General features: G+C 43.0%; 2 protein-coding genes, 1 long non-coding RNA gene and 1 other non-coding gene across 9 annotated transcripts; all 4 read right to left on the bottom strand.

Annotated features, from left to right (window-relative positions):
- Positions 1-21,789: 21,789 nt before the first annotated feature.
- Positions 21,790-113,477, bottom strand: LOC115134285 (rho family-interacting cell polarization regulator 1-like). 6 transcript variants are annotated; one of them, XM_029668099.2, is made up of 23 exons: positions 68,597-68,765; positions 65,710-65,896; positions 62,658-62,781; positions 58,594-58,743; positions 58,397-58,475; positions 58,267-58,290; positions 58,031-58,084; positions 53,987-54,136; positions 53,725-53,788; positions 53,549-53,592; positions 50,061-50,186; positions 46,388-46,536; positions 46,124-46,253; positions 39,689-40,657; positions 37,634-37,782; positions 33,707-33,875; positions 29,010-29,145; positions 28,689-28,850; positions 26,349-26,507; positions 25,824-26,020; positions 23,772-23,855; positions 23,579-23,669; positions 21,790-23,443 (listed from the first exon to the last, which is right to left on the bottom strand). In XM_029668099.2, exons 2-23 carry the CDS (start codon positions 65,750-65,752, stop codon positions 23,343-23,345), a joined length of 3,354 nt encoding a protein of 1,117 aa, XP_029523959.1. In that variant the 5' UTR covers positions 65,753-65,896; positions 68,597-68,765; the 3' UTR covers positions 21,790-23,342. The 6 variants fall into 6 exon arrangements, with proteins under 6 accessions (XP_029523959.1, XP_029523960.1, XP_064878660.1 ...); XM_029668100.2 differs by having other exon boundaries at positions 37,634-37,770; positions 68,597-68,764; XM_065022588.1 differs by lacking the exons at positions 65,710-65,896; positions 68,597-68,765 and adding an exon at positions 113,411-113,477.
- LOC115134887 (U5 spliceosomal RNA) lies at positions 55,452-55,566 on the bottom strand. Its single transcript, XR_003864394.1, has one exon. It is a non-coding gene; the product is annotated as a U5 spliceosomal RNA (small nuclear RNA).
- Positions 113,478-122,131: 8,654 nt separating the features above from the next.
- On the bottom strand, positions 122,132-123,877 carry LOC135573274 (uncharacterized). The gene is made up of 2 exons (XR_010464639.1): positions 122,596-123,877; positions 122,132-122,320 (listed from the first exon to the last, which is right to left on the bottom strand). It is a non-coding gene; the product is annotated as an uncharacterized LOC135573274 (long non-coding RNA).
- A 1,430-nt stretch (positions 123,878-125,307) lies between these two features.
- zgc:158868 (uncharacterized protein LOC791147 homolog) lies at positions 125,308-127,809 on the bottom strand. The gene is made up of 6 exons (XM_029668958.2): positions 127,617-127,809; positions 127,236-127,290; positions 126,383-126,597; positions 125,937-126,104; positions 125,704-125,814; positions 125,308-125,601 (listed from the first exon to the last, which is right to left on the bottom strand). Exons 1-6 carry the CDS (start codon positions 127,755-127,757, stop codon positions 125,488-125,490), a joined length of 804 nt encoding a protein of 267 aa, XP_029524818.1. The 5' UTR covers positions 127,758-127,809; the 3' UTR covers positions 125,308-125,487.
- Between the last annotated feature and the right edge of the window lie 8,991 nt (positions 127,810-136,800).

Genomic DNA, 136,800 nt, shown 5'->3' with positions numbered 1-136,800 from the left:
GCATAAGTACCGGTCTGAAGTGAGCTCCTTACATAGCAGTATATTAGGGTCTATCTAAACATGCTTCATTGGATGGGTTCACATGTGACTGGCTCCGTCTATCTTAAAAAACGTTCTGGGCATTCTGCCAGCTGTTCCTCCGGAGGGGGCCCTCCCCCTCCTCTCTAGACCAGACAGACAGGAACCTAGGATTGTTAATGACAAAGATAAGATGCAAAGTCAATTTCATCCTTTTATCACTCGTGCAATAAAAATAATTACATTTTAAAGTAAACATTTAGATTTGAGCTTTATCCAAAAGGAGGTTCTAGAAAATTATATCACTATAATAAATCATAAAGCTAAAACCTACAATCTGTAAGGACCAACGCTGGAGTAGAGAAGCAGGGACGGGGAGTCAAACATTTAATCAGGAACAGACATGAAACAGCATCAGCACCAGGATATACAAGGACATAAGACAATCAACGCTGAAGCGGGGAACAGACAGATATAGGGGAGGCAATGATAGAGGTGATTGAGTCCAGGTGAATCAAATAGTCGCTGATGCGCGTGACGGGGGAAGGCAGGTGTGCGTAATGGTGGCAGGAGTGAGTAATGCTGGGGAGCCAAGCGCCCTCGAGCACTGGGGGGAGGGGGAGCAGGCGTGAGTAATGGTGGCAGGAATGAGTAATGCCCCTCGAGCACTGGGGGGAGGGGGAGCAGGAGTGACACAATCAAAAAGTTATAACCAGTGGTGAATGAGTATATTAAAAAATAATACCACACACACAAACGCACACACACACAGGATCTGTAGATTCAGGTGAATAACTCTCAATGTTATCCATTGTTTCCATACTTCTTTCCACCATCGTGTTGAATTGACCCATGTTTTTCCACCGAGTCAAAATATAAAACCCTGTTGTTTAACAATTTTGCAAAGACCTTCAAAAGGTTGGTGCTTGTTCATCAGCTCAGTGTTCCACATAATGTAAACCAGATCGAGGGTTTAGATGACCTCACCCTCAACTTGAAAACAACCTGTTGTCTTAAGTCTCTCTTTATGTAGTGTTGTCGCTTTTGTGTGTTTTGTCCTAGATTTTTATTTCTTTTTAATCCCAGTCCTTGCAGGAGGCCTTTTGGTAGGCGGTCATTGTAAATAAGAATTTGTTCTTAACGGACTTGCCTAGTTAAAGGTTAAATAAAAAAACATTACTCACTGCTGGGGTGGCAGTGTAGCCTAGTGGTTAGAGCGTTGGACTAGTAACCGGAAGGTTGCAAGTTCAAACCCCTGAGCTGAACAGGCAGTTAACCCTCTGTTCCTAGGCTGTCATTGAAAATAAGAACTTGTTCTTAACTGATTTGCCTAGTTAAATAAAGGTAAAATATATTTTTTTATCTACAGGGGGAAGTGGGAGCTCATCCAGAGTTGGCAGCTCATTAGTTTCACTCTCTGTAGGAGAAGAAAACATAATAACGTCTGAAATCTTAACAGCCAGAGAGGCACATATTGCCTTACAGCATGTTAATAACACAATTAAGGTGCCCATCATCAGAGATAATAATGGCAGGGGATTTTAACTTGGAACTGGACCCTTCCAGTGATAGATCTTCCTCTAATAGTATCAGCCTCACACTGGCCGGTAAAATGTTTAAAGCAGAAATGAAACACTTTGGACTTGGAGATTTCACAACCAAAAGTTTAAAGAATACTCATTTGACACCCCTGTCCATGACAGTTACTCTAGAATTGACATATTTCTTATTCCTGCAGCCAAGGGAAGCTTAACTACTGGGTGTACTTACCAAGATGTACAACTGTCACGGTCGTCATATGGAGGAGACCAAGGCGCAGCGTGGTAAACGTACATACTTATTTAATGAACACTGAACAAACTATACAAAACGAACCGTGAAGCTAATACGGCTAGTGCAGAACAGGCAACTAAACATAGAATAACAACCCACAAAATACCCAAGGAATATGGCTACCTAAATATGGTCCCCAATCAGAGACAACGATATAGTGAAAATTGTGAAAACAATAGTGGTCCTAAAACAGAACACTGAAATTTACAGTTGATTTGTCAGAGGACAAACCATTCACAGAGATAAACTGATATCTTTCCGACAGATAAGATCTAAACCAGGCCAGAACTTGTCCGTGTAGACCAATTTGGGTTTCCAATCTCTCCAAAAGAATGTGGTGATCGATGGTATCAAAAGCAGCACTAAGGTCTAGGAGCATGAGGACAGATGCAGAGCCTCGGTCTGATGCCATTAAAAGGTCATTTACCACCTTCACAAGTGCAGTCTCAGTGCTATGGTGGGGTCTAAAACCAGACTGAAGCATTTCGTATACATTGTTTCTCTTCAGGAAGGCAGTGAGTTGCTGCACAACAGCCTTTTCTAAACAAGATTAGGCCGATAGTTTATATTTTCTGGGACAAGGTTTGGCTTTTTCAAGAGAGGCTTTATTACTGCCACTTTTAGTGAGTTTGCTACACATCCGGTGGATAGAGAGCCGTTTATTATGTTCAACATAGGAGGGCCAAGCACAGGAGGCAGCTCTTTCAGTAGTTTAGTTGGAATAGGGTCCATTATCCAGCTTGAATGTTTAGAGGCCATGATTATTTTCATAATTGCGTCAAGAGATATAGTACTAAAACACTTGAGTGTCTCTTGATCCTAGGTCCTGGCAGAGTTGTGCAGAGTCCTTAATTTGCTTTCTGATAATCATGATATTTTCCTCAAAGTTCATGAATTTATTACTGCTGAAGTGAAATCCATCCTCACTTGGGGAATGCTGCTTTTTAGTTAGCTTTGCGACAGTATCAAAAATAAATTTCGGATTGTTCTTATAATCCTCAATTAAATTGGAAAAATAGGATGATCGAGCAAATCAAATCAAATTTATTTATATAGCCCTTCGTACATCAGCTGATATCTCAAAGTGCTGTACAGAAACCCAGCCTAAAACCCCAAACAGCAAGCAATGCAGGTGTAGAAGCACGGTGGCTAGGAAAAACTCCCTAGAAAGGTCAAAACCTAGGAAGAAACCTAGAGAGGAACCAGGCTATGTGGGGTGGCCAGTCCTCTTCTGGCTGTGCCGGGTGGAGATTATAACAGAACATGGCCAAGATGTTCAAATGTTCATAAATGACCAGCATGGTCGAAATAATAATAAGGCAGAACAGTTGAAACTGGAGCAGCAGCACGGTCAGGTGGACTGGGGACAGCAAGGAGTCATCATGTCAGGTAGTCCTGGGGCATGGTCCTAGGGCTCAGGTCAGTTGAGACTGGAGCAGCAGCACGGCCAGGTGGACTGGGGACTGCAAGGAGTCATCATATCAGGTAGTCCTGGGGCATGGTCCTAGGGCTCAGGTCCTCCGAGAGAGAGAAAGAAAGAGAGAAGGAGAGAATTAGAGAACGCACACTTCGATTCACACAGGACACAGAATAGGACAGGAGAAGTACTCCAGATATAACAAACTGACCCTAGCCCAGGAGGGGTCAGGAGACACTGTGGCCCCATCCGGGGACACCCCCGGGCAGGGCCAAAAAGGAAGGATATAACCCCACCCACTTTGCCAAAGCACAGCCCCCACACCACTAGAGGGACTAGAGCAGCAGTTAAGGCTCTTCGATACTGCACGGTACTGTCTTTCCAAGCTTGTCAGAAGACTTCCAGTTTGGTGTGGCGCCATTTCTGTTCCAATTTTCTGGAAGCTTGCTTCAGAGCTCGGTTATTTTCTGTATACCAGGGAGCTAATTTCTTATGAGAAATGTTTTTAGTTTTTAGGGGTGCAGCTGGATCTAGGGTATTGCGCAAGGTTAAATTAAGTTCCTCAGTTAGGTGGTTAACTGAGTTTTGTCCTCTGACATCCTTGGGTAGGCAGAGGGAGTCTGGAAGGGCATCAAGGAATCCCCGTGCCGTCTGTGAATTTATAGCACGACTTTTGATGCTCCTTGGTTGGGGTCTGAGCAGATTATTTGTTGCAATTGCAAACGTAAGAAAATGGTGGTCCAGGATTATGAGGAAAAACATTAAGGTCCAGGATTATGAGGAAAAACATTAAGATCCACAACATTTATTCCATGGGACAAAACTAGGTCCAGAGTATGACTGTGACAGTGAGTAGGTCCAGAGACATGTTGGACAAAACCCACTGAGTCGATGATGGCTCCGAAAGCCTTTTGGAGTGGGTCTGTGGACTTTTCCATATGAATATTAAAGTCACCAAAAATTTGAATATGATCTGCTATGACTACAAGGTCCGATAGGAATTCAGGGAACTCAATGAGGAGCGCTGTATATGGCCCAGGAGGCCTGTAAACAGTAGCTGTAAAAAGTGATTGAGTAGGCTGCATAGATTTCATGACTAGAAGCTCAAAAGACGAAAACTTATTTTTTGTTTTGTAAATTGAAATTTGCTATCGTAAATGCTAGCAACACCTCCGCCTTTGCGGGATGCACGGGGGATATGGTCACTAGTGTAACCAGGAGGTGAGGCCTCATTTAACACAGTAAATTCATCAGGCTTAAGCCATGTTTCAGTCAGGCCAATCACATCAAGATTATTATCAGTGATTAGTTCATTGACTATAATTGCCTTTGAAGTAAGGGATCTATCTAACATTAAGTAGCCCTATTTTGAGATGTGAGGTATCATGATTTCTTTCAATAATGACAGGAATGGAGGAGGTCTTTATCCTAGTGAGATTGCTAAGGCGAACACCGCCATGTTTAGTTTTGCCCAACCCAGGTCGAGGCACAAACACGGTCTCAATGGGAATAGCTGAGCTGACTACACTGACTGTGCTAGTGGCAGACTCCACTAAGCTGGCAGGCTGGCTAACAGCCTGCTGCCTGGCCTGCACCCTATTTCATTGTGGAGCTAGAGGAGTTAGAGCCCTGTCTGTTGGTAGATAAGATGAGAGCACCCCTCCAGCTAGGATGGAGTCCGTCACTCCTCAGCAGGCCAGGCTTGGTCCTGTTTGTGGTTGTCTCAGAAAGAGGGCCAATCTTTTGGGAGGGGCAGAAAACCGTTTTCAACCAGCGATTGTGTTGTGAGACTCTGCTGTAGAGCTCATCACTCCCCCTAACTGGGAGGGGGCCAGAGACAATTACTCGATGCCGACACATCTTTCTAGCTGATTTACACACTGAAGCTATGTTGCACTTGGTCACTATATATTTTACCTCGTGGGGATGTCATTCGAAAACACAATGTTAACTTTCACTGCTATGCGGATGACACAGCTGTACATTTCAATGAAACATGGTGAAGCCCCAAAATTGCCCTCGCTAGAAGCCTGTGTTTCAGACATAAGGAAGTGGATGGCTGCAAACTTTCTACTTTTAAACTCGGACAAACCAGAGATGCTTGTTCTAGGTCCCAAGAAACAAAGAGAGCTTCTGTTGAATCTGACAATTAATCTTAATGGTTGTACAGTCGTCTCAAATAAAACTGAAGGACCTCGGCGTTACTCTGGACCCTGATCTCTCTTTTGACGAACATATCAAGACTGTTTCAATTGCAGCTTTTTTTCCATCTACGTAACATTGCAAAAATCAGAAACGTTCTGTCCAAAAAATATGCAGAAAAATGTATCCATGCTTTTGTTACTTCTAGGTTAGACTACTGCAATGCTCTACTTTCCGGCAACCCGGATAAAGCACTAAATAAACTTCAGTTGGGGTTAAATACGGATGCTAGAATCCTAACTAGAACCAAAAAATTTGATCATATTACTCCAGTGCTAGCCTCCCTACACTGGTTTCCTGTCAAGGCAAGGGCTGATTTCAAGGTTTTACTGCTAACCTACAAAGCATTACATGGGCTTGCTCCTACCTATTTCTCTGATTTGGTCCTGCCATACATACCTACACGTACGCTACGGTCACAAGACGCAGGCCTCCTAATTGTCCCTAGAATTTCTAAGCAAACAGCTGGAGGCAGGGCTTTCTCCTATAGAGCTCCATTTATATGGAATGGTCTGCCTACCCATGTGAGAGACGCAAACTCTGTCTCAACCTTTAAGTCTTTACTGAAGACTCATCTCTTCAGTGGGTCATATGATTGAGTGTAGTCTGGCCCAGGAGTGTGAAGGTAAACGGAAAGGCTCTGGAGCAACGAACCGCCCTTGCTGTCTCTGCCTGGCGGGTTTCCCTCTTTCCACTGGGATTATCTACCTCTAATCCTATTACAGGGGCTGAGTCACTGGCTTACTGGTGCCCTTTCATGCCGTCCCTAGGAGGGGTGTTGTGTCACTTGAGTGGGTTGAGTCACTGATGTGATCTTCCTGTCTGGGTTGGCGCCCCTCCTTGGGTTGTGCCGTGGCGGCGATCTTTGTGGGCTATACTCGGCCTTGTCTCAGGATGGTAAGTTGGTGTTTGAAGATATCCCTCTAGTGGTGTGGGGGCTGAGCTTTGGCAAAGTGCATGGGGTTATATGCTTCCTGATTGGCCCTGTCCGGTGGTATCATCGGATGGGGCCACAGTGTCTCCTGACCCCTCCTGTCTCAACTTCCGGGTTGGAGCGAGCGGTCGCGAGCGGTCGCATCTGCACTCGGTCCGCAGGTAGTATTACATTTCATTACATTTCATTATAGTACAACGGTTTGATTTGTCCAATCTTAGCAATTTCTTCTTAGCTAGCTACACAGCCGTCTTTGTATCATAGATAATTGCGTAATTATCGTATTTCGTCGTCCTAACGCAGTCTACACTGCCCTGCAGCTAGCCAGCTAGCTAACGTCCACCGTTAGCTAGTCCACCGTCTACCGATTAGCAGCACAACTATTACACTCAACTGAACGACTTGATTAGTGTAGTGTTAGCTAGCTACATAGTTGTCTTTGCTGTCTTCGTACCCAAGATAATTGTGTAGTTTAGAGTGTGTAGTTTTATGTCGTCCTTAACATAGGAGACTCTGCTAGCTAGCCAACAGCTAGCCAACGTCTACCGAACAGAACTTCTGCACTCAACAATCCGGTCGCATTTCGCTTCGCTCCACAGGTAGTATCACATTTTTCATTTCATTTCATTACAGTACAACGGCTTGATTTGTTTGATCGTAGCTAGCTACATAGCTAGCTACATAGCCGTCTTTGTATCAAAGATAATTGTGTAGTCTAGAGCGATTTCCTAGGTTAGTTAGCCAGCTATTGTCGTTCTTTTAACGCAACGTAACGTAATCAACACTGCTAGCTAGCCAGCTAGCCCCGAATAGCAGCACAGTAGAAACTATTACACTCAACGGAACGACTTGATTAGTGTAGTGTCAACAACGCAGCCAATGCCAACTAGCCTACTTAGTCAACAACGCAGCCTCTGCCAGCTAGCCTACTTCAGCAGTACTGTATCATTTTAATCATTTTAGTCAATAAGATTCTTGCTACGTAAGCTTAACTCTCTGAACACTCGTGACGTGTAGTCCACTTGTCATTCCAATCTCCTTTGCATTAGCGTAGCCTCTTGTGTAGCCTGTCAACTATGTGTCTGTCTATCCCTGTTCTCTCCTCTCTGCACAGACCATACAAACGCTCCACACCGCGTGGACGCGGCCACCCTAATCTGGTGGTCCCAGCGCGCACGACCCACGTGGAGTTCCAGGTCTCCGGTAGCCTCTGGAACTGCCGATCTGCGGCCAACAAGGCAGAGTTCATCTCCGCCTATGTCTCCCTCCAGTCCCTCGACTTCTTGGCACTGACGGAAACATGGATCACCACAGACAACACTGCTACTCCTACTGCTCTCTCTTCGTCTGCCCACGTGTTCTCGCACACCCCGAGAGCTTCTGGTCAGCGGGGTGGTGGCACCGGGATCCTCATCTCTCCCAAGTGGTCATTCTCTCTTTCTCCCCTTACCCATCTGTCTATCGCCTCCTTTGAATTCCATGCTGTCACAGTTACCAGCCCTTTCAAGCTTAACATCCTTATCATTTATCGCCCTCCAGGTTCCCTCGGAGAGTTCATCAATGAGCTTGATGCCTTGATAAGCTCCTTTCCTGAGGACGGCTCACCTCTCACAGTTCTGGGCGACTTTAACCTCCCCACGCCTACCTTTGACTCATTCCTCTCTGCCTCCTTCTTTCCACTCCTCTCCTCTTTTGACCTCACCCTCTCACCTTCCCCCCTACTCACAAGGCAGGAAATACGCTCGACCTCATCTTTACTAGATGCTGTTCCTCCACTAACCTCGTTGCAACTCCCCTCCAAGTCTCCGACCACTACCTTGTATCCTTTTCCCTCTCGCTCTCATCCAACACTTCCCACACTGCCCCTACTCGGATGGTATCGCGCCGTCCCAACCTTCGCTCTCTCTCCCCCGCTACTCTCTCCTCTTCCATCCTATCATCTCTTCCCTCTGCTCAAACCTTCTCCAACCTATCTCCTGATTCTGCCTCCTCAACCCTCCTCTCCTCCCTTTCTGCATCCTTTGACTCTCTATGTCCCCTATCCTCCAGGCCGGCTCGGTCCTCCCCTCCCGCTCCGTGGCTCGACGACTCATTGCGAGCTCACAGAACAGGGCTCCGGGCAGCCGAGCGGAAATGGAGGAAAACTCGCCTCCCTGCGGACCTGACATCCTTTCACTCCCTCCTCTCTACATTTTCCTCTTCTCTCTCTGCTGCTAAAGCCACTTTCTACCACTCTAAATTCCAAGCATCTGCCTCTAACCCTAGGAAGCTCTTTGCAACCTTCTCCTCCCTCCTGAATCCTCCTCCCCCCCCTCCTCCCTCTCTGCAGATGACTTCGTCAACCATTTTGAAAAGAAGGTCGACGACATCCGATCCTCGTTTGCTAAGTCAAACGACACCGCTGGTTCTGCTCACACTGCCCTACCCTGTGCTCTGACCTCTTTCTCCCCTCTCTCTCCAGATGAAATCTCGCGTCTTGTGACGGCCGGCCGCCCTACAACCTGCCCGCTTGACCCTATCCCCTCCTCTCTTCTCCAGACCATTTCCGGAGACCTCCTCCCTTACCTCACCTCGCTCATCAACTCATCCATGACCGCTGGCTACGTCCCTTCCGTCTTCAAGAGAGCGAGAGTTGCACCCCTTCTGAAAAAACCTACACTCGATCCCTCCGATGTCAACAACTACAGACCAGTATCCCTTCTTTCTTTTCTCTCCAAAACTCTTGAACGTGCCGTCCTTGGCCAGCTCTCCCGCTATCTCTCTCAGAATGACCTTCTTGATCCAAATCAGTCAGGTTTCAAGACTAGTCATTCAACTGAGACTGCTCTTCTCTGTATCACGGAGGCGCTCCGCACTGCTAAAGCTAACTCTCTCTCCTCTGCTCTCATCCTTCTAGACCTATCGGCTGCCTTCGATACTGTGAACCATCAGATCCTCCTCTCCACCCTCTCCGAGTTGGGCATCTCCGGCGCGGCCCACGCTTGGATTGCGTCCTACCTGACAGGTCGCTCCTACCAGGTGGCGTGGCGAGAATCCGTCTCCACACCACGTGCTCTCACCACTGGTGTCCCCAGGGCTCTGTTCTAGGCCCTCTCCTATTCTCGCTATACACCAAGTCACTTGGCTCTGTCATAACCTCACATGGTCTCTCCTATCATTGCTATGCAGACGACACACAATTAATCTTCTCCTTTCCCCCTTCTGATGACCAGGTGGCGAATCGCATCTCTGCATGTCTGGCAGACATATCCGTGTGGATGACGGATCACCACCTCAAGCTGAACCTCGGCAAGACGGAGCTGCTCTTCCTCCCGGGAAGGACTGCCCGTTCCATGATCTCGCCATCACGGTTGACAACTCCATTGTGTCCTCCTCCCAGAGCGCTAAGAACCTTGGCGTGATCCTGGACAACACCCTGTCGTTCTCAACTAACATCAAGGCGGTGGCCCGTTCCTGTAGGTTCATGCTCTACAACATCCGCAGAGTACGACCCTGCCTCACACAGGAAGCGGCGCAGGTCCTAATCCAGGCACTTGTCATCTCCCGTCTGGATTACTGCAACTCGCTGTTGGCTGGGCTCCCTGCCTGTGCCATTAAACCCCTACAACTCATCCAGAACGCCGCAGCCCGTCTGGTGTTCAACCTTCCCAAGTTCTCTCACGTCACCCCGCTCCTCCGCTCCCTCCACTGGCTTCCAGTTGAAGCTCGCATCCGCTACAAGACCATGGTGCTTGCCTACGGAGCTGTGAGGGGAACGGCACCTCAGTACCTCCAGGCTCTGATCAGGCCCTACACCCAAACAAGGGCACTGCGTTCATCCACCTCTGGCCTGCTCGCCTCCCTACCACTGAGGAAGTACAGTTCCCGCTCAGCCCAGTCAAAACTGTTCGCTGCTCTGGCCCCCCAATGGTGGAACAAACTCCCTCACGACGCCAGGACAGCGGAGTCAATCACCACCTTCCGGAGACACCTGAAACCCCACCTCTTTAAGGAATACCTAGGATAGGATAAAGTAATCCCTCTCACCCCCCCTCCCCCTGAAAAGATTTAGATGCACTACTGTTCCACTGGAGGTCATAAGGTGAATGCACCAATTTGTAAGTCGCTCTGGATAAGAGCGTCTGCTAAATGACTTAAATGTAATGTAAATGTCTCAGCCTCCAGTATTTATGCTGCAGTAGTTTATGTGTCGGGGGGCTAGGGTCAGTTTGTTATATCTGGAGTATTTCTCCTGTCTTATCGGGTGTCCTGTGTGAATTTAAGTATGCTCTCTCTAATTCTCTCTCTCGGAGGACCTGAGCCCTAGGACCATGCCTCTGGACAACCTGGCATGATGACTCCTTGCTGTCCCCAGTCCACCTGGCCGTGCTGCTTCTCCAGTTTCAACTCTTCTGCCTGCGGCTATGGAATCCTGACCTGTTCACCGGACGTGCTACCTGTCCCAGACCATGCTGGTTTTTATGAACATTTATGAACATTTGAACATCTTGGCCATGTTCTGTTATAATCTCCACCCGGCACAGCCAGAAGAAGACTGGCCACCCCTCATAGTCTGGTTTCCTAGCCAACGTGCTTCAACACATGCATTGCTTAGGCTGGGTTTCTGTACAGCACTTTGAGATATCAGCTGATGTGTGAAGGGCTATATAAATAAATTTGATTTGATTAAAACGATAAACAGCTGCCTCTGATTGAGAACCAATCTAGGCAACCAATGACATATAAACACCTAGACAATACAAAAACTAAACAAACCACCCTTGTCACACCCTGACCTAACCAAAATAATAAAGAAAACAAAGATATCTAAGGTCAGGGCGTGACAATATCAGATAATTCAGCCATGCTGGCTTCAGTACCAGTCAATAGAGCACAGCCACCCTCAAGAAGATAGAGGTTTGGCACATACTTACTAAATAATCCCACATTTGTAACATTTCTGAACACTCATATGGACATATTTCTTAGCACCAAAAACAGCTCTGCCTCCCCACTAATTTTATGGGAAGCTCTCATTGCATATCTGAGGGGGCAAATCATATCCTTTAGTTCAGGTGCTCGTAAGATGTATAAGGCTAGAGTAAATTAGTTGGAGAATGAAATCAAAGATCTGGAAAATTAACATAATGTAACATTTGACGACTCAACTCTACAAAAATTAGACTTAAAGTGATTGTAATATAACACCCTAACGACTCATAAAGCGGAAAATGCTCTTAGGAGAACAAAACAGAACTACTACGAACATGGAGATAAAGCAGGAAAGTTGCTTGCTTGGCAGATAAGACGAGAGGATGCTAGTAGATTTATTAGCTCTATTAAGCTACCCAATAACACAGTTGTTCACAGTCCTGAGGAAATTCATCTAGTCTTCAGGGAGTTTTATGAAACATTGGTCAAGTCTGAAGGGGATGCCCATGCCACAATGCATGAGTTTTTGAACAAACTCAATGTACAAACTTTAACTGACGAAGATAGAGAGCACTTGGAGAAAGAGATTACATCAGAGGAAATTAGGGAATCCATTTTCAACACTGTTGGGGGAAAATCACCAGGGTTAGACGGATTCCCTATTGAATTCTATCGATCCTTTTGACCCAAACTAATTGAGCCTCTTTGCAGTATGTTTAATTATACCATAGAGACAGAAAAGCTCCCAGACACACTTGAACAGGCACTGATTACAGTTTTGTTAAAACCTGGGAAAGATCCTTTGCTTTGTGGGTCATATAGACCAATATCTCTATTGAACACTTCATATATGATTCTTGCGAAACTCATAGCTCTTAGACTGGATAATGTTCTTCCGGACTTGGTTGATATGGACCAAACAGGCTTTGTAAGAAACCACTCATCTCCTGATAATATCAGAAGATTATTTAATATTATGCATTATGTAGAAAATGACCAAGTATCTGTAGTGACGGCTTCATTAGATGCAGAAAAAGCTTTTGACCACATAGAATGGAACTACCTGTTTGAAGTTTTACAGAGGATGAATATTGAACCGAAGTATGTTGGTCTGACTAGATTACTGTACAAATGTCTGGTAGCTCAGATCCTGACTAATGGAAACATTTCCTCACAGTTCTCTTTATCACGTGGCACAAGACAGGGTTGTCCTGCTAGTCCTCTCCTTTTTTCTTTGGCTATAGAGCCACCATCCAAACCCCCCAGAGTGAAAATAACAACTTTATGCAAACCATACTCAGAAGGAGGACTTACTCTACCTGACTTCCAGTTGTATTACTGGGCATCTCAGTTCAAGGCTGTGTGGGTATGGCAAGATACAACAACAAGTTCACCCTCTTGGAGACAGATAGAGGAGGAGTGTCTGACCCCTGCTACATTGGCATCTATATCTTATATTAGCCAACCTAAAACTTTCCTAGGTCTCATAAACAACCCTTTCATTAAACACACTTTAAATATATGGATTGAAGTCTGTAAACAAACAGAAGGGCTTAGATCTATATATGAACAAACACCTTTTTATAATTACCCCATCTTACCCAAAGCCCTGAGAGATGGTATTACATTTTCTTGGTTCAATAAAGGAATTAAAACATTTGGTAATCTCTATAGAGAAGGTGAACTACTATCCTTTCAACAACTGGCATCTCATTTTCAGTTACCTCAAACTCATTTATTCAAGTACCTACAGGTTAGGCCTTACATTGCCACTCAGAGGGAGGTAGGATTCAGCCCATGAGTAAACCTAAAACTGATAAACTGTGGCTGGAAAGGAAAGGGGTAAAAGGTTGCATTTCCTACTCGGGTCTTCTTCAAGCTCTGTTGAGGAATGATGAACCTCTGAAAGCTTGCATGAAGTGGCATGATGACCTTGGTCTCATTTTTGAGGATGAGAAATGGGGAAAGCTCTTTTTAGATGCTCAGCGTCTTTCATTTAACACAAGGCACAAGTTGATGCAATTCAATATTTTACGTTGGGTCTACTTTACACTAGAGAGACTGTATAAGATCAATTCTAAATATTCAACATTTTGCCCAAGGTGTAAAACAGAAGTGGGCACACTTATGTTTTTGTCCTGCCCTGAACTAAGCAATTATTGGAAAGACATTATTCAGATCTTATCACAGGTCACTAATATGACGGTACCACTAGATTCTTCTGTTCTACCAGTTAATATTTGTAGCAAAACCAGATTATATAGAAGTGTGACACTCAGCCAAGCAAGCAGATGTGGCTAAAATAACTATCTTCCTATATTCCATCTGAAAGAATAACGTACAATTTATGTAATAAACCCTTTGAATTTACTGATGTCTGGGGGACTTTCAGCAGTTTCTAGAGACGTCACTGTAGCTGCCTCATTACTACTTTCTTCAATAATATATTATTATTAGTTTTGTGTTGAATCATTTATTTTCTAGCATGGAATGTGAAGGTCATTCTGTTTATTTTTTTGTTGATAATAAGTGAAGCTAATACCGGTAGAGGGGAGGGAGGGGGGTGTTTCTGGGGAGGGAAGGGTTTTGCATGATGTGCCCCCATGTAGCATGGTGTTTTGTGTATAACGGGTAATTATCGGTGTCATATTTTGATGATTGTTAAATTGTAAAACATTTTTTTTTTTAAATGCCAGTAAATACATTGCACAAAAAAAAAAACACAATTAAGTACACAATTAAGTATTTAGTCAGCCACCAATTGTGAAATGGTCAAACTTTCTTCAGAGGGAATTCCATACGGTCCAACCGTGCACATTGTTTTCTTTGATGAGAGAACATATAGGGCAGACGTTTTCAACACTGAGACCTCGGCCCCAATGTCGACCGTCGCTTATGACCGAAAATAGGACTGCGATTACTCACCACGGACTAGCAGAATCCTTTTCCCCCCACTTTCGTCTCTGACTAACCCGACGCGAAGGATATACTGCTCTCTCGGGAACAGACCCAGATCCCCGCGATTTGCGTGAAGAGCAGGCAGAGCAGGGGCCAAAGGGTGGGCTGCCTTCTGAGAATTCGTAGGCGATCGAATAAACCCCCACTTCCCTCCATTCTGCTAGCAAAAGTGCAATCTAGAGAATAAAAGCGACGAGCTACGTGTAAAATTGAACTACCAATGGAACATTAAAAAAACTACCAATGGAACATTAAAAACTAACATCTTATGCTTCACCGAGTTGTGGCTGAACTGACGACACTATCAACATACAGCTGGCTGGTTACCCGCTATACCGGCGGGATAGAACAGTGGCGTCTGGTTAGACAAGGGGCAGATGACTATGTGTTTTTGTAAATAACAGCTGGTGCACTATGTCTAATGAAGTCTTGAGCTATCGCTCGCCTGGAGGTACAGCATCTAATGATAAGCTGTAGACCACACTATCTACCTCGTGTTTCATCTGTATACTTTGTAGCTGTTTACATACCACAGTCAAAGGCTGGCACTAAGATATATTTGAATGAGCTTTATTCCGCCATAAGCAAACAGGAGGCGGCACTCCTAGTAGTCGGGGACTTTAATGCAGGGACACTTAAATCCATTTTACCAAATTTAAATTAGCATGTTAAATCTGCAACCAGAGGGGAAAAAAAAACACACACACACACACACAAAAACTGGACCACCTATACTCCACACACAGAGACGCATACAAAGCTCTCCCTCCATTTGGCAAGTCTGACCATAATTCTATCCTCCTGACTCTTGCTTACAAGCAGAAATTGAAGCAGGAAGCACCAGTGACTAGAACAACAACAACAAAAAAGTGGTCAGATGAAGCAAATGCTGAGCTACAGGACTGTTTTGCTAGCACAGACTGGAATACGGTCTGGGATTCCTCCGATGGCATTGAGAAGTACACCACATCAGTCATTGGCATCATCAATAAGTGCAGCGATGATGTCGTCCCACTGTGACCGTACATACATACTCCAACCAAAAGCCATGGATTGCAGGCAGAATCCGCACTGAGCTAAAGCTGCCACTTTCAAGGGGCGGGACGCTAACCCAGAAGCTTATAAGAAATCCCTCCATGCCCTCCGATGAACCATCGAACAGGCAAAGCATCAATACAGGACTAAGATCAAATCATACTACACTGGCTCTGATGCTCATCGGATGTGGCAGGGCTTGCAAACCATTACAGACTACAAACGGAAGCACAGCCTTGAGCTGCCCAGTGACACGAGCCTACCAGATGAGCTAAACTACTTCTATGCTCGCTGCGAGGCAAATAACACTGAAACATGCATGAGAGCACCAGCTGTTCCAGAAGTGAGTAAGACCTTTAAAAAGGTCAACATTCACAAGGCTGCAGGGCCAAACGGATTACCAGGATGTGTACTGTGAGCATGCGCTGACAAAATGGCAAGTGTCTTCACTGACATTTTCAACCTCTTCCTGTCCGAGTCTGTAATACCAACATGTTTTAAGCTGACCACCATAGTGCCTGTGTCCAAGAATATTAAGGTAACCTGCCTAAATGAATACCGACCATAGCACTCACATCTGTAGCCATGAAGTTCTTTGAAAGGCTGGTCATACCTCATATCAACACCATTATCCCAGAAACACTAGAACCGCTCCAATTTGCATACCGCCCCAACAGATGATGCAATCTGATTATTGCACACTGCCCTTTCCCACCTGGACAAAAGGAACACCTATGTGAGAATACTATTCGTTGACTACAGCTCAGCATTCAACACCATAGTGCCCTCAAAGCTCATCAATAAGCTAAGGACCCTGGGACTAAGCACCTCCCTCTGCAACTGGATCCTGGACTTCCTGACTGCTCGGCCTCCGACCGCAAGGCACTACAGAGGGTAGTGAGGGTAGTGAGGGTAGTGCGAACGGCCCAGTACATCACTGGGGCCAAGCTTCCTGCCATCCAGGACCTCTATCCCAGGCAGTGTCAGAGGAAGGCCCTAAACATTGTTTAAGACTCCAGCCACCCTAGTCATAGACTATTCTCTCTGCTACCGCACGGCAAGCGGTACCGGAGCGCCAAGTCTAGGTTCAAGAGGCTTCTAAACAGTTTCTACCCCCAAACCATGAGACTCCTGAACATCTAATCAAATGGCTACCCAGACTATTTGCATTGCACTCCCCCCTTTACACCGCTTCTAATCTGTCGTCATCTATGCATAGTCACTTCAATAACTCTACCTACATGTATATACTACCTCAACTAAACGGTGCCCCCGCACATTGACTCTGTAAAGGTACCCCTCTGTATATAGTCTCGCTATTGTTGTTTCACTGCTGCTCTTTAATTACTTGTTACTTTTATCTTTTCTTGTCTGTATTTTTTAAAACTGCATTGTTGGTTGGGGGCTCATAAGTAAGCATTTCACTGTAAGGTACCTATTGTATTCGGCGCATGTGACTAATAAACTTGTATATGTCAAATCAGGGGGTTTTTGGTTGGCAAGGTGGTAAATTTGAGCATTTGACAAGTTTCTTCTGGTTCTTCATCGTTATTTTCTTCATTAGTTCCTTCTGTTTCCACCACATTTTATGTTGGGTAGCCCTCTCGACCTCTTCCAAATGGGTTGTCCACCTGTACGCCAACACGTAGGGAAGGCCAATCGGTTTGTTGTCCTCCTTCAGTACAATCTTCTTACAGTTGTAGTAGCTCCAGTCTCTCTCCATTAGCTCCTGCAGGGGCCCCTCTGCCTCTACTTCTTTCTCTGCCCCAAGGTTTCCACAGTTACCACTATTTCATTGACGTTCTCTCCCTCTTTCAGAGTAGTACATCAGCTGTGCCTTCAGTGTCTTTCCGTCCTTAGTTGAATGAAAATGAAAACGTCTTTCCGCATGGGTGATGTATGGCTTTACGGCAGTGTTTTTATTTCCCATGCTATACAAGTTGTTGTTATAACTGTCTTTAAACCTTGTCTCAGTCCTGTCACCACAGCATGGCACAATAGGCTGCTGTATGAGTCTTGGTCAGGCATCTGGCCTGAGTGTTGGAGGAAGACGGTCTCTTTCCATGTAGTCACTACATTTTTCATCAGTTCCCTGTTTGGTAGAAATCATTTTCTGCCAGTGTGTGTTTAGGGAAAGCAGCCTTTATAGCTGTAAACGCTGCATCCTGTTGGTCACCACAATCGGCCACTAATACATTTCAATCCCACATATGTTTATGTTTATAGTCCTTCCATTTAGATTTCAAACAGCGGCGGAGTACTTCGATTTCCCTGGTGGTGGGGTTGTACATGGAGATTATTGCTTTGAACGCTTCGTCAAACTTTACGGCATCTTTTCCTGTCAGTAACATCACCCACTATCGCTTTAATTTCATCAACATCCCATGGTATCTCCATTTCCAACATGCCACCACCATTTTGGTTGGGGTAGCGTATTATTGGATACATTCCCAGGGGAGACTTTTTCTGCTTTCTCGTATCTTCAGTTCTTTTCCTCATTGTTACTGGTTTCATCTCCTTCGTCTTGGCTACTTCCTTTACTGACATAATTTCTGCTGCTTAAATTCTCTCTTCTCTTTTTGTCTCTTACATTCCTCCAGTTGTCTTTGGAGGTCCTCCAGTGCTTCTTCTTTACTCTCTCTCCCGTTCCGCTCGTTTGCTCTGGTTCTTGTTTTTGCTGGTACTTGTCCATCTTCCGTTCCAGCGCCCTCTGCAGCTCTTCTGACAGCTCCTAAATCTCCCGCTCCTCCATCTGGCCACCCCAAATGGGTTGTGAAGGGGTGGGAGGCCGCCAACTCCGTCCGCTGATGGAGGAGTTGGCAGTGGTGGATACCAGGCGGGGCGTGAAAAGGTTCCCCTTGGAGAAGGGCCAGCCAGGCTTCTCCCCCCCCCCCTTCTGTTCATCCTTTCTTCTCTGATAGTTCCACTTGCTTCCCTCTCCCATTTTCTGAAGTCGTCCCACTTTACCCTATTGTTGTCTCTTTTTTCTGAAGTTGGCTTCTCACAGACTCCAGTTTAGCAATGCTCAGTGTCCGTCAGCTGGGAAATCTCCATCTGTCCAAGCCTCTGTCTGGTTCAGTACCCCCCTACCAAATTTCTTAGCCATTATTTTACATGGCCCCCCTTGGTTCCCGGTTCGGATCATCCCCTCCTGCTTTACTATTTTTATTACCCATATTTAAAGCGTTTGGGAGGGGGGGAGGGGAAAGAACACTTCTGAAAGCTTCTAAGAAATAAAAAATACATTCTCAAATTAACACTTTCTCTCATAGCCGCACAGCTTTCATGTTGGAGCTAATCTCCTGTTCAGTAAATTAGTCAAGCATACACAACTCTCATACCTTGCTTTAACTGTCACAAGCCACAGCTTTCATGTTGGAGCTAATCTCCTGTTCAGTAAATTAGTCAAGCATACAAAACACTCATACCTTGCTTTAACTGTCACTAGCCACAGCTTTCACGCTGGAGCTAATCTCCTGTTTAGTAAGTTAGTCAAGCAGACTTTGCTTCAACAAATTTCTCTCATACGCTAGTGTTCTATTTAGATATCTACACTAGACATGCTAGTGTTCCATTTAAGTGGTATTTCGATATCTACACTAGACATGCTATCCTGTACTGTAGAACCAATGGCGGTGTTTGAAAGACCCTAGATAACATTACAGATCGAAAAACTCAGCTCACAGAACTGGTTGGGGCATCCATTCACCTCTTTCACACATGAGCTGGTCACCTGACAGCTCTCTATCATACAACATAGCTCAATCCCACAATTCACAGCCACTTAGTACAATTCCCAAATACACTCGGCAATCTCCTCATTACCACATGCATGTTAACGATTCTCTCTGTCATTACTTGCTATGCACATAAATAACACCACGTACTCAAAAATACCATGTGTTATTTTTTTGTGGCTGCAGACCACAGACATTTCTTCTAAATGCCTACAGACAGCTGCCAGCATGGTACCGATACATCCTGGCTTTCTCATAAAACTAGTGAACAGTCTTCTCTCTATAAGACTATGGGTACCTTTTTATGCGTTACTTGCTTGAATTTTTTATTTTTTATCATGCATTTAAAAAAAATACATTAAATAGAGATTCATTTAAAATTGACTTGCTGATATTCAGAAGACTTATCTGCAGAGGTTCACGGATCAGGTATATTCCCCCGGGCAGCTCTCAGTAAAGGTCTGGTCTGGGCGGATCCATGTCGTCTTTGGACAGACGAGAATTTCAGAGAGCGGCACCGGTGTCTCCCTCACTGGGATGCCCCACAGGTGGAATCACTGATCCTGTTGGTTGACGCCAAATTGTTATGGAAATTCTTAATATTGACTTTGAGTGTTCAATATAAGAATTTCCATGACAGTGGTACTTTAAAGTATTTTTCCTTAAGTACTTTACACCACTGCCCGAAGCCACTCCTGCATGGTCTTGGTTGTTTGCTTAGGGTCGTTGTCCTGTTGGAAGGTGAATCTTCTCCCCAGTCTGAGGTCCTGAGCGCTCTGGAGCAGGTTTTCATCATGGATCTCTCTGTACTTTTCTCCATTTATCTTTCTCTCGATCCTGACTAGTCTCCCAGTCCCTGCCCACAGCATGATGCTGCCACCACGCTTCACTGTAGGGATTGTGCCAGGTTTCCACCAGACGTGACACATGGCATTCAGGTTTTGCATTCAGATTGGTGGAGTGCTGCAGAGATGGCTGTCCTTGTGGAAGGTTGTCCCATCTCCACAGAGGAACACTGGAGCTCTTTCAGAGTGACCATCGAGTTCTTGGTTACCTCCTTGATCAAGGCCCTTCTCCCTCGATTGCTCAGTTTGGCCAGGCGGCCAGCTCTAGGAAGAGTCTTGGTGGTTCCAAACTTCTTCCATTTAAGAATGGAGGCCACTGTGTTCTTGGGGTCCTTCAATACTGCAGATTTTTTTGGGGTACCCTCATGGCTTGGTTTTTGCTCTGACATGCACTGTCAACTGTGGGACCTTATATGGACAGGTGTGTGCTTATCCAAACGATGTCCAATCAATTGAATTACCACAGGTGGACTCCAATCAAGTTGTAGAAACATCTTAAGGATGGCCAATGGAAACAGGATGTACCTGAGCTCAATTTCGAGTCTCATAGCAAAGGGTCTGAATACTTATGTAAATAAGGAGTTTTTATTTGTAATACATTTAATCAATCTTTTCACTTTGTCATTATGGGGTATTGTGTGTAGATTGATGAGGAACTTTTTATTTAATCAATTTAGAATCAGACTGTTACGTAACAAAATGTGGAAAAAGTCAAAGGGTCCGAATAATTTCCAACTGCACTGTATACTAAATAATATATGTGTGAAATGTGTTTTCATTTGGAATAGACTATTATGATGCACCTGTCTCGAAATAGGGGCAGGGGGGAAAAATACATGTAATCTATGCACTTAAATAGCAAATGGAGGACACTTTTCCCTTGGTTCATTTTCATGCCAGCCAGGTAGCTATAAAACGAAGCAATGTTGTACAGCGAAGCAATGTGCTTAAAATTAGGAGAGTTGAGAAATAATTATTGTAGGATCCTGAGTGACGCAGTGGTCTAAGGCACTGCATCTCAGTGCTTGAGGCATCCCTACAGACATCCTGGTTTGATTCCAGGCTGTATCACAACCGGCTGTGATTGGGAGTCCCATAGGGTGGTGCGCAATTGGCCCAGCATCGTCTGGGGTTGGCCGGTGTAGGCTGTCATTGTAAATAAGAATTTGTTCTTAACTGACTTGCCTAGTGACCGCAAGTGTGGCAGTAATATGGTCAGTCACCACCAGTGTGGCAGTAATATGGTCAGTCACCACCAGTGTGGCAGTAATATGGTCAGTCACCACCAGTGTGGCAGTAATACGGTCAGTCACCACCAGTGTATTGGTAATACGGTCAGTCACCACCAGTGTGGCGGTAATACGGTCAGTCACCACCAGTGTGGCGGTAATACGGTCAGTCACCACCAGTGTGGCGGTAATACGGTCAGTCACCACCAGTGTGGTGGTAATACGGTCAGTCACCACCAGTGTGGCAGTAATATGGTCAGTCACCACCAGTGTGGCAGTAATATGGTCAGTCACCACCAGTGTGGCAGTAATACGGTCAGTCACCACCAGTGTGGCAGTAATACGGTCAGTCACCACCAGTGTGGCAGTAATATGGTCAGTCACCACCAGTGTGGCAGTAATATGGTCAGTCACCACCAGTGTGGCAGTAATACGGTCAGTCACCACCAGTGTGGCAGTAATACGGTCAGTCACCACCAGTGTGGCAGTAATACGGTCAGTCACCACCAGTGTGGCAGTAATATGGTCAGTCACCACCAGTGTGGCAGTAATATGGTCAGTCACCACCAGTGTGGCAGTAATACGGTCAGTCACCACCAGTGTGGCAGTAATATGGTCAGTCACCACCAGTGTGGCAGTAATATGGTCACGTATCAGCCCTAGGCACATGCTGTATTATATATTTATTCAACAGACCTATAATAATAAACATAGGGAAATTATACATTATCACATCCTCTCACGAGAGGAAACATTTTTTGAACACAATTTTATTAACTTGTTTACATTTGATGCCAGTCAATATACTTTTATAGAAAAAATCTAAAGAATCACTTATTTTGCTGCACAATTTGAGTCATAAGGAAAATATACTTTGCTGCATTGTTTGTATTAGCACTGCATCTCTTTAAAGTATTTCATCTCATGTCTCATTACTTGAGGCACTTATACACTGAAGAAGCTTTTTAAGTTGTCCATTGTTAATAACTCCAATACAATATAACCAGAGGAGGCTGGTGGGAGGAGCTATAGGGGGACGGGTTCATTGTGATGGCTGTAATAATGGGAACGGTATCACACATATGGAAACCACGTTTGACTCGGTTCCATTTATGCCATTCCAATGAGCCTGTCCTCCGACAACTCCTTACACCAGCCTCCTCTGAATAACTGATGACTCTACAAAGTCAATAATATAGGATGAATGCAGGTTCTCATCCTACCCTGATTCCACCCTATACATTCCACACAGTACAAGCAGTTTGGTTGTCTGTTTCAGTGAGAAGTTTTCTGCTCCAAAAAGGCAAAGTCCACCACAGTTAAGTTTTCAATAATAATGATAATAAAAGTACTTAACCACCCATACAGCTGAAATTATCTTCAGTTATATCACCAGTGGCACAAGTCTCAGGAAGTGCACAATGAATTTGCCTACAGTAGATTGTTTCAACAATAGCAAGTGAATTACAACACAATTATATAACATGTACACTTCCAGTGGAATATATTTACATAAAGCATAGAATGATAGTATGGAATGATGGCACTGTAATAAATGTTTTTCCAGACGACTTCTTCCTGGCCGGCATGGCAACAAGCTCCTCATCAGACTGTGGTCCTAGAGTGTGGAACTGCACCACCATCATCTCCTGAGGAACAACCAAATCCCTTCCACCCCCATGATTTACTTCATTACTCCTTCCACACGGTGACATTCTCCACACAGACCATCAACAACAAGCTTCTTTAAAAATATAGAAGATCAAAAGTGGATTTCCCCTGAAAAGTCAACATGTTACTTTCCCACTTTGTCCTATCCATGCAATGATCTGACACAATGACTGTTGTGTCCTATCCATTCATCATCCTAGCTGTGCTTACATGATTCAGAAGGCAACGCCACCAGGCCAAAATGTACTGTAAGGCAGTAAAATACTTTCCACCCCTCTTCATCACGTCTACAAATCCACAGTTCATGAGTAGTTGTCACTTATTTACACACAGGTTGGGAATATTTGAGTTTAGTTCACAGACTTTATGTCAAGCTGTAGATGTCATCCCATTGTTAGTGAGCGCATGTGACAGTCCACAACCTTTTTGCATCGGTGTATTGCACCCTCTTTTACAGTGTATATTTTGATGTGTGTGTGTGTGGCATGATAACGGCTCTGTAATAGTGTGTTGACATTAGCATGAAGGTATCAGTACTCCGTTGTGGTGGCGTTAGAAGGAGGTGCTGGTCATGCTGCCAGGGGAGAAGAGACGTGGCACTCCTTCCTGCAGAGATGTCTCAACGTGTCTGTGGGCCAACTTCCCGTCCTCACCTGGATGGAACACACACACACATTATTCCCTCATACACTCTTTCCCACCCACAGAAACCCCACTCTCTGTGCCCCTCTATCCCTTGATCTCACTCAGTCCCCTATCAAACGTATACTTCTTATCCTTCTACTAACCAAGCACCAACAAAGCTTGTTTGGCAGCATCCCTCACGTCCTCCTTGTCCGATCGACAGAGATAGACCAGCTGGTCGATGCTCTCTTTGGCCTGCAGAACATTAAAAAAACAGACTGACTCCAGACACTAGGGTACGCACAGTAAAAAGAAAAACAGATTGTTGAAGAGGTGTGACTAAGTGGTAAGACTGACCTTCAGACATGCAAGTGCTTTACAGCCACACACTCTCGTCTCCATGCTTTCATTCTCCAGAAGCTCCAGACAGCTTACCAGGGCCTGGGGTAAAATACACTATAATTTTCACAAACACACACACTATATATACACAAAAGTATGTGGAGAACCCTTCAAATTAGTAGATTCTACGATTTCAGCCACACCCGTTGCTGGCAGGTTTATAAAATCAAGCACACAGCCATGCAATCTCCATAGACAAACATTGGCAGTAGAATGGCCTTACTGAAAAGCTCAATGTCTTTCAACGTGGCACCGTCATAGGACTCCATCTGTCCAACAAGCTAGACCTGCCCCGGTCAACTGCAAGTGCTGTTATCGTGAAGTGGAAACATCTAGGATCAACAACGGCTCACCCACAAAGTGGGAGGCCACACAAGTTCACAGAACGAGACTGCCGAGTGCTGAAGTGCGTAGAGTGTAAAAATAATCTGTCCTCGGTTGCAACACCGCACTACAGAGTTCCAAACTGCCTCTGGAAGCAACGTCAGCACAAGAACGGTTATTCAGGAGCTTCATGAAATGGGCTCCCATGGCCGAGCAGCCGCACACAAGCCTAATATCACCATGCGCAATGCCAAGCATTGGCTGGAGTGGTGTAAAGCTCACAACAATTGGACTGGAGCAGTGGAAATACATTCTCTGGAGTGATGAATCACGCTTCACCATCTAGCAGTCCGACAGACAAATCTGGGTTTGGCGGATGTCAGGAGAACACCGCCTGCCCCAATGCATAGTGCCAACTGTAAAGTTTGGTGGAGGAATAATGGTCTGGGATGTTTTTCATGGTTCAGGCCCCTTAGTTCCAGTGAAGGGAAATCTTAACGCTACAGCATACAAATAACATTCTAGACGATTCTTTGTTTCCAACTTTGGGGCAACAGTTTGGGGAAGGCCTTTTCCTGTTTCAGCATGACAATGCCCCCTTGCACAAAGTGAGGTCCATACAGAAATGGTTTGTTGGGATTGGTGTGGAATAGCTTTTCTGGCTTGCACAGAGCCCTGACCGCAACCCATTCGAACACCATTGGGATGAATTGGAACTCCGACTGCGAGCCAGGCCTAATCGCCCAACATCAGCGCCCAACCTCACTAATGGTCGTGGCTGAATGGAAGCAAGTCCCCGCAGAAATGTTCCAACATCTAGTGGAAAGTCATTTCAGAAGAGTGGACGCTGTTATAGCAGCACAGGGGGGGGACGAACTCCATATTAATGCCTATGATTGTGGAATGAGATGTTCGACAAGTAAGTGTACACATACATTTGATCATGTAGTGTGAATCCACATGGGTGATCCTGTTATCTTCATAGAGTACACTTAAGAGGTGTATTTCAAAAGTTCTACAGTGAGTATGGCCTTAAATCAGGGTTTTAAAAATATTCTTGCCCAGGGATCCCCTCCCAGGCAGACTGTCGATTCAGGGACCCCAATCATACGTTAGCAATTCTTGTCTTATTAGCTGAATGATAATGGCAAGGAGAAGTAATCAACATTTTAAAATTAATAGATTGTTTTTCATTATTTTGACCTCCCTACATAACAATTGGAAGAGGAAGTGTTCACTCTAACATAGCTAGAAATGTAACTCCAAACACATTTTCACTAAGAGCAGCTGATTAAACAAAAAGGTTAGCCAAGTATTGGCAAAACTTAAAGTCCAAGTCAAGAAAGCTTAACAGCAGCCAGCGGCTCTTGGTAGCCTATTCGCGGGCGCTTTTTCAAAGCCCATGTCAGATACTCCAGTGAGTGTAATTTGCTTAATTATTGACAACACAATATTAGGAGATGAGAAATAAAGTTGACATCATTAGAATATAAATATATATAGAATATATAGCAGATATACTCTTCTCTATTTTAGGTATGTCATGTGTGAAGTCTGTTAGTGCTAGCGATATTCATAAAAACAATTTCCATTCGTTTAAAAAAAAAAACATTTTCTGCGGACCCCCTGCAGTACCCCCGGTTGAATACCCCTGCCTTAAATGAATGTGTCCCTTGGTCTCACCCTCTCTCGATGGCGTGGTTGGTTGGCTAGGCTCCGGAGCAGGGAGCTGGCAGAGGCAGACACCTTCCCCCGGGGGTCCCTGAGCAGCAGGCTGACAGCATGCATCCCCTCCCTCTTCAGGCTGCTCTCTGGAGGCCTCTTCAGGGCCTTCACCAGCACCTCCTGGTCTCCTGACTGCAGGCTCTGAACCAGCCAGACTGAGAAGGGGTATACAGAGAAGCAGAGAAAGAGACAGGACAGGGTGTGTGTTGGGGGAGGAAAAGGAAACCGAGAGAGAGAATAAGGATGGGGTTTGGAAAAGAAAATAGGAAAAGACAATAGGATGAGATTATGTTATAGTGGGTGTGGTGAAAGAACAACAATGAGAGGAATCATCCATTTAAATGCTGTACATTCATCATGACTGACCATAAAGCCAAGTGGCTGTATGTAACCTGGTAAGACACATTAACAAATTCATGAACACCAACTCCAAGCAATTACAGAGGTCCATTCACTACCATAGTCAGTCTCCCAGACACTCACCCTCCTCTGCCAGTTCAGTGATGTGTGTGTCCAGCTCGCTCACTCCCTCTGCCTCCAGGTAGCTCCAGAACTGGAAGAGAGTCAGCATCTCTCTGGCTGCCTGGCCCCCACGCTTGGGCAACCTCCTATCCAGAATCCTCTCCACCAGACGCAAGAACACTAGACACAGCACAGAGAGACATGGGTCCGACATGACAGGATATCACTTTAACAGCTCTTCTCTAATGTGTGGGTCTGTGATAGCATATACGCCACTGGAATCAAAGCCAAGAGCATTGCATTGCAGATCACAAACTCCTCCTGAGGGAGAGTGTTTTAAACTATGTATCACTATGTTAAAATACAGTTTATTAGGTACACCAATCTCCTACTGAATTGGACCCAGCTTTGCCTCTAGAACAGCCTGAATTCTTCAGGGCATGGAAACATTGCCCAATTGGTATCAAGGGACCTAACATGTGCCAGAAAAACATTCCCCACACCATTACACCACCAGCCTGTACCGTTGATACCAGGCAGGATGGGACCATGAACTGATGTTGCTTACGCCAAAATCCTGACTATGCAATGATGACCATACCACGCTCAAAGTCGCTTAGCCACTCGTTTCACCGATCATAATGTTCAATGCCTGTCTGCTGCTTTATATAGCAAGTTACAGCCATGTGACTCACTACCTGTAGTGAACGGGGTGGTGTACCTAATGAACAGGCCACTAAGTAAATAAATAAATGAATTAATGAATGAAAGAATAAATATACACACACAGTTGAAGACAGAAGTTTACATACACTTAGGTTGGAGTCATTAAAACTTTTTAACCACTCCACAAAAGTCTTGTTAACGAACTATAGTTTTGGCAAGTCAGTTAAGACATATATACTTTGTGCATGACACAAGTCATTTTTCCAACAATTGTTTACAGACAGATTATTACACTGTATCTCAATTCCAGTGGGTCATAAGTTTACATACACTAAGTTGACTGTGCCTTTAAACAGCTTGGAAAATTCCAGAAAATGATGTCATGGCTTTAGAAGCTTCTGATAGGCTAATTGACATCATTTGAGTCAATCGGAGGTGTACCTGGGGATGTATTTCAAGGCCTACCTTCAAACTCAGTGCCTCTTTGCTTGACATCATGGGAAAATAAAAAGAAATCAGGGAACCATGGGACCATGCAGCCATCATACCGCTCAGGAAGGAGATGCGTTCTGTCTCCTAGAGATGAACGTACTTTGGTGCGAAAAGTGCAAATCAATCCCAGAACAGCAAAGGACCTTGTGAAGATGCTGGAGGAAACAGGTACAAAAGTATCTATATCCACAGTAAAAACAAGTCCTATATCGACATAACCTGAAAGACCGCTCCAAAACCGCCATAAAAAAAGCCAGACTACGGTTTGCAACTGCACATGGGGACAAACTTTGGAGAAATGTCTTCTGGTCTGTTGAAACAAAAATATAACTATTTGGCCATAATGACCATCATTATGTTTGGAGGAAAAAGAGGGAGGCTTGCAAGCCGTAGAACACCCTCCGTACCGTGAAGTACGGGGGTGGCAGCATCATGTTGTGGGGTGCTTTGCTGCAGGAGTGCCTGGTGCACTTCACAAAATAGATGGAATCATGAGGAAAGAAAATTATGTGGATATATTGAAGCAACATCTCAAGACATCAGTCAGGAAGTTAAAGCTTGGTCGCAAATGGGTCTTCCAAATGGACAATGACCCCAAGCATACTTCCAAAGTTGTGGCAAAATGGCTTAAGGACAACAAAGTCAAGGTATTGGAGTGGCCATCACAAAGCCCTGACCTCAATCCCATAGAAAACTTGTTGGCAGAACTTAAAAAGTGTGTGAGAGCAAGGAGGCCTACAAACCTGACCCAGTTACACCAGCTCTGTCAGGAGGAATGGGCCAAAATTCACCCAACTTATTGAGGGAAGCTTGTGGAAGGCTACCCAAAACATTTGATCCAAGTTAAACAATCTAAAGGCAATGCTACCAAATACTAATTGAGTGTATGTAAACTTCTGACCCACTGGGAATGTGAAGAAAGAAATAAAAGCTCAAATAAATCACTCTACTATTATTTTGACATTTCACATTCTTAAAATAAAGTGGTGATCCTAACTGACCTAAGACAGTGAATTTTACTTGGATTAAATGTCAGGAATTGTGAAAAACAGAGTTTAAATGTACTTGGCTAAGGTGTATGTACACTTCCCACTTCAACTGTATATTTTTTAAATATGTTTTATTGTCATATACACCAGACAGGTGCAGAGAAATGTGTTATTATACGCGATATTATCCATGATCGAGACAACAGTATCACACCTGTGTCTGCCAGGCTGGCTCCTCTCTCGGGCAGTCTGTTGGTGTAAGCAGCAGCCAGTGTTGTGAGGAAAGCGTCTGTGGAGGTGCTGTACACACTGCCATTGTCTGTACACTGTTGCCATAGCAATGTTGCCCCTTGGCACTGTTCTAACTGGGGAACAACTACTCCAAGAGAGAGGCAGAAGGAAAAGAAAACAAGTTAGAGATGATAGTAATTGAATCAACAATTAGAGTTGTTAACCTTATTCATTATATCCTTAGCTGTGTCAGTGAGTAAACTAGTATGCTGTTTTATTGTCCTCTCAGTAGTAATGAACTCACCCTCATCTGCCTGAGTGGCTCCTCCAGGGGTCTCCTTGGCAACATGTCTGATAAGCTCGAGGACGCGGGCTTCCCTGAGTAGGCGGTCCAGAGCATACATCTCCCCACAGCGCAGAGGCCCAAAGGTCCCCAGCCTCTGCACAGCACAAACCATTGGGCGTCACATAGCCAAAATTGATACAACAAATCAGAACATTTGGTAAGACCACAGATGACACTTTAAAAAAAATATATATCATTATTACATTAGAACTGGAAGCTGTTCCTCTGCTTATCAATCTGGACTCTGATCTCTCTTTTGACTAACATATCAAGACTGTTTCAAGGACAGCTTTTTTCCATCTACTTATCATTGCAAAAATCAGAAACTTTCTGTCCAAAAAGGATGCAGAAAAATTAATCCATGTTTTTGTTACTTCTAGGTTAGACTACTGCAATGCTCTACTTTCCGGCTACCCGGATAAAGCGCTAAATAAACTTCAGTTGGGGTTAAATACGGCTGCTAGAATCCTGACTAGAACCAAAAAATGTGATCATATTACTCCAGTACTAGCCTCCCTACACGGGCTTCCTGTTAAGGCAAGGGCTGATTTCAAGGTTTTACTGCTAACCTACAAAGCATTACATGGGCTTGCTCCTACCCATCTTTCTGATTTGGTCCTGCCGTACATACCTACACGTACGCTACAGTCACAAGACGCAGGCCTCCTAATTGTCCCTAGAATTTCTAAGCAAACAGCTGGAGGCAGGGCTTTCTCCTATAGAGCTCTATTTTTATGGAATGGTTTTGCCTACCCATGTGAGAGACGCAGACTCGGTCTCAACCTTTAAGTCTTTACTGAAGACTCATCTCTTCAGTGAGTCATATGATTGAGTGTAGTCTGGCCCAGGAGTGTGAAGGTGAACGGAAAGGCTCTGGAGCAACGAACCGCCCTTGCTGTCTCTGCCTGGCCACTGTGTTTTTGGGGACCTACAATGCTTGACACAATCCTGTCGTCTCGGAGCTCTACGGAAAATTCCTTCGACCGCATGGCTTGGATTTTGCTCTGACATGCACTGTCAATGGTGGAACCTTATGTAGACAGGTGTGTGTGCCTTTCCAAAACATGTCCAATCAGTTGAATTTACCACAGGTGGACTCCAATCAAGTTGTAGAAAGATCAAGGATGATCAATGGAAACAGTACGCACTTGAGCTCAATTTCGAGTCTCATAGCAAAGGGTCTGAATGAGATATATATATTTTTTATTTGTAATACATTTGCAAAATTTCTACAAAACAGTTTTTCGCTTTGTCATTATGGGGTATTGTGTGTAGATTGAGGAGTAAAATATTAATATATTTCAACAATTTTAGAATAAGGCTGTAACGTAACAAAATGTGGAATAAGGGTAGAGGTCTGAATAATTTTAGAATTTTGAATGCACCATCTTCTGCTTGGATAGTTCCATCTCCTTCAAATGTTGATATTTGGTTGCATTGACAACCAACCACAATTAAATATCACTTTTGAAATACAATAACTATATATTAACTTTACAATAACTATTAATTTTGACAAGTTAACAAATTATATGTTGGATTCATGTCTCCAACTCAACCAAAAATAAAAATGTAAGAATGGGATTAAGCAAGTGGCTCAGATGGAACTATCCAAGCAGCAGCTACGTTCATCTCCTTTAAATGTTGATGTGGTTGTGTTGTCACATTTACATTTACATTTACATTTATTTCAATATAACTTATAATATAATATAATACAATAAATAGCCTAAAGTTAAGGCCATCTTACAAACTAATATAACTTTCAGCCTTAAAATCAAATCAAATCTTATTGGCCACATACATGTCATTGCGGGTGAAGCCAAATGCTTGTATGAATAACATCCATGGCCACATTGAGGTTACTGTAACTATACATTTCTTCTTATGTAATTGTGCTGTGTTACAGCCCGAATGCAAAATCGATTAAATATATGTTTTTTTCCTCACCCATCTACACACAATACCCTATAATGACCAAGTGAAAACATGTTTTTAGAAATGTTTGCAAAATCATACATGTTGGAATCATCTTTGGCAGCGATCACAGCTGTGAGTCCTTCTGAGATTTGCACACCTGGCTTGCACAATATGTGCACATTATTCTTTTCAAAATCCTTCTAGCTCTGTCAAGTTGGTTGTTGATTATTGCTAGACAGCCATTTTCAAGTCTTGCCGTAGAGATTTTCAAGACGATTTAAGTCCAAACTGTAACTAGGCCATTCAATTATTGTCATGTCTCCCAGAGTCTGTTGGAAAGCAAACAACCAGATTTTCCTCTAGGATTTTGCCTGTGCTTAGCTCTATTCAGTTTCTTTTTATCCTAAAAAACTCCCAAGTCCTTGTCGATGACAAGCTTAGCCATAGCATGATTTAGCCACTACCATGCTTAAAAATATGAAGAGTGGTACTCCGTGACGTGTTGTGTTTGTCCCAAAGTTAATTTCTTTGCCTCATTTTGCATATTTACTTTAGTGCCTTTTTGCAAACAGGATGCATGTTTTATAATATTTGTATTCTGTACAGGCTTCCTTCTTTTCACTGTGTTATTTAGGTTGGTATTGTGGAGTAACTCAAATGTTGTTGATCCAGCCTCAGTTCCCTCCTATCATAGCCATTCAACTCTGTACCAAATGTACACCGTTTTAAAAAGTGTTGAAATCACTGAGCAGTTCCTTCCTCTCCGCAACTGAGTATACCATTCAATGTGAATTTAATAACTTCACCCTTCACACTTCGCTCAAAGGGATATTCAATGTCTGCTTTTATTATTTTTACCCATCTACCAATAGGTGCGCTTCTTTGCGAGGCATTGGAAAACCTCCCTGTTTTTTGTGGTTGAATCTGTCTTTGAAATTCACTGCTTGACTGAGGGACCTTAAAGATAATTGTATGTATAGTATGTCTTCACATTTTCTGTAATAATCAATAGAGCATCTCGGACGGCATTTATCAGTCACTTGCACCATGTACTTTTAATTTAATTAAACTGCAATCCAGGGCCCGGTTTCCCAAAAGCATCTTAAGGCGAAGTTCATTGTTGGAACCTTTGTAGGAGCATCGTTAAATCTCTGAGCTGTTTCCCCAAAACGAATGTTGATGTTTCACTTGAAAACGCTTGTTATTTACGGATTGCCTCAGACCACTCGTAGAACAGCTAAGTGTGTCTTTATACACAGAAGATCTCCGGTAAACACAGACTCTCTGTGACCGCTAATAACTTCAAAACTAAGTTGATTACAAATAGACTAAAGTTGCCAATGTTTTTGCAATTGTTACAGAGGATAATGCCTCAAATGAAAACAGAGATGACTACATTGAAAGCTCAATATGGTAGGCCTATAGACTACATGTCTATATATTTCAAATCATATTGACTACGGTCTATAATTTGACTCAATATATTTAAATGATGTGTAACATGTTCGCAATTATGTGCGCCTCAATATTTGCAGCCATAGTTATAATATCTCTCTAGAAGCTGATCCGTTGTCAGTATTGCGGAATAATTCTAATGTTAAGGTAAGATTTGAATGGAGAAAGCTGATCCAAGAGCAGCGCTGCTTTTCTTTTTGATCCTCCTAGTATCAATACATGCGTCACATAGTGAGCGTTCTCTCTGCATGGTGTTTTGGGAATTGTAGGAACAATGCATTGTTAAAACCCTCGTAAGCCTTTCAATTCCAGGGCTATCGGGAAACTGGGCCCGGGTCATTTGGTCGTGCTATTAGATGAAGCAGTGATATCACATTAATCTGCTGTATAAATAAACTTAATATCTGACATTGTATTCCAATTCAAACTTTGCTGTGTTTTTGATTGAAAGCACAATGATAGACACAACCAAAAATCTGAAAAAAAAATCCCTAGAAATGGTGTGCTTTCAGTTGGTTGAAAGCAGTGACAATACATTAGTAATTCAACTAACTTTGGCTGTCTTTTTGAGTGGGTGAATATTCTGTAGGTTGTAATGTTATTGCTCAACCAAATATTACCCAATTATCCACGATGAAATGCCATGGTGTGTGTTTGCAGTGGTGGGAAAAGTACCCAATTGTCATACGTGCGTAAAAGTAAAGATAACTTAATAGAAAACTCAAGTAAAAGTCACCCAGTAAAATACTACTTGAGTAAATGTCTAAAATAATGACAGTCACCTATGATTCACAAAGTACCTTAATCATATGTTTTTGTTTCAGTCTCCATCTCCACTAACCAAAGTTAATTGTATGGATATTTTTTCTATTAATAATGAGCAAGTATCAAAAGTTAAAGTATAAATAATTTAAAATTCTTATATTAAGCAAACCAGACGGCAGAATTATATATATATATTTTTTAAATTTACGGATAACCAGGGGCACAATTTACAAACAAAGCATTCGTGATGAGTGAGTCCACCAGATCAGAGGCAGTAGGGATGACATGTTAATAAGTGCGTGAGTTGGACCATTTTCCTGACCTGCTAAGCGTTCAAAACAGTACTTTTGGGTGTCAGAGAAAATGTATGGAGTAAAAAGTACATTCTTTTCTTGAGGAATGTTGTGAAATAAGACTACAAGTTGTCAAAAATATTAAAGTACAGATACTCCAAAAAACTACTTAAGTACTTTACACCACTGGTGTTTGTTACTCATATATATCATGATCCTCACCAGAAGTTGGGCGCTGCAATTCTTCAGATGAACCAGTAGGGCGTGGTCTAGAGCCTGGCAGCCAGTGCTCACAGGTCCAAAGGAGGGGGACTCCCAGCATCTCTTCTCACAGTCTTCATCTCCCCCTGCACTCTCCTCTGATGGCCTGCCGGGGGCACTGTGGTGCTCACTAAACACAACATCCACACAGGAGCACAGATAGAGTATGACCATTTTTTATTTATTTAACTAGGCAAGTCAGTTAAGAACAAATTCTTATTTACAATGACGGCCTACCCCGGCCAAACCCGGACGACGCTGGGCCAATTGTGCGCCGCCCTATGGGACTCACAATCACGGCCGGCAGTGACACCTCTTGCACTGAGATGCAGTGCCTTAGACTACTGCACCACTCGGGAGCCCAAAGAGGGTGGATAAATGAAGATAGTTCAAATCCGGCAGTTTACCAGTTCAAATCCGGCAGTTTACCAGTTCAAATCCGGCAGTTTACCAGTTCAAATCCGGCAGTTTACCAGTTCAAATCTGGCAGTTTACCATTAAAAAAAGGTATCTTCTTTTTTTTTTTTTTAGATACTAATGCAATAGCCACTGGATCTAGTCTAGTTTGTCCATTGACTTCAAATAAAATCACATTTTATTTGTCAAATGTCCCAAATACAACACATGTAGTAGAACTTACTGTGAAATGCTAACTTACTTAACCAACAATGTAGTTTAAAATAAGTGTGTGCTAAATAAACAAAGAAAATAGTAACATGAAATAACAAGGCTATATACTGTACAAGGGGTGCTGGTACCGAGTCAATGTACAGGGGTACAGGTTAGTCTAGGTAATATGTACTTGTAGGTAGGGGAAAGTGACTATGCATAGATCAGGTCACCAACCGAGGCATTCCTAGTCAATCAATGTTAAAAAACCCAATATAAAGGCTTGCGTTCCTATTTTTTAATTTTTTTATCCCTCTTGCGTTGCTGGCGGTAGGTGCACTCGATTCAGCTGCCCTACGCACCGGGTAAGCAAAGTATTCCCATTTTTAACCATTTCATATGCTTGAAGGTAGAAACTCTGCCTTTGTGTCAAGCACAAAGTAGATGCCCTAACCGACTTGCCAAAACTATAGTTTGTTAACAAGAAATGTGTGGAGTGGTTGAAAAACAAGATTTAACAAGACTCCAACCTTAGTATACGTAAACTTCCGACTTCAACTGTATGTATGCATGTATGTATGTATGTATGTATGTATGTATGTATGTATGTATGTATGTATGTATGTATGTATGTGGGATACAATCCTCCCAGCTCTGCAGATTTTTCTGTGAAGAGACAATCAGATCATTTGTTTTGGTAGCAAAAATATCTCAACGTCAACAGTGAAGAAGCGGCTCCGGGATGCTGGCCTTCGAGTCAGAGCTGTCCAGGTGTCTGTGTTCTTTTCCCCATCTTAATCTTTTATTTTTATTGGCCAGTCTGAGAAGGTGTTTTCTTTGCAACTCTGCCGAGAAGGCCAGCGTCCCGGAGTCGCCTCTTCACTGTTGACGTTGAGACTGGTGTTTTGCGGGTACTATTCAATGTAGCTGCCAGTTAAGGACTTGTGAGGCGTCCGTTTCTCAAACTAGACACACATGTACTTGTCCTCTGGTGCACAGGGGCCTCCCACTCCTCTTTCTATTCTGGTTGGAAACAGTTTGCACTGTTCTGTGAAGGAAGTAGTATTATTGCATGGAATAGCCTTCATTTCTCAGAACAAGAATAGACTGACGAGTTTTAGAATAAAGTACTTTGTTTCTGGCCATTTTGAGCCTGTAATCAAAACCACAAATGCTGATGCTCCAGATACTCAACTAGTTTAAAGAAGGCCAGTTTTATTGCTTCTTTAAATGATAACAGTTTTCAGCTGTGCTAACATAATTGCAAAAGGGTTTTCTAATGATCAATTAGCCTTTTAAAATGATGAACTTGGATTAGCTATCACAACGTGCCATTGGAACACAGGAGTGATGGTTGCTGATAATGGGCCTCTGTACGCCTATGTAGATATTCCTTTAAAAAACTGCTGTTTCCAGCTACAATAAGCATTTACAATGTCTACACTGTACTTCTGATCAATTTGATGTTATTTTAAATGAAAATAAATGAAATTTCGAAGTGACCCCAAACTTTTGAACAATAGTGTATATTTATTTATTGTTGAAAATAATTTTGGGGATGGTAAAACATTTCAGTGTTCATTTAAATGTCTAAAACCAAATGAAGTATGTAGAGAAAACAATAGAGCTATAGATTTATAAATAAGATCATCTTTGAGAACTAACACCAAAATAAAAACTAGACAGTTAGGGAGAATCTAAAATTCCCAAAATGTCATGGCATGGGCCCCCATTTATTTTGTTATGTTTGAGTCACTCAGATAGCATAAGAACATGGCATAATCCATGGCAAAGTGTAGAATTGCAGGAATCTGTATTTAAAACTGCAACAACAACAAAAATCTACCCCATAGCTTTAACCTTTTGGGGCTAGGAGGCAGAGTTTTCACTTTTGGATAAATAGCGTGCCCAATTTCAACTTCCTGCTACTCATGCCAAGAATATAAGATATGCATATTATTCATAGATTTGGATAGAAAACACTCTGAAGTTTCTAAAACTGTTTGAATCATGTCTGAGTATAACAGAACTTATGTAGCAGGCAAAACCCAGAGGACTAACTGTTCAGATTTCCCCTCCCTCTCTGTTCTCTGTTGCCAAGGGATATTTCATAGGAACCTGTTTTCAGTTCCTACCGCTTCCACTGAATGTCACCAGTCTTTGGAATTTTCTTGAGGTTATTCCTTTGTGCAATGAGGAAGTAGGCCAACTAGGAACTGGGGACACTTTTGTGAGTTGCGCAAGACGTGAAAAGCAGCGCTGGTTTGTTTTCTTTCCTGTATTGAACACAGATTGCCCCATCTACAATTTGATTGATTATTAGCGTTTAAAAAATACCTAAAGTTCTATTACAAAAGTAGTTTGAAATATTTTGGCAAAGTTCATAGGCAACTTTTGAAATATTTTGTAGTGACGTTGCTTTTTTTGTAAGCTGTTTTTTTCTGGATCAAGCGCACTTTATAAATGGACATTTTGGATATATATGGACGCAATTAATCAAACAAAAGGACCAATTGTGATGTTTATGGGACATATTGGAGTGCCGACAAAAGAAGTTTGTCAAAGGTAATGCACGTTTTATATTTTATTTCAGCGTTTTGTGAAGCACCCGCAGGGTTGAAATATGCTAACTCCTTTGTTTACTGCTGGTGCAGATGGTGCAGGCTATCAGATAATAGCTTCTTATGCTTTCGCCGAAAAGCATTTTTTAAATCTGACATGTTGGCTGGATTCACGACGAGTGTAGCTTTAATTGAGTATCTTACATGTGTGATTTAATGAAGTTTGAATTTGATAGTATTTTATTGCCATTTTCCCTGGCAATTTGCCAGTTGAGACATTTGCGTCCCGCCTATCCCTAATTAAGCAGAAAAATGGTTTCCGAGGGCAAGAGGGCCTTTAAAATGGTTGGTTGTCACATTGCCTTTAGCCACAAGAGCAGCCCCCCCCCCCCCCTCCCCCCCACACTAACTTTGCCACTGCTGCTGAATAAAATCCTAGGGGAAACACTGAGTACATCAGGAGAGTTGTTGCCAAAGAGTGGCAACAACAAGAGCCATGGCCCGTCTCTACATGTCATGTCACATTTAGACCAGGTGAAGGCATTATCATTCAGAATACCAATGAACTTCTCACATCCAGCATATTTAAAGCTGTGTTGTGGGATCACTAGATGGCAGTAAGTGAACACAGGGAAATATAACTCCTTTACGAGCAAAACTTGTAATCTGTATAACTGTGATGGAATTTAGGGAGGGAAGCCATGTTATGGAACCTGACCTGTCCATCACACTCCTCTTCTCCCAGTTCTCCTCATCTTCATCCTCCAGGTCTGAGGTGTTGAGAAAGTCAAAGCTGCCCAGGGCTGTCTCCACCGTCAGACTCTGGACACTGGACGAACGACTGCAGGTGCGGCCCTTCAGAATACACTTGTTATGGAGAGACATGCACACATGTACTCGCACATACAGAACACACACACAAAAAATATTTTTCACCAATCCACTTTAATACTTGTAGATTAACCTTTGGCAGCATTTACAGCTTTGAGTCCATCTTTGAGTCATCTTGGGAATGTCCTTCAGCTTTGCACATCTGGATTTGGAGATTTTCTCCAGTTCTTCCTTGCAGATTTTCTCAAGCTCTTAAGTTAGCTGGAGGAGCAGTGGTAAACAGCAATCTTCAAGTCTTTCCATAAATATTCAATGGGATTCAAATCTGGGCTTTGGCTGGCCTACTCAAGGACTTTCACATTTTTCTGAAGCCATTCCAGCATGGCTTTGGCTGTATGTTTGAGGTCATTGTCTTGTTGGAACGCAAATCTTTGCCCCAGTCCAAGGTTGTTTGCATTTTGAAGCAGGTTCTCAACAAGGAATTGCCTGCATTTGGCACCATTCATTGTTCCCTCTATCCTTACCAGTCTCCCAGTCCCTGCCACTGAAAAGCATACCCATAGCATGATGCTGCCACCACCATGCTTCACAGTAGGGATGGTGTTAGATGGGTGATGAGCTGTGTCGGGTTTTCTCCAGAAATAGCGCTTTGCATTCAGGCCAAAGAGTTCCATTTGTCTCATCAGACCACAGAATCTTTCACCTTATGCTCCATCTTTCACATCTTTTTGCAAACTCCAGGCATGCCTTCATCTGCCTTTTTCTCAGGAGTGGCATCCGTCTGGCTATTCTCCCTAAAACCCAGATTAGTGAAGTGCTGTGGAGACTGTTGTCCTTCTAGAAGGTTTTCCCATCTCAGCCAAGGAACTCTGTAGTTCTGTCAGAGTGGTCATTGAGTTCTTGGTCATCTCCCTGAACAAGGACCTTCAGCGGGTATTTCCATATTTTTTTCAATTTCCCAATGATGGAGACCACTGTGCTCTTGGAAACATTTAACACTCTAGAACCTGTTTTCTACCCTTCCCCAGATATGCCTCATCACAATTCTATCTCAGAGATCTACAGACAGACAGTTCCTTGGACTTCATGGAATAGTTTCTGCTCGGACATGCACTGTCAACTGTGGGACCTTATATAGACAGCTGTGCGTCTATCTAAATCACATCCAAACAATTGAATTAGCCACAGGTGGACTCCAATCAAGTTTTAGTGACATTCGAGGATGATCAAAAGGAAATTGGATGCACCCAAGCTCAATTTGGAGTGTCATTGAAAATGGTTTTGAATATTTATGTAAATGAGATTTCTGTATTTCTTTTTCAATTAAGTTGCACAAATGATCTAAAAACATGTTTTCACAGTCATTTTGGGCTATTATTCATACATTTTGAATTCAGGCTGAAACACATCAAAATGTGGAATAAGTCAAGGGGTATGAATACTTTCTGAAAGCACTGTAAGTCCTGATTGTGAGAATACACCCCCTATTTGGAAATGGATCATCTGAGGAAAGTGTCTGAACAAAACAGTGTGTTCCTAAAATTATGACATGAAGATTAAAAGTAAAGCATTCTTTTTCTGTTTCCTATCACCTTGTCAGTGGATTTGGCTCAGAGTGAGCTCTGATGTGTATCTATCTGTGTCGGTTGTGCGTATGTGTAACAGGCAGATGGCCTCCCAGCGACAGTACACACATCTCCTGCTGCAGCATTGTGGGATAGAAATATTCAGACTGAGCTGAGGGGCAGGAAGTTCCACACCCTGATCGCAGTCCCACAGGGAAGGAACTGTGCTATTCTGGGATGCTGAAATCTACTCAGCTCCCACCAATGCCCCCCTCACTCTTATGAAGTGGCCATTTCCATTGTGAGGTGCAACACGAAACAGAGCCATGTGCACACACACACACACACACACACACACACACACAGCTGTAACTCACTGTTAATGTCTCCTCCAGTAGTTGTAACTCCTGCTCCAGGACCTGTAACTCAGGAAACTGTCCCCTGTAGTCATCCAGAGAGGAGATGACTGCACTCAGGGCTTCCTCAATTCCACTGTCCACAGCCTGCTGCTTCTTACCATCTGTGGGCTTGGCTACTACAGCCTCAGGCTTCTTGGCCTCCACCACCACTGCCCTGTGGGCACTGAATGATATGCCCTCAGTGCTCTGGGTCTGTGCTTGTGAGTCTGGTCTGGGATTCAGAGAGGCACCTTGCTGATACATTGCATCAGTCCTAGTGGGTGCAGCGCTCTGAAGTTCTGGCTCTACTTCTGAAACAGCCCCTGAAACAACCTCTAACCCTGTGTCGGACTCTATAGACACTGCAGAATACCTGCTCTCCGGCCTGCTCTCCTCCATGGTCACAGTAGCTGGGGCGGGTTGCTCAGGGGGGTCTCTGACCACCACAGTCTCTCCTGGGATAAGGGCCCACTCTGCCCTGGCAGGCATCACCATCTCAATATCGTTTATACAGATCCCACACTGCAGGGAGGTGACCTCAGAGGGCTCCACAAATCCGCTGGTTGACCGGTCTATCAGTACGCCATCGGCACTGTTCTCACTGATATGGCTGAGTGAGCGTGAGTAGCGGGCGTGGCCGTTAGGCACTGCCTGTTTCCCAGAAGCCTCATCTTTCCCCGCTGCCCCAATGTCTGACTCCTCCTTCTGCGTCTCCTCCTGCACATCCTCCTGTTTGGCTAAGCGGGTAGGGGTGGAGGTGGCAGTGTCTCGGAGGGCAAAGGAGATTTCAATGGAGGGTGTGGAGACATTGACCTCTGGCTGGACCAGGTTCTTGTTGGTGTGACGCAGCCCCAGGGAGAGTTGAGGGCTGGATGAGTCATCTGATGACTCAGAGGAGTTAGACCATGCTGTGCCATTCTCCATATCTTCCTGCCTCCTCAGCATGTTCTAGAGAGAAAGAAAGAGACAGAGAGAGAAAGAAAGAGACAGAGAGAGAGAAAGAAAGAGACAGAGAGAGAGAGAGAGACACAGAGAGAGAAAGAAAGAGACAGAGAGAGAAAGAAAGAGACAGAGAGAGAAAGAAAGAGACAGAGAGAGAAAGAGAGAGAAAGAAAGAGACAGAGAAAGAGAGAGAAAGAAAGAGACAGAGAGAGACAGAGAGACAGAGAGACAGAGAGAGACAGAGAGACACAGAAAGAGACAGAGACACAGAAAGAGACAGAAAGAGACAGAAAGACCGAGAGAGAGAAAGAGAGAGAAAGGAGGGGAGGAAGAACAAGGATGATAAAGTCAAATGGAGACAGTACCCTCACATTCTGAAGCTAACATACAGTATGATAATTGAGTGTCAGACAGAGAGAAAGAGAGCCAAGGGGCCCTGTGAGCCCATGACAGCCAAGCCTCTATTATAAACCAGAGCAGAGCAGCCTGGCCTCTGGCCAAAAGAGCAAACAGACTCCCTGCTCCCTTTAATTAACTTCTCATTTATCAGGCCTCTGCTTTGCTGAGCATCCAGGCTTACCTCTGGAACAATAACAAATACAGGCTTCATATGGAGAGTAGAAGGCTGCGTCGGTCATTGCAAAGACTACTAAAGACTATTTTAAGACCCAAAGAGGAGGGACACAACAGCTGACTATAAACACAGATTCTACAATAGCCAACATGAGAGGATCTACATGATAGCACAACACAATCTATAAAGATTTCTACTAGAGTACTTCTACTGAGGTTCTACTACCACGCTCTACCACATATTTAACTAGAGATTAGAGGGGATATAGTGGGTTCTCTCTGTAGTGGCTAGCAGCACTTACGTCAGTCTGCATGTTAGCAGAGGCCAGGTGGACTGAGGAGACGTCACTGCAGGAGCAGCTCTGAGACAGTCTCTCAACCAGCGTGTCACGAAACACATCCAGAAGGGACCAGCGCTGTTTGGGGGGCATCATGCTGCTTGACAGGCTCCTCGGAGCAGTCTTCACACCACCAGGTAAATTAGGAGAGGACCGTGAGAAAAGGTCCACCTCCACTACAAATCACAGCTAGACTAAACACTCCACTGCAATGTGGCAGCTCTTTCTTCTAACTCAATAAAGTCACTGAATTAAGAGAAATAGGTGCTAGATGCATTTAGCTTGCCCATTGACAAAACAGACCAATACATCCTGTTAACATCCTGTTAGCGTTGTAACCCAGCAGACGTGTATTTATTTTAAAAACTACAACAACAAAAAATCCTCGGTTCGACTGCTGTTAACAGAAAACATGCTGCGTGACAGAACATGTCCTGGATAGGGATAATTGTGATTCATTCTAGAACCATTTTTCTATTATAGCCAGGGCTCTAAATGAAAAACGTTCTGGTGCTCCTAAATTTTCTAAGTTAGTAGCACCACAAAATGTAGAAGCACCAGAAAAAGAAATGTTTTAATTGATTGAGATATATGAAACCTACTTATTTTTTAAGCATATCTCTTGAAGAACATTTCACTTTTCCTCTATTTCTGTGACACAAAATGTCCCTAGACTTTTTCCAAATTTTGTTGTGTTACAGCCTGAATTTAAAATTGATGAAATATTGATGTTTGGTCACTGGCCTACACACAATATCCCATAATGTCAGAGTGGAATTATAATAAAGCATTACATGCATATCATTGTATCTGCGTAGTGGCACAGAGCAGTAGAGTAGAGGCACTTATTGAAGTTGCACACATAGGGAACATTTTTAGTAGCCTGGGGTCCGGGAAAATGTTGGCCTTTATAAACACATTTCAAACAATTCTACGTACTTTTACATGACTGGAGACTTAAGTAGAATCTTTTTTAATACCACACAAATTATCGAAATGGCAGGCTACTTCGACACAGACAAATTGATCTGAGATCAATAAAAACAATATTGTCTTGAATCCATCAATAGACTAGGCCTAGGTGTGTAGAGAAATATTTTAGGCTATATGAGGAGGAAACTATAGTCCTAAAAATGATTTCCAGTTTCACCCAGCCGATATGGCCGATATGCTCTGTAAAACAATATTTGGAATTTCATCAAATATTTTGGCAGCCTACAGCATAGACTCTTCTCTTTTCAGCAGGCGCCATTTGCTTTCCCACCTATGTTTTCCCTCAATTGTATTTGTTTTGCCTGGGTGCTGTTTTTTTCACTGACAGATTTACCGCTCATTCCTGACTAAGCTATTCTTTGTTCTTCAGCTACAATCCACAGCTATTGATCCTAAATGATAGGCCTTCTCATGGTGTCGTAGGCTATTATGAATGATTTAATTTATTTCTTAACAGACAACAGTAATTCTATAACTTTGGCAAATGTAGAAATTCATCAGGGGTGCTACAGTTTGTTCAGAACATTTGCGTGGCTATAATTCTTTAAGGAAATAAATGATGAAGTGCTACGCTGGAGTGATGAGAAGCTCATGTCCATCAGAGTTAGGACATGAGAGATAGGACATGAGAGATAGGGAGAGAGATCATAGAAAGTGATTATCATTCTAGCTACGTGAGACATAATGACACAGTTCTCACACAGCCAGCACCAAGCATTGGTCTCAAACATAGGTTAGATACAATGTTGCGAAACCATAAACCTGGGCCAACCCAAATCAACTCTTAGAATACCTGTTTTTTGTGGTGGCAGGAGAATTAACTAAGAGGCAAATTGAATGAACTTTGACCGCTTTTATTTGAAATTTTTACATTAAAAAGTGACAATTATTTTGCATGCCAGGAGAGGTACCAGATCTGGCCAAATAAGTTAGAAATATTCAGAGGTGGAAACTTTCAGTGGGAATTAACAGAAATACAGTGGGGCAAAAAAGTTTAGTCAGCCACCAATTGTGCATGTTCTCCCACTTAAAAAGATGAGAGGCCTGTAATTTTCATCATAGGTACACCAGAAAAATCACATTGTAGGATTTTTAATTAATTAATTAGTAAATTATGGTGGAAAATAAGTATTTGGTCACCTACAAACAAGCACGATTTCTGGCTCTCACAGACCTTTAACTTCTTCTTTAAGAGGCTCCTCTGTTCTCCACTCGTTACCTGTATTAATGGCACCGGTTTGAACTTGTTATCAGTATAAAAGACACCTGTCCACAACCTCAAACAGTCACACTCCAAACTCCACTATGGCCAAGACCAAAGAGCTGTCAAAGGACACCAGAAACAAAATTGTAGACCTGCACCAGGCTGGGAAGAGTGAATCTGCAATAGGTAAGCAGCTTGGTTTGAAGAAATTAACTGTGGGAGCAATTATTAGGAAATGGAAGACATACAAGACCACTGATAATCTCCCTCGATCTGGGGCTCCACGCAAGATCTCACCCCGTGGGGTCAAAATGATCACAAGAACGGTGAGCAAAAATCCCAGAACCACACGGGGGGACCTAGTGAATGACCTGCAGAGCTGGGACCAAAGTAACAAAGCCTACCATCAGTAACACACTACGCCGCCAGGGACTCAAATCCTGCAGTGCCAGACGTGTACCCCTGCTTAAGCCAGTACATGTCCAGGCCAGTCTGAAGTTTGCTAGAGAGCATTTGGATGATCCAGAAGAAGATTGGGAGAATGTCATATGGTCAGATGAAACCAAAATATAACTTTTTGGTAAAAACCCAACTCGTCGTGTTTGGAGGACAAAGAATGCTGAGTTGCATCCAAAGAACACCATACCTACTGTGAAGCATGGGGGTGGAAACATGCTTTGGGGCTGTTTTTCTGCAAAGGGACCAGGACGACTGATCCGTGTAAAGGAAAGAATTAATGGGGCCATGTATCGTGAGATTTTCAGTGAAAACCTCCTTCCATCAGCAAGGGCAATGAAGATGAAATGTGGCTGGGTCTTTCAGCATGACAATGATCCCAAACACACCGCCCGGGCAACGAAGGAGTGGCTTCGTAAGAATCATTTCAAGGTCCTGGAGTGGCCTAGCCAGTCTCCAGATCTCAACACCATAGACAATCTTTGGAGGGAGTTGAAAGTCCGTGTTGCCCAGCAACAGCCCCAATACATCACTGCTCTAGAGGAGATCTGCATGGAGGAATGGGCCAAAATACCAGCAACAGTGTGTGAAAACCTTGTGAAGATTTACAGAAAACGTTTGACCTCTGTTATCTACCCTTTGTTGGCAATGACAAAGTATTGAGATAAACTTTTGTTATTCACTTATTTTCCACCATAATTTGCAAATATATATATTTTTTAAATCCTACAATGTGATTTTCAGGATTTTTTTCTCATGTTGTCTGTCATAGTTGAAGTGTACCTATGATAAATTACAGGCCTCTCATCTTTTTAAGTGGGAGAACTTGCACAATTGGTGGCTGACTAAATACTTTTTTGCCCCACTGTATATGCAAACTAATATTAATACCATTTAAATGTGTATGTTTTTTGCATTGGATATATTTACCATACAGTATCATACGGAGACAGAAACCTTTTACCTTATCATAAGTAGACATGATTAAATCCTTCCAATACAAATTGAACCTTAATTGAGCTTCCTCTTCACATGGGATGATTTCACTGAATAACAAAAGACAGGGAATATTGAATGATCCCCAATGATCCATCGCATCTCCCAAAAACAGTTTCAACATAGATCTATAAAATGAAAGCTTTGGTTGTCTTCCTCTTAGGCTTCCATGTCTTCTCCCTGGACCTCCTTCTCCCTTCTCCCTGGACCTCCTCATTGTCCACCTCTTGAACATCAGACTCTGAGGCCTCATCTTCAATGTCACTTTCCAACCTTGAGGATGGCTTGTTGTCAGGCTTAAGAAAACTCAAATCTGCCCGGATGGCCACCAATTCTTCAACATTTGTATTGGTCAGCCTGTTGCATGCTTTGGTGTGTGTCCCCCCAAACAAGGACCAGTTGCTCTCTGAGGCGGCTGATATTGGTGGGATTTGGAGGATGATGGAAGCAACAGGGGAAAGAGCCTCAGATCCACAAAATCCCTTCCACCAGGTGGCTGATGAGATATGTTGGCACGACTACCACATTGCATCTCCATCGCAAAGCACTTGCTCGGAAGTGTACTTTGCCAGACTGCTAAGAACCTTGCCTCATGCTTTGCAAGCATTCTCGGAAGTCTCAGAATGTTGCGCATCCGGCTTTATGCCTGCTATAGTGACAGGGGGCAGGGCTTGGTGTGTGTGTGGCCCGGGAACTGGAAGCAAGCAGCAGCGGGAGGCAGCCTGTCTTGTTGGAGCAGTGTAGACATTTTGTGGGATTTTCTTTTAGTCACAGTGGTGCTCACAAAATAAAACTCCAGGTCACACAACAAAATACTTGAGCCCAGGGTATAGTTCATTATTCTGTGGATTATGGGACATATTATGAAAAAGAACACTGGTTATAGGACAGTTAGAGGTTTAGGGTACTCACATAGAAGGCCTGTTCCCGTAGGGAGGGGGTATCAGGAGGACTCTGGTTGTAGGTGGAGAAGCGTTTGTTCACCGTGGGGGGTTTGTTGACCGTGCTGGCGGTCGAGGCTTGGTCATCCTTGTCGAAGGGGCTGTCCATGAAAAAAAGGGCACAGAAACGTATTACTAGACCCACACACAAATGTATGCACACACGCAGTCCCTCTTTCTATACAACCTTAATATCCTTATCACTTCAAAGCAGAAGCCACATTGAGCCACTCACTTCCAGGTGACCTCCAAGCTCAGTTTGATGGTCCCCAGGTCATTGATGTCCACTGCCACCGTCTGGGGTAAAGCAGCAAACAGGTCCTTGGTCTCACACGACACGTTTCCCACCACCACGTGATTGGCCAGGCTCTTCAGCTCTGTCACCTAGGGAACCAGAGTAAGACCAATCAAAAATCAGTGATTCAGTTATGATCTAAATCTCTCCAAACACCACACCAATAGCTGATTTTGATAAGCATTAACCAGGTTTCCGTTCCAACTTTTTTATGCGAGTAAAGCACAAGTTGGATAGAAAATATCACGACAGCCCTGATTGAACAACAAATTTGTCAGTAAACTTCCCAAATGTTAACAAAACACGCTAGACAAGGTTATATATTTTTTTGTGTCTGTAAAATTAATTATGTGAGAAATATTGGTGAAAATATTTTTACGCGCAAAGATCGATATAACCATCATATTAAAGTAAACTTGGGAGCCACGGGATGATGTTGTGTGGTCTTCCCAATAGGACTCGGGAAAGCATGCAGTTTATTAGGCTACAGAAGAAATAAGTTATGAACTTCAGAGTTTGGCGAAAGTGCACAGTGATGAGCTTGATGCTGCTTCCCAATAAATATCAACGGTCTTATTCTGGTGACATGATGATCAATGCTTGGCTGCCGTTTGACAAATAAAAACAATCTCACTCTTTTGTACATAATAGTTCTCATCATGTAGCCTACCCAGACTGTATATGTGCGCTGGTGGCTAGAGCACACATGCAAAGACCAGAGTGGGCACATTCGCTATATAGACAACAAACAAAAAAATGTAAAAGAAATTATCAGTAGAGTTGAAAATGCAATGGAAACCCATTTACTTGAATTGTTTTATTCAGTAGATGGGAATTTGACCGCAAAAGTTTGTTCTATGTGCACTAGGTCCTCACGCACAGCTTTTTATCTGCAACAAGTCAAATTGATAGAAAGACATCTCTGTTGGGAAAATCCAGATTTGAGAATATTCATATGCAAATCTGTAACCAATTGGATGGAAACCTAGCTATTGGCTATCAAAATTATACTGTTAAACAAAATCACTGATATTTCACATTATTATCCATTGTAAATTATTTCTCTCTCAAGGTTATTATATTAGTATGGGATGAAACCTATTGTTATTGTCTGAATTCTTATTATTAAAATTTTCCTTGACTTGGTCAAAAAACTCAAGCATAGATTGTCAAATTAGAAAAAAAAGTTACCACAGAAACTAGAGGCCATGGTCAAAAGGACTGGTGCCGATTGGCATATAGGTGGCACTGTTTTAATGGACCCATAAGGTCCATCAGGATAGATTTTCCTCCATCTTGGAAACTTGGGAAAACTTTGCATGAACCCAATAATGAAGTCCAAATAACACCAAATGGGTTATTAGTTAGGAGGCCCATGGCACATCTCTTAACTTAGTTCGCGAAAAGCCAAGAGGTGGCTGAGGATTTTACGTGTCCATTTAAATCCTTCGTAAATCCACTTCACAATGGCCTAATAACTTGAAACTTTTTGGGTCATCAAAGACAACCATGATGAACCATGTTAAGTTTGGCATTGACATATTAAACAATAAGGAAAATATTAACAATTCACTTTGACTATATAAACGCCAATGCGTAAAATAATAATAAATTATTATTCTCAGAATAAAAGTCCAATTCACTCCAAATTTGGTCTGTCACATGCGCCGAATACAAGAGCTGAAGACCTTAACGTGAAATGCCTACTTACAAGCCCTTAACCAACAATGCAGTTCAAGAAATTATTTACTAAATAAACTACAGTAAAAAATATAATAAAAAAGTAACAATAACAAGGCTATAAACAGGGGGTACCGGGTCAATGTGCAGGGGTACAGGTTAGTCAAGGTTATTTGCACATGTAAGTAGGGTTAAGTGACTATGCATAGCCAATAAACAGTGAGTAGCAGCAGAGTAAAAAAAAATATTTAAAAAAATTCCAAAGAGAGTTTCAGAAATAGCACTGCTGCATTCAGAGACTGCCACACTATACCAGTAGATGCATATTAGCACATATACTAATATGCACATTTTTTATTTTTTTTATTCTAATAAACCATAGGACCAAATGACACCACATTTGGAATGTAGGCCCATGGTACATGTCTCAACTTAGCTTGAGAAAAGGGATTGGGGTTTAAAGATGGCTGAGTTATTGACGAATCTAAAATCAGATTTTCCATCTTAATTTAAATCACTGTAAATCCAGTCCACAGTGGCATATCAACTTGAAACTTGTCATCGCTATCATGGACATCCCTAAAATGAACCAAACAGAATTAAAAAAAAAAAAAAAAAAAAGAAAACTATTAATTCATTATTTACATACAGTGGGGAGAACAAGTGGGGAGGACAAGTATTTGATACACTGCCGATTTTGCAGGTTTTCCCACTTACAAAGCATGTAGAGGTCTGTAATTTTTATCATGGGTACACTTCAACTGTGAGAGACGGAATCTAAAACAAAAATCCAGAAAATCACATTGTATGATTTTTAAGTAATTAATTTGCATTTTATTGCATGACATAAGTATTTGATACATCAGAAAAGCAGAACTTAATATTTAAACCAATCCTTTGCTGTTGTTCTGGGATTGATTTGCACTTTTCGCACCAAAGTACGTTCATCTCTAGGAGACAGAACGCGTCTCCTTCCTGAGCGGTATGACGGCTGCGTGGTCCCATGGTGTTCATACTTGCGTACTATTGTTCGTACAGATGAACGTGGTACCTTCAGGCATTTGGAAATTGCTCCCAAGGATGAACCAGACTTGTGGAGGTCTTGGCCGATTTCTTTTTATTTTCCCATGATGTCAAGCAAAGAGGCACGGAGTTTGAAGGTAGGCCTTGAAATACATCCACAGGTACACCTCCAATTGACGTCAATTAGCCTATCAGAAGCTTCTAAAGCCATGACATATTCTGGAATTTTCTAATCTGTTTAAAGGCAGTCAACTTAGCGTATGTAAACTTCTGACCCACTGGAATTGTGATGCAGTGAATTATAAGTGAAATAATCTGTCAACAATTGTTGGAAAAATTACTTGTGTTATGCACAAAGTAGATGTCCTAACAGACTTGCAAAAACTATAGTTTGTTAACAAGAAATGTGTAGAGTGGTTGAAAAACGAGTTTTAATGACTCCAACCTAAGTGTATGTTAACTTCGGACAACTGTAAATGCCAGCTGAAAAGTACCAGTGGCCTGGCTTTTGCCCCAAGTGAGAGAAGGTCCTTTGGAGCCATGGCCCAGTGAGACATGGGTGCCAGCCCGCATAGATGGAAACAGAAATATTTACCCCACTGTTTTGGGTAAAACACTGGGGTAAATCCTGTATGGAAATTCAGACAGATCCATGTCTCCTGACCCCCTCAGTTTAACTTTCCTATCCTGTGACATTGGGAAAAGTAATGGAATCATTCAGGGAGAAAAACAAGTCGATATCCAGCTGCTCTCCTTTCACTGAGCTGTTATGTCCATTACCTCAGTGTCTTTGCTTCACACGCAGATGTGACTCTTTGAACGTGATTGACAGTCTGTGGGTGTGTGTATCTTCATGTGCCTATATGCACACGTGCGTGCATGTTTTAGGCAAGAATTTTCTGCTTTGTACCTTTATTGATAGGAACTCTGTGATGAGAGGCAGGAAGACCATGTCCTCGCTGTCCCACACCTGCTTGCAGTTGATCTCAATCCTTCCCCTCAGCTTCCAGCGCTGCCGCCCATACTTCATTAAGATCTAAAAGGTCAGAGGTCAGGTTTAGGTTCTAGGAGGCATAGCAGAAAGATACAAAAATGAGCCAGACACTCACATTTTGCTTGTCACACATTTCCCTTTTCTCAAGTCATTGCTGAGTCATTTGTGTTTTTGCTGAAGTTGAGACAAACTCTGGAGGTTCTGTTTATAGTTGCCTTCACCCCAGGGAGGAAACGCAGCGCTCCACTGACTCACTCCATCGATTATGCTGTCAATCATCACTAAATCTATGCATGTTAGACAGAGGCAGTGCTGACACATTAAAGCGTTTCCTTTTCCAATGACCCTGTTCCTCCTGCCCCCAGGCAGCCCAGCTAAGAGGCCATGCTACTGTAGCATACAATGGCAGCCCGCCCATTAGGGCGTTAGGGGTGGCACCCCGCTTGTGATTGGTCAACAACAAAGTTAATATTTTTTATTAAAAAAATATATTATATAATTCATGGATTATGTTTTAAATGTTCAAAAGTGTGGAAATGTCTACATTTTCCTGTTTCAAAAATATATTGTTCAATACAAGCTGTTCAGTTACTTACTGCCCCACATGAATTATAAGAGGTCAAAGTAAATGAACCGTCCTGGGGTGATCAAATTTGCATCTGTTGAGTCAGAACCCCTGGGTCTGCTCTAGTCTACATACCAATGAGTCTCTCGTGCCAGACGGCTTACTTCCGCACATGACTAAATCTGCCCTATCAGGTACAGGTGGCACTAAAGCAAATTTAAATGAACTTGTAAATAAATCAATCAATCCCATCAGTCATGGGAGCCTGGGACCTGATTAACCGGTCAATTACATCCAACAAGAAGAGAAGGACAGAGGGATACACTAGCTAAAACCTTGTCATCACAGATCTGGTAGGTCAAAAAAGCCTGGCCAATTTTACCCCCCCCCCCCCCCCCCATTGTGTGTGGACTAAAACATCATAAAACCGGGTGTATCACAAAGCATGATCAAATTAATTAGCCAGATACAGAAATTGAGAAATAGTTTGATAGATTTTTAGGTAAAAATTGACCATTTCATCTCTACCTTTGTTATCTAGTTACAATGGCAATAAAAATGAATGTGAACCCTTTGGAAATACCTGGATTTCTGCATAAATTAGTCATACAATTGGATCTGATCTTCATCTAGGTCACAACAAGTCAAACACAGTCTGCTTAAACTAATAACACAGAAACAATTATACATTTTCATGTCTTTATTGAACACTGTGTAAACATTCAAAGTGCAGGGTGGGAAAAGTATGTGAACACTTGGATTTAATAACTGATTGACCCTACTTTGGCTGCAATAACCTCAACCAAACGTTTCCTGTAGTTGTGGATCAGACCTGCATAATGGTCAGGAGGAATTTTGGAACATTCCTCTTTACAAAACTGTTTCAGTTCAGCAATATTCTTGGGATTTCTGGTGTGAACTGCTCTCGAGGTCATGCCACAGCATCTCAATCAGGTTGAGGTCAGGACTCCAGAAGGTAGCCTAACATTCTCCTGCAAAATGTCTTGATAAACTTGGGAATTTATTTTTCCATCAATGATAGCAAGCTGTCCAGGCCCTGAGGCAGCAAAGCAGCCCCAAACCACGATACTCCCTCCACCATATTTTACAGTTGGGAGGTTTTTTCCCCCCCCACACATAGTGTTGTGTGTTCCTTCCAAACAACCCAATTGTAGTTTCATCTGTCCATAGAATATTTTGCCCGTAGCGCTATGAAACATCCAGGTGAGTTTTTGCAAACTGCAGACGTGCAGCAATGTTTTTTTGGACAGCAGTGGCTTCTTCCGTGGTGTCCTCCCATGAACATCATTCTTGTTCTCGTGTTTCTCATTACGTAGAATCATCAACAGAGATGTTAGCATGTTCCAGATATTTCTGTAAGTCCTTAGCTGACACTCTAGGATTCTTCTTAACTTCATTGAGCATTCTGTGTTGTGCTCTTGCAGTCATCTTTGCAGGACAACCACTCATAGGGAGTGTAGCAACAGTGCTGAACTTTCTCCATTTATAGACAAATTGTCTTACCGTGGACTGGTGAACATCAAGGTTTTTAGAGATACTTTTGTAACAAATCTCAGAAGACCTAAAATTAAGAACTATTTTGTTTGAGGCATGGTTCACATTAGGCAATGCTTCTTGTGAATAGCAAACTCAAATTTTGTGAGTGTTTTTTTATAGGGCAAGGCAGCTCTAAACCAACATCTCCAATCTCGTCTCATTGATTGGACTCGTCTCATTGATTGGACTCGTCTCATTGATTGACTCCTGACTCCAATGATCTTTTGGAGAAGTCATTAGCCTAGGGGTTCACATACTTTTTCAACCTACACTGTGAATGTTTAAACTTTGTATTCAATATAGACAAGAAAAATACAATAATTTGTGTGTTATTAGTTTAGGCACACTATGTTTGTCTATTGTTGTGACAGATGAAGAACAGATCAAATCTGATACCAATTTATGCAGAAATCCAGGAAATTCCAAAGGGTTCACATACTTTTTCTTGCCACTGTAGCTTCCATGCCAATTTCAAGTTTTTCTAAACTAATATCTGTGTAACTGGGAAATATGAGGTTATTTCAGAATGAAAGTTAACTGGCTAGCGCATTATACTTTGTGACATTATGTTAGCTAGCTACCCCAGTTAGATAATGTGTTTAAACTTAATGTGTCGGCATGCTTTTAATTATTATAATATTTTTTTTACCTTTATTTAACTAGGCAAGTCAGTTAAGAACAAATTCTTATTATCAATGACGGCCTAGGAACAGTGGGTTAACTGGGCTCCTGAGTGGCACAGTGGTCTAAGGCACTGCATCTCAGTGCTAGAGGTGTCACTACAGACCCTTGTTCAATTCCAGACTGTATCACAACCGACCATGACTAGGAGTCCCATAGGGCGGCGCACAATTTGCCCAGCATTGTCCGGGTAAGGGTTTGGCCAGGGTCGGCCGTCATTGTAAATAAGAATTTGTTCTTAACTGACTTGCCTAGTTAAAAGGTTAAATTTTAAAAAGCTTTTTGCGTTCTCCCTGGTGTACTAGTTCTAAATAATATAATCTGTTCAAAACAGTGGCAGCTTATGCAGCAGAGGTTGTTCGGTTTTTGACATGCAAATGTGAAATACGTGCATTTACAAGGTTGTTCAAATGCACAGATGTCTTTTAGACAATATATAAAGCTAACACCAAGCTCCTCACTCCCCTGGTATTCAGCCAATCAGCAGCCGCCACTGGTAGCATATCCACTCCCTCCAACAGCAATTTATTGTCTAAGGCTTAGCCTTAGAGGAATGATGATACTGGGGCAGCCATGCTAGAGTGGAGAGAGAGAAACTCACCTCATATGTGTCTCCAGCACACAGCCGTGCAAACCCTGCTAGACCTGGAACACAAACAAAAAGGTTCAAGGCCTCATACAAACACTAACAACGCAACAGTGTGATTGAAATAGACCAACACAGTCTGGAGTCACAACAGACAGGGAAGAGGAAGGAGTTGGCTAAAATGAACGTACCCTTCATTTTCACATGGAACTCTCCCAGCTGGTTTTCCAGCTCGCTCTCCAACATGCACATGTTCTGGAAAGAGTGAACATTAAGCAAAGACATCAGGCAGTCAAAACTACAAACATAGTACTAATATCAGAACACATATTCTTAGTCAGGTTACCCTGCAGTCTTTGAAATCCATTTTAGGACACTGACTATCCACAGCTCCCTGCCCATCTTACCCTGTTCCCCATCCCTTCCACCACAGTCCCCTCTCACACCCCTCACCTCTGTGTACTCTTTGTAGCCCTTGTTGGCCTCAGACAGGCTCTCTCTGGCCTCGCGGCTGCCCTGGGAGTCTGTGTAGGCCTTCACCATTTTATTGGCACCATCCCTCAGCCGGCGCTGCATACAGTAGGCCTCATACAGCTCGTCAACCTGAGGACGACAAAACACAGTTATGCATGGTTCATTTAATTTGTCCCTTACAGTGGTTATACAATTACTGTATATCATAGTTTTGTTGTTTATTTTATTCACCAACCATTCAAGAATACACCCTAAAGCTCTCTTCATAAATCATTTTCAATAATAGTAATCCATTTAGTTCTACGGTCCATTTCCATCATCATGGAACCCTTATGCATGTAATTGCACCATAATCCTTCCCTTGGTTCTTGACAATTTCACGACCTCTGAAAAAAATGTCTGTAAAATGAAGACGCAACTGCAATGCAGTGGAGTCCAGATGGGGACATTCCACTGGCCTCACAAACACAAATATAAACATAAGTTAAAACTATGCGTCCTGTTGGCCACCTTATTGCTCTACGACTTCCTCACGCATCTCATATGTACTGTATATATCAACATTTTATTGATCCGCCAGCAGATTTGGGGAGGCAGCTGTTGAACTGTAAGCTGTTACGGGAGACAGGAAACAGTTAAAGCACTTAGACAATACAATAATACACACATTCATACTCACTCCCCGTGACAAATGCTGACAATCTCAAAGATACAGTACAACCACCGACACATAAAACAAACACTGTCTGCATGTCCCATCAAATAACATTGTAGCAGACTCTCATAGATTAAACTTGCATTCACCTTGTCAAAAACGTCACACATTATTTTCAGGTCACAGGAGAAGTGTGGTATTGTGTGTTTTGACATAGTCCTGGTTTTCTGAATCAGTGCACATCGCTTTCAGCTCGGTGCCTCATTCACTAAAAGATTCCCACTGTCTCCCCACTTTCAGACACCCTGATTCACCAAAGTGAGTGACCCAGCATGTCAGGCCCACTGACTGTGTGGATCCACTGAGCTGCTGCCAACCCGCCAGCCTGAATGAATTAGTAAACAAACACCATGAGAGCTCCATTCACTAGAGTAGAGTAGACTCCTTGGGAAATATTTTATGAGTGAGTGAGAGGGTGCATCGCCATCTTTTATATTCTTCGGTCACATTCCCTCCATTTGGTGATGATCACAGAGGCCTGTAGTGCACCTGACGTGGTCCACTTAACAACACAACAGTACTCTATACCTGCCTTCCTGATGACCCTCTCTGAACACAGTCTCAACATGTTGGTTTGAAGACTATCCTCTCATTAACATGATGGCGTAGCAGTCAGACGCATTTGTCCTTCGTCTTGTCGTGTCCCATGTATATATATTTTTCTTTGCATATATTTTTCTAAACCCTTACTTCAAAATATTCTCCTGCAACCCGCCTCACCCAATGTGGTGTGGATCTGCTTTTTCTCTAACATATTTTTCTTTGAACTAATCAGTGTTCCTCTCCCTGGAAGTCTTTAGTAAAAGGCAAAAGAATTGTGCGTAATGAAGAGAAACCAGAGTCATTATGGGGTATTGTGTGTAGATTGATGAGGAAAAAAATAATTTAACACATTTTAGAATAAGGCTGTAACGTTACAAAATGTGGAAAAAGTCAAAGGGTCTGAATACTTCACGACTATCGGTAAATTCCCATATTTAACAAGATATGACTGCAGACACCCAGCAGGGTTGGTTTTCCCATTCCCTAAATTCTTCTCCATTGATGTGATTAAAGCAGAAGTGCTCCCCTGCATAGCTGACTGGGTGCAGTGGGGGAAGAAACCAAATCCTGGCGCACCAAAGAAGTGTCAAGGGAAGCCAGTTGAGTCACTCCTATCAAATCGCATTGACAGCATACGTCAATGACAGAATCAACTTGAATTGTTGCATCTTGTTGTGTTGTTGTCCTCCGGTGGCTAACTAGCTAAAATAGCCCCTTTCCTAAATTAGCCATGGATGGAGAAAGGGAATTGGACTTGTGGTTTTACTTAATTCTCTGTATTGGCCAATGATTATAACGGCGACAGACAGCTCAAGGAACCTTCAGAATAAAAACGAATCAATGGCGTTTCCTTCTGGAGGGGCAATCAGCCTAACTCAGTCGCCAGGAAGAGGAAGGGCAGGTCAACAACTGGTTAAGTTTACGTTCAAATAAATACATTTAAAAAACCTCTGCTCTCCTTATCCAGGTGATGGGCTGTGACATTTGACTGCTAAGAGATCAGAGACTCCCAAAGGCAAACCCCGCTTGTAAAACACAAACTAGTCAAACGTCAAACAGGTAGGAGGAGGAAAATAAGGAGGAGGAAGAAGATGGAGGTGTTCCTGTGCTGCGGCAGCTGTGTCGGGTTAGCAGCCTTGCCAGTGTCCTGCTCTCTCAGGAGGGTTAAAACGCTCAGAAAACAATCCAGGAATGTGAGATTAGCCTGAGGCCACCCCCTGCCAGTTAACCACGCCCAGCCATACTGTGTGTGCATGTGTGATGAAGCTCAGTTGCACCAACGCAAACACAGGGCTGGTTTTGAAAACTAGAAAGCAGCACTCACAAGTACAGTGACTACCGTAATTTCCGGACTATAAGCCGCTACTTTATTCCCACACTTTGAACCTCGCGGTTTATACAATGACGCGGCTAATTTATGGATTTTTCCCACTTTCACAAGATTCATGCCGCCAAAAAACACTGAGCACCGTCACATAATGTGACGTAAATCGAGCGCGCTCAAACTTCCCATCATTCTGATTACGGTAGTAATTTTGTCACCCTCATCATGGCAAAGACACGGAGAAATGCATATGATGCAGCTTTCAAGTTGAAGGCGATCGATCTGGCTGTTGGAAAAGGAAATAGAGCTGCTGCATGGGAGCTTGGCCTTAAAGAGTCGATTATAAGACTTTGTAAACAGCAGCGTGAGGAACTGACTCAGTGCAAAAAGACAACAAACCTTTCAGAGGGAAGAAAAGCAGATGGCCTAAAGTATTTGCAGCCACTCGACATCAGTGTAAAATCGTGCATTTAAGGTGGCGCTCCGTGTTCAGTGGGAGGCTTGGATGAGAAGTGGGGAGAAATCCTTCACTAAAACGGGCCGCATGCGAAGAGCAACTTATGGTCAAGTCTGCCAGTGGGTCCTGACAGCGTGGAGCATTGTCAAAAAATCCACTATTGTCAACGGGTTTCGAAAGGCTGGACTGCTGCGTGTTGAAGGGGCAGCATGAGCTCAGCGGGGTATTTGCCTCCGGATGAAAGTGACGAGAGCGACAATGAAAACAATCCAACATCGGATGAAGCAATTCTGAGGCTATTCAACTCCGACACCGAAGGAGATGACTTCAGTGGTTTCAGTGCACAGGAGGAGGAAGATAGTGACCAATGACTTCCTTGGTAGGCTACTGTTTTAATTTGTTACAAGCCGTGTTTCGTTAAAGCCTGTTTATTTTTGTTACAAGCCGTGTTTCGTTAAAGCCTATTTATTTTTGTTACAAGCCGTGTTTCGTTTAAAGGCTGTGTAAAGTTCATTTGTTTCAATGTACCGGTCGGCACCTGCGGCTTATAGACATGTGCAGCTTATTTATGTACAAAATACATATTTTTTAAATAATTCAGTGGGTGCGGTTTATATTCAGGTGCGCTTAATAGTCCAGCAATTACGGTAAGACAAAAGCTGCTGGACCTTACCCCTGGACTGCAACCTGTCAGGTACTCACCCACATAATCACTGTTAGAGGCCCTGTCTGTCTGCTAGGCCTGCTGTAGTGTGTGGGTGGCTACAGACATACTCTGAGTGGTCAGTTGTAATCAAATGAAAACCTAACATTACTTGTTTCATTTCACATACAGTGTGTAGCTTACATAACTTTAACACACCTTTTCACATCTATTCCTATCTGACACACCCATGAAAAATAACTTCTACAAGCACATAGTTTATTTACCAGTCACACTATTGTTTCCCCATTTTCTTTCTCTCACACACACACACGACTCACCTTGCTTAGATGGAACTCAAGCCGTCGCATGAACCTCTCATTCACTTTTACTTGCTGTTGGAAGAAACACAAGAAGGACTCAAAATTATGCTAACCTTCATTCTTAAAATAAATGGATAGAATGTCATTTGGGACCAATGGATAGCTGTCTGATTGTTTTGGTGAAAGCTAATATGATTACTGTGTGCTACTGTGCAATGGAGTGGGTGAAAAATAAAAGACAGGGTCAAACTCACCTTATCCAGCTCATAGAGAAACCCCTGAAGATGAACAAGATCACATTATTATACTGTCCAGTAAAATCCATTGCCAGATCAAGTGAGCATACACCATTTTAAGGCAGATTCAAGCCCTGGTGGTACCTACCAGGCGAGAGTTCCTCTTGGACTCCCTCATCTGTTGGCTCAGGCTGTCCAGCTCCATCTGGTGCACCTGCAGGTAAGACCTGAGACGTACATGGCATGTCAATTTCCTGTATGTCTGAGCAGGCATGCATGACAGTAACGTATTGTGAAAAAGTGCTTTCTGTCTCTCTCTGTGTGTGTGTGTGTGCGCGCGCTCACTGCAGGCCTCTCTTCAGAGCCTCATAGACTTCGTCTAGCCTCTCAGGCTGGGGCACCTTGGGCGGTGGTGATTTAGCAGAGAGGGTGAACATCCTGCTGACTCTGTAGGGCTTCCTGGTGACCCCCAGGGTGCTGAACGCTGATAGGTTTCTAAAACATAAAACACAATACTTTTTACTAATGGCAAGACTGAAAATGCAGCACTGCAATCACTGACTGTTGGTGAATTAATGGAATCAATGTTATTTAAACATGACATGGAGATAAGTCTCATTCATACAGAACAGGCCAAAGACATGTTGATGTCTCCTCACTAGCAAGGACACTGATGGAGTATCCCATCTCCAACACACCCTTCCAAAGCATATTTTATTGCAACTTGTGTTAAGCAAAGATTTGCACAGTCAGGGGTAATGATAACATTCTGAGTTAAAATAATAAGTTACACTTTATAAAATCCAACAGGTAATCAATGTGAGTCAAGACTCCTCTTTCACAGATGACAGGCCAGTCAATGGGCTACGGAAGAGAAATGCATTAGTCTGTCTAGCCTGCTCATAATCTCTTCATCTTTGAAAAAGACTCACGCAAGATATTATCTTATAAGACTCAACACACCTTTCACTCCCTCATCCAGACATAACTAATAACCATGAAGTGAATCATAACTACTGCTTCATGTTAATGCATTCCTTACAACTGTAGACAGCATAATTCATATTTCTATTTTTTCAGCTAAATTCTAACTTCTAGAGACGGCTAAATTTCCTCTTCCTCCATCTCCTGAGGCTCTCGGTCTCTAACACGAACTCATGCGCATGTTACTCAAGCATACCCACTCCATTCTCCTCTCTGTTCCCCCTTTCATATTCTGACCTGGTTTCTAGTAGATGGACCTTCATTAATAAATAACTAGTGCCCTTGATTTTCCTCTATTCTACCTGACAGGGAATAAAGAAAATCCCTTTGGATAGACCAAAGCTTTGCTTGTTCGATACTACTGCACTGTTGGAGCTATGATTTTGCTACACCCACAATAACATCTGCTAAATATGTGCATGTGACGAATAAAATGTGATTGGTCATGGAAAGAGCAAATGCTCTCAATGTTTTGTATACTCCATGTGTAATGTAATGATATATATATAAATATATATATATAAATATATATAAATATATATATATATATATCTATATATATTATAAATAAATATATATATATAAATAAATATATATAATATATATAAATAATATATATATATATTATATATTATTTATATATATATATTATAAATATTATATATAAATATGTATTATATATATATATAATATATACATATTATAAATAAATATGTATTATAAATATATACATTTAAATATTATAAATATATATATTTAAATATATATATTTATAATATATATATATTTATAATATATATATATAAATATATGTATTTATAATATATATATATATATAATATATAAATATATATATTATAAATATATATATTATAAATATATATATTTATATAACAAAGTATTGAGAAACTTTTGTTATTGACCAAATACTTATTGTCCTCCATAATTTGCAAATAAATTCATTAAAAATCCTACAATGTGATTTTCTGGATTTTTTTTCTCATTTTGTCTGTCATAGTTGAAGTGTACCTATGATGAAAATTACAGGCCTCTCATCTTTTTAAGTGGGAGAACTTGCACAATTGGTAGCTGACTAAATACGTTTTTGCCCCACTGTATACACACACACAGAATTCAGAAAGTATTCAGACCCCTTCTATTTTTCGACATTTTGTTACGTTAGACTTATTCTAAAATGGATTTAATACATTTTATTCCTCAATCTACACACAATACCCTATAATGACAGGGGGAAAAGATGATTTTTTTGTGTGTGCAAATTTATTACAAATAAAAAAACAGAAATCCCTTATTTACATAAATATTCAGAACCTTTGCTATGAGACTCGAAATTGAGCTCAGGTGCATCCTGTTTCCATTGATCACCCTTGAGATGTTTCTACAACTTCGAGTCCACCTGTTGTAAATTGAATTGATTGGACATGATTTGGAAAGACACACACCTGTCTATATAAAAAAGGTCCCACAGTTGACTGTGCATGTCAGAACAAAAACCAAGACACAGATCTGAGGAAGGGTACAAAAAATGTCTGCAGCATTTAAGGCCCACATGAACACAGTGTCCTCCATCATTCTTAAATGGAAGAAGTTTGGAACCACCAATACTCTTCCTAGAGCTGGCAAGATTGAACTATTTGGCCTGAATGCCAAGTGGCACGTCTGCAGGAAATCTGGCACCATCCCTACGATGAAGCATGGTGGTGGCAGCATCATGTTGTGGGGATGTTTTTCAGCGTCAGGGACTGGGAGACTAGTCATGATCGAGGGAAAGATGAACGGAGAAAAGTATAGAGACATCCTTGATGAAAACCTGCTCCAGAGCGCTCTGGACCTCAGACTGGGGCGAAGGTTCACCACCCACCGACCCTAAGCACACAGCCAAGACAACGCAGGGGTGGCTTCGGGACAAGTGTCTAAATGTCCTTGAGTGGCCCAGCCAGAGCCCGGACTTGAACCAGAACTAACCGTTGGAGAGACCTGAAAATAGCTGTCCCGTGACACTCCCCATCCAAACTGACAGAGCTTGAGAGGCTCTGTAGAGAAGAATGGGAGAAACTCCCCAAATACAGGTGTGCCCAGCTTGTAGTGTCATACCCAATAAGACTCAAGGCTGTAATCGCTGCCAAAGGTGCTTCAAAGTAAAGGGTCTGAAAACGTATGTAAATATATTATTTATGTTTTTTGCTTCGTCATTATGGGGTAGTGTGTGTAGATTGATGAGGAAAAAGAATTACTGTTACATTACTGTTAAAACCTCTTAGAGCTCGGGACTATTTTTTCAACATTTTGTTAAAAATCGCGCAAAATTTCAAAGTCCTGCTACTCATGCCAGGAATATAGTATATGCATATGATTAGTATGTGTGGATAGAAAACACTCTGAAGTCTCTAAAACTGGTTAAACCATGTCTATGACTATAACAGGACGTGTTTAACATGCAAACTACAAGGAAAACTGTTCACCCCCCCCCAAAAAACAAGATCAATCCGCCAGTTGGCTGTATTGTCTATGGCCTGCGAAAATATATACCTCTCAGTTTACAAGTCCTACAGCTTCCACACGATGTCACCAGTCTTGGCAATTTCCTTGACGTTGTTCCTTGGTCAAACGAAGAAGAGACACTTGATTTCATCCGGTCCACGACAGGAAGTTTTGGAAGACAGAATTATCGACCCTCATTTCAAGATGTGGAGCTATTGAATACACATCGCCCCGCGATCAATTTGATCGATTATTAACATTTACTAATACCTAAAGTTGGATTACAAATGTAGTTTGAAGTGTTTTGTCAAAGTTTATAGGCAACTTTGTTAATTTTTAAAAATGACGTTGCGTTTTGTAAAGCAGTTTTTTCCTGGATCAGACAGGCTACATAAATGGACATTTTGGGTATACATGGACGGATTTAATCGGAAAAAAGACCCAATTGTGATTATGGGACATATAGGAGTGCCAACAAAGAAGCTCATCAAAGGTAATGAATGTTTTATATTTTATTTCTGCGTTTTGTGTAGCGCCGGTTATGCTAATTATTTTCTTTACGTCCCCTTCAGGTATTTCGGGGTGTTGCATGCTATCAGATAATAGCTTCTCATGCTTTCGCCGAAAAGCATTTTAAAAATCGGACTTGTTGGTTAGATTCACAACGAATGTAGCTTTAATTCAGTACCTTGCATGTGTGTTTTAATGAAAGTTTGAGTTTTAGCGAGTACTATTAGCATTTGGCGTTGCGCATTTCCATTTCCTGTTGGCTAGGTGGGACGCAGACGTCTCACTTATCCCCAAGAGGATATTATTAATAAGGCTGTAACTTAACAAAATGTGGAAAAATTCAAGGGATCTGAATACTTTCCGAATGCTTTTTAACAGTAATGTACATTAGACCTCAGAGGGAGTGTCCTCACCTGTAGGGCTTATCGTAGGAGTTGACCCCAGCAAAGGACTGGCTCCTAGTGATGGATCTGGAAAGGACTCGGCGCGACGGGCGCATGGAAAGGGACATGGAGGACACAGCTCTGGAGGGACTCCCTGCAGAAACAAGAGAGGGAAGGCTTTAGAAGTTACACAGTGACAGACAAAATGGGGCCAGTTTGGAATTTGTCCTCAGGCACTGCAGGAAAACATCAAAATGAGCAGAGCAGAATTTTTTTTACAATTGAATCCAGCTTCCATTGTTCTTTCACAGGAACTCAATTATGCCATGAGTTTATTCTCAAATACACATTTCTTGAAATCTTGATAGGTCCATGAATCAAGATGGACATTTTTCAAACTGTGTTCCCTAATAAGCTGCAGGGGCTCCACACTTGTAACGTCCGGGGTGTAGTGGGGAAGAAGTCAGGCGCAGGAAGCAGAGTTCAGGGTAGCGCTACTTTTAATGCACCACAACGGTGAAACGCCAACCCAAACAAATGCCCCAAACACGGGGAACATAAACAGTCCAGCAAAATACGAACACACAGACAACCGTGACCTACAGCCGTGTACACGCGTACACTGAAATAATCCCGCACAACCAGCAGGCGGGCCGGCTGGTAAATAAAGCCCAACCAATTAGCCTAAACTAAACACAGGTGCAACTAATAAACAGAAAGGGGGGGGGAAGGGATCAGTGGCAGCTAGTAGGCCGGTGACGACGACCGCCACCCGAACAGGAAGGGGAGCCACCTTCGGTAGGAGTCGTGACAACACTCCTGGGACAAATACCAGTTCTTCACATCAAAGCATCTTATTATACTGTAAATGCTGCCCTGAGAGCTCTTGGAGAGATTATGTAAGAAAACATTTAATCTCGTGCCTTGGAGAGATGTTTATCTGTATCTCTTTTGCATGAACAGTGATATGCAGATAGTTTGTTGTTTTTGTTTTAAAGGACCAGCAAGTTGTCTAATTATCTGACAGATCAGTTAGTTTTAGGGTGTGGCAAATCTACAGGTTCAAATGTTCTGACATGTCAACATTCATTTGGTTATCCAACTTTCAACAAGCCATAATTTGTTATAATGCATCTGCCATAAAGCATTCAGCACCTCAAAATGTTACATGTCAAAAGGCAGTCGGACTATTTCTGTATTTTAGGCCTCTCCCCCCCAATCTACTCCTGCATCCTCTGTATGCCTCCATATTCCCTCACTCTTCCTGTGGTGCAAGGTCAAGCAGCGAGGGTACTGTGTGTCACCATTTCCACACTGGAAACAAAAGACCAGTGAAGATCAAGGGATAACAGAGACACAGTGCAGACTGCAAACACATTACTGCTGCCTGCCCACCATCTCTGTGCTCTACCACCCACGCTCTTCCTCTAGAGCTGCCTGCCCACTATCTCTGTGCTCTACCACCCACGCTCTTCCTCTAGAGCTGCCTGCCCACTATCTCTGTGCTCTACCACCCACGCTCTTCCTCTAGAGCTGCCTGCCCACCATCTCTGTGCTCTACCACCCACGCTCTTCCTCTAGAGGTGCCTGGCCACAGCACAACGTTACAACCATGTCGCACTTGTATCAACGAAGATAGTAGTGCAGGGATGAGAGAGAGAAAGAGGAATAGAGATATTTCCACGTCTAGATAAACTGTGCATATCAGAGTTCATTGTGAGTAAATGAGCATTGGCGATACCAGGCCGTGAAACTGGGGATTTTGTCACAGCATTAGTATCATCATCACACAGGCCCCAAACAAGGATATTTTAGATAGGAGAAGAAGAGGGAGTGATTGAGACGAGATTAAAAACACACCAAATCGCTGGGGACTCCCGCCAGGACAACAGCCCCACACAGAGAGAGACAGGCCCTATGACGTTAGGAAGCCTCAGGTGAGGCAACCTCAAGCACAAAGATTTTAGCTTCAATACACAAACAGTCCTATTACACACAAATCAAATATACATTTTAACTGTTCTCCCCAGGAGGAAGTGTAATTATTATTGTCAATGGTAACCAGTTCTACTGAGCATTGTGGTTTTGTCAAGCCCTGTTAGTTTGATCGGTGTTGTCTTGTTTGGTCAGCAGCAGTAATATGAGTTCCTTAGATACAGAGATGCATTCAGGCCCTTAGGAAGGAAGTCAAGGTTTATTTTGAACTTGTGTTAGACAGGAAACAGCAGTCACAGCTACAAATGCCTCATGTCATAAAACACAGAACTGAGCTGGCCAGCTACGCTCAATACAATTCACTACATCCAATTGAATCCCCATAGCCCAACACTCATTCCCTACAGTAGCATTTCATCTACGTCCATCTCACTCAGCAAAACCCAGCCAAGGAGAAGGGGCTGTGAGTGTGAAACCTATAGAGAGACGAGGGAGAGGTCCTACAGCTCGAAACAGAACTACAGTAAATATCATATGTAAAATGTATATTTCACTCAATTCAGTGATTGTCACATGGAAGATGTAGGTAAAGTTAAAAGCTAAAGTCTGCCTGGTGAAAAATGTATATTTAATCACATACTGATCCCTGGTAAGATGATTTCCCTGATAAGTCAATTAGAGGCCTTTTATAATCAATCAGTCAACTGTACTACTGCAAACAGCTCAGACTCAAAAACAAACCCAGAGACACCCAGCTGCCAAACCCAAGGCAGAGGAAATGGTGACATTCTACAGGAAGTCTGAAGTCGGAAACTCTAAAAAGGAAGATGGTTGAGGAAAACAAAACTCTAGAACAGGCCAGAGACTGAGATAAAGTCTCATTTTCTTTTCTTTCAATACGGACAGAGACCGAAAGAGGCAAAACAAGCTAAATAAAATGCAAAAAGGGGATCATGGAGCATGAGGGATGGACAGACTAATACATAGTTGCACCTCTTCACCATAAACTGGTAATTATATATGATCGTTTCTGTGCCATATACAGTACATTTGAGGAACCACTAGTATTTCTTTACACACAAATCATATACGGTGCCAAAACATATTTAAGTATACGCCTTTGCAGCTGGTAGTACACGGCACTTACTGCACACGCACATCTTCAAGAGGATCCTTCTCATCATGGGCATCACGTAGTAAACAGGACACAGGTAAGCGACACATCCTTTCTTCACTCAGGCTTGGATGAATACCTTGCTGCACCGCCACCCACACGCAGTGCACCGAGTCAACCATCCCAACAATACACCCAGCCTGTCCTGCCTGGTTCCTACCTGTCCCAGAAGAGGATAGGTCAGCCTGGGAATAAACAGGGAGATCACACGATGGGGAAATCTATTGAGCGTAACAAACATAAAACCAGGAGAGTCGTACGCCACATAACTACAGGCTTCCATCGGGTTCCATGATGAATGTGGTGTTGCTGGACAGGGTGTGAAGCCCATAGACATGGTTACACCCATTGTTCTGCTGCCTGGCTGGCCCCGTTCCTGAACAGTTCTAGAAGGGGGAAAAAAAGCACACAGGGGCCACCCACTCCATCATACCCACTCTGATCCACCCTCAGCATCATGATGCACATCAAAGCATCACCCTTCTCATCTTAATGTGTATATCACACCTGCAGGTCAAAGGAGTCTCTTGGGTGTTTATAAGCAAGGGAGTTGTTTATGTGGTCTCTGTCTTGTGTTGAGTCTGTGAATGAGTGTGTTAGAAAACACACCGTCTGTTTTGTGATCAGCCACAGAGAGAGGTGCAGCTGGAGTAACAAAAGCACTATTGACATGGCCAAGGGACAGCCAATGGGGACGGACATGGCCTCAGATACAGGCTTCACTCCTTATCAACCAGCCGGTCTCCCTCTAACATTCCAAACACAGCAGAGATACGCAGGGTCTACTGTCCCCTGGGGCACATAGGCCCTGAAAAACACAGGCACAGTAGACCACTCAGAACAGAGGGTCACAGGACTGGGCCAGGGTCCCAGGAATGATCAGCAGTGGGGGTAGGGTGAAGGGGTGGTAGGGCATACCAGTTCCCTAATACAACACTGGGCTGAGGGACAGGGGAAGGGCTAGCCGGCTCCAAAAACAACACTGGGGACAGACAAAATGGTTCAACAAGATTTTAAAAAACACAAGTACAAGAGTAGAGAGGCACTTAGCACCACAAAATACAGCAAGTAGACATTTCTGGGTCACCCAGTAACCCCACGTGCAGTATAAACATCCTTTACTGACCTTATATAACCATTAAAGCTCTGGATTATGGGAAATAAACTGGAACCCTATAACACACTGAGTGGATGGTCCGAGCCCTGAATGCTGATTGGCTGAAAGCTGTGGTATATCAGACCGTATACCATAGGTAAGACAAAACATTTATTTTTACTGCTCTAATTACATTGGTAACCAGTTTATAATAGCAAAAAGGCACCTCGGGGGTTTGTGATACATGACCAATATACCACAGCTAAGACCTGTATCCTAGCACTCCACATTGAGTCGTGCATTAGAACAGCCCTTAGCCGCAGTATATTAGCCATATACCATACCCCCACGGGTCTTATTGCTTAAATAAAGAATGATCAAATTTTCAAGCAGTAGGGCTAAGCATAATCTCTCTAACCATCAACCTTTTGGTGAGCTTATATAAGAAGAAAAAAGGAAATCAAAACAAGCTAATGAGGAACCTAAATGAGTCAATGTTTATATTGAAATTATTGGGTTTATATGAGAGGCTGCTTGGTGCTCCCTCCCTCGACAGATCCAGGAAATGATCAGCAGGTTGGTTCCTGATCCTAATGGCCCCCGGCTAGGAGTCATGTGTCCGCGCTCTATGAGAAAGCCCCTAAACACGTGTGTCCCTTTCCTTCCCTTCTCTCAACCAGAGCCTAAAAAAAAGCCCCTCTCCATCCACCCCCTTCTCGATTCTTCTCACCAGTCCTCCACTCCTGTTCTACAGTTATCTAACACCTCCACTGAATTAAGAGATCAGATATGATTCAAATTCAATACTGTTTACCAGACTCATCGCAGTGCTCTGATTTCAGTCAAGCCCCCTAGTCACTGTCCATTGTCTCAAAGTCCATGGGTATGTTTACAACACGGGACAGGTTTGAAATACTGTTCCTCAAATCTCCACAACAACAGGACCTGACCAGAGTGTGACCAAATCATAAGCATAACCCACATATTGAAGGACCGACCCTAGGGTGTTAGTAAGTCACAGACAGCCACAGCACTGCATGAACACAGGTGTTGACACACTGCCCCCCGAAAAAGCTGGTCTACCTCAACACCCCCTAACAAAGATCTGTGGGGCCGACGACCTTCAAAGACCCATTTGTTTCCTCCCTACAGACCAAATTAAACCACATTAATTTAAACATCCAGCGGGAGACCACCTGGGAGTTACGACAAAACTACAGTCACCCCCCTCGACCACAAACCTACAGAACAACACTGGGGACCGTCTAAGACTGAGATAGTATAGCCAGAGTTGTTAGCAGAAGAACAAGAATGGAAGAGGGGTTTCTTCCCCTTGCTTTCAGGGCAGTGCCAGGCAGATCAAACTTCAGGTCTGACAAACAGGACTATGCAAAGCTGGAAAAGACTAATACAGCCTCAAACAGAGAGAGATGGTGAGGGAACAGAGACAGCAAGAAAAACTAAACATCCACAATCAATGGGAAAACAGAAAAAAATATGTATACACAAATTGGTATGGGTTAAGCACGAGGTAACATTTTACAACATGCCTCCATTGCCTGATACTGTGAGAAATACTTCAAAACAAGCAACTACACCAAAATCACCTCGCACTTACAGTCTACCAACACCACCATTCCAAAACAAGAGTAACACTACAGACAAAACTAACATCCCACCACTTCAAAACTCCATTGTACCCTAGAACACAATAGAACTATATCAAGTCTACAAACCCTGCTGGTTAAAAGGGGGAAAGGGTACCTCCATATCCACTGTACATCTTTGCTAGTGTTGTGGCTTCCTCTCAGTGTTGACCACCCAGACCAGGAGAGGTTTCCTTGGGTCTAATCAAGTAAAGAGATCCACATACAGCGATCCAACAGAGATCCAGCAACATCTACTCATCTGAAGTTTAATCTCTGGCCCAGAAGAAGGGGAGCGCAGAGCAGAGGCGCTGCCAGGAAATGGGAAGGCGTTCACCCTCCCAGCAGCCCTCTCCTCCTCCGGCTTCCTCTATTCTTCCCTGGCTGACATCACACTCTTCCTGCCTCTCCCAGCAAGACCAACACATTGTTTCCAAATCATAAATTACATGTAATTATACATTTGTGTTCTCTACTGCAATTATATACCATAAATAGTTCCCCAAATAGCTTTGTGTAAAAGATTGACAACTAAAAGGGACCCCAAGAAAAGTGTTCATCTTGAAACTTAACTCAGCCCTTAGTATTGTTCCTTGACTCATACGCGCAACTCAAGACTGTGATAACAGAACACAATGAGGTGATCCTTATCAGCCTTGAGTCATTTAGCCTTGACAAATCCCTACTTGTCTTGGCCTGCCAGACTGTCTATCGATGTTGTAAAGGGTTTACAATAAATACCCAGACACCCCAGAGCATGATGCACCAAATAGGAAATTAAAGCTCACATCTCCTTCAGAAACACAGCTGGTCTTCCCCCATCTTACAAGATTGCATACTTGAACTCTGCAAGACAAAAACATCAAGTGGAACTGCATGTCGTCCAACAAAAATTCCAGAGATGACAGACTCCTTAAATCTTGTGTGATCAGTAACTTGTGTGATGACCAAGTCTAATTCTCAACAGCACACCTTGAATAGTGTTGTGAAAGACAGGACAGGCAAACGAGACTTGAGAACCTGACTGCAAGCTTATGATCACACTGAAGGTGACACAGCTCTAGTTCAGGTTCTTAACCGGATTAGGTATATGGCTGCACTTTACGCTGAGGAATGAAAGTAATGGTAACAATAACCTAAAAGGCACATCAGTCACTGTCAGCAGTATGCCATCAGAATAACAGTTATTAGTCAACTGTTGCAACATGCCAAAAACTACAATGACTATAAAATCAGCAGAGCACAGTCTTTGACGAAAGTGGAGTGAGAATAGATGGGTATCTGCAAATACAAAACAGACTGGTTTATGAAATGTCAGGCCACTGCCCTTCTCATGGAGGCCTGGTTTTAATGTCTTCAACATGAGACACACAGTACTCTGTATTATCTACACATTTCCAGAGAGAGGGAAGCTTTAAACGACATATTTGGCTATTATTTCAGCCCAAGCTTCTCTTGCTGCACATTCAGCATTCACTCAGATTAAAAACTTTAATGACAGCCATTAGGGCTGCACGATATAGGCAAAACAATGTATTGCGATTTTTTTTAAACCAAATACATTTGCAATTTAACTCACGATATATATCAAAACACTTGAACTGTTGGAAGCATAGAAATAAATAAATAAATATATATATATATATAAATAATGTGGTGGAAGGCAGAGTTATTCTTGTTTGGAACAATCTGTTGACTGCATTTGACCTAACAGAACAGCATGCAAACTTAGTGTGGGAAGCAGCCGCAATAGGAGATAAAAACTGAGTAACTTTTTTTTTATTTTTATTACATACACTGCTGAGTGGCTGTTCTAAGTATTCCATGCGATATGGAACTCTTGTGATATGGATATTGCACATGTCAACATTGCGATTTCGATCAGAATTCTATTAATTGTGCATCCCTATCCCCCAGATCCAAATGCATCACTCCATCACCCACACGGTGAGAAGGTGTTTACATCAAAATAGAAGAATGTGCACAATCAGTGAATATTATGCACACAAACCCAGTTGTTTTCATTAAACACACCCACAACCACACAAAGAACCAAGTAAACAAGACAATATATATGGTGTTTACCCACCATGCCACAACAGTCACTGAGGGATTCTAACAGGAACAGACATTACCAACCATCAGCAGAATTACATTTTGCACACTCGGACATACAGGAGAACTAGCTGACATTGAACTAGGACAGTGATTGGCTGGGCAGTTTCTTTGGAAATTAGTAGTCCGTCAGAACCAGTCAAATGGAAACTCAGCAAAAAAAAACAGAAAAGTCCTCTCACGACCGCGTTTATTTTCAGCAAACTTAACATGTGTAAATACTTGTATGAACATAAGATTCAACAACAGACAAACTGAACAAGTTCCACAGACATGTGACAAACATAAATGGAATAATGTGTCGCTAAATAAAGGGGGTGGGTCAAAATCCAAAGTAACAGTCCGTATCTGGTGTGGCCACCAGCTGCATTAAGTACTGCAGTGAATCTCCTCCTCATGGACTCCATCAGATTTGCCAGTTTTTGCTGTGGGATGTTACCACACTCTTCGACCAAGGCACCTGCAAGTTCCCGGGAATTTCTGGGGGGGGGGGGCCCTAGCCCTCACCCTCCAATCAAACAGATCCCAGACGTGCTCAATGGGCTTGAGATCCGGGCTCTTCTCTGGCCATGACAGAACACTGACATTCCTGGGGTCATGTCAGGATGAGCTTGCAGGAAGGGTACCATATGAGAGAGGAGGATGTCTTCCCTGTAACGCACAGCATTGAGATTGCCTGCAATGACAACAAGCTCAGTCCGATGATGCTGTGACACACCGCCCCAACCATGACAGACCCCCCACCACGATCCTGCTCAAGAGTACAGGCCTCGGTGTGACGCTCAATCCTTCGACGATAGACGCAAATCCGACCATCCCCCCTGGTGAGCCAAAACCGCAACTAGTCAGTGAAGAGCACTTTTTGCCAGTCCTGTCTGGTCCAGCGGTTTGTACCCATAGGCGACATTGTTGAAGGTGATGTAAGGCAGGTCCTCACCAGACAACAAGCCTACAAGCCCTCAGTCCAGCCTCTCTCAGCCTATTGCGGACAGTCTGAGCAATGATGGGGGGGATTGTGCGTTCCTGGTGTAACTCGGGCAGTTGTTGTTGTTGCCATCCGGTACCTGCTCCGCAGGTGTGATGTCGGGTGTACCGATCCTGTGCAGGTGTTACACGTGGTCTGCCACTGCGAGGACGATCAGCTGTCTGTCCTGTCTCCCTGTCTTCGGCGTCTCACAGTACGGACATTGCAATTTATTGCCATGTCCACATCTGCAGTCTTCATGCCTCCTTGCAGCATGCCTAATGCACGTTCACGCAGATGAGCAGGGACCCTGGGCATCTTCCGTTTGGTGTTTTTCAGAGTCAGTAGTAAGGCCTCTTTAGTGTCCTAAGTTTTCATAACTGTGACCTTAATTGTCTACCGTCTGTAAGCTGTTAGTGTCTTAACGTTAACGACCGTTCCACAGGTGCATGTTCATTAATTGTTTATGGTTCATTGAACAAGCATGGGAAACTGTGTTTAAACACTCTGTTAACCACGTCTTTTTCAGAGCCGATGTGAAAAATATCAGAATTGGGCTGCCAGTCTAAACGCAGACGGTCGCAGCCTCCAATCTTTTTTTCACTGATTCTTCTTTTGACCAGCACTGAAAAAGAGCCAGTGTGAAAAGATCTTTATACATCAGATCTTATCTGATTGGTCAAAAGACCAAATAGTGGAAAAAAAGTATAGAGTAGTATAGAGTAGCCTACTTGGTGTGAAAGGGAGGTGTGAAAAGGGGCTCAGTACCCCTTCACCTCAGAGTGCTGATAGTGTGATGGAGGATAAGCAGGGGGATCGGGAAAGGAGCGGCTGCCCAGATTGAGAAGTGGGCTGGGGATTTAGTTGTTCTCAGTTGAGCTCTTATCTCCTGGGAGGCAGCTGTCCCCACCAGATTGGGAAAACTACTCTTCGGAGCTAGACAGTCACTGCACCTGTGCCTCGCACAGAGAGGAGAGAGAACGAAAGAGAACACATACAGTAGTCGTGCACATGCACAGTAAAGAGCGCATTCCTTCTTATCACAGTTTCTCTCTTGTACCACCTTCTCAAGTTTCACCACTAAGTACGGAATGTCAATTTCCTTCACTGCTCTCATCTCATACAAAGCCTTCTTTGCGCAGGCCTAGATCAGCTTGGGGTTCTGTCTTGACCAGAGAAAGGCCTGAAATGCTCTCTGAAACGTCAAAACATTAGGTTTAGGTTTAACATTAAAGATGCATACACTTTTGTGACAGCCATAATGGCAGATGATTGGAGTGACACCGCCTGCTACTGTATCATTGCCTATCACAAAGCAGGAAGAGATAGCGATCCCTCACAGGACATAAATATCCCAGGACAATGGAAATAATCTGTGTCACAATCAGAGATAAGGTGCCTGGCTACACAAGGTAATCATACACAGCCCTGACACCTGGATCTGTCTGAGGGGATTTACCTAACCGTCTGGATTTATTTGGTCTACAATTAATCATTACGGCAAAAATCAGTACTTCCCTGCTGTTGCACCTTGGTGCCGCTCAACCAAAGGTAGACCCGCCCCCACTTCCCCATAGCCTCACTCAACACCAAGCACTCTATTCCCCAAAACCACCCCACAGTGCAGGGAACACATTCTTTCCATTATTAACGTGCCACTAGCCCTTTATTAGTCTCAAATACAGCAGGCTTGTTTGTTTTCCACTCACCCTCTGATTCTTAAGTCCTTAATGAGATTTACCTATTAAAAATGTGCCGTTTGAGCAGGTGGCAAGGAATTTGAGACACAGCTAAATCTACATGTATAAGACATCATATGTGGAGTTGCCCTGCACAGGCCAGAGGACATTCTGTGTCTGTCATTCTGTGTCCTGATCCATTCTCCTCCTAAATGCACAATTTTTTTAAAATTATGTTGACACCAAATAGAAACGATGCGCGCCACTGCACTGTAGAGAGATGAGGAGCAAGCAGTGGCTGTGCACTCGTGGCTCTCATTTGTATCACTTGTCACTCTGATCTTAAAGGGACAGCGCAAGATTTTGGCAATTAAGTGCTTTTTCTACTTACCCAGAGTCAACTGAGGTAAACACTGAAAGTGCAATGGTCATCCAAGATGACCATACCCTGACCAGGCCCAACCCAGCTTTTCTTCAGCAGTAAGCTAGCACGTATGTAGGGCTCAGTGGAGAATGACTTCCCCCTCTCATTGAAGCCATGAAGTTCAAGGCCGCCCCGGGTACTGCAGGCTGCTGTTTTCACAAAGAAGGGTCTCCATTATAGTCAATGGGAAAACGGCAATCTTCGTGTACAATCTTTGTGTAAATATTTGTTTTTTCTAAGACAATCATGGTACCAACACTTGCTTATATTACACCAGATGTATGCTCTTGAACCAATTTCTATATATATATATATATATATATATATATATATATATATATATATATATATATTTTTTTTTTTAAATCACACACAGAAGTTAAGGATATTTTATATTTCAGTGCATTCGGAAAATGAATTCAGACCCCTTCCATTTTTCCACATTTTGTTACGTTACAGCCATATTCGAAAATATATTAAATAAAACAAGTCCTCATCTACACACACTACCCTATAATGACAAAGCCCAAACAGGTTAATAAATGTTTGCAAATGTATTAAAAATTTTAAAAAACAGAAATACCTTGTTTATAGTATTCAGAGCCTTTGCTATGAGACTCATAATTGAGCTCCAGTTCATCCTGTTTCCATTAATCATTAAGGTCTCACAGTTGACAGTGGCCGCTGGCCGCCTGTGCAATCGGGGGAGAAGGGCCTTGGTCAGGGAGGTGACCAAGAATATGATGGTCCATCTGAAAGAGCTCCAGAGTTCCTCTGAAGAGATGGGAGAACCTTCCAGAAAGAGTACCATCTCTGCAGCACTCCACCAATCAGACCTTTATGTTAGAGTGGCCAGACGGAAGCCCCTCCTCAGTAAAAGGCACATGACAGCCCACTTGGAGTTTGACAAAAGGCAAATCAAGATTCTCTGGTCTGATGAAACAAAGATTGAACTTTTTGGTCTAAATGCCAAGCTTCACATCTGCAGGAAACCTGGCACTATCCCTACGGTGAAGCATGGTGGTGGCAGCATCATGCTGTGTGAATGTTTTCAGCAGCAGGGTCTGGGAGACTAGTCAGGATCGAGTGAAAGATGAATGGTGCAAAGTACAGAGAGATCCTTGATGAAGTCCTCTGAGCTCTGGAGTAGGTTCTCAGTGTGATGCGAAGGTTCACCTTCCAACAGTACAACGACCCTACACACACAGCCAAGACAATGTAGGAGTGGCTTCAGGACAAGTCTCTGAATGTCCTTGAGTGGGCCAGCCAGAGCCCGGACTTGTACCCCGGTTGAACGTCTCTGGAGAGATTTGAAAATAGCTGTGCAGCGACGCTCCCCATCCTACCTAACAGAGCTTGAGAGGATCTGCAGAGAAGAATGGGAGAAACTCCCCAAATACAAGTGTGCCAAGTATGAAGCATCATACCCAAGAAGACTCAAGGATGTAATCCCTGCCAAAAGGTGCTTCAAAGTACTGAGTAAAGGGTCTGAGTAGTTAAGTAAATGTGATAACAAAATGTGGAAAAAGTTAAGGGTTCTGAATACTTTCTGAATGCACTGTAGTTGCTACCGGCAGCCTGCTACCGGCAGCCTGCATTACCCCGTTTGGGCTTCAACTTAAGATCCTCAATGAGAGGGAGCAGCACTGAGCTAGCCTGCAATGTCACTTCCTGGACTAGCTCAAACTGTGCATGTTAGGTCTTGACAATCTCCACCATGACATGTCATCTTAGTTGCTAAAAATCTACTTCCTTGACTCAAATGTGCCATTGAGTCTTCACATAGAAATGAATGGTGTGACATCAGATGGGTTCATCCATTTATATATACACACCAGCTATTGTAGGGCTGCTGGCTGAGGAGTTGCAAATTCCATTTCTCCAACCTTGGCTTGAACACAAGTCATCCTATGCATTTATGGTATGTAACTAAATAAACATATTTCATATTTTGTTGAAGATACAGCATCTCTCGCTTTGAGATTTAGGATCCAGCCATTTAACTGATCTCCTCTCTTAATGAGGCCATTAAAGTCACTGATTAACGATCTGCCAACAGACCCTTGTTTCCCCCATGCCTGCACCCAGACTGAGCAGGAGAGTGGGGCCAACAAATACTGCTCCAATTTATTGACCCTTTTAAAAGTTACTGAGTGGCAAAGGGTTACCGCGCTTTGCAATTGTAATCATTTCATGTGCAGAGCTTATGGAGCGATTGCAGTGCTAACAGAAATTGTATTTGAATTCCATAACTTTGAACTTGTATTAGGATATTGAATTATATTTAATCTGGATGGTCTGGTGCCATTTGGGCAATTTAAAGTAATGATTGGGGACTTATTTGTGGAGGGACGTAACTTTTTCTGGGTGACGTGACGTTTTATTTGTACTTCCCATGACTGTGTTTTTGTATTTTAATGTGTATATGTATAGGGGTAGTATGAGAGGTAGAGTAGAAAGAGATGTTCTTCGGTAAACCAAAGCTTCTGGAGATTTCTGAAGACAAAGTGGCATAATGAATTTCCTTTCTTCCCATGAATTTGGCTGTAGCATTTGCACCGATTCGGCGACCCCACTAGAGGTCTTGACCTTGACTGCGTTAAAGGAAAAATCCACTTAGGGTTGCAAAGGGTCGAAAACTATGAGAAATTTCCGGAAACTTTCCATGGGAAGTTAATTTCGGTAAATTTGTTTAAATTCATTTTTTTTAAAGTTAGCTTATAAAAAAAACAGTGAACCTTTTTTGTGGGAAACACATAAGGCAATTCTAGGTCTTGTGGCATATTTTGGTTAAACTATTCTCAATTCAATGGAATTGCAACCCTCTGCATGCACAGTGCATTCTTCCATCACATGTGCAGTGCACTCTTCCATCACATGTGCAGTACAGTTGATTCTCAAGATCTTGCACACTAATGAGATGCTATTGAGCCCACACTACTAAACTGTCTGAGCCAAGGACTAACATGCTTTCTGGTAAAAATTTGATTACAATACCGGGTGGGGTGAATATATTTTATAACAAAAAATGTTTTGTTAACTAGTAAATCGTAGCCTACAGCAAAGTGTGTTTAAATCATTTCTAACTTGTTAACTATTTCTGCTAGTTAGGTTTTGCTATCAGATGGGTTTTAGCTTGCTTGAGCCTGCTAACTGGAGTGTTAATTCACCTGTTTCCATACATGTTTAAACATCTATTTTACAAAGGAATTGTTTAATCTAACTGCTTAACTATTTATCTGTACATGGATTTGTATATTTATTTTTACTCCATTTTTTCTCATCTTTACAGTAAAATGCCACGGGCACTATCTGATGTGTGGAGACATTACACTGCAGCTCAAGTAGAAGGAAAATCTGTGTACATTTGCAAATACTGTGCCAACAAGCAACAAAAGTCCCTCTACTTCTATTCAAGGTGAAAATGATGACTCCGACATCTTATTGATAGCAACAGCTCATCGTCCTCCTGGAATCAGAAGTTGTTGTTTTTACTCAGTGGAGGAACGTAGTCCGAGAAATGCTGATGAATGTCTTGCTCGAGCTGTGTATGCAACTGGTTCACCTCTGATGCTCACAGGCAATGTGTATTGGAAGAGATTTCTGAATGTTCTTCACCCAGCATACAACCCTTCAACCAGACATGCTTTATCTACTCATTTGCTGGATGCAGAGTTCAAGTGAAGGTCAAGCAAATCAGAGAAAGCTGAACATTGCAATCCTCTCTGATGGTGGTCGAATGTTCGTGGGCAAGGAATAATTAACTACATCTCCACCCCTCAACCAGTATTCTACAATAGCACAGACACAAGGGACAGACACACCAGTCTCTACATTGCAGATGAGCTGAAGGCAGTCATTTATGACCTTGGACCCCAGAAGGTATGCTGCGAACATGAAGGCTGCTTGGTCTAAAGTGGAGGAGTCCTACCCCCACATTACACACATTGGCTGTGCTGCTCATGCATTGAATCTGCTCCTCAAGGACATCCTGGCACTGAAAACAATGTATACACTCTACAAGAGAGCCAAGGAAATGGTTAGGCATGTGAAGGGTCATCAAGTTACAGCAGCAATCTCAATCACCATGCAAAGTGAGAAGAATAAGAGCACCACATTGAAGCTGCCCAGCAACACCTGTTGGGGTGGTGTTGTCATCATGTTTGACAGTCTCCTTGAGGGGAAGGAGTCTCTCCAAGAAATGGCCATATAACAGTCTGACGATATGGACAGCCCCATCAAGACGATCCTCCTGGATGATGTATTTTGGAAGAGAATAGTAAGTAGCCTGAATCCTATAGCAGTAGCCATTGCATGGATTGAGGGAGACATTCCCACTGGGAATGTGATGAAAGAAAAGCTGAAATAAATCATTCTCTCTACTATTATTCTGACATTTCACATTCTTAAAATAAAGTGGTGATCCTAACTGACCTAAAACAGGGAATTTTTTATGGAATTAAATATCAGGAATTGTGAAACACTGAGTTCAAATGTATTTTTCTAAGGTGTATGTAAACTTCTGAGGTGTATACATACAGTTGAAGTCTGAAGTTTACATACACCTTAGCCAGAGATTTAAACTCAGCTTCACAGGACTCGTTTGTGACTGTGTCACTTGCCACATCATCATGATGAAGCAAAATGCATGTGGCAAGTGACATTTTGCATTTTGAAAATCATATCTTGATAACTTGATTGATGACATGCAAAACAGTTTGGAACGGTTTCAACAGTGGACTAATATAAAAAAGTAACAAATATAGTTTGAGTGGAGTTTTCCTTTAAGCAAGTAGCATGTTGTCCTTTACATTAACTTATCCTATAATCAAATCACAATTGTAGGCCTTAGCTAAGTGGGCTAACACAGTATTGTGACTTGCAGGAGACCTGGATCGAACCCAGTCAGTCACAAGAGCAAGATTAAATAGGAAGTGGAAGGGCTATGACGGGGTTATTCAACTATATTCTTATGGGGGCCAATTTGTGACACTCTGCTAACATGTCATGCGTGGCCTGTAATCAGAGGGGAATAGAAGGCACATCCATGTTCCAGAGAATCTTAGCTTTCAGGAATGGGGTCATAGTAGCTTATAGGCAAAACCGGTTCAAACGCTAGAGCCAAATTCATAGGAAGAAACAATTCAACATGCCACATTAGGTTCAGAAACCACTAGAGGCTTCCATTTACCACAGAGAGCGTTTGATTCTGCTCGCTTCTACCTTTCCTGGCTGGCAAAGTACCAGGATGTCATCTCTGGTTTTGAATCTGAATTTAGAGAACTGAATTTGAAAACAAAATCTGAATGCATCTGAGAAGTGGAATATATGAAACTTTGATAGACTAGACAATGAATGCAATATCCGCCATATTGAAACTGAATATATAAATATTGAATTTCAATTTTCACTTAAATTGGAATTACATTTTCAAACTGAATGCAATTCAATTCTGTTTCAAATCATGAATACAAGTACAATTTATGAATTCAATTATTCCATTTTTGCATTAGAAAATCCAAATTCAATCCAAATTCAAAATGGAATTCAAATATAAATTAATGTTGGCACTGAAATCACTCCATATTAGGGCATCTTCCCCACTGTTACTGCTGAGCTAAGTTGGGATCACTGTGTAAGCATTTCATGGCCCAACAATAAAATCCACCCAAATCCAAAGACATAAGTGTCTTATTTGTATAAGCTCACTCAACTAAATTCCAGGTCCTGTTAGTTGTTTTAACATCTGACGGCACTCGCCACAGGTCTTCATCACTTCTAAATTAGGCTGATAGCGGAAATTACTGGCCTCACATATCGACAGAAATGTCCATGAAAGGGGGATTGAACTGTACGGGACCAGTGGGACTGTAAATGTAAAGTTTAACCCTGTGGTTAGTTCCATCATCTAGTGACCGTGGTAGAACAGCATAGCTGACCGTTGCACAGCAAGGGACCTGGACCCCCCTGAACCCAAGACTTCCTGTTTAATCCCCAGCTGGCCACTAAGAGGCTTATGTGTCACTAGATGCTGTAGCACTACAGTCCTGCTACTCTACGTGCAGCCTGGAGACACAGAACCAAGAGAAACTCATTGGCCAATTACTAAGTACATCAACACAGCATTCTCTAATTTTATACCCATTTACGTTCTCTTCATCAACTCTTTACTATTTTAAATGTTGACATGTTGAAAATTTCTAAATGGAAAAAAATAAAAAATAAAAAATCACTGCCCATCTGCAAATCCCAGGACAGAGACATGTATACTGTTACTAACTAAACACTTTGTTACAATGTTTGATCATACAAGGTTGTCATGCCTTAGGCTTTGATCCATGCAAATAAGCCTGTACATCACTACGCATTACTTTAGTAAAGGTTTAGGCCAGAAGGTTCTGGTGGAGGATGATGGCATTTCTCCACCAGTAAATTCACACTTTCAGCAGCAACATGTTGAATCTAAAATTATATAGCTAAAACATGGCAGCAGAGTTGGAGGAAATTTGCCTTATGACTGTGATGACAGTGAAGTTCCAACAACAATGCAGAATGCTGTAGCCTAATGCTGAGTTCATAACCAAGTGGGAAGATGGTATTTACCACATATGACTGAGAAAAATTCACTTTAACACCCCTCCAACTAGTAATTTCCCCTGGGGAACTTTATCATCCCTGAGCTCCGACTTCTTTCACACACCGCCCTCTGGCATCACCTACTAAGGAAATTACCTTGATAACAGCATTTTCGGGAAGTTGAATGCAACAAAACATTTATAAAAAGCAATTATGGTTTTTGTACACTATAATTTGTTTACAAACATGATAGCTGTACTTTTAGTTTATTGTTGACGCAGCTTCTTGGCCATTCGCCAGTCAGTGAGTTCAGAGCACATGAATGCATCCAACTGGTATTTACGACTTCACAACTAGTAATTACCACCTTCCCACTGGGTTATGAACGCAGCATAATACCCCTTAATTTTTTGACCCCGACATGTTACCTGAAATACTGACCTTATTACTCCAAAGCAGTGAGTGTAGCGCAAGAATTGGGATAGAGGTTAAGGAAAACACAATACATCAGAGCATAATTGGGAGTCCCATAGGGCGGTGCTCAATTGGCCCAGTGTTGTCCGGGTTTGGCCGCGGTAGGCAGTCATTGTAAATAAGAATTGGTTCTTAACTGACTTGCCTAATTAAATAAAGGTTTAAAAAAAAGAAATGGGGGGAAAAAACTGTAAAAAAATAAAGATATAGCTGTTTATGTTTTAGGGAATTAATTAACTAAATCAATGATCTGGTCGAACCCTGGATAGTCTTATGGGTGGTCATATTACAGACTACTATATGCCTTCATACTTTAAACATTTAGTGAACATGTTGAAGTGAGGCTTAAATTACCATGACATAAGATCTCTACAAGCAAATGTGAGCGAGAGCAAGAAATGAACTAGTCTAATTTCCAAACTTCCTTAACTACCTCATAAATAGGTTGATTTAATTTGGGTCTTACGGCCATGACGGGAGCTCTGAAAAGATAACGTCTAACAGAAATGTTGACTTCCTGTTTTGAACCAGGACATCAACAGCCATTGAGCAAAATCTGATAAACATCTGATGGAGAGTCTCGTCTCCTGCAGAGGGCCTTGTCCACAGTGCTGTCTGTACTACAGCTGATAACCAAGCACTGGGATAGTCCTCCATTGTATACATTCAGTACAGATAGTAACCCTATCCCATGTGTGTTGTGGTTTTGTAGCTCTGTGGTCTAGGCACATTGTAACGATGACGTCCGTCTTTCTTCTGGCTTCCAAGCACATGCTCAATGTTTCCCAGTGTCTTTACCACATGACAGCAGTGATGTCTTGTCCCGAGTCATTCAGAGGTAGTACAGTGCGTCACATTGGGCTCTCAAATGGCGCAGCGGTCTAAGGCATCGCATCTCAGTGCAAGAGTCACTACAGTCCCTGGTTAGAATCCAGGCTGTGTCACATCCAGCCATGAGAGGGTAGTGCGTACGGCCCAGTACATCACTGGGGCCAAGCTTCCTGCCATCCAGGACCGATATACTAGGCGGTGTCAGAGAAAAGCCCATAAAATCGTCAAGTGACTGTTCTCTCTGCTACTGCACGGCAAGCGGTACCGGAACGCCAAGTCTAGTACCAAAAGGCTCCTTAACACTTTCTACCCCCAAACCATAACACTGCTGAACAATTAATCAAATGGACACTGGACATTGACCCCCCTCCATTTGTTTTGTACACTGCTGCTACTCGCTGTTAATCATCTATGCGGTCACTTCACCCATCGGAATGGCCGAATAATTAGGGTCATTCCATTTTTGGACACCGATTTGGCCGATATTTTTTTTTTTATATACCTTTATTTAACTTTGCTTCACGGAAACATGGCTCACTGGAGAGACGCTATCCGAGGCGGTGCAGCCAGCGGGTTTCTCCACGCATCGCGCCGACAGAAACAAACATCTTTCTGGTAAGAAGAGGGGCGGGGGCGTATGCCTTATGGCTAACGAGACATGGTGTGATGAAAGAAACATACAGGAACTCTAATCCTTCTGTTCACCTAATTTAGAATTCCTCACAATCAAATGTAGACCGCATTATCTACCAAGAGAATTCTCTTCGATTATAATCACAGCCGTATATATCCCCCCCCCCCCCAAGCAGACACATCGATGACTCTGAACGAACTTTATTTGACCCTTTGCAAACTGGAAACCATTTATCCGGAGGCTGCATTCATTGTAGCTGGGGATTTTAACAAGGCTAATCTGAAAACAAGACTCCCTAAATTTTATCAGCATCTGGATTGCGCAACCAGGGGTGGAAAAACCTTGGATCATTGTTACTCTAACTTCCGCGACGCATATAAGGCCCTGCCCCGCCCCCCTTTCGGAAAAGCTGACACGACTCCATTTTGTTGATCCCTGCCTACAGACAGAAACTAAAACAAGAGGCTCCCACGCTGAGGTCTGTCCAACACTGGTCCGACCAAGCTGACTCCACACTCCAAGACTGCTTCCATCACGTGGACTGGGATATGTTTCGTATTGTGTCAGATAACAATATTGACGAATACGCTGATTCAGTGTGCGAGTTCATTAGAACGTGCGTTGAAGATGTCGTTCCCATAGCAACGAGTAAAACATTCCCTAACCAGAAACCGTGGATTGATGGCAGCATTCGCGTGAAACTGAAAGCGCGAACCACTGCTTTTAATCAGGGCAAGGTGACTGGTAACATGACCGAATACAAACAGTGCAGCTATTCCCTCCGCAAGGCTATCAAACAAGCTAAGCGTCAGTACAGAGACAAAGTAGAATCTCAATTCAACGGCTCAGACACAAGAGGTATGTGGCAGGGTCTACAGTCAATCACGGACTACAAGAAGAAATCCAGCCCAGTCACGGACCAGGATGTCTTGCTCCCAGGCAGACTAAATAACTTTTTTGCCCGCTTTGAGGACAATACAGTGCCACTGACACGGCCTGCAACGAAAACATGCGGTCTCTCCTTCACTGCAGCCGAGGTGAGTAAGACATTTAAACGTGTTAACCCTCGCAAGGCTGCAGGCCCAGACGGCATCCCCAGCCGCGCCCTCAGAGCATGCGCAGACCAGCTGGCCGGTGTGTTTACGGACATATTCAATCAATCCCTATACCAGTCTGCTGTTCCCACATGCTTCAAGAGGGCCACCATTGTTCCTGTTCCCAAGAAAGCTAAGGTAACGGAGCTAAACGACTACCGCCCCGTAGCACTCACTTCCGTCATCATGAAGTGCTTTGAGAGACTAGTCAAGGATCATATCACCTCCACCCTACCTGACACCCTAGACCCACTCCAATTTGCTTACCGCCCAAATAGGTCCACAGACAATGCAATCTCAACCACACTGCACACTGCCCTAACCCATCTGGACAAGAGGAATACCTATGTGAGAATGCTGTTCATCGACTACAGCTCGGCATTCAACACCATAGTACCCTCCAAGCTCGTCATCAACCTCGAGACCCTGGGTCTCGACCCCGCCGTGTGCAACTGGGTACTGGACTTCCTGACGGGCCGCCCTCAGGTGGTGAGGGTAGGCAACAACATGTCCTCCCCGCTGATCCTCAACACTGGGGCCCCACAAGGGTGCGTTCTGAGCCCTCTCCTGTACTCCCTGTTCACCCACGACTGCGTGGCCATGCACGCCTCCAACTCAATCATCAAGTTTGAGGACGACACAACAGTGGTAGGCTTGATTACCAACAACGACGAGACGGCCTACAGGGAGGAGGTGAGGGCCCTCGGAGTGTGGTGTCAGGAAAATAACCTCACACTCAACGTCAACAAAACTAAGGAGATGATTGTGGACTTCAGGAAACAGCAGAGGGAACACCCCCCTATCCACATCGATGGGACAGTAGTGGAGAGGGTAGCAAGTTAAGTTCCTCGGCATACACATCACAGACAAACTGAATTGGTCCACTCACACAGACAGCATTGTGAAGAAGGCTGAAGAAATTCGGCTTGTCACCAAAAGCACTCACAAACTTCTACAGATGCACAATCGAGAGCATCCTGCCGGGCTATATCACCGCCTGGTACAGCAACTGCTCCGCCCTCAACCGTAAGGCTCCCCAGAGGGTAGTGAGGTCTGCACAACGCAGACCACCGGGGGCAAACTACCTGCCCTCCAGGACACCTACACCACCCGATGTTACAGGAAGGCCATAAAGATCATCAAGGACATCAACCACCTGAGCCACTGCCTGTTCACCCCGCTATCATCCAGAAGGCGAAGTCAGTACAGGTGCATCAAAGCTGGGACCGAGAGACTGAAAAACAGCTTCTATCTCAAGGCCATCAGACTGTTAAACAGCCACCACTAACATTGAGTGGCCGCTGCCAACACACTGACACTGACTCAACTCCAGCCACTTTAATAATGGGAATTGATGGGAAATGATGTAAATATATCACTAGCCACTTTAAACAATGCTACCTTATATAATGTTACTTACCCTACATTATTCATCTCATATGCATACGTATATACTGTACCCTATATCATCGACTGCATCCTTATGTAATACATGTATCACTAGCCACTTTAACTATGCCACTTTGTTTACATACTCATCTCATATGTATATACTGTACTCGATACCATCTACTGTATCTTGCCTATGCTGCTCTGTACCATCACTCATTCATATATCCTTATGTACATATTCTTCATCCCCTTACACTGTGTATAAGACAGTTGTTTTGGAATTGTTAGTTAGATTACTTGTTGGTTATTACTGCATTGTCGGAACTAGAAGCACAAGCATTTCGCTACACTCGCATTAACATCTGCTAACCATGTGTATGTGACAAATAAAATTTGATTTGATTTGATATAATCTGACTGAGCATACAAGTATCTGACTGAGCGGTGGTAGGCAGCAGCAGGCTCGTAAGCATTCATTCAAACAGCACTTTAGTGCGTTTTGTCATTGTGCGTCAAGCTGTTTATGACTTCAAGCCTATCAACTCCCGAGATGAGGCTGGTGTAACCGATGTGAAATGGCTAGCTAGTTAGCGGGGTGCGCGCTAATAGCGTTTCAAACGTCACTCGCTCTGAGACTTGGAGTGGTTGTTCCCCTTGCTCTGCATGGGTAACGCTGCTTCGAGGGTGGCTGTTGTCACTGTGTTCCTGGTTCGAGCCCAGGGAGAAGCGAGGAGAGGAACGGAAGTTATACTCTTACACTGGCAATACTAAAGTGCCTATAAGAACATCCAATAGTCAAAGGTTAATGAAATACAAATGGTATAGAGGGAAATAGTCCTATAATAACTACAACCTAAAATTTCTTACCTGGGAATATTGAAGATTCGTTAAAAGGAACCTCCAGCTTTCATATGTTCTCATGTTCTGAGCAAGGAAATTAAATGTTAGCTTTCTTACATGGCACATATTGCACTTTCACTTTCTTCTCCAACACTTAGTTTTTGCATTATTTAAACCAAATTTAACATGTTTATTTATTTGAGGCTAAATTGATTTTATTGATGTATTATATTAAGTTAAAATAAGTGTTCATTCAGTATTGTTGTAATTGTCATTATTACAAATAAAATAAAATAAATAATTCAAAAATAATCAAATAAATACATTTAAATTTAAAAAATTTAAATAAATAAGCTCGGATTTTGTTTTGGTCCTCCAATAATCTGTATCGGCGTTGAAAAATCAGAATCGGTCAACCTCTAATCACCACCACATAACTGTAAATCCTGCAGCTTCCCGTTTGAAAAAGCTCAGGGAGCTTGACAACTACACTGTGGTCTCTTCTTTTCTCTGCGAGTTCGGCTGCCTCGTAGCACAGAGTTCTGAAATAGACTGGGCTGGTCTACCCTGCACTCTGTGGCTTCTAAGTTGTTCTGATTAGAGCATTCATTGTTCTCCCAATGTAGCAGAGTCTCTTGAGGGTTTGTGCCAATGAAATGATAAAGAGATTAGTATTGTCAAGTAATGATTGACAGTGAACCAACAACACTCAACAAGAGCCAAACTCAACTACAAACACTAATTGCATCCATCATTTTTTTAAAAAGTGGTAGATATGACTGTGTACACAAGCAATTACCCTGCGGGTGAGTTTGGGTGCATTTGTGTGTGTGTGATGTGCATGTGAGAGAGAGAGAGAGAGAGGGGACATTTAATTGGCATTCCAACTTCCGAACACAGCCACCCAGAGGAAGTCATCAACTGCCGAGGGCCCTGGTGTTGAGGAGCAGAGGGCATGCTGGGAGAGGCCAATTGCACCCTACTAAGGTTGACAGTCAGGCCGTGTATTTTATGTACGCGGATGGTCATTCAAGAACCCTAAAAAGGGCTCTGGCCTGAAACCAGGTGCATAAAATTGAACCATCCTAAAATCAAAAGACTCATCTCAGTTCTGTTTCTCCTTGACCCTAGTATCAAAAGAATTGTGTACCCAGAGTATAGAAAACATGATGAACACCTGACCAGGTGAATCCAGGTGAAAGCTATGATCCTTATTGATGTCCCTTGTTAAATCCACTTCAAATCAGTGTAGATTAAGGGGAGGAGACAGGTTAAAGAATCATTTTTAATGCCGAGACAGTTGAGACATTGATTGTGTATGTGTGCCATTCAGAGGGTGAATGGGCATGACAATATTTAAGTGCCTTTGAACAGGGTTTGTTAGTAGGTGCCAGGCACACCGGTTTGTGTAAAGAATTGCAACACTGCTGTTTTTTTTTTTTTTTATGTTTTTTTTTACACTCAACAGTTTCCCGTGTATATCAAGAATGTTCCACCACCAAAAGCACATCCAGCCAACTTAAAACAACTGTGGGAAGCACTGGAGTCCACAAGGGAAAGTATCCCTGTGGAACACCTTCTACAACTTGTAGAGTAAATCCCGCTCTTGAAAGCAGCAGCTCAAGCCTTTAGCTCAGTGCGGATGTTGCCTGTAATCTATGGCTTCTGGTATGTATGTACGGTCACTGTGTATGTATGCATGTACGGTCACGGTTTCGCTTCCGGGTTGGAGCGAGCCGGTCGCATCCGCGCTTCGGTCTGCAGGTTGTATAACTTTTTCATTACATTTCATTATAGTACAACGGTCTGATTTGTCTAATCTTAGCAATTTCTTCTTAGCTAGCTACATAGTCGTCGTTGTATCAAAGATAATTGCGTAATTATCGTATTTCGTCGTCTCCTATCTGCCCAACACGTTCACCGTCTACCGTAGCACTGTAGTAACTATCACACTCAACTGAACGACTTGATTAGTGTAGTATTAGCTAGCTACATAGTTGTCTTTGCTGTCTTCGTATCCAAGATAATTGTGTAGTTTAGAGTGTGTAGTCTTAGAGTGATTATCTTAATTCACCGAGGTTAGCTAGCCAGCTATTTTGTCGTCCTTAACGTAGGAGACACTCCTAGCTAGCCAATAGCCAGCCAACGTCTACTGAATAGAACTTTCGCATTCGGTCGCATTCCGCTTCGCTCCACAGGTAGTATCACATTTTCATTTCATTTCATTACAGTCCCAACGGTGTGATTTGTTTGATCGTAGCTAGCTACATAGCTAGCTACATAGCCGTCTTTGTTTCAAAGGTAATTGTGTAGTCTAGAGCGATTTTCTAGGTTAGCTAGCCAGCTATTGTCGTTCTCCTAACGCAACGTAACGTAACCAACACTGCTAGCTAGCCAGCTAGCTCCCGAAAAGCAGCATTGTAGAAACTTCACACTCAACGGTACGACTTGATTAGGGTAGTGTCAACAACGCAGCTAGCCTACCCCAGCAGTACTGTATCATTTTAATCATTTTAGTCAATTAGATTCTTGCTACGTAAGCTTAACTTTCTGAACATTCGAGACGTGTAGTCCACTTGTCATTCAATCTCCTCTGCATTAGCGTAGCCTCTTCTCTAGCCTGTCAACTATGTGTCTGTCTATCCCTGTTCTCTCCTCTCTGCACAGACCATACAAACGCTCCACACCGCATGGCCGCGGCCACCCTAATCTGGTGGTCCCAGCGCGCACGACCCACGTGGAGTTCCAGGTCTCCGGTAGCCTCTGGAACTGCCGATCTGCGGCCAACAAGGCAGAGTTCATCTCAGCCTATGCCTCCCTCCAGTCCCTCGACTTCTTGGCTCTGACGGAAACATGGATCACCACAGACAACACCGCTACTCCTACTGCTCTCTCTTCGTCCGCCCACGTGCTCTCGCACACCCAGAGAGCTTCTGGTCAGCGGGGTGGTGGCACCGGGATCCTCATCTCTCCCAAGTGGTCATTCTCTCTTTCTCCCCTTACCCATCGGTCTATCGCCTCCTTTGAATTCCATGCTGTCACAGTTACTAGCCCTTTCAAGCTTAACATCCTTATCATTTATCGCCCTCCAGGTTCCCTCGGAGAGTTCATCAATGAGCTTGATGCCTTGATAAGCTCCTTTCCTGAGGACGGCTCACCTCTCACAGTTCTGGGCGACTTTAACCTCCCCACGTCTACCTTTGACTCATTCCTCTCTGCCTCCTTCTTTCCACTCCTCTCCTCTTTTGACCTCACCCTCTCACCTTCCCCCCCTACTCACAAGGCAGGCAATACGCTCGACCTCATCTTTACTAGATGCTGTTCCTCCACTAACCTCATTGCAACTCCCCTCCAAGTCTCCGACCACTACCTTGTATCCTTTTCCCTCTCGCTCTCATCCAACACTTCCCACACTGCCCCTACTCGGATGGTATCGCGCCGTCCCAACCTTCGCTCTCTCTCCCCCGCTACTCTCTCCTCTTCCATCCTATCATCTCTTCCCTCTGCTCAAACCTTCTCCAACCTATCTCCTGATTCTGCCTCCTCAACCCTCCTCTCCTCCCTTTCTGCATCCTTTGACTCTCTATGTCCCCTATCCTCCAGGCCGGCTCGGTCCTCCCTCCCGCTCCGTGGCTCGACGACTCATTGCGAGCTCACAGAACAGGGCTCCGGGCAGCCGAGCGGAAATGGAGGAAAACTCGCCTCCCTGCGGACCTGGCATCCTTTCACTCCCTCCTCTCTACATTTTCCTCCTCTGTCTCTGCTGCTAAAGCCACTTTCTACCACTCTAAATTCCAAGCATCTGCCTCTAACCCTAGGAAGCTCTTTGCCACCTTCTCCTCCCTCTTGAATCCTCCTCCCCCTCCCTCCTCCTCTCTGCAGATGACTTCGTCAACCATTTTGAAAAGAAGGTCGACGACATCCGATCCTCGTTTGCTAAGTCAAACGACACCGCTGGTTCTGCTCACACTGCCCTACCCTGTGCTCTGACCTCTTTCTCCCTCTCTCTCCAGATGACATCTCGCGTCTTGTGACGGCCGGCCGCCCAACAACCTGCCCGCTTGACCCTATCCCCTCCTCTCTTCTCCAGACCATCTCCGGTGACCTTCTCCCTTACCTCACCTCGCTCATCAACTCATCCCTGACCGCTGGCTACGTCCCTCCTGTCTTCAAGAGAGCGAGAGTTGCACCCCTTCTGAAAAAACCTACACTCGATCCCTCCGATGTCAACAACTACAGACCAGTATCCCTTCTTTCTTTTCTCTCCAAAACTCTTGAACGTGCCGTCCTTGGCCAGCTCTCCCGCTATCTCTCTCAGAATGACCTTCTTGATCCAAATCAGTCAGGTTTCAAGACTAGTCATTCAACTGAGACTGCTCTTCTCTGTATCACGGAGGCGCTCCGCACTGCTAAAGCTAACTCTCTCTCCTCTGCTCTCATCCTTCTAGACCTATCGGCTGCCTTCGATACTGTGAACCATCAGATCCTCCTCTCCACCCTCTCCGAGTTGGGCATCTCCGGCGCGGCCCACGCTTGGATTGCGTCCTACCTGACAGGTCGCTCCTACCAGGTGGCGTGGCGAGAATCTGTCTCCTCACCACGTGCTCTCACCACTATTGTCCCCCAGGGCTCTGTTCTAGGCCCTCTCCTATTCTCGCTATACACCAAGTCACTTGGCTCTGTCATAACCTCACATGGTCTCTCCTATCATTGCTATGCAGACGACACACAATTAATCTTCTCCTTTCCCCCTTCTGACGACCAGGTGGCGAATCGCATCTCTGCATGTCTGGCAGACATATCAGTGTGGATGACGGATCATCACCTCAAGCTGAACCTCGGCAAGACGGAGCTGCTCTTCCTCCCGGGGAAGGACTGCCCGTTCCATGATCTCGCCATCACGGTTGACAACTCCATTGTGTCCTCGTCCCAGAGCGCTAAGAACCTTGGCGTGATCCTGGACAACACCCTGTCGTTCTCAAATAACATCAAGGCGGTGGCCCGTTCCTGTAGGTTCATGCTCTACAACATCCGCAGAGTACGACCCTGCCTCACACAGGAAGCGGCGCAGGTCCTAATCCAGGCACTCGTCATCTCCCGTCTGGATTACTGCAACTCGCTGTTGGCTGGGCTCCCTGCCTGTGCCATTAAACCCCTACAACTCATCCAGAACGCCGCAGCCCGTCTGGTGTTCAACCTTCCCAAGTTCTCTCACGTCACCCCGCTCCTCCACTGGCTTCCAGTTGAAGCTCGCATCCGCTACAAGACCATGGTGCTTGCCTACGGAGCTGTGAGGGGAACGGCACCTCAGTACCTCCAGGCTCTGATCAGGCCCTACACCCAAACAAGGGCACTGCGTTCATCCACCTCTGGCCTGCTCGCCTCCCTACCACTGAGGAAGTACAGTTCCCGCTCAGCCCAGTCAAAACTGTTCGCTGCTCTGGCCCCCAATGGTGGAACAAACTCCCTCACGACGCCAGGACAGCGGAGTCAATCACCACCTTCCGGAGACACCTGAAACCCCACCTCTTTAAGGAATACCTAGGATAGGATCAAGTAATCCTTCTCTCCCCCCCCCCCCCCCCCCTTAAAAGATTTAGATGCACTATTGTAAAGTGGCTGTTCCACTGGATGTCATAAGGTGAAAGCACCAATTTGTAAGTCGCTCTGGATAAGAGCGTCTGCTAAATGACTTAAATGTAAATGTAACTGTGGGGACGACGTCATTGATGCACTTATTGATGTAGCCAATGACTGATGTGGTGTATTCCTCAATGCCATCTGATGAATCCCGGAACACATGAGAGCACCAGCTGTTCCGGAAAACTGTGTGATCATACTCTCCACAGCCGATGTGAGTAAGACCTTTAAACAGGTCAACATTCACAAGGCCGCAGGGCCAGACGGATTACAGGGACGTGTACTGTGAGGATGTGCTGACCAACTGGCAAGTCTTCACTGACATTTTCAACTTCTCCCTGTCCGAGTCTGTAATACCAACATGTTTTAAGCAGACCACCATTGTCCCTGTGCCCAAGAACACTAAGGTAACTTGCCTAAATGACTACCGACCCGTAGCAGTCACGTCTGTAGCCATGAAGTGCTTTGAAAGGATGGTCATGGCTCACATCAACACCATTATCCCAGAAACCCTAGACCTGCTCCAATTTGGATACCGCCCCAACAGATCCACAGATCTACTCCACACTGCCCTTTCACACCTGGACAAAAGGAACACCTATGTGAGAATGCTATTAATTGACTACAGCTCAGCGTTCAACACCATAGTATCCTCAAAGCTCATCAATAAGTTAAGGACCCTGGGACTAAACACCTCTCTCTCTGCAAATGGATCCTTGACTTCCTGACAAGCCCCCCCCCCCAGGTGGTAAGGGTAGGTAAAAACACATCTGCCATGCTGATCCTCAACCCAAGGGGCCCCACAGGGGGGTGTGCTCAGTCCCCTCTTGTACTCCCTGTTCACTCATGACTGCGCGGCCAAGCACGACACCAACGCCATCTTTAAGTTTGCCGATGACACAACAGTGTTAGGCCTGATCACAGACAAGACAGCCTATAGGGAGGTCAGAGACCTGGCCATGTGGTGCCAGGACAACAACCTCAACGTGATGAAGACAAAAGGAGATGATTGTGGACTACTCTCATCAATGGGGCAGTAAAGGTGCAGGTTGAGAGCTTCAAGTTCCTTAGTGTCCAACAAACTAACATGTTCCAAGCACACCAAGACAGTCGTGAAGAGGGCACGACAAAACCTATTCCCCCTCAAGAGACTGAAAAGATTTGGCATGGGTCCTCAGATCCACAAAAAGGTTATACAGCTGCACCATTGGTTACATCACTGCCTGGTATGGCAACTGCTCGGCCTCTGACCGCAAGGCACTACAGAGGGTAGTGCAAACGGCCCAGTACGTCACTGGGGCCAAGCTTCCTGCCATCCAGGACCTCTATACCAGGCGGTGTCAGAGGAAGGCCTTAAAAATTGTCAGACTCCAGCCACCCTAGTCATAGACTGTTCTCTCTGCTACCACACGGCAAGCGGTGCCGGAGCACCAATTCTAGGTCAAATAAGTTTCTAAACAGCTTCTACCCCTCAACCATAAGACTCCTGCACATCTAATCAAATGGCTACCCAGACTATTTGCATTGCACCCCCCACACCGCAACTACTCTCGGTTGATATCTATGCATAGTCACTTTAATAACTCTACCTACATGTACATACTACCTCAACTAACCGGTGCCCCCGCACACTCTGTACTGGAGCTTAACACGCCCATCTATGCAGTTTCATTTGAACCAAGACTACAGCAGCCAATCAGAGCCGTGTTCTATCCCATGCTTCCCACACCTGATGTTGGCAATTCTCCCAAGTGATGTTGCGAGTAGCCTTGTTTGTTAGGGGGAGATATGAACAGAGACGAAGAAAATGCAGTCCCAGAAATAATTACCGCAAAAGGATCAGTTGTTTGGGCTTATTGAAATGACACAAAATACTATAGCAACAACACAGGTCACAAGCAACTTATTTCACCATTTGAAACACAGCCATGTTAATACAGCATGAAAACAAAACAAATTGGGCAGAGGCTAACAAGCATCATAACAAGAGCAAAGCCCAGGCAACAACCCATTATGGAATATTTTGCAAACACAACTCCCTATGCAAAACACGTACTGAGGGAATGAAATAAGATGCCATAATGTACCACATCCCAAAAGACATTCAACAAAGTAGGTTCAAGTAGATGGTTTACACTCTGGACAAGAATTACAAAATGCCATGTACAGGAAATGTCATGCCAAAACAGGTGCACCATTTCACGAGAACAAGTGGAGCCCTATATGTCATTGACACTGTACTACATCGTTGCTGACTGGAAGCTGCGCAGCAGGTGCTTGCAGACTGCCCACTTTCCAGAGGACCACACTGCAGAGATAATATCCCAGGGGCTGTGGGACTCGTTAGCAGCCTGGGATCCGCCAGAGGAGAAGCAGGTGTGCATCACAATGGACAGTGGGGCAAACATCTTTAATGCCACCAACCTAAACAGGTGGATGAGGTTGCAGTGTCTTGGACATCGACTTCACCTCGCCATTGGTATGTATTGTAATAAAGTTAAATATCAATTTAGCAAAAAGTTATGCCGACATTTTGATTGCATTTGGAGCAAATAATATGCTGCAATTACCAAACACCAATATACTTGAACTTGGATTAAATACTATTGCATTTAAATCTGAATAAATAAATGCATGTTTAAAATACAGGTCTCTTTCTGTAGAAGTGTTTCATCATCTTATTAATCATATGCTGGATCACCTGGTAACCAAATAACTTAGGCTAATATATTGTGGCAATTCCTGTACATGGTGTAAAAAGGGCGCTAAACGGAGAGTAACTGAACACCTCCCCAAAAAATAAATGTATAATTATTGCAACAAAAAAGGGTCAATTTATTGTGCTATGGATTTTTGACCATATCATCTAGCTCTACTGTGGGCACAGGGGACGTGTGTAGGTCAGTGTTGGTCTTACACATGGGGTACACAGCCATCCTCATATCCCAAACATAACACCACTCATTCCTCCCACGACCAGTCTCTACAAAACCACTTCACGCTATCACGTTAACAACAAACCTATTTCTGAAGGCAGAGGGATTTTTCACTGCCATGACAGCCTGGCCAGCCTCTTGTGTGTGTACAGCCCACTGAGAGAAAAACACTCCTATCCTACTTCCCTGTCTATATCCCTTTTATCGTAATTGTTTTTGTTGATCGAATCATTGGCTAAATTAAGCCCCCTGACGGCGGTCAAGCCCTTGCACAAAGGGCAGATTGTGTGGCCCTGGCTTGGTACTACCCAGAAGGCAGAGTTTCCCACACTCTGTTCAGACTGGGGCTACTACTTCCAGAAGAGGCACGGGGCTGAGCTGGCCATTGGATAAAACATAGCCAACAAGATCATATCGAGAGAGAAGGACATTTTGTTCATAGGCCATAACTGTAACAATAGGAATATAACCCTCTCAAATCTATTAACATACAGGTAACTGCCAAAATATATTAAATGAGGGACAAAGTATATTGAAAGCAGGTGCGATTCCTGAGACAATTAAGCGATTAACATCCTCATGCTTAGGGTCATGTATAAAAATAACCAGTTGCCCAATATTGTGGCTATCATGGCTAGAAGAGATCTCAGTGACTTTGAAAGAGGGGTCTCAAAGGAGCATAGGGTGTGTGTCTCAGTCACCAGATCTCAACCCAATTTAACACAACTGGGATATTCTGGAGCGACGCCTGAGACTGCGTTTTCGATCACCAACAAAACACCAAATGATGGAATTTCTCGTGGAAGAATGGTGTCACATCCCACCAATAGAGTTCCAGACACATGTAGAATCTATGCCAACGTGCATTGCCCTTTTAAGACGCTTTATGTTGGGGTTTCCTTTATTTTGGCAGTTACATGTAGTTAGTCAGCAGCATCAATGACATCATGATTATTCGTGTTAGGCTTCTATTACACGGAATTTAAGACGGTTTCTGGAAAGTTGTAACTGTTTCGGCTTACATGCAGGACATTATCTAGCAATGGCTTCACTCCAAACATGGGATGTGCTTGTCCATTTTATCCAGATGCTTATTCTGGCTATTACAACTTCAAATCTGCGGCCAATGTAAACAAGGTTTCATCATTTGCAGATGGAGACATTCCCTTGCATCGACAGAAAAAAAAAGTCAACAGATGGATTAGATTGTAGGAGATTAGATAAGGGAAATCGGCAAGCAACAGCAATGGAGATAAGGACATGATTCGCGAAACAAAATGTTAGTGTAGCGTCAAGTGATTCTGACAGACAGCTGATACACTAACACTTACAATATATTGGATTCTATAAACAGATTATCATATGGTGCACTGACAGGCTATATAGTGTGTCGCCCTGTTTCATAAAAAGCCAAGGATTCTTTCCCGCGGCTTGTGTTACTAAATACCCGTGGCTAGCAAGCATCTCTATCGCATTCATTTCAAATATCAAACAAATCTCAGTTTACAGACAATACTCTCTTTGTCATCATAACGCTGAGCAACAATGAGCCCTCTCCGTCTACCCTGCACTCATCATGGGTCACTGCCTCGTCACCCATGACAATCTGCTGGAGAATTCCACCAACACAAAGTAGACCACAATTTATTTTAAAAAGGAAACATGACTAAATAGCCAGGCCTATCTATAGTCTCTAGTCTACATGCAGTCCGTTGTGTGATTGAATGGTTGCAAAATTGTGCTTCACGTGATTTACTGTATTGCAGTAGCCCGGCTATGCAGAAGACTATATCAAATATCGTGAAAATAAATATACACACACTTCTTAAATTCACACCTAAATGCCATATGCTACTTAGGACAAACCACAAGGTAAACACAAAATCAACATACATGTCTGCCGCCAGGGTAGGTAGTCAGTCTATCAGCCGAAGTCGCTCCAAATCTTTGAATCCGAATTTTAAATGAAAATGTCAATTCAATAAAAAAGGAAATTAGTTAAGCGAATTACTTCATCAGAAATAGGCAAATGACACAAAAATATCCAAGAGACTTGTTCACGCAATGCAGCTTTTTTGTCATTTGCCCTCCAGTTTCACGAATGTCACTTTCTCCCTCTGCTGCGAGAGAAGCGGAAGGCTTGCTTCCTTATCTCTGGAGGGGTGTGGACAAACCAATGAGGATGAAGAAGACTTCCACCCGAACCGGGGCCGTGACTTCTTAAGGACTTTTTGGAGAAGTGGCGAAAACAGGCAACGATACCATGCGCCACAGCTTTGTACCCTACTAACTCCTGTTGAGCACTCTTCGAGAGTGTATCCGCGGGTGCAAACACACAGACCGACACACACTCAACTAGGAGCTGCTATGGCAGCAGGGAGCAATGTGCTGTTTGGGCTTCAAAGAGCAACGGGGGAAGGGTGGGTGGAGGGAGAAGGGGGATTTTCAGCTGTGTGCGCCTCTCACGTCTTGAGAGTTGGAATAGATATGTCTCCCATTCACCCCCTCCTCAATACCCAAATGGGCTTTGGCATGCAAGCTGTACTTGGAAGTACAAACAGTTATTGTAAAGTTATTGACAGGGAATGTGTAGTCCTATGCTCAAACTAACGTTGCAGAAACAGATGCCACAGGAGGCATGATGTAAGGTGGGTAGATGTTTTGCCCACATTTTCTTGTTAGTTTATTTCTCACAATTATTGTCACAAAAACAGGTTTAATTATAGTGATGACGCTGCACAGTTCTCTGAGTTGAAGTTAGCAGGGAGAGAGAGTATGCCTATGTGACATCCACAGGATTACTTCACTAGGGTGATCCTTCCTATGAACTGGGGCATATGATACACTATATATACAATTAGTGGATTCGGCTATTTCAGCAACACCCGTTGCTGACAGGTGCATAAAATTGAGCACACAGCCATGCAATTTCCATAGACGTTCAACATGGCACTGTCGTAGGATGCCACCTTTCCAACAAGTCCATTTGTAAAACCTCTGCCCTGCTCGAGCTGGAAACGTCCAGGAGCAAAAACGTCTCAGCAGCGAAGTGGTAGACCACATAAACTCACAGAACGAGATCGCTGAGTGCTGAAGCGCGTAGCACGTAAAAATCATCTGTCCTCTGCAACACTCACTACCGAGTTCCAAACTGCTTCTGGAAGCATCATCAGCACAATAACTGTACATCGGGAGCTTCATGAAATGGGTCTCCATGGCTGAGACAAGGCTAAGATCAACATGTGCAATGCCTAGTGTTGGCTGGAGTGGTGTAAAGCTCATCGCCTTTGGACTCTGGAGCAATGGAAACTCTGGAGTGATGAGTCCAGCTTCACCATCTGGCAGTCCGATGGACAAATCGGTGTTTGGAGGATCCCAGGAGAAGGCTTCCTACCCCAATGCATAGTGCCAACTGTAAAGTTTGGTGGAGGAGGAATAATGGCCTGGGGCTTTTTTTGTCAATGGTTCGTGCTTGGCCCCTTAGTTCCAGTGAAGGGAAATCTTAAAGCTACAGCATACAATGACATTCTAGACAATTCTTTGCTTCCAACTTTGGGGCAACAGTTTGGGGAAGGCCCTTTCCTGTTTCAGCATGACAATGCCCTGTGCACAAAGCGAGGTCCATACAGAAATGTTTGACTGAACTTGACTGGCCTGCACAGAGCCCTGACCTCAACCCAATCGAAAACCTTTGGGATGAATTGGAATGCTGAGAGCCAGGGCTAATGGCCCAACATCAGTGCCTGACCTAACTAATGCTCTTGTGGCTGAATGAAGAAAAATCTATTTAATCCATTTTCAACAAAACAAAATATGTAATAAGTCAAGGGGTATGAATACTTTCTGAAGGCAAGTACATGTCTCAGCCTCCAGTATTTATGCTGCAGTAGTTTGTGTCGGGGGGCTAGGGTCAGTTTGTTATATCTGGAGTACTTCTCCTGTCTTGTGTGAATTTAAGTGTGCTCTCTCTAATTCTCTCTTTCTCTCTTTCTTTATTTCTCTCTCTCGGAGGACCTGAGCCCTAGGACCATGCCTCAGTACTACCTGACATGATGACTCGTTGCTGTCCCCAGTCCACCTGGCCGTGCTGCTGATCCAGTTTCAACTGTTCTGCCTTATTATTATTGGACCATTCTGGTCATTTATGAACATTTGACCATCTTGGCCATGTTCTGTTATAATCTCCACCCGGCACAGCCAGAAGAGGACTGGCCACCCCACATAGCCTGGTTCCTCTCTAGGTTTCTTCCTAGGTTTTGGCCTTTCTAGGGAGTTTTTCCTAGCCACCGTGCTTCTACACCTGCATTGCTTGTGTAACGGATGTGAAACGGCTAGCTTAGTTAGCGGTGCGCGCTAAATAGCGGTTCAATCGGTGACGTCACTTGCTCTGAGACCTTGAAGTAGTGGTTCCCCTTGCTCTACAAGGGCCCCGCGGCTTTTGTGGAGCGATGGGTAACGATGCTTCGTGGGTGACTGTTGTTGATGTGTGCAGAGGGTCCCTGGTTCGCGCCCGGGTATGGACGAGGGGACGGTCTAAAGTTATACTGTTACACTTGCTGTTTGGGGTTTTAGGCTGGGTTTCTGTACAGCACATTGAGATATCAGCTGATGTACGAAAATTTGATTTGATTGATGTACTCTCTGCCACAATGACGAAGGGAGTATTATTAGCAGTACCTGTCTTTTTTACTAAATCATTTTTTAACTTAGATAATGTAATATTAATCGCGCCTCGAGAGAAGCCTCAAGTGGAGAAATTATATATATATATATTACTAGTAAACAAATAAACAATTATGCCCAGCTCACGAGGCCCCTTGATGATGTGAGGCCTAATGCAATTGCCTCTTCTGCCTAATGGTAAGTCCGCCACTGACCACAAGCATATACTATGCTAACAGATACCATAATGACCATCCACATTATTATTTTGTACAATGATCTCCATCAATCTGAAGATGATATTGCCCTAAGAGTCTGATGCTTCGGTCTGGAGAACATCACATTGCTCTGATGCTGACTGTATTTCTCTTCAAACACTCCATCCTCTGAAATGTGCTGTGAAAGCAGCCTGCTTTTCCTATCTTCTGGTTTCCTTGAGACTTGCACTTTCTTTCAAATCTAGATTTCAAAGAAGACGAGCTCCATGTGCCTGTTGATATATTGCACTGCACACAGGATAGCCTGGTTTCCAGTACAGCCTTGTGCACAGCAGAAATATACACACATCCTTAAACAAGTCATTAGTGAGCATCAATAAACCGATTGCAGAGCTATAGTTGAACCAAGACCCTAACACACTCTGTGAAAACGTTTGAGTGGGAGAGATAAGTCCATCAAAGGAGGGAAGAGATTTCTCAGGGCCTGCATTGCTAAAATGGTGCCAGAGAAGAAGGCTGACGTCTTCCGTGTTCCGATACAATTGTGTTTTTGTTTGTTTCTTTGCATTGTTTGTAACTTATTTTGTACATGATGTTGCTGCTACCGTCTCTTATGACCGAAAATAACTTCTGGACATCAGAACTGCGATTACTCACCACGAACTGGCAGAATCCATTTTTTTCTTTAAAGAGTCCGACGAGCCCGACGTGAATGGCATACTGCTTTCCCGGGAGCAGGCCCAGATCCCCGTCATTTGCGTGAAGAGAAGGCGGAGAAAAAGGGTCCGGCGGGCTGCCTTCTGAGAATTCGTAGGCGATCAAATAAAGCCACACTGCCTTCCATTCTGCTAGCAAACATGCAATCTTTGGAAAATAAAATCGATGACCTACGCAGAAGATTCAACTACCAACGGGACATTCAAAACTGTAATATCTTATGCTTCACGAGGTCGTGACTGAACGACGACATTATCATACCTGGGTGATGTAATGCATTTGAAGGAGAGACTGCACAGTCGCCTGCCTTCCTGTGTGAGATGAGAGGCCAAGACTGGAAAGAGAGATCAATAGAGGTCTGCCATTCACCACAATGCGCACCACCCCTCCACAGTAACTGCACCCTCTATTGAAACCCACCAGCCAATTATCCAGTTATCTGAATTATTCTGTCACCCTCAATCACCACTACAAATTATTCTGTCACCCTCAACCACCCCATATCACCCTCCCATTTCACTCCACCTTAGTGCAATCCAAACAAACCTATTTTATGTCCAAGGGATTGGTCAGAAGGACATAATGCAGTATGCAATTTTCTCTGGGGACGGGGGGGACATGTTCCCCTCACATTTTAAAATTGCATTTTTGTCCCCCCCAGTTTTATCATTGCACTGTTATACTACAAGCTGTATCAGTGTGCTTTAGGACCATACAGACGCCTCAGAGCAGTCAGGTAGGCTGATTGGCGGGGTCTGCCGGCTGAATTTAGGACTGAGCAGACACCACAGAGTGTGCAGACAGGCTGTGTGAAGGCAAAGCTTCTGAAAGGCATGGTGTCTGCAGCTGCTGTCTCTGTGTGAGTTGCGCCTTTTCTCAGAGTTGTAAAAGCAAACAGAGCAGAAACTGCCTACTCTATATTTGATTGATATACCTGGCAAGGTAACTGCTGTTTGACTTAACTTTTTAACAGAAAAAAAGTATTTATTCCCAGTGCTGAGCAAGTAGTTTAATTGACATGTAACATTAGCTACAGTAATGTTATATTACCTCTCAGCTGAAGTTATGTCTGAAGATAATGAACTAGCTAGCTAGCTAGTAGCTACCACAGCCAGTTCGGCTCTAATGTTAGTCTCTAGCTATCTGTCAGGTACAGTTGCAGTCGGAAGTTTACATACACTTAGGTTGAAGTCATTAAAACTCGTTTTTCAACCACTCCACAAATTTCTTGTTAACAAACTATAGTTTTGGCAAGTTGGTTAGGACATTGCAAGTTGGTGCATGACACAAGTCAGATTTCCAACAATTTTTTACAAACAGATTATTTCACTGTATCACAATTCCAGTTGGTCAGAAGTTAACATGCACTAAGTTGACTGTGCTTTTAATTAAAACCTCTTGAAACTATGGGGCACTATTTTCATTTTTGGAAAAATAACGTTCCCAAAGTAAACGGGCTATTTTGTCAGGACAAGATGCTAGAATATGCATATAATTGAAAGCTTAGGATAGAAAACACTCTAACATTTCCAAAACTGTAAAAATATTGTCTGTGAGTTTAACAGAACTGATATTGCAGGTGAAAGCCTGAGAAAAATCCAATCAGGAAGGGACTCTTATTTGGAAAGCTCTGCGTTCCTATGCGTCCCTATTGAGCAGTGAATGGGATATCAACCAGATTCCTTTTTCTATGGCTTCCCTAATATGTCTAGTGTCACAATACATAGTTTCAGGCTTTTATTTTGAAAAATGAGCCTGAACGACAACATTGCGTCAGTGGTCAGCTGGAGGCTCTAAGAGTGATTTGTGCGTAATAGACAAATGCGACCATTGTTTCTCTCTTTCCTACTAAGAAGCCACCTGTCCCGGTTGATATATTATCGAATAGATATTTGAAAAACACCTTGACGATTGTTTAAAAAAAAACGTTTGCCATGTTTCTGTCGATATTATGGTTCTAATTTGGAATATTTTTCGCCGTTGTCGTGACCGCAGTTTCCGGTGGATTTCACAACCAAACGTGAAGTACAAACTGAGGTATTTCGGCTATAAAAATCATCTTTATGGGACAAAATTAACATTTGCTGTCTAACTGGGAGTCTCGTGAGTGAAAACATCCAAAGCTCATCAAAGGTAAACGATTTAATTTGATTGCTTTTCTGATTTTCGTGACCAAGCTGCCTGCTGTTAGCTAGGCATAATGCTATGCTAGGCTATCGATAAACTTACACAAATGCTTGTCTTGCTTTGGCTGTAAAGCATAATTTCAAAATCTGAGATGACAGGGTGATTAACAAAAGGCTAAGCTGTGTTTCAATATATTTCACTTGTGATTTCATGAATATGAATATTTTCTAGTAATATTTTTTGTTATGCTAATTAGTGTCAGTTGATGACAATTCTCCCGGATCCGGGAGAGGGAGTTCCAACAGCTTGGAAAATTTCAGAAATTGTTTCATGGCTTTCAAACCTTCTGATAGGCTAATTGACGTAATTTGAGTCAATTGGAGGTGTACCTGTGGATGTATTTCAAGCCTACCTTCAAACTCAGTGCCTCTTTGCTTGACATCATGGGAAATCAAAAGAAATCAGCCAAGACCTCAGGAAAATAAATTGTAGACCTCCACAAGTCTGGTTCATCCTTGGGAGCAATTTCCAAATGCCTGAAGGTACCACGTTCATCTGTACAAACAATAGCACGCAAGTATGAACACCATGGGACCACGCAGCCGTCACACAGCTCAGGAAGGAGACACGTTCTGTCCCCTAGAGATGAATGCACTTTGGTGCGAAAAGTGCAAATCAATCCCAGAACAACACAAAGGACCTTGTGAAGATGCTAGAGGAAACAGGTACAAAAGTATCTATATCCACAGTAAAACGAGTCCAATATCGACATAACCTGAAGGCCACTCAGCAAGGAAGAAGCCACTGCTCCAAAACCGCCAAAAAAAGCCAGACTACGGTTTGCAACTGCACATGGGGACAAAGATTGTACTTTTTGGAGAAATGTCCTCTGGTCTGATGTAACAAAAATGGATCTGTTTGGCCATAATGACCATCGTTATGTTTGGAATGAGAAAGGCGCATGCTTTCAAGCCGAAGAACACCATCCCAACCGTGAAGAACACCATCCCAACCGTGAAGCACGGAGGTGGCAGCATCATGGTGTGGGGGTGCTTTGCTGCAGGAAGGACTGGTGCATTACACAAAATAAATGGCATCATGAGGAAAGAAAATTACGTGGATATGCTAAAGCAACATCCCAAGACATCCGTCAGGAAGTTAAAGCTTGGTCGCAAATGGGTCTTCCAAATGGACAAGGACCCCAAGCATACTTCCAAAGTTGTGGCAAAATGGCTTAAGGACAACAAAGTCAAGGTATTGTAGTAGCCATCACAAAGCCCTGACCTCAATCCCATAGAAAATGTGTTGGCAGAACTGAAAAAGTGTGTGCGAGCAAGGAGGCCTACAAACCTAGCTCAGTTACAGCTCTGTCAGGAGGAATGGGTCGAAATTCACCCAACTTATTGTGGGAAGCTTGTGGAAGGCTACCCAAAATGTTTGACCCAAGTTAAACAATTTAAAGTCAATGCTACCAAATACTAATAGAGTGTATGTAAACTTCTGACCCAGTGGGAATGTGATGTAAGAAATAAAAGCTGAAATAAATCACTCTCTACTATTATTCTGGCATTTCACATTCTTAAAATAAAGTGGTTATCCTAACTGACCTAAAATTGAATTTTTACTAGGATTAAATGTCAGGAATTGTGAAAAACTGAGTTTAAATGTATTTGGCTAAGGTGTATGTAAACTTCCGACTTCAACTGTAGCTGTATCTAACACCTGTTGTGTGTAGGACATTTTTAGTAGCCTTTTTGTCCCGTTTCAACAGAAGTAAATTCACTTGGCTCGTTTTCATTAGTTGATGTACCATTAGAGCAAGCCAAAAGTTGGCTAACGTTTGCTATCTCACTAACTTTAGCTAATCGTTTTTCCTCAATCCCACTAGACCTGAATCAATTGATGAAACCAGCGGTCAGCATTTTTTTGACAGCTCAATGTGAGTTTTTATTAGTCAGTATAGCAAAGTAACGTTGTTGATCTGTCAGTTTCCCTAGCTAATTCCCAACTTTTCACACTGACATGGTATAAACAGCTCTACAGGCTACACTGTCATGGTGCACAGTCAGTACACAATACCATGCTCATCATGTCTTAGCAGGATCAGATAGTGACAATTATCCCAGCATGGTCAGACAGCCAGGGAAGACCAGTCTACGAAGCTCAGGTGAATTTTGAGTATATTGTAACAATCAGTGAATGGATACAAAGTTCCATCTTGAGTTGATGGGTGGGCTACTGTCTGGGATCTGGGAATAATGGTCATCTGAATTATTATTATTATGCCTGATCTGAGCAGGAGCAGATAGTGACAGGGGTCTCAGCAGGGTCAGGCAACCAGGCAAGTCCAGTCTGTGAGGGCACTGAGGTGTACATTTGCAGATACAACACTTTATTCTCTCTGTGCAGAAAACACTGGACAAGCAAGAAGCTTCAAAGATTGAAACTATTTTAAGGCAGTCTGACAAACCTCATTTCCAGACTGTATCAAAGGTTGATAGAGGTTTTTCCTGATGACACAAAACATGTCAAACAAAAACTTTTGTTTGAAATGCTCCTGTCAATGTGGAGTAAGGACGCGCACCCGATTAAGCACGTATAAATAGGACTAATCTAACTGGCCTGCATGCAAATGTAGGCCTATGAATGTGTCCATTTGGGGATAGTATTTCTTATTGTCTTCATTCACCACCATGAGCTGTGGAGCTTCTCAAAGTAATTTTTCTTCACCTCAAACAGCAAGTAAACAAAGTTGGTTTTTAGAATCAATTGAGAATGACAATAGTTCCTCAGATTATTTGAAGAATATTTCCAGCTCTCACCTTCAGTGATAATGCCAGAGAAGCCGGTGTTTGTGATAAATGGCTGCTGTGGTTACAGATTATGGGCTTTTCATCTATTTTATGCTGATGTAGGCTCTCTCTCAATTGTGAATCACTACAGTAATATGATTAATAGGCAATTTAACTCCGTTTTTTACGTAGGTTAATAAACAACCTTATTAAAAGAAGTTGATCCAATAAGCAGTTTTTTCATGATAATCATTTAGGAGTATATGAGCCAATGGGTTTAACATCTCTTAATGCAGCACACAAACACAGACAAACACACATATGGAGAGAATTAGCTGTTCCTGAGCTGTAGAGCCTGAAGACATTTATCAACTTATAAGAACATCAAATCAAAGGCTCTGTATGACACTTTGTAGAACAGGGGGGTGGAATGCAGGAATGCAAAAACATTTAAAGAAACACTGAGAGACAGTGTTTACATGTTTGTTTATAGTGTAGTTTGATTTTCTCTTTCGAAGGGCCTCTCTTTAGATATTTTACCTCAGAAAGCCCTCACTAAACGGCTGGAGCTGCAGGCTCCAGTTCCTAGGAGATCACTTCTCGCCAGTAGGCATCTAAAACGTGCATTATCAAAGACTTGAAAACTCAACATTTATTTTTACTACACTGAATTTGAGAAACACTTTAGCAAAAGGAAAGGAGTATGATTGGTAGAGAGGAAGGAATGGTTCCTCTGCCAACCCAGAACATCAACCCTCCCTTTTCTTTTCCCTCTTGAACCTCCTGAGGCCAACTGCTCAACGTATATACAGTATCTGGGCCTGTTAAATAACGGACAACCACTTTGTTACAAATGACTGAATGTTTTGTAACATTGTAAAAATCTGTCACTTTACATCGAGATACAGCAGGGGGAGACATGTGGGTTGGGGCTTTGTCCCTGATTTGACAGTTGCTCCAGGGCGGCTGGCTGACAGTAGCTAGTCGTATTCTGGAGAACCTCCTCATGATGACACTAGTCGCCCTTTACACTTCCGGACAATGCTAGATGGGAGCCTGAGAGAGAGAAACGCCCTGCCTGCCCCTCGGCCCTGGATAATCTCTCTCCCCTCCCCAAATTCCGACCCTCTTCTGAACCCATTAGAGCTGGGTGGGACCATGTCGGCTCAGGCCTGATCTTCTGATTATCACTACCCCCCCCATCCCCACAGCTCTGTGGGAGGAAGTGGAAGAGATGGCATCTCATCTAAGCTGGCCTTGATGGAGGGGGAGGTGCACATATTCACTCTCTGAGGATATGGTCACATCAATCCATTAATGTATGTCTCTATGTCCTTGTGGATATTTACCTCCTATGTATTTTAGGGTTAAATGATAATGATGTACTCCTGTGTGGACCTTGCCTTTCTGAGTGAGGTTTTGTCAGTGTTCCACCTTTGTGGGCCTCGTCAGTTGTGCTGGGCCTGGGTCCAGTCCGGTCTGACCTCCTCACTCATCTCAGCTAAGCGCATAATGGGCCTGAGAAGAAAAGTATGGAGCCGCTCCAGAGCCCTGAGGTAATTAAATATCAGCTAAGGGCCTCTCACTGGAGTTCCCATTAAAGATCCCATTCAAGCCACTAAAGAGTGCTGAGTGTCCGTTACACTGACGAGAAATCGAGAAAGAAGAGAGAAGTAGACAGAGAAAAGCTAAACATGGTTTCCATTCCAGAAAACAGCACCAGCGATGAGATCATTGCTCAGTGTTTCTTTTACTTCAGCTGAACATTTAATCAAAACACAAACCATTCAGTGGAGACAAAGACACCTTCATGCACTCGTAGAAAAAGCAGCAAATTAAATTCTACCTCCCTCCCTTGAAAGACTCATCCAATGCCTGCCTGGCTAGTAAATTTGCACAGAGAGGCTGTGATTTCTATGTATTTTCTGTGTTTGGAATCCCTACGCAGCACATGACCCTGTGACAGGGTCAGAAATATATGCTGATAATGTAGTTGTGGCCAGTAAACAATTGTAAATAAGGAAGGCAACACAAAGGGGCTTTTGGTGTTTTTTCTCGTTTCCTGGAGCTGACTTGGAGCGCTACACTTCCTGCTCATGTTGAACCAGACAACAGCAGCCATTTAAAGAAAGGAACAGTCCAAGCAAGTTATAGGTACAGTGCAATTCCTGAATTTCTATTTCTGACTGAACAGCCTTACCACTCCCACATTTCTTAGATATACTAGGCAGGGTTTGGAGTGGGACACTTTTCAGGGACAACATTTATGCAAACTGTAGCTGTAGGTTATACTGTATATGCAGTGCCTTACAAAAGTATTCAGACCCCTTGGATTTCTTTAAAAAACTTGTGTTACAAAGTGGGATTAAAATGGATTTAATTGACATTTTTTGTCAACAATCTACACAAAATACTCTAATGTCAAAGCAGAAGAAATGTTTTTATGTATTTTTGTGTATTAATAGAAATGACGTAAAATAGAGTTGCTGCATAATTATTTAGCTCCCTACATGTTAGAAACACATTTGCCAGCAATTACAGCTGTGAGTCTTCTTGGATAAGTTTCTAACTTCTTTCCACACCTGGATTGTGCAATATTTGCCTATTATTCTTTTCAAAATACTTCAAGCTCTGCCAAGATGTCTTGCCATATTATTTCAAGCAGGTTTAAATCAAACTGTAACTTGGCCACTTAATAACATTCACTGTCTTCTTGGTAAGCAACTCCAGTGTGGATTTGGCCTTGTATTTTAGGCTATTGTCTTCTCCCAGTGTATTTATTTATTTAACCAGGCAAGTCGGTTAAGAACAAATTCTTATTTACAATGGCAGCCTACCCCAGCCAAACCCTAACAACGCTTAGCCAATTGTGCTCCGCCCTATGGGACTCCCAATCACGGCCAATTGTGATACAGCCTGGAAGTGAACCAGGGTCTGTAGTGACACCTCTAGCACTGAGATGCAGTGCCTTAGACCGCTGCGCCACTCGGGAGCCCTTCAAATGTAAAGCAGACTGAAGCAGGTTTTGCTCTAGGATTTTGCCTGTGCTTAGCCCTTTCACATTTATTTTTATCCTGAAAAACTCCCCAGCGTTAGCTGATGTCAAGTATACCCATAACATGATGCAGCCACCACCATACTTGAGAATCAGGAGGTAGTTATTCAGTGATGTGTTGTGTTGGATTTGCCCCAAACATAGGGCTTTGCTTTTAGGCCAGTATTACTTTAGTGCCTTGTTGCATGTTTTGGAATATTTGTATTTTGTAAATTTGTGTTCTTCATTTCACACCGTCATTTAGGTCATTATTTTGGAGCTACTACAATGTTGTTGATCCATCCTCAGTTCTCTCCCATCATAGCCATTGAATTCTGTAGCTGTTTTAAAATCGCCAATGGCCTCGTGGTAACATCCCTGAGCAGTTTCGTTCTTGTCCTGCAGCTCAGTTCAGGACGACTGTAACTTTGAGGTGACTGGGTGGTTTAATACAGAATGCACATCATAATTAATTAGACTATGCAAGGAGAAATTCAAAGTCTGATTTGTTATTGTTACCCATCTACCAATCACTGCCCTTTTTAAATGAGGCTTTTGAAAAGCTCCCTGGTCTTTGTAGATTAATCTGTGCTTGAAATTCAGTACTTGACTTGAGGACCTTACATATGTTGTGTGTATGGGGGACAGAGGAAGGGTTAGTCATTTAAAAATCATGTCAACCCCCATTATTTCACACAGAGTGAGTCCATGTAACTTGTTATGTGATTTGATGAGCCAAATTTGACTCCTGAACTGATTTAGGCTTGCCTTACCAAATGAGATTACTTCTTAAGCAATGACTATATTTTAGTTCTTAGATTTTTTTTCATCTTTAAAAATAAAAATGTTCTTCCCGTTTGACATTGCAAACTATTTTGTGTATACTGCTAACAAAAAATGAAAATTAAATAAATTTGAATCCCTCTTTGTAAAACAATAAAATGAAGAAATCCAAGGGGCCTGAATAATTTTGCAAGGCACTGTATGGCTAAGCTTCATCCAACCATCTGTTTGTGTCAAATTTGTTGCTGTTCATTTGTTTCTTAATCTAACTCGTGTATTTGTTTTAGGTACAAACAGAACAACCCTCTCCTCTCTTTCCTCTCTCACCTCAAACATATAAACAATGTGAGAGATATTTGACCTACTGAGAGGGCTGGAGTGGTGCCCACACAAAGCTCTGATGATGAGACCTGATAATTACAATCCATACTCTCTGACGTAGGACTAGAGGAGGATGGAGGAAAGAGGACAGAGAGGAGTAGAGGCAACAAACAAATATTAACCACAGCTGGAGCTCATACATTCAAATGAATGTACTTAAATATTTGTTGGGATGTGATTTAGGCTAGGCTACTGATGAATTGATAATTGTTTGAAGGGGTATACATGATTAAAGTATCTAAACATGTTACTTTATCACATTTTTATATTTACAGAGAAAAAAACATGTCAACATCATTTTGATTGTTTCCTGAAAATGAATGTGTCAATCATTCTCACCAAAACATGGAGAGACAAGTCAACGGTTAACTGAAACTCTGTTCTTGTTAAACACTGCCCTCCTTTGGATAGAGAGTGACACTATGTGGAGGATGCCGTGACGTTGATAGTGTGGTTTCACTGGATTTACAGGACTTTACTCTCCCTCCCTTCTCATTCCCAGAGTAGAGCAACCTTTCTGTTGACAGAAACAGTGGAGATAAAATAATACAAGAATGAAACTGAGGGTAACAGAGACACACAGGCAACTAAACCAGATTCCCATAGGTTGTTAACTAACCTATTTCCACAACAACGTCAATCACTAGTTACATATACATCTATGTTAATTGTGGATGGACGCACAAGAACGAACTCTGACATTATGCACTTTTAGTGAGGTTAGTGGAGTTAATCTTATGCAACCCTGACATAAAAGAGGTACTGAAAACATGTTGATAATAGATCAACATGTGTTAGTTTTTAATATTCTTTGTCATTGTTCATATATTTTGGTGATCTGAGGCAGCTGTTATAATTTGCACTGATTGGTTTGTATAATAAACTAGCCTACTACACCCTGTTACTGAGCAAAATACTGTACATCCGTCAGATCAACTGAGCCTGGACAAGGGCATCTGCCTTGTAAATTAATAAAGAGATGTTAAAATGGGCTCCACTTCTGCCCGAGCCTCTCTCTGGGTAGACTCAGAGTGCTTTAGGGATAGAAAGAAAGGCCTCCCAAACTAGAAATGTTATCCAAGGATAGAATTGTATAGTATTTATTTGAGCGCAATCTGTTAAAGGACCCATTTAACCAGGCATTGCTTGGGTAAGAAGTGGGGGGAGTTGGGGCGGTGTCTGGGACACCAGCTCGGAACAGACATCTGAACTTCTCACACATCACACATGTCAATCAAACACTCAAATGAAAAATCATACAATGTTTATGATAAGAGTATTAAATATCTTACTCTCAAGGCTATGTAGTAAGACAAACATAGAGGAAGTGTAAAGTGTGTGTGTGCTATACCTCCCTCTTTGGCACCAGTGCCCTTTCATCAGGAAGCACTAGTCAGCCAGACCCACACTGACATTCAAAAGCAGTTCGATGAGCGGAAACACTGGCCAGTCTTTTCCTGTGACTATACTGTCATCACAGCCCACACTCAGAACATGCACTTTATTAACATCATACATGTATTTCTAGATGATCAAATACAAAACGTGTACGCAAATTCACCCCAAAATGCCAGTTTTTTTTCCGGAGCATCAGTAACATGGTTATATTTAGCTCTCTAAAAAATATTAAGATGTAAATTCTATGGATTTAAAGGGCAACATTTGTTCACCTGTGTACAGTAACATGTGACCATTATTTTCCTGTGATTGTGAGGTCATGCTGTAACCCAAAGCCCCATCCTAAACGAGGGGTGAGATAAGTACTAACAGATCAGAATACAACAGCTTCTAATTCTCACAGTCAAGTCAATAGGTTAACATTTTCAATTTAATATTTCTAAAAAACAACCAATCCCTTTGAAAACAGCCTATGTGGCATCGATGAGTCAGGAACACTTATACTAGTGTCAAAATTGACTACAGTGTAAATAATATAATATTGGTCATGAAGTCAGTCTCATCTAAAAGGGAGTTTGGAACCTCAGTCACAATGAGTAATTTAGGTTCGGTTTGGATAACAATTATCTCAATTATGCCCCCTTTTGCTTCCACCCACTTCGCATCCCTTCATGAAATGGGGCTCTGTTGTTTCATCGCGTCCACCACGTTCAAAGGGTCACGGCCGTTTGAGACTGAAGCGCCCTATACGGATTGACCATGCAGCACGATGCAAAGCCAATGACCCGATCATGCAAAATAGGTGGTTGGAGTTCGTTGGTCCCCAGTGGTGGTGAGTATAACTAGCCATACCATAGACTGCTGGTTATGTATCTGTTTATGTATATTTTTTATAATCATTATCACTAGGGTTGCACATTTTGGGGAATATTCATAGGTGGAAACTTTCCATGGGAATTAACGGGAATATATGGGAATTAACAGAAATATATGCAAATTAATATTAATACCATTTAAATGTAGATGTTTTTTGCATTGGATATATTTACCCTACAGTATCATACGGAGACAGAAACATAAACATTTGACCTTATCATAAGTAGACATAATTGCAAATGATTCAATCCTTCCAATAGAATTTAACTTTAACTACATGAGTTGACTCTTCACATGGGATGATTTCACTGAAAAACAAAAGAAAGGGAATATTGAATGATCCTCAATGATCCATAGCATCCCCAAAAACGTTTTCAACATACATCTGTAAAATAATAATAGTCCAGAAACTAAACTTTGGTTGTCTTCCTCTCAGGCTTCCATGTCTTCTCCCTGGACCTTCTCATTGTCCACCTCTTGAACATCAGACTCTGAGGCCTCATCTTCACTGTCACTTTCTAACCTTATTGAGGATGGCTCAAAGAAAATCAAATTTGCCCGGATGGCCACCAATTCTTCAACCTTTCTATTGGTCAGGCTGTTGCGTGCTTTGGTGTGTGTGTTCCCAAACAAGGACCATTAGCGCTCTGAGGCGGCTGATGTTGGTGGGATTTGGAGGATGATGGAGGCAATAGGGGAAAGAGCCTCAGATCCACAAAGTCCCTTGCTTCGATAACGTGATGACCCTTCACATACCTAACCATTTCCTTGGCTCTCTTGTAGAGTGTATCCATTGTTTTCAGTGCCATGATGTCCTTGAGGAGTAGATTCAATGCATGAGCAGCACAGCCAATGGGTGTGATGTGAGGGTAGGACTCCTCCACTGTAGACCAAGCAACCTTCATGTTCGCAGCATTGTCTGTCACCTGTGCAAATACCTTCTGTGGTCCAAGGTCATTGATGACTGCCTTCAGCTCATCTGCAATGTAGGGAATGGTGTGTCTGTTGTCCCTGGTGTCTGTGCTCTTGTCGAATACTGGTTGAGGGGTGGAGATGATGTAGTTAATTATTCTTTGCCCAAAAACATTCGACCATCCATCAGAGATGATTGCAATACTGTCTGCTTTCTCTATGATTTGCTTGATCTTCACTTGAACTCTGTTGAACTCTACATCCAGCAAATGAGTAGATAAAGCATGTCTGGCTGGAGAGGTGTATGCTGGTCGAAGGACATTCAGAAATTTCTTCCAATAAGCTAACTTTTTTGATGAATTTAAAAAAAAATCCCAAAGTTCCAGGGCTTAACTTTCCCTGGAAAATTTCAGGAAAATTACCAGAACATTTCCAACCCTTTGAAACCATAAGTATCACTATCATTGCTAGCATTGCTGACATTTTCTAGCTAGCAACCCTAACTAGCTAGCTACCTACCCTAACTAGCTAGATACCTAGCTAGCTGGCTAATGTTAGCCTACCTCAATACATTTGGCTTGGAAACACGATTTCAAAAGATTGAGAGGGTCACCGTATTTTAGCTAGCTAACATTAGCATTGCTAGCTATTTTTGACTAACTTTGCTTGTAACATTAATGGCAATATTGCTATCTCTTTTAATGTTAATTCATTACATGAAACATAATTTACTGCTAATGCAGTCAATGCTCTGTGTGTGTGTGTGTGTGTGTGTGTGTGTGTGTGTGTGTGTGTGTGTGTGTGTGTGTGTGTGTGTGTGTGTGTGACCAACCAGTATCTTTGATGAGGGGCAACACTGCTACTCCCATCAATAGGGATCTGGCAAAGACTTCACCTCCAGCCTCGCCTCTTGCCTGCTCACCAACGGTTTTCGATGGGGAGGACAGAATTAGGTACGTACACTCCTGTTGTATACAGGACACTGCACAGGAAGGTATGACCACCCTGACATGTTTTCCAAGGTAGCCCCATTACCACAAGACAACATGCCGATAGGCACAGTATCTGTATTGTCTGGGAATGACAATGAAAGTAGCACATTGTTATATTAGCAGAACACTGTTTCTATGGTGTTATATATATTTGTTTGTTTTATTTAACTAGGCAAGTCAGTTAAGAACATTACAATGACGGCCTGGGAACAGTACCTTGTTCAGGGGCAGAACGACAGATTTTTACCTCGTCAGCTCTGGGATTCGATCTAGCAACCTTTCGGTTACTGGCCCCGCTAGGCTACCTGCCGCCCCATAAAGCGTAGTTAATTCTACATGGACATTTTACTACATTTGAAAGTTATCAAAACACTTAGTTTAGAATATCTACATAAATTCCGCAATTGCATTCTTCTCATATTACTCTGTAGGCTTACTGACCTATTCAAAGCTTCCTCCGGCATCTCACCATACATCTGCCTGTAGTTCTTGAACTCAACCTGCCGGAGGTTTGTTTGTGGTGATTGAGTGGGGGGAAACAGCTGCGGTCAATGTTCTGACAGATGGGTGAGTCTTGATGGTGGCAAGGACACAACCAAGAAACACCCACATCAAACCACACCCCCAAGCCAACTCACATTTGGCTTCTGTAATGCCATGCATTTCTTGAGGAGCAAGCCAAAAAATTTGGCCAAATCAGCAGGTGCAGTTCCCCTCTAAGATTTAAGATTTCTGTACAGGATTTATATATGCGGTGCATGTGATGCAGTACATGTTATGAATTTGCAGTCAGGAACTTTTTAATATGAATTGAGCAGGAAACAGTTGAGAGGACCACTCGTAAAGACTAACCACTACAAAGGACCTATTTAATATAACACACACCCTCCTTTACTGTGGTGAGTGTTCACTCGATAGTATTTATGACCGTGGTAAGGCACCTTACCCAACAAGGGGTGAAACTCATTGGAATGCATGATTCATAGTCTTCCTGTAGTCTACATGGATGCTATGGCTTCATATGTAGCACTCAACACTTAACTCAGTATTGTATGATTTGATCACAAGATAAAGAATTTGCATTCCTTAAATAGCAGAAATCGGTCACACAAACACACACTCGTGCACACACACATGTACGCAAGCACGCACACACACACATTCTGACTTTTCTGATTATGAGATTCCCTATGCCTCATTCTTGCCACAACCTCAATCAGGAAGAGAAGCATCCCTGACACAACTTTCTCTCTGTCTCCATTTCAGACCCAGTACATCTGCACCCAGCACATCTGTTCTATTAAACACTTTCCCTTTCCCCTTTCATAACCATCTATGTATCTCTTACGTTGCAGACAATGTAGGTTTTCCTACCAACTTCCTTGAGACTATTTCTTGTGTTGTTTCCAGATGTTAGTGAGACTGACTGAAGATTAGAAATGGGTAAAAGAGGGCAGAGTAACTGTGTGAGAAAAGGGTTGGGCCTGAGAGACAGAGGCCACACAGAGATCAATGCAGGTTCAAAACTGTAATGGCTCAGTGTTTTTGACAGGATGGGTGAATAATTTGTAACATAATCAACTCCGCTGTTAGCAAAAAGTACTCTGCTGACCCGAGTACTTAATAGTTAAACTGGTGCACTTAATAGTTAAACTGGTGCACTGGGTCCCGGTCCACTAGTTCTCTAATAAGTTAGTTTTGTACCAGATTAACAAAGGTCTTTGGGTTTTTTCAATTTAAGACCCATGAAAACATATGCTGTAAATGCAGTGTTTGTGTGGGCTTTGAAAGCAATGATTCTAAATGAATGACTTTTCCCTCTATATAAAAAAAAACTGGTAAAGAAAAACAACAACACTTTAGCCTTGGGGGGCCCAGGGCAAACACTACAGAGGGGGAGGTATAGAGTCATAAACATTCCTCCATCCCGAGGTTGGCATGTCGTCAGGGGTCGATTCATACAGGACACAGCTAAGTAAAACAATCAACCACCAGTGTGTAACTGACTGGTGTCAAACGCTGGTCACCAACTATCCACACTCCAACCATACATATTACCTCTTAGACACATACACTTAAACAGATGTTATAGCGGGTGCAGTGAAATGCTTGAGTAGCCAGCACCTCAAAAATGCAGTAGAATGTCAAACAAAAAGTCAAGAAAAAAGGAAAATAAATCCAGGAATTATCAGAATGAATCCAAATTACAGTCCAAGTAATAATAATCCAAATAACAATCTGTGCACGTGTGAGGGGGATGAATTTACATGAAGATGTACAGTACCAGTCAAAAGTTTGGACACACCTACTCATTCAAGGATTTTTCTTTAATTTTTACTATTTTCTACATTGTAGAATAATAGTGAAGACAAGTTAAAAAAAACATAAAAACAAAATATATTAATTACATGATTCCATATGTGTTATTTCATCATTTTGATGTCTTCATTATTACCGTTTTTCTCAATTGCTAAAACACAATTTCTGAAACCTTGCTCCATTTCCTGAAAACATTCAACACAAAACCTCATCTTCAAGAACTATTTACATAACCTCTGACTCCTCTCGCAAAATGAAACATTCGCCTTACCTGAACACAGGTAAAACAGTTTTACCTGTGTTCAAAATCAAACACAAAGTCAAACAAATCATAAACAAAGTAATCAAAAAGATATACTCTCAAGCAGTCAGTAAACAATACACCGAAAAATAGAAAACACATTGTTCAAAACATACAATTCTCAGGGAGAAGTACATTTTTAATCTAAAGAAATATTCATATTTTTCCATCATTGTCTTTTGATGAACGAAAACATGTTCTATCATAGTAGCTCAAAATTGATCAGAAATTACTACTCTGCTTTGCTCTTTACAATTTTGTTTTATGTTCTTTCTCCTCCTTGTACCCCTTTTTACAGTACTGTACCCTGCATCTCACAAACGTGTCCTTTATCACTGTGATACTGTAATTCTTGTTTTTTGTTGATATGAACCTGCAATCAGTCAAAATCTATTGAGCAGTCAGCACTGTTAATAAATGGAAAGCACAATGTTCAGGGCCATACAATTTGTCCATTGTACAGTATACAGCCTACAATGCACTGTACTACAGTATACAAAACTAAAAGGGACAAAAATCAAAGGAGTAAACATGTGATCAATGTGCTTCTTCTTGTCTTTGGGCTGGGTCAGGCCAGAGCACTTCGTCTACATCACAAGCAATATTGTCCCTCCTGAGGCAACGGAGGAAGTAGCCTCTTGTGTGCCGTATCCAGCCCTGACATGATTCCTCACCTATATCACCACAGGCTAAATCCATGGCTTGCAGCAGATTTACTCTGGTGTAAGGTTGTCTATCATACACTTTCCATCTCCAAGAGGAGAAAAACTCCTCAATCAGATTCAGGAAAGGCGAGTATGGAGGGAAGTACAAGTTCATAAACTGCCCATTGATGTTAAAACCATTCCCTTACCTGAGCAGCTCGGTGGAAACTGACATCGTCCCACACTATCATATAGGTGGGAATGGGATTCTCATTTAGCTCTTGACCCTGCTGCTCTTGAACCCGCTGCTCAAATAAAATCTCTTAGATTGGCAATAAATCTTAGAAGGTGCTGGGTGTTATATGGCCCGAGTGTAACATGGTGATGTAGAACACCATGGTTGCTGATAGCAGCACAGATTGTGACATTGCCACCTCGTTGACCAGGGACTTCAACAATGGCCCGCTGTCCAATCATGTTTCGGCCTCTCCTTCTCCTCTTTGTTAGATTGAAGCCTGCTTCATCGACAAAGATGAACTCATGGGGTCTGTCCAAGGATTCCAAGTCAAATATTGTCTGTGTAGAAATACAATATACTGTATGTAGGATTTTGTAAGTCGTACAGAGACAGTGCTATACTGTAGAGTACAATTAGGCTTCTGATTCACATACATTGTATGTACTGAAGAGTAATGTCATTCACATAGTATGTGTTAGTACTGTAGACAATCTGGATTACAGTAAATGTTTCTGAATGTACACTTACTTGCACATACTGAGCTCGCAGTTCTTTCCCCCTTGGTGAGTTGTGCTCAAAAGGTACTCTGTATACTTGTTTCATTCGCATCCTGTTACGATGGAGGACACAGTCAATTGTGGAAATGCTCACACTTTCGATTCCCTGGAAGTGTGTGTTGCCTTGTATCACTCGTTCCTGGATTTCTCTGAGTCATATTGCATTATCTTGAAGGACCATGCCAACTATAACGGCCTCTTGTTCCCGAGTGAATATAGCTGTCCTTCCACCTGCATGTGGCAGCCTTGCAATTCTACAAAAAGTAGTTGTGCAGTTACAAAACATATTCATGCAGTACAATACATACAGTGATTAACTTTACAAATGTTTATTGAAACAGCTGCATATAGTGTAGTACAGTAAATTTGCAATTACAAAAATACAGTAGTGTACTGTACCTGTTCTCTTCTCTGAATGTCCTTACTATGGTGGACACAGAAAATCAGCTCAAATTGGGTTGCACTCTAAGTCCTGCTTACCTCATTGTCAGTCCATGGACAATAACATGGTCTATAACTGTAGCTCGAATTTCATCAGATATTTCCACTTTGTCTTCCTCTTCCTCTTCGTCCTCCTCTTCCTCTTTCTTGCCCTCCTCTTCCTCCTCGTCGAGCACCTCGCATACGCACTCGTCCTCTCACATTGTTTCTTCTATCCATTCTCAGACTTTCTCCTTCCCACATTCAACAACCTATTTGCTCTCTGAACTGGTGTATTGGTTGTGTCGCATCATTTGAAACAGGTTAAATCAATTTTGAGTGGTTGTGTTCAATCAATGACATGTCTTCTCTATTTGTATTTGATTGTTGCCACTTGTATTTACCAGTATGGATGACATGTGCATTAGAGTGCAGAATGTGTTTTGAGAATGAAAATGTGTTTAGAGTTTTGCTGAAAAGTCTGAGATCTGCAAATTGTGTTTTACCATGTGAAATGGTTTCAGGTATTGACAACAGACTGCATAACTGGCTAAATGAGTCCAGGCAACTGAGAACTTTGTTCAGCCAATGGATTTGAGTGTTTTAGCAATTGAGAAAAACTGTAAGGGTAGGCAACAAAACATCTGCCACGCTGATCCTCAACACTGGGGCCCCTCAGTGGTGTGTACTTAGTCCCTTCCTGTACTCCCTGTTCACCCACGACTGCGTGGCCAAACATGACTCCAACACCATCATTAAGTTTGCTGACGACACAACAGTGGTAGGCCTGATCACGGACAACGATGAGACAGCCTATAGGGAGGAGATCAGAGAACTGGCAGTGTGGTGCCAGGACAACCTCTCCCTCAATGTGAACAAGACAAAGGAGCTGATCGTGGACTACAGAAAAAGGCAGGCCGAACAGGCCCACATTAACATAAACGGGGCTGTAGAAGAGCAGGTCGAGAGTTTCAAGTTCCTTGGTGTCCACATCACCAACAAACTATCATGGTCCAAACACACTAAGACAGTCGTGAAGAGGGCACAACAAAATCTTTCCCCCTCAGGAGACTGAAAAGATTTGGCATGGGTCCCCTGATCCTCAAAAAGTTATATAGCTGCACCATTGAGAGCATCCTGACCAGTTGCATCACCGCCTGGTATGGCAACTGCTCGGCATCTGACCGTAAGGAGCTATAGAGGGTAAAGCGTACGGCCCAGTACATCACTGGGCCAAGCTTCCTGCCATCCAGGAACTATATAATAGGCGGTCAGAGGAAAGCCCAAAGAATTGTCAGAGACTCCAGTCACCCAAGTCATAGACTGTTTTCCCTGCTACCTCACGACAAGCGGTACCAGAGCACCAAGTCTAGGACCAAAAAGCTCCTTAACAGCTTCTAACCCCAAGCTATAAGACAGCTGAACAATTAATCAAATGGCCACCTGACTATTTACATTGACACCCCCTCCATTTGTTTTGTACACTGACTCGGTACCGGTACCCCCTGTATATAGCCTCGTTATTGATATATTATTGCGTTAATTTTTATTACATGTTTTACTTGAGTTTATTTGGTAAATATTTTCTTAACTCTTCTTGAACTGCACTGTTGGTTAAAGGGCTTGTAAAGTAAGCATTTCATGGTAAGGTCCACACTTGTTGTATTCGGCGTACGTGACAAATAAAGTTTGATTTGATTCTACAATGTAAAAAATAGTCAAACTAAATAAAAACCCTGGAATGAGTAGGTGTGTCCAAATGTTTTGACTGGTGCTGTACCTTGAATGATATGCACAACAATAGAGATATTAGAGTGAGCTCCGTTGAGTATATCTAAGCACTATACAGTATATGTGTGTGAAGTGACCAGTGTTCAATGTCTCTACATACATGGGACAGCAGCGAAGACGTAGAGTGTGTGTGTGAGTCTGTGTGTGTGAGCGGAGGTGTATGTCAGTCAAATGTATTTATAAAGCCCTTTTTACAGCAGATGTCACAAAGTGCTTACACAGAAACCCAGCTTCAAAACCCAAAGAGCAAGCAATGCAGATGTAGAAGCACAATGGCTAGGAAAAACTCGCTAGAAAGGCAGGAACCTAGGAAGAAACCTAGAGAGGAACCAGGCTTTGAGCACCTGACATGGTCCTATGTGTGTGTGCGAGAGACTACGTGTGTGTGTGTGGGCTTGTGTGGATGTTTTTGTGTGAGTGTAAGTTTGCAAAAAAGTGTCTAAGATGCAGGTAGGGTTGCACATTTTGGAGAATATTTAGAGATGGAAACTTTCCATGGGAATATTGGAATTAATGGAAATATGTAAATTAATATTAATACCATTTAAATGTAGATGTTGTTTGCATTGGATATATTTACCATACGGAGACAGAAACAAACCTTTTCCCTTATCATAAATAGACAATTACAAATGATTAAATCCTTCCAATAGAAATAAAAACAATTTAGTTACGAATGTAACTTCAATTAAATTTGTTGACTCTTCACATTGGATGATTTCACTGAACAACAAATGATAGGGAATATTGAATGATCCACAATGATCCATCCCAAAAACGTTTTCAACATACATCTGTAAAATAATAGTCCAGAAACTAAAGCTTTGGTTGTCTTTCTCTCAGGCTTCCATGTCTTCTCCCTGGACCTCCTCATTGTCCACCTCTTGAACATCAAACTCTGAGGCCTCATCTTCACTGTCACTTTCCAACCTTGAGGATGGCTCGTTGTCAGGCTCAAAAAGCCTCAAATTTTCCCGGATGGCCACAAGTTTTTCAATCCTTGTGTTGGTCAGCCTGCTGCGTGCTTTGGCGTGTGTGTTCCCAAACAAGGACCAGTTGCGCTCTGAGGCGGCTGTTGATGATAGGATTTGGAGGATGATGGAGGCAACAGGGAAAAGAACCTCAGATCCACAAAGTCCCATCCACCAGGTGGCTGATAAGGTATGTTTGCACGACTGCCATATTGCATCTCCATCCCAAAGCCCTTGCTTGGAAGTGTACTTCACCAGACTGCCAAGAACCTTGCCCTCAGCCAGGCCAAGGTGGCGAGACAATAATGATGACACCATAGGCCTTGTTGATCTCTGCACCAGACAGGATGCTCTTGCCAGCATACTTGGGGTCCAACATGTACACTGTGGCGTGTATGGGCTTCAGGTAGAAGTCGTCACACTTTTTGATGTATACCAGAACTGCAGTTTCCTCTGCTTGGAGCAACAGTGAAGTGGGCAGGGCATCACGGATTTCTTCTCTTACATCTGCAAGCAGAGCCTGTACATCAGACAGGATGGAATGGTCTCCCTCAATCCGTGCAATGGCTACTGCTATATGTTTCAGGAGTTTCAAGCTGCTTACCACTCTCTCCCAAAATACATCATCCAGGAGGATCCTCTCGATGGGGCTGTCCATGTTGGCAGACTGTGATATGGCCATTTCTTGGAGAGACTCCTTCCCCTCCAGGAGACTGTCAAACATGATGACAACACCACCCCAGCGGGTGTTGCTGGGTAGCTTCAATGTGGTACTCTTATTCTTCTCTTTGAGGTGAGGTAGATTGCTGCAATAACTTGATGACCCTTCACATAGCTAACCATTTCCTTGGCTCTCTTGTAGAGTGTATCCATTGTTTTCAGTGCCATGATGTCCTTGAGGAGCAGATTCAATGCATGAGCAGCACAGCCAATGGGTGTAATGTGAGGGTAGGACTCCTCCACTGTAGACCAAGCAGCCTTCATGTTCGCAGCATTGTCTGTCACCATGGCAAATACCTTCTGTGGTCCAAGGTCATCGATGACTGCGTTCAGCTCATCTGCAATGTAGAGACTGGTGTGTCTGTTGTCCCTTGTGTCTGTGCTCTTGTAGAATACTGGTTGAGGGGTGGAGATGTAGTTAATTATTCCTTGCCTCCACCCATCAGAGATGATTGCAATACTGTCTGCTTTCTCTATGATTTGATTGATCTTCACTTGAACTCTGTATTCAGCAAATGAGTAGATAAAGCATGTCTGGTTGAAGGGTTGTATTTTGGGTGAAGAACATTCAGAAATGTCTTCCAATACACATTGCCTGTGAGCATCAGAGGTGAACCAGTTGCATACACAGCTCAAGGAAGACATTCATCAGCATTTCTCTGACTACGTTCCTCAATTGAGTCAAAAACTTCTGATTCCAGGAGGACCATGAGCTGTTGCCATCGATAAGGTTTCGGATTTATCATTTTCACTTCGAATAGAAGTAGAGGGCCTTTTGTCAGACGTTGCGTGTTGTGAGCGTTGAGGGAACTTTATGCACTTGGCCAGTTGATTCTGCATCTTTGTTGCATTATTCACATATGACTTGGCACAGTATTTGCAAATGTACACAGATTTTCCTTCTACATTAGCTGAAGTGAAATGTCTCCACACAGATTTTCATGTAAAAATAAGAAAAACATTTGCAAAAAAACCCAGATACTATTTAATGGTCAGAAATAGTTAGATTAAACAACTCCTTTGAAAGATAAATGTTTTAAATGAAACATGCATGGGAACATGCATTAATTAACACTACTCAGTAACAGGCTCAAGCAAGCTAAACTCCACCTGGTAGCAAAAACTAACTAGCAGAAATTGTTAACAAGTTAGAAATGATTTAACCACCCAAATGCAGACACAGGAGGCAGGATGCAGATGATTGGAGTCTTACAATGTTTATTAATCCAAAGGGGTAGGCAAGACAATGGTCGTGGACAGGCAAAAAGGGCCAAACCAGATCAGAGTCCAGGAGGTACAGCGTGGCAGACAGGCTCGTGGTCAAGGCAGGCAGAATGGTCAGGCAGGCGGGTACAGAGTCCAGAACAGGCAAGGGTCAAAACCGTGAGGACTAGAAAAAGGAGAATGTCAAAAGCAGGAGAACAGGAAAACTGGTTGATTTGGAAACATACAAGACAAACTGGCACAGAGAGACAGGAAACGCAGGGATAAATACACTGGGGAAAATAAGCAACACCTGGAGGGGGTGGAGACAATCACAAGGACAGGTGAAACAGATCAGGGCGTGACACATTTTGCTGTAGGTTTGTATTTACTAGTTAACAAAAAATCATGTATGTCACATAAAATATATTCACCCCACCCTGTATTGTAATCAAAACTTACCAGAAAGCATGTAGTCCTTCGTTCAGACAGTGTAGTAGTGTGGGCTCAATAGCATCTCATTAGTGTGCAAGATCTTGAGAATCAGCTGTACATGTGATTCCATTGAATTGGAGATAGTTTAACCAAAATATGCCACAAGACCTAGAATTGCCTTATGTGTATCCCACAAAAAAAGGTTCACTGTGATAAGCACATTTTTTTGATGAATTTAAGCAACATTCCCAAAATTCCGGGGCTTAACTTCATATAGAAACATTTTCGGAAAGATTATCACACCCAGGGCCCTGAGTTTAGTGACGAGCAGGGATGTTGTGCTGCCGGAGTGTGAGGTAGCAGCGCTCCCTTACTATTTTCAAGTTGAGAATACAACTGGTAAAAATATTTATATAATATTTCTATTTCCATATAATAATTCCATATTATATAATAATATTCCAGGCTGATCGAGAATTTTTTTGGCGCTCCCGCATCTAAAAAAAAAAAAAATTGTTCTACTGTCATGACTCCCGCCGAAGTTGGCTCCCCCGCCTGTTCGGGTGGTGCTCCGCGGTCGTCGTCACCGATCCCTTTTTCTTTTCGGTTAGTTTTGTCTCATTTGTTACACCTGTTCCTATTTTGTGTGTGCTTGATTTGCTTCCCTATTTAGCGTGTGGAACCCGCCCCTTTGTTGTGCGGGATTATTTTGTTGTTCACGTCGTGTCGTTGGACCTTGTTATGGGTTGGTCAGTGGTTTGCGCATTTCATTTTGGTGCCGCATTAAAGTGCATCTTTCCCCTGGACCTCTCTGCGCCTGATTCCTCGCTACACACCTAGCCAGCCGTGACAACTACTCCACTGGAGACGAGTTTAGAGGGCACTAACCTAGCTTACTATCCAGGAGCGATAGTTGACTTTCTTGGTCTCAGGCAAATTATACACACACTGTTATCATTTGATCAAGGAATCAATAGGCTTGCAAAACAGAAAAAGTTCAAGGTCTTGATTGGTTGATGGCTGTAAGTAACCTAAAACAAACATTCCACAGCTGAACCACGGAATGATCCAGGATTTTTTTTCTTCTTTTTTGAACACGGTAGAGGCGGGAAGCTGAACCTAAGTAATGGTGCATAATACTATCTTCAGATACAGTTTTCATGGATACAATACAAATTCCCTTAGACATAGCACAGATTCCCTGGGTGAGAGATTCCTTTCTGAATGTTAGTTTGTTCATGTGGGAGGTTGGAAGACAGGCGGTCACACTTTCTCTTCCATGAAAGCCCTCCTAATATAGAGAAACTCTGCCAAAAACAATTGGACAACGAGAGGGCAACACCGAAAGTCGGGGGGAGGTGGGCACTGTCAGTCCAGTTTCTTCCACTGGCTGACTCCAACTGGAATATCCAAGGCTGGCTCAGAACCACCCAAAACCAGTGAGCTAATGATTAAACAGGACCGTGGGACAGAAAAACAGTCACATTTTTCAGTTGCCACATAGTTAACACAGTCAAATGGAAAGCCATAACAAAGTGTAGGGCTTGGGTTTAAACACCCCCAGGGTTAAATGCCCCCCTCCTAGAATTTTAGACTTTTTTTTCAATACTTTCCCTGGATGACACTTGTCTAACTAAAAATTTCATTTGTCTCATATAATCTTTTTTTGTCACTCCAACAAAATGATTTTGGGGTACACTGATCTAATATTTTGTCATTTAGAAAAAGTTCTATATATCATCTAATGAAGTTAGATCTATGAACGTTATATATATATATATACACACTGCCATTTAAAAGTTTGGGGTCACTTAGAAATGTCCTTGTTTTTGTCCATTAAAATAACATCAAATTGATAGTGTAGACATTGTTAATGTTGTAAATGATTGTTGTAGTTGGAAATGGCAGATGGTTTTATGGAATATCTACATAGGTGTACAGAGGCCCATTATCAGCAACCATCCCTCCTGTGTTCAATGGCATGTTGTGTTAGCTAATCCAAATTCATCATTTTAAAAGGCTACGTGATCATTAGAAAACCCTTCTGCAATTATATTAGCACAGCTGAAAACTGTTATGCTGATTAAAGAAGCAATAACACTGGCCTTCTTTAGACTAGTTGAGTATCTGGAGCATCAGCATTTGTGGGTTCGATTACAGGCTCAAAATGGCCAGAAACATACTTTCTTCTGAAACTCGTCAATCTATTCTTGTTCTGAGAAATTAAGGCTATTCCATACGAGAATTTGCAAAGAAACTGAAGATCCCGTACAACGATGTGTACTACTCCCTTCACAGAACAGAGCAAACTGTCTCTAACCAGAATAGAAAGAGGAGTGGGAGGCCCTGGTGCACAACTGAGCAAGAGGACAAGTACATTAGAGTGTCTAGTTTGAGTAGTACCCAGTGTTGTACACAGCGTTGTACGAGGAGTAGGGGTGTCGATAAATCAACATAAAAAAAAGTGTAAACAAATAATGCAAATATGTCAATCTGCATCACCTCTTTATGTTTCCATCATCTGTCTTTCACCCATCCCTACTGGGCACGCACTCGTTGAATCAACGTTGTTTCCACATCATTTCAATGACATTATGTTGAATCAACGTGGAATAGATGTTGAATTGAGCGGTTGGTCCTTCCATATTTTCCTCTGTTTTTAATTTCATTCTGCCACTGATCTGCTGTGATAGAGTGATGCCCATAACAGGGACTGTTTTTAGAGGATTAAATGATCAATGAGAGTCTTGCAGTCAGTTTATTGAGTTAAGAAATTGAATACGAATGAAAAATGAAATTACAGATTACAGACTCTCCTTTAGGAAGACAAAATATTATTCAGTCATACTAAGAGATTTTTCACAGAACTCAGAAGTCTAAGTCTATTGGTCCCAGAGACTGGACCATTGGCCTGGAACATCACCATGGGATACCATTCCCTTCCCAGTCCAGAAGGCTGCCATTGTCCTTCTCTGTGAGGGTTGACATCACATGCAGAATGCCTTTGGCACTGTCCTCAGTCGTCACCGGTGCCTGTCGAACAGAAACCCATCACAGACAAACAGTTTTAGATCTGTGCCATTCTGCTATGACTCTAGTCCTACCTTATTCTACACCCCCCCCCTTGTTACTCACATTTGGGCCTCCCATGTCAGTTTTCACCCAGCCAGGGTGAATGGCCATGACCAGAATCCCATCCCTCTGGAAGTCCTCTGCCAGGCAACATGTCAGCATGTTCAGTGCTGCCTAGTGGAGAATAGGACAACAGAAATCACTTTATCCACATCTTCCTTATTCAGCATGTTCCACTATCAGCCAGAAGAGTGTTAAGGATCAAATTAGAAGTAGGCCTACTGATGGTGGCATACCTTGCTGGCTCTGTAAGGATACATAGGGGCCATGGAGAAAGTCTCACGACACTTCTCAACCGAGGACAGCAGAGTGGAGATGTTGATGATGGCTGCCCTGCTACAGGACATCCCGGTTGTCACAGGACCTGATTGGTCAGCTGCCTTCTGCAGGTATGACCTGAACTCCTGCAAGAAAGGACAGATAAATAAGTCATTTTCTTAATCTCAGTGTCAATACATCAAAGATCTGGATCTTGTAACTTTTTCATACACCTCTGCCCTTTAGGAATTGATCCCCCCTAAAAATGTGTAGCATGTATTCATTGAGAGATTTATAGAGATCAGATAACTCAAAGTACAACTTAACAACATTCCTGAGAAGTGAGTAAGTAAACAATGAAACAGTAAGACAAAAGTCTAGTCTTCTGAAGCACTTCATGTAATAGTGCATGTACAATATCGACCTTAGCGATGAGCATGGGTCCCACTGCGTTGGTGACAAACAAATCCACCATCTCCTTCTTGCCCGTCACTGCCAGTGTGCCAGGGGGGTTATTCCCGTTGTTCACGGCAGGGCCATTAATGGCAGCGTTGTTAATGATCAGATTCAGGCTGCCGTCAATCAGTTTATCACCGACTACCCTGGAGGCCTCGGATATACTGACTGGGTCTGCAACGTCTGTCAACACAACATTTTTTAAATGTAGACGTTTAGGAAGGAAGTATAGCTCACTCAGCTCTTGTTGTCACCCTATAAGAAATAAAAATTTTGCACCAAGTTGTCTCGTGTTATCTCTGTGTGTAAGGGTGTGCGTAACTGGTGGCAGGGAAGTTAGGCGCAGGAGAGCAAAACTGGGTAATCAACGGAGCAGTTTTTTTCATAAAACCACCGGAACCAGAACAACAAACAAATAGGTACAAAACCCGTTGCGCACCAGAGAAAACGTGCACATGCACTTACAATAAACAATTCCGCACAAAGACATGGGGGGAACAGAGGGTTAAATACACAACATGTAATGAGGGAAATGAGACCAGGTGTGTTGGAAGACAAGACAAAACAAAAGGAAAATGAAAAGTGGATCGATGATGGCTAGAAGACCGCCGAGCGCCGCCCGAACAAGGAGAGGAACCGACTTCGGCGGAAGTCGTGACACTGTGTATTTTTATGGCAAGTCACAATATGCTAAATATAAGCCTCAACATGGGACATTTGGGCTATTGGACATTTTATTTTACAACATGCTCATTGAAATTGCAATAGAGGTCAAATTTGTTTTTGTGTTTTCATAAAGCCAAAGTAGCAGAAACCCTTACCCAATCTCACAATAGTGAGCAGGTGGGGATGCCTCTGCGCCAGCTCCTTCAGTGCCTTGAAGAAGGAGCAAATGTGTTGGGTCAGGGAAGGCTAAATTCTAGGATCTTGATTCACTCCAACAATTTCCATAGAGAATTAAGTGGATATACAAAGTCATATGCTAATGAATCTTTCCAATTCAAATACACAACAAATGTACAGTACTTAATGAGAGAATCTACGTGTTATATTTAACTCAAATATCTTGCTACATAAAACAGAAACCATGCTCAGTTTTCTATTGTTGCCAACCTCTACATACTCTGTGCCATGCATTAGGCTCTGGAGCTCTCTGATACTTTGCTACTTTCTGTAAACTGGCCTTAGAGGCTGTGGACTACCTGAGCTCCATATAGATCTCGACACGCGGCAAAGATCTGGGCTGGAGCACTGGTGGACTCTGCCAGCTGACGGACTAGCTCTAGACCGATTCCCCGGTTAGACCCTGTCACCAGAACACTGCCTCCTATCCTAGCCGCCATAGTCGCTGTCTGCCTATTGAATGAATTTATCCCACACTGACACTGTCCTTATGATTATGTGTAATGTATGTGCGGGGGGGAACAGTATTTAGAGTTCATAGTTAATCTTCACCTATGTTAATGTTTAATCTGCATGGGCTGCACCTTAGTACCAGCGTCATCCCATTTCACAAATAATGCCCTGCACACTCACTATTCAGCAAGCATTTGGACAACAGACTCTTTAGGGCAAGACCAGTAGGAAACGAAAGATGGACAATTACCAGGAAAACAGTAGTTGTGAAATACATACAATATTTATTTTATACTGAACAAAAATAGAAACACAAAATGTGTTGGTCCTATGTTTCATGAGCTGAAACATAAGATCCCAGAAATGTTTCAAGGATGTTCCATATGCACAAAAATGTTCCATCTCAAATTGTGTGCACAAATTTGTTTACATCCCTGTTATTGAGAATTTCTCCAATGCCAAGATAATCCTGACAGGTGTGGCATATCAAGAAGCTGATTAAACAGCATGATCATTACAGAGGTGCACCTTGTGCTGGGGACAATAAGCGGCCACTCTAAATGTGCAGTTGTGTCACACAACGCCACAGATGTCTGAAGCCTGCACGGGAGCCTCTTTTTTTTTTTTTTTTTTTACCTTTATTTAACTGGGCAAGTCAGTTAAGAACAAATTCTTATTTTCAATGACGGCCTAGGAACAAATCAAATCAAATTTATGTATATAGCCCTTCGTACATCAGCTGATATCTCAAAGTGCAGAAACCCAGCCTAAAACCACAAACAACAAGCAATGCAGGTGTAGAAGCACTGCCTGTTCAGGGGCAGAACGACAGATTTGCACCTTGTCAGCTCGGGGATTTGAACTTGCAACCTTCCGGTTACTAGTCCAATGCTCTAACCACTAGGCTACCCTGCATGCTGACTGCAGGAATGTCCACCAGATTTGTTGCCAGATAATTGAATGTTCCTTTCTCTACCATAAGCCGCCTCCAACTTCATTTTAGAGAATTCCAACCGGTCTCACAATAGCAGACCTTGTGTAACCAGGACCTCTACATCCGGCTTCTGACCGGCCACCCAAACAGCTGATGAATCCGAGGACTGTTTCTGTCTGTAATAAAGCCCTTTGGTGGGTAAAAACTCATTCTGATTGGCTGGGCCTGGCTCCCAAGTGGGTGGGCCTATGCCCTTCCAGGCCCACCCATGGCTGTGCTCCTGCCCAGTCGTGTGAAATCCATGGATTAGGACCTAACACATTTTTTGAATTGACTGATTTCCTTATATGAACTGTAGCTCAGTAAAAAACATTTCAATTTCGTTTTTATATTATTTAGTTTCGGTGTTTGGGATAGAAAGTAGCCTATGCATGGGAGGCTAGGAGCTATTTATGTGTTGTATCCCTGTAGTTTCCTTGGGGGGGGTAGTCCCTCCTTGACACTGGGGGGCAGTAAAACATAAGGTAACGGGCCAGGACCATAGACTTGGCTAGACATAACATCTCTGTATATGTGTCATGATGGTGTCTGTGAGAGGATGGGCAACGCCATTAAGGCCATCTCCATCTTGAAATAGTAAATGTTATTTTTCACAAGTAAAATTCATTGGTTGATCCCTTTTGTCACGACTCCAACCGGGTTATCATGTCATGCCAACCAGGTCATCAGGAGGGATTAGCCAATGAAGTTGGAAGTCCCGCCCAGTTGACTAAATCCAAATGGTGAAAGTCCTCAATGGCGCTGCCCATGCTAATACAGGTTTTTGTCCAATAGAGGACTCCATACAACTGGCCAGGACATGGTTAGGTTTAAATTATAAATCAATCCTTATGTAACTTGGATTTAAAGAATAAGCACCTAGACTGGTGCAAGATATATGGTGGAAGAAAACCCTCTTGCCCATGTTTACACCAATCCAATGCCTTTTCTTTGATTTTAGTAGTACCTGTAAGAAGAATTAAGTACCTTTACCCGACAGAAAGAGAGGAAAAATCATGGCACATTTGACATGTTATGTAATATTAAACATGTATCACTAACTAACCCCTTCAAAGTGTTAATAAAAACAGCTGCAACAACAGCAAAAACATAAGCAATACAAAATGTCTTCACAAATCTATCAGTTCATAGCCAGCTAATTTGCGTGTGTGTGTGTGCACGTGTGTGCGCCAAGGTTATTATAGTAAACAAACTGAAACTAAAATAAAAACAATTTGAAAAACAATTTTGTAAACTGAAATAAAAATAAAAACAGTTGAAAAGCTAAAACTATACTGAACCAAATAAATTAGTTTTAGTTTTATTCTTCTAAACTTTGGAGAAAAATAAAATGGGTTTTTCAAGCTTCTGAATCTGGCAGGTAAATGCTGGCAGTAGATGCCGATGTTTCAAATAGGCTTATCTTGTGCATCACTATCACTAGCTAACAGGGAATAAATCTGAGGGTGAGCATGAAGCCTAACTGGACCAAGCTAGAACAGCTTGTGAAGTTGCTGGAGCCATTCGCGATCCACACCAACCAACTTCAAACTGACAGCCAGTTGCTGTCTGATGTGGTGCCGTGCCTTCTCAACCTTGAGGCAGACTTGCAGTCAACTACTGTTGCAAAACAGTTGGCACAGGTCCTCCTGAAGTCACTGCGTGAGTACTTTGCATGCAAACTGAATCCTCAGGCAGCCAACTTTGATCTAACCCCTGCAGCAGCTTGCCTGATTGACCCAAGTGGGTCTCTGGCACATTGTTCAACAGAAATGGAGCCACTGATGAGGGAGGCAAGCCTTTTGTACTTCAGCAAATCAGAAAGTACACTTGTGGAGCAGCAGGACCCCAGGAAGATGCCAGCACGATGAATCCAGCAAGCATCTCGACCGCATCGTAGATTGTGTCGGAGGTCACTGTCTAGCCAAATGCTGGACCAAATCGGAGAGATGGATAGAAGCAAGCCCATGTAATGCTTTGTAGGTTAGCAGTAAAACCTTGAAACCAGCCCTAGCCTTAACAGGAAGACAGTGTAGAGGCTAGCACTGAAGCAATATGATCACATTTTTTGGTTCTAGTCAAGATTCTAGCAGCCGTGTTCAGCACTAACTGAATCCCTGGGACCATGTCTCAGGACTACCTGACCTGATGACTCCTTGCTGTCCCCAGTCCACCTGGTATTGCTTCTGCTCCAGTTTCAAACTTTTCTGCCTACAGCTATGGAACCCTGACCAGTTCACCGGATGTGCTACTTTGTCCCAGGAACTGCTGTTTTCGACTCTCTCCCTGCTGTCGAACTGAATGCTCGGCTATGAAAAGCCAACTGACATTTAACCTGAGGTGCTGACCCTCTACAACCACTGTGATTATTATTATTTGACCCTGCTGGTCATCTATGAACATTTGAACATCTTGGCCATGTACTGTTATAATCTCCACCCGGCATAGCCAGAAGAGGACTGGCCACCCCCCAGAGCCTGGTTTCTCTCTAGGTTTCTGCCTTTCTAGGGAGTATATCACCTGCACTGCTTGCTGTTTGGAGTTTCAGGCTGGGTTTCTGTATAGCACTTTGTGACATTGGCTGATGTAAAAAAGGGCTTTATAAATACATTTGATTGATTGATTGATTGATTGAACTGGAGAACAAACAGCCCTTTCAGTCAGGTAACCATGGTGACATTTCACATTCCAGTTACAGCACTCAAATTTCAAGAATAAGACTTGTTTTCACCATTCATGTTTGGCACTTTTTAAAGTCAATGGCCAAGGAAATATGTCAGTGCAAATGAAGAATATCTAAGTTCTGTAACAGAATGGAACATACAGTGGGTCATCCCGGGAGAAGATTTAAGTTGTAAATGAATCTTGAATCCTCACACAGTCATGATGAATCACATTGAAAAGTTGCAGATTTATGGATGAGTAAAAAAACAAACAAAGAAGCGATCAGATAAGTTAACTACTTTTTATCTTCAAGGGACCTAAACAAGCTTATGTATGCTGTGGCATGCTTGGCATTTCAACCAGACAAAAAAACATTACAAGAAGGAGTGCGTACAAGCCTGTATTCTCCTTTGGGCAACCTGACTGATTTTAGGCCATCCATAAGTAGTTCTCTCACTTCTGTCTCTATGCCCTAGTTTGCCTCCTACAAAGTATATTAGAGTCACCCATCACTGTCAAACATTACTCACAGAGTTAAGTCTCTTTATTTTGATGCTTGACTCAGAAACATCTGAATCCTCCAGTAAAAGACACGTGGGACCTCAACAGCAACTTGCCTTGCACTCGATACAGTGATATTGTTATGTCCATCGTTAGTGGTAGAATGACCGGACCAAGGTGCAGCGTGGTAGGCGTACATTTTCACCCAATAAAAAAATCAACACAACGACCGTAACTCTTCAGATTTCAACAAACAAAGGCAATATACCACAACCTAAATGTGGGAAAAAGGGCTGCCTAAGTATGATCCCCAATCAGAGACAACGATAGACAGCTGCCTCTGATTGGGAACCACACTCGGCCAAAAACAAAGAAACAGAAAACATAGAATGCCCACCCAAATCACACCCTGACCTAGCCAAATAGAGAAATAAAAAGGCTCTCTAAGGTCAGGGCGTGACAGATATACCATACAGGAATCGTTTGAGTGAAGCCCAGAGGAATGCTAGGTAGGTAGCCAGGCTGCTCTGAGTCAGCGGGTTGGCCTGGTAACCTGCTGAGAGGTGTGGAAGTCAGAGAGCTGAGGGAATGCAGGGCCCAGAGCGGACAGGCTGGTCTGACAACATTACTCCCCCCCTTCTAGAGCACGTGTCAAACTCATTCCACAGAAGGCCAAGTTTCTATGAGTTTTCACTCCTGCCTTGGACTTTATTGATGAACTAAGGTCACTAATTAGTAAGGAACGCCAGGTGTTAATTGAAAGGAAAAACAAAAACCCGCAGACACTCAGCCCTCCGTGGAATGAGTTTGACACCTCTGTTCTAGAGCATTCCACATTACTTCCTTCAGAACTCTGAACCCTGTACAGGATCCACCTGCATCATCCACCTTGCATCTTTTTACTGGGGGATGGCTTGGCTATGTCTATTTACAGTACTAATATACACTTTCATTCAATGAAAAAAAGTTTTATCTCATGAATCACTTGCTGCTTGCAGTGCCACACTAACATTGGTGTCTCTCTGAAATCCTTTAACCCTGACGAGTCTTCAGCACTATTGTTACAAGTATTCTAAACTCACTTTTGCTCAGGTAGTGGTGGTGGTAATAATATGCTCCGGTAAGTTACAGGAAAGGTAGAGCATATTCAGATACTGTTCCCTATAAAATCTTATCAGAGAAAAGGTGGAGACAACTTTGCCAATTAAGTAAGTTAATAATCTAATTTATAAATATTATCTTTGAGGAGGATGTGAAAATGTGAATAACCAGAAAGGTGGCAGTGAACAGGTAGAAACCACAACAGTGTGTGAGTGGCAGCTGCTGAATACAGCAACAGGAATCACAACGATGAGACTGAGAACCGCCCTCCATTGCCTGTTTGGCAGCAGGATATGAATAGAGGCATCTCAAAGAAACATCTCCTGAATGTCATCACCTATCCCATCCACCAGTCTACTAGCTATCACAGGGCTCTAGGTTTTTGTTAGTGCTCGTGCTTCTGATAGATAGGCTCCTCGAAACACTCTGTAGCATTTGCCCAGTAGTTTACTGTAGTTTCTTCAAATTAGAGATGTCAGACATCACACGTAAACTAATATCACATCACTTTGTTTTGGAAGAATTTTGCATTTCAGGATACCAGTTAATTTCAGTCACTAAAGAGTGAATAACATCCCTGTTAGATGAGAATGTTTTTCCTTGGCAATCACCAGAAGGACAGGGAGACAGGCGTGGGAGTATTATATATCTTATCAACATTACTGCTCAGCAGCCTGACATGGCTGACTCACATAGCTCACATACTTAGGCAACAACCAGAGGAAAGTCTGATGGAAGTTGTCCTGGAAACAGATCCAATGACTCTCTCAAGGGTGTGGCTATGAAGGTGAAACTGCAAACACATAGAGTTTCTCTGACATGCACCCTTTCCTCTTGGGTGATGGAGGCTTTTCATGAGGAGAATCTGTTTCTCTGCAGCCTGTACCATATTAAATATAACATTTGTGTTCAGGTGGGTAGGTAGGCTTGCATGCATTTACAGGAAGCTTCCTCTGAGAAGAGCTCAGGAAATTGCTTGGCCCCCTTGGCAGCGGTGTGAAGATCAAAGCACTGGCAGGCGTTAGGCAACATCCACTGAGGTTGCAGGATTATTGTCTCTCTTCACTCCTGCATTCCTGCTCTCTATCATCTGAGATACTGTGGGACCAGTGGAGGGGGTGAAGGGGGGCAGAGCTCCACACTACTGAATATGAGTGTGCTTCTACAGATTTGGTTGGGTGAATCACATTGATGGTTTAACTGTCAGCTTTTAGTCAGGATGGTGTCATTGTCCCAGTCTGAACAGGTTGAACTGTGAATGACGAGATAGATGGTACAAAATACAGGGGTGAAACAGAGAAGGTTCAATCACAAACATCTCCTTAATTAATTATTGCATTATCTATGCACAAAATGAACAATCTAATCCTTAGTATCCTAATCTGTAACGCTTTGAGGGATTTACATAATTTAGTAGAGGCCATGCCATACCAAACCCATGTTCCTTCGTCAGAGACACACACAGAGTGGTACTGATTACACTAGGTCATGGTACTACATCTTATTGAGTGGAGGATAAAGCTGGAGTGTCAGTGCTCAGATAATGTATGAAATCAAATCCAAATATAATTTTGTTGGTCACATATACGTGATAAGCAGATGTTATTGTGGGTGTAGCGAAATGCTTCTGCTTCTAGTTCAGACAGTGCAGTAATATCTAACAAGTAATATCTAACAAATTACACAACATATACCCAATACACACAAATCTAAGTAGGAATTAATTAAGACTATATACATTTGGACGAACTATGTCAGAGCGGAACGGACTAAGATACAGTAGAATTGTATAGAAAAGCAGCATACACAGATGAGATGAGTAATGCAAGATATGTAAACATTATTAAGTGACTAAGATACCGTGGAATAGTATAGAATACAGTATATACATATCAGATGAGTAATGCCAGATATGTAAACATTATTAAAGTGCCTAGTGTTCCATTCCTTAAAGTGACCAGTGATTCCTAGCCTATGCCTATAGGCAGCAGCCTCTAACGTGCTAGTGATGGCTGTTTAACAGTCTGATGGCCTTGAGATAGAAGCTGTTTTTCAGCCTCTCGGTCTCAGCTTTGATGCACCTGTACTGACCTTGCCTTCTGGATGATAGCGGGGTGAACAGGCAGCGGCTCGGGTGGTTGATGTCCTTGATGATATTTTTGGCCTTCCTGTGACATCGGGTGCTGCATGTTTCCTGGAGGGCAGGTAGTTTGCCCCCGGTAATGCGTTGGGCAGACCGCACCACCCTCTGGAGAGCCTTGCATTTGCGAGCGATGCAGTTGCAGTTGCAGTACCAGGCGGTGATACAGCCCGACAGGGGGCTTTTAATTGTGCATCTGTAAAAATTTGTGAGAGTTTTAGGTAACAAGCCACATTTCTTTAGCCTCCTGAGGTTGAATAGGCTCTGTTGCGCCTTCTTCACCACACTGTCTGTGTGAGTGGTCCATTTCAGTTTGCAGTGATGTGTAAGCTAAGGAACTTAGATTTCCACCTCCTCCACTGCGGTCCCGTCGATGTAGCTAGGGGGGTGCACCCTCTGCTGTTTCCTGAATTCCAAGATCATCTCCTTTGTTTTGTTGACATTGAGTGAGAGGTTGTTTTCCAGGCACCACACTCCCAGAGCCCTCACCTCCTCCCTGCATGCTGTCTCATCATCGTTGGTAATCAAGCCTACTTGGGCTGAGCACGCACCCTTATGGGACCCCAGTGTTGAGGATCTGCGGAGTGGAGGTGATGTTTCCTACCTTTAACACCTGGGGGCCAAGTTTCACAGGGCAGGGTTCAGACTCAGGGCCTCAAGCTTAATGATGAGCTTGGAGGGTACTATGGTGTTGAATGCTGAGCTAGAGTCAATAAACAGCATTCTTACATAGGTATTCCCCTTGTCCAAATGGATAGAGCAGTGTGCAGAGTGATGGCGTTTGCATCGTCTGTGGATCTATTGGGGTGAGAAGCAAATTGAAGTGGGTCTAGGGTGACAGGTAAGGTAGAGGTTATATGATCCTTGATTAGTCTGTCAAGTCACTTCATGTGAGTGCTACGGGGCGATCGTCATGAAGTTCAGTTACCTTTTCCTTCTTGGGTACAGGAACAATGGTGGCCATCTTGAAACATGTGGGGACAGCAGACTGGGATAGGGAGAGATTGAATATGCCTATAAACACACCAACCAGGTGGCCTGCGCATGCTCTGAGGACGCGGCTAGGGATGTCGTCTGGACCAGCAGCCTTGTTAGGGTAAACACGTAAGAGTAAACTCACGTCGGTCACGGAGAAGGACAGCCCACAGTCCTTGGTAGCAGGCCGTGTCGGTGGCACTGTGTTATCCTCAAAGCGTGCAAAGAATGTGTTTAGCCTGTCCGGAAGCAAGACGTCGGTCTCGGCGATGTGGCCGGTTTTCTTTTGTAGTCCATGATTGTCTGTAGTCCCTTCCACATACCGCTGAGCCGTTGAATTGTGACTCCACTATCGCTATACTGATGTTTAGCTTGTTTGATTGCCTTACTGTTTATGTTCTGCCATTTTACCAGTCCCCTTGCCATTGTTTATTGCGGTGGTTCGCGCTTTCAGTTTTATGTGAATCATACTATCTATCCATGGTTTCTGGTTAGGGTAGGTTTTAATAGTCACAGTGGGTACTACATCTCCTAAACGCTTCCTTATGACCTCAGTCACCAGCGTTGAATTATACGAAGCACGGGTACTTCCTGTTTGAGTTTCTGCTTATAGGATGTTGAGGAGTAAGATGGTGTCGTGGTCAGATTTGCCAAAAGGTGGGCGGGGGAGGGCCCT

Source organism: Oncorhynchus nerka, linkage group LG9a, assembly GCF_034236695.1.
Source record: "Oncorhynchus nerka isolate Pitt River linkage group LG9a, Oner_Uvic_2.0, whole genome shotgun sequence".
Taxonomy (NCBI): domain Eukaryota; kingdom Metazoa; phylum Chordata; class Actinopteri; order Salmoniformes; family Salmonidae; genus Oncorhynchus; species Oncorhynchus nerka.
This window is presented reverse-complemented; position numbering and strand designations above follow the sequence as displayed.

Excerpts from the sequence above, each read along its gene's own strand:
- zgc:158868 (XM_029668958.2), bottom strand. The coding sequence starts at position 127,757 with ATGGCGGCTAGGATAGGAGGCAGTGTTCTGGTGACAGGGTCTAACCGG. Across the intron at positions 126,105-126,382 it reads GACCCATGCTCATCGCTAAG|GAGTTCAGGTCATACCTGCA; the intron begins GTCGATATTGTA and ends CCTTTCTTGCAG. Across the intron at positions 125,602-125,703 it reads CTGACATGGGAGGCCCAAAT|GCACCGGTGACGACTGAGGA; the intron begins GTGAGTAACAAG and ends TCTGTTCGACAG.
- LOC115134285 (XM_029668099.2), bottom strand. The coding sequence starts at position 65,752 with ATGCCCATGATGAGAAGGATCCTCTTGAAGATGTGCGTGTGCA. Across the intron at positions 62,782-65,709 it reads CTTGAAGATGTGCGTGTGCA|GGAGTCCCTCCAGAGCTGTG; the intron begins GTAAGTGCCGTG and ends TTGTTTCTGCAG. Across the intron at positions 58,744-62,657 it reads TCCTACGATAAGCCCTACAG|AAACCTATCAGCGTTCAGCA; the intron begins GTGAGGACACTC and ends TTTATGTTTTAG.